Source organism: Opisthocomus hoazin, chromosome 4 (genome assembly GCF_030867145.1).
Source record: "Opisthocomus hoazin isolate bOpiHoa1 chromosome 4, bOpiHoa1.hap1, whole genome shotgun sequence".
Classification (NCBI taxonomy): domain Eukaryota; kingdom Metazoa; phylum Chordata; class Aves; order Opisthocomiformes; family Opisthocomidae; genus Opisthocomus; species Opisthocomus hoazin.
Window position 1 is genome coordinate 50,565,021 of NC_134417.1, and position 144,179 is coordinate 50,709,199.

The window sequence follows — 144,179 nt, forward strand, 5'->3', positions numbered from 1 at the left end:
TTGCAAACTATTTCTTTGTAAATTCCTCACAGAAGCAAAAGACACAATATAGCATTATAGCCACTAGACTTCATTAACCTCTGGTTGAAAAGTACAGTTTTTCAGATAAGACAAAGCCTGAGACTGATATTTTAAAAGCTGTGTAAATTTTAAGAATCTTGTTGGGTGAGGGAGGTACCTCCAAACTGGGAGGGAGGTATGTCTTGAGTCAACCAAAGAACATATTTGCATTTCACAACTTCAGTTTTAGAAACTTGCTAATCAGACCCTGTTTGCTGGCAAGCAATTAACCTTACGTGAGAACAGTTCAGGAAAGGATTAGCTACAGCAACATGCTAGGAATTGGTGGTAGGGTAAGGAACTTGGAGAAAAATACCAAAAAATATGGTTCAGTACATGTCATTTTGCACTCACAAGATACCACTCACCCTGCCATGTATGTGTATTCACACAGAGAGACAATTATAGATATATATGTATATTTGAGTGGACTAGTTGCTCCACTGTCAACTTTCCAGAGGATGAATACATTGCAAAACTAACATGGACATAACAGGCCTTTTGAAAACACACAGGCTTCTCGCTTATTCTGCCTCCCTGTCTTGTTGGTATACTAGCATGCTCTTACAATAAGAAGGAGCAGAGATGCAAGTCTTCCACCTGTTCCCTAGTACTTTCTAGTTAGAATATAACCGCTCTTTCTTAGCCCTGCTTTACTGACCTTGCAGTGCAGTAATGACATTTTTAATATTGTACCAGTTAATTCTAGGGAAAAAACAGAAGTTGTATTGGCCTTCCCAGGCTTTGAGCTAAAAGCCAGGAGTGCTGCTACCTTTACGGTGGGAGAGGAGTTCATGTAGATGCTCCTTGTCCTTCTATGCACGGATGAAAGAATATGACCTTTTCAAAATTCACTGAAGATTATAATTAAAATTAGATTCTCTTTGTTATCTACAAAGCCTTGAAGCTGTCATCATCTGAGTGCTGTTCTTCTTGATCTACTTAGCCCTGACAGCTTAAGTCAATGCTGAAATAAACTTGTGCCAGCCCAAGCCCTTGTATCAGTATCTTTTCCTCTGATAGGAATCCCTAGGCACAACTGAAATAGGAACAACAAGCACCTTTAAACTGGACAGACTAAATATTCTCCCAAATTACCATGAATTTCTTTCCCTCGTGCTCAGTGAGCATGCTGGCAGTTAAGAATGCTTTCTGCAAGAGGACCTTCACTGTGATAAATGAGAACACCTCCTTTGATTTTAATGGAATGACATTAAACTACTGCAGGTAAGGATCTGGCCCTCTATGCTTTTGGATTTCACCCAGGAAGGCATTACAGCAGGGTAGGTGGTCTCCCAGCTTATGAATTTTTAAAAAGGCAGACAGAGCAGGGAGAAGCATGGAAGGGACGACTTGATATATATATAGCCTGCTCCCTTCTTCACTACATCTTCCCTGCATTTTGAAAGACATGTACAGCTGCTTTAAACACCTTTCTGTGGGAGAGCAGAGCATGGACATTATTTACAATTCGCTGCCTGAAAAGAAAAATATCTGTCCTTTTCAGAGTTGATGAGGTCTGGGCAAGGAAGAGCCAAGCATCAGACAAGCTGTGGAGTAGCATTGTGGCAGTGGCTGATCAACTCAGCAGCCACCATAGCAGCTGACACCTTTTCTCCCTCACCCTACTCAGTTGCAACGAGCCTCGCAGCAGGAGCAGGGCCAGCAGTAGGAAGTCTTTTACCAACCCAGGTCATCAAGCCACAGAGACCTCAGAGGCTGCAGGTGGCAACGAAGAAACTCTCTGGCCAGGCTGGGTGGAACTGAGCAACTGATCTCCTCATCAGAAGCACAAGCATCCTAACGTCTCTCTCTCCCAGCTCAGCTTTGTCCCTAGATGGCCTTTCTGGAGCAAGGAGCAGCATCAACGGTGTTATGGGAGGTGGAAAACAAGTCATGGTGTCACCAAGGGGAAATTCCCTCTGCATCCCCCTCTCCCTCCCCAGCAGCTGCCTGAATGAACGCATATCCCCATGCAGAGCATCATCTCCAGGTAGGCATCTTACCTCAGCTTCTCCCACCCCTCTCTTACCTCTCTGCAGATTGCTCAAGGCTTCTCCCGTACACAGACTACCAGGTTTCTGGGCTTTAGTAGCTTTTCCAGGCATTCCTGTAATGCCTTCATTCAAAACAGGTCCTCCTTCATCCAACACAGCTACTCCTTTCTCCCTGGGAGCACGACGAGTTGATTCCCATCACCTCTCACCCTGCCCCTCTGCCTGACCTCTACTCTCTGATAGGAAATGAAGTTAACATGTGGAGACGCACAATGTGTGAGAGACAGGCACATAATTTGCCACTAAAGGACACGGAGAACCCCCCCAAGCATAGCTGTCATGTGAACAAGGTTTGTTTTGCCCGGAGGCAGCAGAGGTGTTTTTGCTCAGATGCCTTGCCATCGGGCAGGGATGCATTGTGAACTTGGCTGACTCCTTGCCCTGGGAAAGTGGCCTCAGACAAAAGCAGGCTCTGACATGACATATAACAAGCAGTAATTAAGTGCTTCTGCACAATGGCAGTGATAAGTAATGATTTAATTACTTTGCCTTCATTTCTACAAAAAAGCTTCCAGTTTTAGGCCAGTAAGAGAACAGAAGACAAAATAATCACGAACTTTTTATATCAATACCAGAATAGCACATGATCATGGCGAGCACCCTCTGACCCTCTCCCACCCAGTCTCCAGCAGGCCTGTGGATAGCTTCCCCGGGATATTGCTGCCGGCCAAGCCCATCGTCTGTACATCAACTAACCCACAATGTTGGGGATATCAATTCCAACTCTTCTACCAGCAAGACCCATCTGAGTCAAATGTCACTGCAGTCATGCAAGTGCACACACATGTGCATAGGGACAGCAGGCTGGCACAGCTGAAGTCCACGTGTCTTGAACCACTGTGGTTTTCCACAAGGGATGAGAACCGATGTTTCAAACCAAGTTCATCAGAAACAGCTTCATCAGGCCTGCAGTGAGAGGTGCTACCTGCTCACTGTCCAAATCTTCAGCCAGACCTTTTGCAGGCATCTTTTCAGTTTGTGCAGAGAAGTGGGTTCTCTGTTGTGATCAATCCAACACCTGCAGCAGAAGGGCCACACTTACCAGACACCCAATACTGTGCTCGTGCAATGTGAGCAGTCATCACCCATATGCCTCTACTAGCTAAAACTGACTGCCATACCTATAGTCATCACCATAATCTAAACAAATTAGATTTAAAAAAAATCTACTGGCATCAGAAGGAAAAGCATTTCAACACTGATTAAAGACTTGCCTGCAGGATTTTCCAAATGTAAAGCCTATTTAATCATTGCATTTCTGTAGGTTTTCAGGAAAAGCAGCTCAGCTCTGAATGAGTCACCCTTCTCAGCCCAAACCATTTGTTCTCTGTGCTAAGTATGGCATCTATTTACTCAGGCAGTCAGGGGCCAGGCATGAAATATATGTCAGGTCTCCTCAGGTCCACAATTATGTACTGTTGTGTTTTTAATTGAGGTAGTTTCCAGGAAAGACCTTTCCTTCACACCCTCAGGAAAGCTTGAAAATCTAGAGCTAGTTCCTTCTAAGACAACTTTCTTCTCACCTCCACAGTGGTGCTCACAGAGGACACAATGGTGCAAAACAGTAGTAATTGTGGAAAAATACTGGAATACAAGCATTTAAATAATAACGGTGGTTATTCTCCAGAAGCCTGCTGACTCCAGCAATCGTGCTATAAAGTAACTTTGTGGGCGATGCTGGCTGAACTGTGACCCATTACTGGAAACTAATATCATGCAAAAAAGCTGCTTAAATACCTTTTTTTTCTTTTTACGCTGAAAAAGCCTGCCCTCATACACACACACTTACAGACTCCAGAGAGGTCTATGTACCACCAAATATGAAAAGGCACCATCTGTCTTTTATCATATAAACAATAAAAAATCAAGACAATTCTCATTGCTGTTTGCCACCAGCATAGGGAAAGGCTAGTCCCTCACTGCCACTCCAGAAGTCTGAGGGTGCGCCACTGCAGAGCTGTGTGATGCTATTATTTAGAGGTTAAATCCACATTAACTCCTTCAGTACAAAAGCAATTGCCAGAACAGTCAACTCAGTTCACCTCATATGAATAACACATTTATTGCAGAAGTGCTGATCCCAATGAAGGCAACAGCAAAACTTCTGTTTTACACACAGCCCAAAGTGCATTCCCGGATTTGGGAAGGAAGTCTGCTAACAAAGCAAGCACAAATTAAAGTTCAGCGAGGAGTTTTGGTACATCACAATGTGAGAACCCAGGATAGAGATTGATTTTCTTTTATTATCTAAAAAGAAATTATTTTCAGTGTGCATTTAGTATGATGCAACTATAGTTTCAGGGTTGCTACAGTTTTTGAAGACAAATAAATGTTTCAAAGTAGTGCAGAGCTTGTATTTTGAAAGAATACCTTTATACATTAGGCAGCTCTTCCAAACAGATTGTCTTTTTCTACTTCAGAACTTCAGAATAAAATACAGTACATTTCACTTTATTCATTTATTGATCGGCCTTTTTTAAAAAAAAGCTTCTGTATACACATCATGTCTCATTTTCTTTGTAAAGAACCCTATTAATCAGTTAATGAATCTCATGAAAACCATGAGAAAAGACCAAATCTATGCCCTCTCATGCACATATTTCCCAGTAAGTTCTCCCATTAATAGCAATAGAATATAATTTTTGACAAGTGAAAACAAGCTTGCTGAAGATTCAATATGAAGAGCTATGAAGGTTATTCAACCACAAAGGTGGTAATATTAAGCAACAAAATACGAAAGAGAGGGGTATAAATTCTAACATTTTGAGTAGAGCTGCAATGTGGTCACACACCACCTTCTTGAAAATGAAACTGGCTGTGTTGGTGTTTTTTCAGTCTATAGTGCTGGAGAGTTTGATGTCCCAAAACTAACGTGTGTCATTCTGTAGAAAAGTAGTCATGAAATTGGCTTACCCAGATAATTCAGCTCCATCAACGCATCAGGATGTCCTGTCAGAAAAAAACATAAAGCACCTTATGGTTTTAAGGGATGAGCTGTCTGGGACCCTGAGCTGTGGTGTATCTGGTATTAGTGGTAACCAAGTCACTTCAAGAGGCTTCACAGATGTCATCCAAACAGTATGTTCCCTCCTTTCGCATATGGCCTAAAACAAGGCAGCTGCCTGTGGGACTGGGCAAACTGCTCTCAGGGCGGCTTTTCCCAGGTACGGTGTTTCCCAAAGCTCTCATCCTTAGTGACTGCATGAAGAAATAGAGAAGATATTTTGTCTTTTGCTATAGAAACCAGACCCATAGCTTCTGAAATCGGGTATCAAAAAGGTGTGGTGGTTGCCCCATATGCAGCCTTTTAAGAATATAAAAGCCAGCATCTACTTGAGATTCTGAAGTCTCTCTAGCATTACCTTAATTCAACAACTCTTTTCCTTTGCCACTAAATTTAATTAACAGGGCATACAAATATTGTCTAGAGAGCTTATTTGTTGCAGTCGCAATTTTTTTCAGCCAACTTGATATGCCTTGGTATTCTCTGTTGCCGAAATCTCCATTTATAAGAGACTTTGCTGAAAGTGAATGTTAATCTGGCTTAGGTAGAGAAATAAAAAATTGGTAAGCCATGAAATGCAGCACTGAGCACAGAGGTAATCCTCAAAGGAAGAAACAAGGATAGGTTGTGCTAGGGCTTTTTTTCCCCCTCTTCTTGTCCAGCTTTGATTTATGAAGAGGACCTGAAAGTTCTGGAGTCTGTTTTTGCTTTCCAATTTTTTCCTTACTTTTTTATATTAAACCCTGAGAGAATATCTGAAAGAACATGGTCTCATAGCCACACCTATGTAAGGAGAATGTACAATTTTTAATATATACCTAAATATTTTTTTCATATATGCAGATAAGCATAAAAACAGACCTCAGAGCAGACAAGGTTTAGCTAATACATTAAACTTCAATCACTTTTTAAATAATAGTACTGTTAGGTCAGACACTGTGTTAGGGCAGATGTGCTCAAAAAGACCTATTTTTCCAAATTCAGACGGAGCTATGAAAAAGTCTAGTGATCACATACTCTTTGATTATGAGGCAGAAACTAATAATCGTGAAGGATAAAGATATCTAAACAGACTGTTCAACATATGGACTTCTTTACTGGTTATTTTTTTTCCCCCTCAATGCCCAGTTTAATCTGTCACTAACAGGCTTTGGAGATTGTTGTGTCTTTATGAAATCTGCTTGCAGTCTACCCTACCAAACCTGCAGGATGCTCACAATATGTGTTTGAAACCTCACAACAGCACTAAGAATAATACTTATATTATAATAATTCTCAAGTACTCAACTGCTTCTCAAGTTTCCATGCAGTAGGAAAAGCTTAAAACCATCTCACTTTTCATTCTGGAGCTTTTGTTGGATTTAGCAGCTGTATTCAGACTCACAACTATCTCAAGAAATCCCCTCCAAGGGGCATAACTATCTCCTAGGAGAAAAACACAGCCAAACACACTGTAATGCCAAGAACCTACTCATTAACAAGTGCAGAAGAGGAGAACAGATCCAGGGACACTAGCCACATATGCGCTCTCCGGTTTTTACAAACAGGACTGTTTCTTGGGACCTAAAAGCAATTACATCATCCACCTAACCATTTTTCTTTCTAGAAACTTGTATTGCTTTCTGTGAGCCAGAAGGAGAACAAAAGGTTGTTCACAAAGGTCTGTAACAGCTTTATTTGGTGACCAATGGATTTGGCTAAGGATCTCAGAAAGAGGATGAGCTGTGCCAGTGTCACCCCATTTTTTTTCAGGCGGTGTGCAGCTGGCTGTGGGACCAGGTGGGCATGGTGAGAGGCTGAGGATGGAGGTGTACTTGGCTTGGAAGCAGCGTAAATCATGGCTTCAAAGCAACAAAGCAACCTGTTCCATGATTAAATAGGGGAAATGAAAGAATCCAAAGGAGTTCCTGTTTTATCCATGTGCATGTGTGTGTACACTCATCTGACACTCATGCACACGACTAACCACAGGCAAGTACAATTTGAGAGATGTATGGATGACCTGCACACATATGTACTCCTGTAAGCACTGGCATGCAAAAAACACCAACTTCATGTACTGCCATGGAATGGCATGTACATTCTGTGTTTAATACTTGCTGATTGGTTTCACTCCTCAAATTAACCGACTCGGGCAAACCAGAACTAAAGATGCCAGAATATTTCCCTGTCATAAGTGATACTGTGAAGTACACATGATTTCATTAAGTCATCACACCAGTTTTCACTTGAAGAAACAGACAATGATGATGGGATTTCTTTGTGAAAAAACAAGACTTTAGACTTGTTTTAATGAGGAGCCTATAGGGAAATCTCCATCCTTTTTTAGATGGACCACCAGAAGACCTGTAAGAGTAGTATCAAAGCACCTCAATGTGTCAGCGAAGATCTCTGAATAACTTTCCCACAGGTCCCCAATGAAAAGCTGTCATTCCTTTAGTTGACACATTCTTGGCACAACTCAGCACACAGCACTCAAACCCTGCCTGGCAGTTAGCACTGCAATTCACAGCGAGAAGACGCCAACAGGTAAATCTGATTTGGCTTTTCCTGGGCTTCACTCCTGCTCCATACATGTGAAACCTCCTGGTCCGCGCAATAAATGCCCCCTCCTGCCTCACAGGGAGGACAGTGGAGCACGGTTTGCATCCCACTGGACAACAAGAGCATCCGTGCCATAAAATCCATCCCACCTTCCCTTCTACAAACATGCACAGCGGCACCTCAGAGAGAATTAGAGAAGCACAGACTTGTGAACCTTTCCTAGGGAAAGCACCCATGCTTCTCGAGAAGAGCAGGGGCTTTCTTTCTTGAGAATTGTATCTGTATCAATGTTAGCAGTGTTAAATAACCTCTGGCAACCTTAACTTCAATGAATTTGTGGAGTCCTACCTTTGAATATGTGTTTTCTTCTCTGTAGTATCCTGTTCTTTACCATTCAAATGCATGCTCTCTAACAAAAAATATTGAGAAAAGCCCCAACACCTGCTGCATGGTATTCTTTAATCAGAACTGCTCTATTGTCTGTTTCAAGAAACAGACATCAGTCCTTCTCAAGTTACCTTTTGTGTACTACTCTAGTTTATACCACATCTTCTTCCGGCATCTTATCCCTATGCTTGAGGATGTTTGATGTCTTCTCTTATGGAAACAACTTCAGGTACTTGACTATCTTATTGCCTTTCTCTACATCTTCTGTAGTCTGGAGACCACAGATCTACTTCTGTTGGAGATGAGGAGAACCTGAACTAAATGCAATGTTCAAGACGTGGGTTCATCACAGATTTTATTCAGTGGTTTATCATGCCATTCCACCACACTGTTTGGCTGTCTGTTTCCCTCCTAATAATTTTTGGTGTTTGTCATCGAAGAGCTTCCCACTCTGCCTCCAAGATGTTTTTCCATTTGATTAGAGCCAATTTAGAGAACATCCTTGTGGTCATATCTAAGGACATGCCATCTGCAGTACTTTGCAATTATTCACACCACATTTTACCATCATATGCCACTTAGAAATGTGAGAACCTTCTGTATTTCTTCACAGTTAGCTGTAGGTTGGACTGACCTCAACAAATGTTCACCATCTACAAATGTTATCAGTTCATTATTAACTCCCTTTTCCAGATCATGTAGTAATATGTTGCACAGCACTGGTCCCATTCTGAGACCTTTGGGACATCATCTCAGAAATTTCAGTAACCAACCTCCTTGAACAAAACAGACAAATTCTCGTTACTTTTATCTTTTAACCAGTAACTAATTTGTAGGATGATTTTTCCCCCTTTCACACGCTCATCTAGTTTCTTTCAGAACATTTGCCTGATCTATCCACAGCTCCCAGTTAGTACCCGATTAGCTCTTTGCTCTTGCTAAGGTGGGGCCCCTGTTTCTGCTTTGCTTCGTAAAAAATGTTCCCATTTGTTTTGGCCATACTACGGTTTTACATCTAACCCTGCCAGAATTTACACCTTCTTCTGTCTTCCTTCTTCAGATTTCTCTCCTGCAATTTAAAGACTACATTTTTAACTCCTGAAATCTCATTTACTTGATTAGCAGTGCTAGCTTTTTTCCAGGTGTGGGAGGTACATGCTTTTTTAAAATTGAATTAGATCCACTCTGAGACCCCACTGCACACCTAAACACGCTGCAAGACTCCACATTACCTTCAAGCATTTCAGCTTCGAGCTGCTCCTTTTACTTTCCCTTCTTTTGCTTGCTTCCTAATGTTTATGATATGCCCCTTTCAAACTCGAAAAACACTGTGGTGGATTTTCTGTATGGCATCTCTTTGGTAAAACAGGATTCTCCTATCTCCTCCATGAGAAGACCAGAATCTGCACCACCACAATTTCTGTTCGTATTCAGCCCCTTAAAGTTATAGCAATTGCGGTGAAAAATCTTGCTGTTGAAGACTTGAAAATGTAATGTATGTGAACGGTGAAGACATCTGTATCTAATTCTGTACAAAACTGAGAACCCAATAAATCTATAAAGTATGAGCCTAAATACACACAGCCCAAATGCATCATCACAGATCTTACCCACAGAGCATAATCACATTAGAAAATTATCAGAGAAAAATCAGCATTCATTTTAAGAAAAAAATGTTAAGACAGTTGTCCTTTACACTTTAGAAAGAAAAACCTGGAAGTTTTCTTAAAAAATCAGGGTAGTGAAATGGATCACATTTAACCTATTGAGCCCTAGCCCTACTTTTCCTGAAGAATCTTAGTGAAAATAAAAAAATTAAGAATCATTGTGCTATGCATTTCCCTTTTTATTTTCTGTCATAGACGATCTCCTGTCAATATAGAAAAATCTATTTCCTTTCATCATGTTTATATACAAAGGTATCACAGCTAAAAATATACTAATTTACTCATTTTTGAGCAAAACTGTTTTGGTAAATGAAATAACTCCTTGATGCAATTAGAGTTTAAAAGGTTTGTGCCATTAACTTCAGAGGGCAGCAGGTAGGCTTTTCTACAGACAGTAGCTTTGGACAGTAAGCTAGTGCAGTAAATGTGATAACACCAAATGTCTTCATATGCTACAGGTTTTTATCTTTCTTTTCTTTTTCTATTCAATGAAGTGAAGAGACATCGCTCAAATATTTGAGTTGTCAGGAATACTAGCACTGTCAAGTCCACATAACTGAGGAACAGTGATTTAATTCATTTTCCTCATCAACTAAATTCAGCTTGATGAGTTTGCATCTATTCGTTGTCAGAGCATTGCCTTGATTCTCAGATTTTAAACAGAGATTTCAGTACTGGCTTCAAAAAAGAAAGGAAAAGTTCTGTGAGGAGAGATGTTTGATAGGGAATTAATTAAAGAAAATCAGTGGACCTGGACAACTGATATGAAACCATCCCTCCAGAGCCTTTCTACATAGTACTGCTTAACTTGGTTTAAATTGTTTCTGGTCAGGACTTAAACACGTAGAGTCAGAAGCTCAGGTGGGGCAAAACTACCAGCTCCAGAACCAGTCTTGTGGACCAACTAATAAAGTAGAAAAATGCAAAAACAGAGAAACTAAATTATTTATAGTTTTGTCAGTCAGTTTGGGGGAGGTGTTTTAAGGCTGTACAGATTTTTGTAAATGTTGCTGTTTAAATAATTTTGTCCAAATTTTGTGGAGAAATCCCTGCATTCAGTTGTGAATAAACAGCACCGAATTCTTGATTAAGTTAGTTACCTTCACCTCAGTCCCTGCATTTAGCTTGTGCCCCTGCTTTTTCCAAAAGTAGCAACCAGCTGGGATCCAAAATATCACTTGAGGAACACAACAACAAAAACGAGACATATTTTACCCTGAAGGAGATTTTAGAGAAATTAGGAGAATTCTATCAGGAATGAACTTGGCTCAGCCCACACAGAGGCACGACATGCCCAGTTCGGTAGGGTTTGTTATATCGCCGGTACAAGATAACTTTTTATCTGCTCTCTTCAGATTCACACGTGTATTTCTCCCTACTGCTTTTGGCTCCTGCAGGAGGCCACGCAGAGCTCGCCGGGGCTGGGGGCAGCACTTTGGTGATGATGGAAAGATCAGCAAGATAGAGCCTCAAAAAAGGAAGGTATGAAATGTAAACTCAGCAGGATGTGTAATCAACAGCCTCCTCTCCTTAGAAAATAAAACTCTTACTCAATGGCTGGGGGGGCGGGGGGGGAAAGGGGCAGAGGGGGAGGCAGAAATGTCAGAGAGCAGGTATTTTTTGGACAGACTGTGCCCTTTACAAACATCAACATTCTGTTAATATGCCAAAAACTGTTAATTGAGATAAAACAATGCAAATAGCTAAGTCGGTCACAAGAACAGCTACTCAGGAAGAACTCAGTCCACAAAGACGACGTTAAAAGTTGACTATCTGCACAGTTTAAAAAAAAAAGTCTTTTTTCCCTGTTCTCTCACCTGCTTTGAAACAAATATTTAGATACTAACAACGTTCTGGAAGAAATAATATAAACAAGCTTGTGCCCTCTGAAAGAGTAAAATTGTAGCAGAAATAGCAGATGATCTAATGGAAGACTAGTTTTTTGAGTTTTTTAAGGGTATTCTTTAACACTTGTTTTTTCAAAGCAGCATTTTACACATTTTTAATCCACCCTTCTGCAATCCATATTCCACTGTCAGTTAGACTAGATCTACAGGGACTCTCTCTCTATAGGGACAAGTATCATTTTATTATGGTAATAAAGGACAAGAGGTATATATCCTTGTGAATTTGTTCCCTTTGAAAACTTTATCTATGAAAAGAGAGAAAAATAATGTTTTTCAGAACAGCAGAGCTTTCAAATACTCATTTTATATCCAAGGCTGAGTTTGACTGCATGGGCTTTACATTTTCCTAAGCATTTATCCATAAAATCATACAAAAATTATCTTCTAACACACAATACAGTAGGCCCAGCCTATATATTCCCTTATTTCATTCAGCTTTTTGAAAAAAGGCTGCACTCTAAAACATAAAGCCTCTTTTAGTTATGAAACAATATACAGATTAAAAAGACTGATTTTATTTAACTTTTTTTTTTTAATCATCATTAGTAGTATTCTACTTTGAACAGTATACTAAGTTTGCTCTTGCCTTCTCGCTGTCCTCCCCAGTGCTGGGGACACCAGCCTGAAGCTTATGGGAGGCCATAAGTGGGTGTAAGATGAACACCTGCCCCATTTCCCCACTTACCTCTCTTTGATGTCCTGCAATGCAGCTCCGTCATGTTGGCTCCTCCCCGGCGCTGCCGAAATGCCCTCCGGGGTCTTATCCAAGCATCAGTCCCTTACACCCAGAGACAGAGCACTCTGTTCTCCTCACACTGCACCCCTCTCCTGTCACGGCAAGCAGCCCCAAAACTGGGCTACCATTCACCAGCTCTTCACCTTGCACCCCAGAAAGAGAAGCGCCCTTCGAGGACTCTCTGCTCCCGGACCTCTCACACCCACTTATCATTGTTCCTGTCTTGTGCCTTGTGAGCACTGACCAAACCAAGTGAGCTCTCGCACTGGACAGGTTTCTGATCAATAAATTACTCAGTTTTACATGGTTCAAATTTAAGCTTTTATTTGGTTTTTAAATTAAAAAAATAAATTTCGTTATTAAATAGTGGAATGGGTCTAAACTAATGTTTACATATTAATTCACTTGCTTTAGGATACCACCAGAGAAATAATTAAAGTATACCACCTGGACAAAACTTCCTGTTAGAAAGCTCAACAGTGGCATAATTCAGTTAAACAGAAAAAAACCCCAAAAGTCTTAATGTTTACAATGAACATTAGAAGTAAACCTCTGGTTTTAGTGTCATCCAAATCTGGTTTCCATCACAAAGGCAGTCATTGTATTCAGAATACTATACCACAGTGCTAATGTCATCAGCTTCATCTGGTTTCTTTTGCCTGCTTGGCAGGGATTTCAAGTACTCAAGGTGCCTCCTTGCATCCTCCTGATTTTGCCGGACGTAATAAACCACATACGAGATCACCATGGTGAACCAGCCAAACATGGTGACCAGCATGGCATAATCGGTAGTCTTTTTAGGAAGGTTGCAGAGGTCAGCATCATTGGCAGCATTGAGGAACGGTCTCCCCGCATGTTCATCCAGCACGGAAGTCTTGCAGATGACGTTGTTGGCTGTCTCGTGGTTGGAGGCCATGCTCCTCAACACCTGCTGCAGCGTGCAGTCACAGTGCCAGGGATTGTTTGCAATTCTGGCTCTGGCCTTTAAGTTGTTGAAAGCGTTTTTGTGCACGCTTTGAATCCGGTTGTCGGACAAATCCAGAGTCTGCAAGGTTTCTGCCACCCCTTTAAAGGCATGTTCATCTATAAATTCAATCCCATTTTTTGATAAATTGAGGACTCTCAGTTGGTGCAAGTCCTTAAAAATTTCATTAGGGATCGATGTTATCTGATTGGAGTCCAAATAAAGTAAGACTGTTTCTGGGGGAAGATCTCTGGGTATTTCCTTGAGGTTCGCATTGCTACAGCTGACGTTGAGACCTCCGGAGTGAGAACAGAGGCAGCCTTTCGGGCACATACTGGCAGAATGAAAGCACAGTATCATGAGGACAAAACTTTGTAAGAGCAGACACATGGAGAGGGAACGAGTTAACCACAGGTCTACCAAATGCATGCTGGGGTGTCAGCATAATCACACGACCATTTCTCATTCAGCCAACAGTGGTGGGAAAAGGATCGGCAAAGCTGAAACACGGCTTCATTTTCTTCGGTGGGATTAGTAAAAACTGACTAACACGTGGGCTTCCCCATGGTCAATGCTCTTCTTAGAAGCACACCTACAGAGAGAAAGGAAAAAAAACGTCCTTATAACACAAACTCCAATCCCAATTTTGTTTTTGTTAAAAAAATAGAAAGAAAATGAAGCCAGATTGAAATGCAACACTAAATAAGCCATCTATTATCCTATCAGTGCACCAGAGGATTTATTTAGGTAACTCCTATTAGCATTTAGTAGTTTAGTACGTAAATCCCCGGGACATTTTTAAGAGGACAGACTACATTGATTACGAATTGCATAGGTTTGGGCTTTAATACTTATTAGAGGAGGCACTGGTTTGTTTTTATCACAGACTTTTCCAAAACAGCTATAAACTAAATTAAATTTTCCCTTGCTAAAGCAGAAGATGCACTAATAGGAGCTAAGAGTTGGATCTCCAGCAACAGTGACAAGTAAGTGAGGAATTTGTGGTGGTCAATGTGAACCTATCTCAAAATAATTTGTGCTATTTGAAGTCCAAATCAAAGTACTTCAGCAAGGAAATATTTTTACTATATCAAGAAAAAAAAAAATTAAGTCAACCAAATGCTGCTGCAAGACACCCCAAACATCCACTATCTCCTTGTTTGTCTCCCGCTCCTTCTCTTCTGCTTTGACAGTCGGATTTCCTGTACCTCCCAGCATTCTGTGAGACCCACAGAAACAATTTCTACTTCCAATTTTCTTGAAAATTTTCTTTTAACTTAACATAGAGCAAAAGAAAGAAATATAACAATTGCCAAAAACTCCCTCCCAACCAAATAAAACTAACACAAACACAAACTTATATATGACAAAGAAAAAAAATCTTATTCATGACATGTAATTTGCTAACAGAACATATGAAAAATATTGTTTCTGCTTCTGCTCTCTCAAGTTGGCTTAAAAATAGTAAATATCCAGAAGCTTTTGCATTTTCTGCTTTAATTGGAGCACAAATACAGAACTCTGAAATGCTGACCTATAAGGTTTCAAAGACAACCTCATTTATTTTTTACCCCATTATGGTAAACTATGAATTTCTAGCCACAACAAGTCCATTTGTTTTCATGTACATGCCCTCTGTCTTTGTAGCAGCTTGGATATTTGCAGCCTTCAGGTTGTATTTACATATAAATGAATTCTTTTTTTCCAAACCCACAGTGTAGTCCACCAAACAACAAAATCCCTGCAGGGAGGATCTGTGTGAATCTACAGGAAAAAGGAGAAATTGCATTGCAATCATTTTTGCCTGCAGAACTCACATACTAACTGCAGTTTTTGGCACATGGCAGTAATATGGATCAGATGTGTCATGCATTATTTCAAACACATAGCTTAGGTTTTATTTAACCCTCTTGCTGAGGCTTAGTAAATCAGTAATCCCATGGAAAAAAACTGAAACATCTTAATAACATGTACATTATGTGTGATTACTCCATTGCTATGGCTCAGGAATGGCAAAAGCTCAGCACACTCTCACTGGAGCTACTGCAGAGTAGTAGTGTATCGCCACTACTCTTCAATTTATCTGTTGATCAAGAGAGAGATTTCCCAGGAACATAAAGAGAAAATTTACACTTGGACTTCATTACACAGAAATCTTCTACTCTAAAAATACAAAGAAAGGAAATCGTTAGTAACAAGGAACTGTTAACCCTAGAAATGTGAACACAGAATCACAGAATGGTAGGGGTTGGAAGGGACCTCTGTGGGTCATCTAGTCCAACCCTCCTGCCGAAGCAGGGTCACCTACAGTAGGTTGTAGAGGACCTTGTCCAGGCGGGTCTTGAATATCTCCAGAGCAGGAGACCATTAAGAAGGGAAGTAAGCAGAGCATGAAAAGCTCCCTAGGAGGAAATGGAGGCGAGGCAGCACCTCCACAACCAACAGAGAGCCCTGCAGGACCTCTGTGGCAGAAACAGGGTTGACGTGAAAGAGGCCCGGTGCATCCTTGCCATCTCTCCCTGTGGCGCTCTGGCCACTGCAGTGTTTGGTCTTCAGATCAGACAGGAATCTGCTTCAGAAGGAGACAAGTTACAGAAGTTGTTTTTTCCCAGTCTGCCGAGAAGTGCTAAGTACTTGCTAAAACGTGCAGCCTGCTCGGGGCCAAGCTGGAGCTGGCAGCTGCCCTCCCGGCAGCTCCGAGCTGCCAATCTGCTCCTCCCTCCTGCAGCCCTGGGTGCTGCCGCAAGAAGGCCTATCCCCTGGAAAAATCGCCACCTATTTTCTTTTCCCTTCACGTTTATGTGTCTTCCTACTGTGCTGCACCAAAAGAGTAGAGCTCTTCCAGCTTGTATATAGTATATAGTGGCCTTGCACCAACAACACCGGAGTCCTACCAGAGGAATGGACTGGGGTGAAAGAGTAAAGACTTGAAGCAGATGTTTAATTTTTTTGTAGAAGCATAAAAATCACACTGTTCTCACCAGAGATGATTAAACATCATATTCACTTCATTTTCAGGGCTAAAAAACCCTGCCAACCTGGAATTACACCATGGATCCTGCTGAGCCCTCCATAGCACAGCTATGCCACCAGAGATCGTGAGTCAAAGATGCCCCACACACCAAAACCACTGCGGAACATCTTCATCCCAGTAAAGACAAATGAAGCTGCTCTTCTTTAATGTATTAACGTGTTAAGAGTGGAAGAAGTGCGATCATTACAGACTAAGCAGAAAAGTGTTTAATGAAGCAATGCCTCTTCAAAAGAGATAACTAAGTAAACGGATAAAGAGGGAGAAAAACTCCCAATGTTTTAAGTTGTTAGAAAAAGCAAATACAAGTTTAAACCCATAATTAACAACCCAGTCAACAAAACTTAGCTGAGCAAGAATAAAGCTCAGCAAATTCTCAGTAAATTAACTGGAAGCAAACCAACAGGACTGAGCATCAGTCAGGGGAAACAGAGCTCTGTTTACTTCCATAATCAGAGTATCTGATCCAAGGGATCTCTGAGGTTTGGGTTTCACCAACAAACTTACAGAAAGGACTTTACTGACTCACAGGTATCCTGGTGACTGCAACAAAAGAAAAGAGAACTAGGGTCTGCACACTTGCAATGCCAAAAAGATTTTTGGGTTCTTGAGCATCTATCTATTTTTTTCTGCTTGGAACACAATAAAGAAGAAGGTAACAAAGGTGGAATAAAGACAAGAGATCTATGCCAGACAGAAACACTAAAGACTACAGAGCAAGGGATGGAAGACACAGAACTAAAATAAATATATGAGTTCATTAGAAATCTGCAAATAAGGAAAAAAAATGAAAAAATTGAAAAGTAAATGAAGGCATAGGGAAATGACTACAAGCACAGGTAACAGCACGGTATAAAAAGACTTTCTGTGTCCACTTCTAAAATATATGTACAAGCATAGAAAATCTAACATACAAGTCAAGTGTTGCCGGGCAATAAAACCACAGAGGGAAGATCGCACAAAATAATTCTTTAGTGTCTTGCAGTTTAAACTGGTTTTCAAGTTTGCCTCTTCTCATGCTCCCCCAAGACCATTCATTCAGTACAAACATCCAACAGCGCAGGAAAATGTACAAATCCTGAAATCCACATGGAAAGCGCATTTGCTTTTAATACACAGCGAGATTTCTACTGAGCTTCAGGTGTCAGGTACTTGCAGATGTTTGCCTTTCCAGCAAGCAAGGTGCAGAGACCATATCTTAGTAGCTGAATGCAGTACCACTAAACTACGTATTTGATTAACAACTCCTCCTCACAAGAAATCAGTGATGTAAAGAAGCATTAGTGCCACCAGCTACCCATCTGGAAAAAAGGGCCTGCAGACTTAGCCAAATCACACAAAGTCCATGACAAGACTACCTGCAATATTAATTGAGTCTCAAGAGCAAGACATAGGCGTGTAGGAAATCCTATAACGGTCACACATAACAGCACAAAAATGACACAGGCAGGCTGGGACTTTTTGTTGTTTAGGACAATGCCAAGACAACAAAAGATGCATAAAAAAAAGAACCAGTCACACATATAGTTAAAGATGTCTCACAAGAAAAGAGAAGGGGAAGGGCAAGGGAGGTAAAAGTGGTTGTTTCTACTACGGTGTAGAGACTTCCAGAGTCCACATGGCAGCTCTTCAGTCACTGTCCAAGTGCTCACATGTGAGTAGCTCCTCACTGGCTCTCCACACAGACTCTGCCACATAAAAAGTGAGAGTGGAGTAGTTGCCAATTCCTTGTACTTAAAGGCCAGCCACTGCTCTCAGAGGACTTAAGAGCAGACACTAAACTCAGCCTTAAGAGGTATTCTGCCCACAGTATTTCAAACGCACACAAACCCCTCAACCATCAGGATCAGCTTGCATCTCCACTAAGATGAAGTCAGTGGAGCCACTTGTTGATGAGAATCTTCCCAGAAATGCCTGTCTTCCAGATGGGAGAGAGAGATGTAGTCCCTACTTGTTCATCAGAGGCCTTCTCCACGCATTGTGTATCTAGATTTCAGTAGGATGCTTCAAAGATTACTCTCTAGCACCACAAAAATTACCAATGACAGCCAAGTATCTTTGTTCAAGTTGCTCCAAATGCACAACATTTTTACTTGGAATTTCACCTGAATTCTCGGACATTTTCAGGTGATTTCCCAAACACTTCTGTTGAGGAGAGATCAAGAACATCACCCTTTTCCTGATGATTACTCAGCAAGCAAGATCTCACAGGATAAAGACAAAACCACTAGCCAATGTATTTAATATAACTGTCTTTATGGGATGATTCCCATCCTAAATCACACAAATGAGGGCCACAAATGAAGTCTGTAGAACAGGTCCATGCCAACATAGGACCCCCCAGACTCATACACAGCATCATCACTCGTTTTGCTTGTGGTCAAACACCGAAAGAATCCGCAGCAGCTCTGTGCAGTCAGTACCACACTGGCCTTCTCTGGATCACAGATTCTAAGGACTCTTTAGTGACAAGAGATGGGGGAATTTTTAATTTTTGTGTTGTTATTCACAACAAGCAGAAATGGGAATATGGAGAAAGGTATGATCCTGAAAAACATTCTTGTTCCCTAAGCCAACCAGCACAGGCACTGTGCAGATGCGCTCTTCTAGCTATAACAATTGGATAAATATTACAGGTATTTTGGAAGATGCTCTTTCTTTGGGATGTGATGTCATGGGATGCTGAGAAAAAAAGACTGAAGGTGCAGCTGCAGCTGAAGAATGGTCTCCTTTTGAGCACAGGGTCTATAAGGAGGCATGCTTCTTCTCATCATCTTCCTGTCCCTATCCACTATGCAGTGTTCCCTCTCTTTTCCCTCTTCCTGCTCCAGGGGCTGATGGGCTGATCACAGCTATGTGACAGACAACTGATCAGGTCAGTCAGCTGCATCTGCCCCCTTGGAGCCCAACCCCAAGAACTAGAGAGTGCAGCACTGCCAATGGGCAGAGTATAGGCCCAGCTGTAGAAGAAGTTTTTATCCCCCTGGTTAGGTTCAGAGATTGCAGGGGGTACAAAGCCATGGCGCAAAATGAGTTGCAAAACAACAAAAGGCAGAGGTATGCAAGGTGCCCAGCAAATGAAGAGGGACTGCAGCAGTGTCCCAAAAGCATGAGTGATGCTAAGGGCAGCTGCAGTAGCACTGGGATCCTGGGGGAAGCAGTGAGGGCACGGGAGCAAGACAAGCTTGTGGAATCAAACCTGGGGGCACAATATGAAAGTGAGAGCATAGCTGTCAGCCATCTACAGATTTTTATGTGGCTTCTAGGGTCAGAAAGTCTAGCTACAAAGGGTTTTCCCTGCTGATCTTATGCCAAGTGATACTTCCATCTCATGCATGATCATCTGTGCAGATTCTGCAAGTTAAATTATGTCTTCACCGGCATTTGAGCAACTACAATATCCTCTTGTCATGTGCAAAGAGAGCTGCATGGCATACATGCCTCACTGTGAAGGAAATTCAGCGACAGCAACTCCATTTTCCCTACTAATAATGTAAGGTACTACAATAATGTCTTTCCTTGTCTTCAAAGCTGGATCCCCTGCTGAAAAAGATTGCATCCATTACTCCAGCAGCGTCAAAGGGGTCACAGCTAACTAGACATGCTTGGTATCCACACGCAGAGCTGATATTTCTGGTTACTGAAGGTGTCATGATTACAGAAGAATTTCTTGCTACTGTAGCTTATGTGCTCAAAGGAGCAAGCAAGAACAGGAGAGAGCAAAAGGAAGAAGCCAACAGATCAACCACAGGGGGTGGCCTGTTGGCTGTGTCGTGATTGCACTCAATCTGTCTGCACTGTCTCTTTTCGACCATCAGAAAAACTGGAAAAAATTATATACAACCCAGCTTCCCAAGAATGCACATTGGAGGGTCTGGTGCACAATTCACCTGCCCAACCATACCACGCTCCTGGTGATGTACATCTGGAAAACTTAAATGCTACTAACTTTAGGCACAGTACCTGGAGAAGCCCTCGCTTGAAAGCAGATCCCAAATGGCACCGCAGAGCTCCACACTCCTTGGGATCACAGAGTCCACCACAAACATCATTGTTTTTTTAGTTAATACCAGAGGCATCCCTGTGAGCCCTCCATGTCAGATGCACTGCACATGTCGAGGTGCCTCCCGTCCTCTTCACATACAGCCCATGCAACTCACAATGACTCTGCAATAAACTGCTTGTATTTGCGGTGCAGCTCTACCACTTTCAAACAAAACTCTCAGCTCCCAATAAGCCTTCAGGAGATCTCTAGAAAAACAGCATGACTTTTCAAGCCAAATCTAACTCCTACCCTTCAAAGTAACAACCTTCTTGCGTGCCATTGTTGGAAGTTTGATACAGAATTAGAAAAGCCCAGAAAATGAAGACTCCTATGGGGATCTTTTCTAGATATCCCTTAGAGCAACCTTGCACTTTGAATAAACATTAAAATTTTATAACTAAAAATCCATTGAAAGGGAGCACTGTAAAATGTTCACTGTTTTATCTTTCTAAAAAATTACTGAGATGTTTTATAGTTTTGAAAGACCTGACATTACTGTAACCTTTTTCCCCCCCTCTAAGATATTGACTATGTTGGTATATAGAAAAGATGCTCATTGATAAATTTAGTCTCCTATTCTCTATTAAAATAGGACTTAACTTTGCCATATTGAATACTTTTGTTTCAAATCAGGTTTAGCAAATTACCCACTGAAATAGAAAATACTCCTCTTTTTAATGGATTATTTTCCGTGAACTCTTTCTCCTGTAATGCCAGTCTGTTTGTTACAGCACACGCACAGAGCTGCGTTGCTCTCCACATCCGTAAAGAGCTACATTTTATGTCTCTGTACTTCTTTATTTTTTTGCCATTGTCATAAAATGCCATATACTAGTTTATCTCTAAAAATATTACCTTGTAGTTAGTACTGACAAGGGAGCCATAAGCTGGAGACTAAAGGCTAAAATTCACAGGTGACTAGCCCACCCAAAAAGTCCAGTTTGCTCAAAGACTGAGGACAGGACAATTTTACCTGAACCAAGGAAACAGATTTGTCACCACTACTCCCAAATAATTGCAGATGGCATATTTATGAATAATCAAAACAGAGGAGATATCCATGGGAAGAAATATTTCTATACATCCTATCCTTGATCAATCTTGTACTACCAGTTAGTACAGACCTTCCAGTAAGCCACATGTTGGGTTGTTCTGTGCATACATGTGTTGTGTTTGAGAGCAGCTGAGCCTCTGGAGGCCAACAGAGTCTGTGCATACTGGGGGAAAAACCTCCATGAAATCCTTCCTAGCTCCTCCAACACCTGTGGGCTGAATCTGACCACAACTGTTTAAAAACACAAGGAGATTGATGTAAAAATGCTGAGCCTCCTTCTACATCTTACTCTAAATCTGTTCCAGGACAGTGACACTATCAAAACAACAGCAATTATTAAGAAGAAAAAAAAAAAAAGGGTATTTTTCTTCACTTCCCTATGGACATATGGTAAAACTACACCACAGCAACGTGACTGACTGAGTGGGTATTGAGCTGGAAAGTGAGGATACCTGCGAACTGGAGCTGAGTGGGAGCGGCAGGACCCAAAGGAGAACACAGCAGCCACTTCTGATCTCTGTGCTGTCTGTGTGCCACAGAACAACAAATATCACGGGTACCAAGTGAATTCCTCCAGGCAAACACCACAATCCTTTAAAACAACACCGCCTGCATACCGTGAGCAGGGAAGGCACTGTGGCGTGCCACAGCTAAGGGAATCTCACTAGCTGCACAGGTGGACTCTGAGTTGGGCAACTCGATCCTCTCTGTCACTCCGGGACGCCGCCAGGAAATTCAATTTAGCAGATGAAACAAGAATCTGGTCTCGAGTCTCAGGACAGCCCCTGTCTTTCACGCTTCTCTCCCTGGCACTCCTCAAACGCAGTGCGGCTGCCTGCCTGCCTCACAGCGCAGCTACCTTGAAGATAGGCAGTTAAAATGCTATGAAGCACTAAACCAGAGAGATGCCAAGAGCTGCTTGCAAGGTGCCAGGTGATTTAAATTCCCAGATGAACATCTCTGGTAGTGGAAGATTTTCAGGATCTCAGAACACAGCCAGATGAAATCCTAAAGCAGTAAGAAGAGAAATTAATAGAAGCCATCACCAAATGAGGTAGGAAAAAAGGGGTGCAAAAGATCACTGATTCAATGAATAATTGAAATGTCATGATTAATCAGTGCAAGCCTGAACTCCAATTGCATAATGGATTCACTATCTAATGGAACACCACATGTACTCAAACTATAATATTCTCCCCTAAGACAGGATTCAGAATGCCAGCTGACACTTTTGTTCCCCAAAATCTTCCAGTACAGGTCTTTCTAAAAACTGCTCACGGCAAACCACTTCCAGCTGCAGAAGCGAACTGTGTAGGTTAAAGTTTACAGATCCTAAGCTATGAATACCCTCTCTTAATAGTCATGGAGTAATAAAATGGTTGAGGAGTGCCAAATGAACATTTTGAGCTATAATTACTTTCTGATTGTGAGATCACTGAATGTATCACTCCTTATTACAGATCAACTGCTTCCTTAATTATACTGTGTGGGCAAATGAGTCAGCACTTTAAGACTGATGGGTTGGGTTCATGTTAAAAAAAATTGACTTTTCTTCCTTCTTATATGTCAAGTCAGGAATTATAACTCCCAGCTGATAAATGCTTCTGTGAAGCTTAGCAGATACAATAACAGATCAATGACAGAAAAATATTACCAATTATCTCCTATCTTTCTTATGATGCTTTGCTCCTGGAAGTCTGTCGCAACATATTTCTTGGAATGCAGTTTGATATGGTTGATGGAAATTAAAGAAACAGCTGTTTCGGATGCTCTAAGACCTCTTTCTTTCAAGCCCTAACAAAGACTGAGTCACCTGCTTTTTAGAAGATGTTCAGTGCTGCCTCCTTTTCCCAGTAATCTCCTGCATCCTCTTCATATGACTTAGACTACAAAAAGCTCTCGTCCCTTCCCTGAGCAATACAACCTACTGGGAAATATAAACAACATTTCTGTATGCATATATGCCATTTGAAAAAGGAAAGAAAACATTACATACTCTTACAGTGTGTATGTAGTGGCAACAGGAAGTAGGTTAAAAATGAAAGGCATAAGATATAAGATAAATACTATAATCTCTCAAACACAATTTATCACTATATTTGCAAGAAATAGTCTATAGAAGAATGAACAAAGGTTCAAGATATGCCAGTTACTGCTCAGCAAACATACGCAAAACAGATTTTTTTACTGCTCTATAAGAACATGAAGAATCAAATTACAAATGCTAAAGGGAAATGCTCCGACACAAATGACTGTATGTAAAGAGCTCTCCAAAGCTGTACCATTTGTTCTAGATTAATTATTAGTGTGCATTAGAGTCAAAAACATTTTTAGAGTTTGGGATTATATTCTGCCAAGTCTCCGTCACATTTTCTGAGACACCAGCAACAACCATGCTGTTTGGCAAGAAAAATCTTCACAGCAGCAACTGAGTCAATCATCCATACAATCTACACTAGAAAAAAAAACAACAACTCTGAAAGCTTAGAATAACCTGAAGTGGAAATACTTATCTTCCTCGGGTAAAGAGACCCAGAAAAAAGTCTGTTCTCAACTCTGGTTATGAACTGAATGCTAGGAGCCTTTCATGACTAGGCAACGCAGCAGGTTTTCAACAAATCTGACAGAATACAATGGAAAATGTTTTCAACACCAAAGGTGAATTTCACAACATTTTCTGATCTATTTTTCTCCCATATTACTAAATAACGAGATCAAAGCCAAAAAGATAAGTGCTTGGTTGGAGCCATACTCTGACTCTATCCAGTAGCTAATGACAGATGCTCCTTCAACTTAATTCTGCAGTACAGAAAATGTCTTCCTGATCTCAAGATAATTATGCTGATCACCTCAATGATTACCAGCATAGTCAGTGACAAGTCTTGCAATTTAATCTTGATAACTGCATCTGGTGACTGCAGATGGTGTCCTTGTCCAACTGAAAATCTCATTCTTATTTTGCAAAGTGTAAATCTAACCCCTGGTAACAAACACTGTGTTATCAGAAACTAAGAGGCCTTTAAGGTACCGCCTTGCAACAATAAGCAAGATTCAGACCATCTAGAGACCTTTCTTCCACTTTTAAGGGCGCTTATTTGGTTCTGCATGCTGCTGTCTTCAGGCTCATCTGAGGTTCATCCAAATGTTCCTGCAACTTAGTAGGCAGTGGGAAGAGAGAAGTTGTAATTAGGCTGTGGAATCTGTGCTGATAATAAAGTCAGCAAGACAGAAATAAGCATGCAAACCTGAAGGGACCATTCAGCAAGGAACATGCTAGCGGCTTTGTAAAGTTGACAACAGTTGCAGGAAGCAGCCAGCAACACAGCTGCTGGCAGCAGATACCCAGGCACTAGGGAGTCCTAGAAGAAATGTGTTACAGACTCCAAAGAAAGGGAAGGGACGAGGAGAATGAAGCAGAGCATGACTGAAAGTTGCTTCTTCCAGCTGACCCTCTGCAACAGAGAAGGTTCCCAGGAACCCTGACAGGTCACCACAGATGAAACCACCTCTTGGGTCAGACACCTCCAAAGGAAATACAGATATGAGCAGAGACAATGCCGCAGTGGCAGTTTAGCATCCAGTTTCACATAATCTTGCTTTTAATTAGGATCTAGATTGCCCTGTTGTGTTAAACCACAAGAAACCAAGGCTGTTTCTCTTTGTGCACAACTGCCCAGTGACAGAAACACAGAGCAATTATCTATGGCACAAGGAATTTGCAAGCAAAGAAGCCATGGCAGCAGAAGCTACTACTAAAATGAAACAATCTGATTAATATCCACAAGATGAGATCACAGAGAAAAAGAACGTACTTCCAGAGCAATTACTCTGTATGAAAAAATCTGAAAGGGAGGGAACAACAAATTAAATTAGCAATAGTGGACAGCACTTCAGAATAGAGTACCTCAGCAGTTATTAATTCATCTCCTTGTGCTTTGAAATATGCTAGTTGTTCTAATAACAGGACCTTTAAGAGGCATGCAGAAGTAGAGTGTCCGATTTAGAAAAATGCAAGAAAAATAAAATGTGTAACGTTTGTATACAAAGAAAACCAATAAAGTCTGAAATTCCCAATCAAAAGCTCTAAACTTAAAAGTGAGTGCTTAATACCACAAAACCACAATCTTCTGTTAAAGAAACTAAAACTGTGTTGTATCAACACATTTCACAAAATACTGAAAAAGACAGCAAGTATGGAATAATTATGAGATCAATAAGAAATTAAGCAACTTTAGGAAGACATTCAAGTCACCTTCTGGAATCAAGTGACACACTGAGTTAACCACAAGCTGTTTGGGCTTACCAAAGAAACTGTTTGATCAGTGATGCTGGTTTTGCTGTGTCAATGGTTATTAAACCTGCACTCTGCCACTTGCTTAGCTGAGAGAGCAAAGAACACATCTACAACACCACACACACCTAGACTTCCCATCTCTCCACCAAAGGTGTCAAGCAAAGCTATCATAAAGCTCTACTGTATCAAACCACCTACCACTAAAACCACATCCCCACTTTCAATATTTTAATCCATGAGCAGCTTCAAATAACTGTAATTTCTTTTTCACCATCTTGCCAGAGAAACTTATCTTTCTTCTTTCAACGAATGCCATAGTACTGGACTAATAATAGCTTTTATTTCTATATTTAGATATCATTATAGCTCTAAAAACTGAACGTATGACAGTCTGGAATAGTTAGACACAGGGCTTTCGTACTTCCACAAGAGCAAGATTAGCAGGTTCCCATCAGGACTCGCTTTTACCTCTGCTGGCTGCTACCTGTGTTAGAGGCCGAAGAAGAAGACCAGCCCAAGTACAACTTCTGCAGCTCTGCTTCAGCTGAGGATCTCCCAAGCAAGCGAAATCTGGCAGTGGAAAGCTTCAATGCCATCTTGTACTGGCAGCATTTCCCTAATTAAGAGTTTAAGGCCAGATGGAGCCATTAGATCATCTAATCTGACCCCCTGCCTATCACATGACGTGTCATTTTACCAGTAAACCTCATATTGAGCCCAATAATTTAGGTCAGACTGAAGCGTGTCAGAACTGAGGACACTGTTGCGTGCCCAAGGCAGTTACCTTTTGTATCCGCTATTCTTGCACCATCCTGTACCAGATGCATCCAGAAAACTCAATTCTGTCAACATCCACCATAACAGCTAAACTACTCTAGCAGACACATCTGCTCCACTAGGATCTAGACACCAAGCAAGAGTGTCTATTTTCAAAAGAAAGGCTATATTGAAAGATAATGTTAGATGGCTCATCACAAACAGTTGCATGTTACCATGTCTCCAAATGAGAGTTAGAAAAACTGGCTATCTTTTAATGTGCTGGTGAGTTACATCAGACCCTCAGCTGCCATTAAAGGACTTTGCAAACTACACGTGTTCCACCTAAGCGACAATCAGCATGTTTTCATTTTGAAATGACTGCTCTGGAGCACCACCAAGGCTTTCCAGGAAGTCAGTGAAATTTTTTTATTTTTTTTTTTTAAACCGTGCAGTATTTTTCCAAAGTCATAAAAAGCTCGCTGCATACGTTTCTCTTCTGAGGACATACAATCATAACAAATGGTTATTACAACTTGATGTAGGAGGCTGAAATCCTTTAAGGGTTCTCTGACCCTTACTCAGCAAAAATATTTAGCCTGCTTGCAACTCAGCAGCTTGGTGAGAGGCAACCCTTCAGTGTTCAGGGGGCTGAAATAAAAGTTGTTTATCAACAAATGCTAAATAATAGGAACAGCTCTAAAAAGAAAAGGAAAAAAAAAAAAAAGGACTGGCATTTCTCAGTGGAAATAAACACTAGTCTTTATCAGACATGAACTCTTGCTGTGCTAAAAACCAAAAACAAGGCACAGCTGCTCAATACTGAGTGAGCAGAGATTTTCCAGTCAGTCAGCCATCCTTCCCAAGGAGAAAAGAAAAGAAAGAAAGAGCCAAAAGAAATTGTTGCAATGGCTGCCTCCAAGATGAGAACAAACTGCTGAGGTCACATTTATTCTAAGGGAAAAGAGGTCTTTATCAGCAGCACTAGAGCACGACAGGAAGAGACCGAAACTCAGTTCAATAAAACCCTTATTTTAAAGACAAGAATACATCAGCTCTTTGTGTGTCCCTACGGAGGTTATACAGCCAAGTTGACTTTGGTGGAGCTAGCTGACACCAAAAGCAGTAGTTGTGAAGAAAAAAAAAATTTTTTTGATTAGCTGGGCCATGATCCAACAAGCAAGACACTGGAGGGTGCAAGTTCACAGCTGAAGAAGCTCAGGTAGAAATAATTTATAGCAACTTAAGTTAGGTCATGATAATGAAAATTAAAGACAAGTGGGACATGATTTATTTTACTAAGGCTTGCTGAAAAGTGAAAACCAAGCAGAGCTAACAGGAGGACTAATCTAACTCTGGTTACAGTTGGTACTGGCACTGAGATAAACTTAACTTGACATATTTAGAATGGGAAAGAGAAGAATAGGATTTGGAAAAAAAAATTTTATGCCATTTTTCCAAATTGCAGGGGGGAGCAGAGCAAATTCAGTCCTGCGAATCACTACTACTTGTTTCCCAATTTTAAAACATCCTAACAAACAGCCCTCAGTGGCAAACGCAGTGGAAATACCTGATTGCAAGTGTTGGGAAGGGCTGGATACCAACACCTGTGCTGCCAAGCTCCTGCCGTCAAGGAACAGGAAGGAGGATGGAAAACCCTAATGGGAGAAGCTCTCCTAAGAGGTGCAGTCCCTTCGCAGGTCACTAGAAAGCGGCAGCAGCCACAGCAGGAGGGATGCTTTCATCGCTGAGGGCTTTGTGAGTTACCTCAACAGGTTATCTGGCGGCAACCCGGGCTTTGGCTTTGTTCGGCAACAGATGCAGTGCCATTATGTCCTCAACTGTCCCTCCTGCCACCCACCTGCCTCTCCCTCCTCACGCTGTGAAAAATGGCAGGCGAAGGGAAAAAAGAAAGAGACACTTTATAATGGATGAATGCAGCAGTTTGCAGGAGGAGGGAAGAGAGAGAGTAATGAAAAATTATTAATATTAAAGTAATAAAGCTGTGGCCATTTTTCAGTCTGAAATGCACAGCACCATAAAACAATGCTTAAAGGCACTCGCTTATGTTCCAAACCACCTGCATGCTAAGGCACCCTGCTATTAGCACAGAAGTTGTTTACTACCAGTCTCATTTCAGTCTGACTCCAGGGGAGCTGTAAAGCTGAATTTTTTCACTCAGTACTAGAGCCCAAGTGGCCTCAGGTTTTCTTTGGTATGCCAGGCCCCGCTATGTTACCTGCAAACTCTGCCCGGTCACTAACCCACTCATTTCTAACAAGATGTATAGAAGTCACGTTGGAGCAAAGGGAACCTCTCCTCGGCGCATGGCACACATACACCCTCCTTCTCTGGTTCCTGAAACAACAGCTGCTCTCGGTGAGGTGTGCTGAGCGTAACTATGGCGGCAGCTTTGTCTGCCAGTACACGTCACTTGTTCATACACTTCTCCAAAGCAGTCTGGGTGGTGGTAGGTAAAACGAGACCACTATTTCCTCTCCTGAAACAATTCCTTCCAAAAACTGTAATGGAGAAGCAATGAAATGTAGTGGCAGAGAAAATAAATAATGGGCATTCTTTTGAAATTAAGACATTTTTACCTGTTCTTTTTTTTTTTTTTCCACTTGCCTCTTTTTTTGTGGATTCTTTTTTCCCCTCCAGATAAAAGCATATGAGTTCAAAGCTACTCGCTTTTTTTTTTCCTCTGTCATAAACACACATTTGGATTTAGGGGTTCTTTATACAGATGACCCAGCTACAAACAAAGTCTTCGCCTCACTGGCAGGTACTAATTCAAGGACAAAAAGACAGAGGCTGGAACAGCGGTGATACCTACAGGAACATTCAAGGCTATCAACAAAGCCTATGGAATTGCAGGAAGAGCAAAGAAGAAAGAAAACCAGAAACCGCTGTTGTGCTCTCACTGTGAAGGGAGCAAGCCAGGCGTGGGAGTTTCATGTGAGGGACCACATCAGCTCACAAGCCAGCGGATGAACTCCATACAACCTGCAGCTCAGTGAACTTGCCAAGCATTAACAAGTTTTAGAAATTGTACCATCTCTCTGGGAGTTACATGACAGACCATGAAGCAGCCCACCACCAGCAGCATCAGCTTCTCACTGACTAATATAGCAGAGAGAGATGCACTGATATGGTCAACAACGCACACAGTGGTATAGTCTTACCCCATATTTACACATCTTCACTGAGAAAGCGAGTAATAAAAAGCACAGCAAGTAATAAAAAGCACCCTGCTAACTGCCCCCCTCCTTTCTCTCTTTTTAAGAATCAACAAATTTCACCTTTACCTCTTTTATGCATTCAAATCCCACATCTGAATACAAGTCAACAGTCCAGGACACACAAAGAAGTCCAAATGGCCTTTGCAACACCCAAGTCCCGGCCTACATACTATGAAGAACAGCAAAACAAAGAGTAAAACCGTATCACTGGAGAGCAGCATTTTCAGATCTCTTTTTCTTTATCCTCCCCATCAAAGGAAACATTACGTTACTCATTCTCCTTCCCTTAGTTGCCATAGATGCAGTGCCACAGAGCTGCTGCAATGCTTGTCCTGTCTTCACAAGCTGGTTCTCATCTCAGCATTTCCTGCACTCCTGTCTCCTTCCCCTCTTGCTTTCAGTCAGGCAAAGGTACCGTCCAGTTCCACCCTGCCCTTCCTTACTGGACAGTGCAGATAACAGACCAGCTCACGCACAAAAAAACAGACTAAACTTTCACAATGCAGTGGTGCCATACTCGCTTTCAGTGCCACTTGTTCTGGTCCAGGGAAAGTTTGCTTGTATCCTAGAAGGATGCTTCCCAAAAATGTCAGATTTTCCATCTCTTCCAGCTGCAAGAAGACCATCCTTGCAAGCTTGCATTTCAAATCTTGCAACTTTTGCTAGCCTGAGGAACAGCCCAGTGTTAAACCTCAGTCAACACAGTGCTGTCGACCGATTTTCAAGCTGATCCATGACAGATGAGCTGTATTTGAAAGCAGCCAGTGTTGCCACGTGTTATTGCACCACCAGGCCTCTCACAGTGCTCTGTGCTCAGAAGTGGAGACACTCACAGCCATGGCACTGACAGTCTCCCCATATTGCCACCATTGTGGACAGGTGCCCTCATCAACAGGACTGCAGCAGACCTCAGGCCCATGCCTGCGCTGTCCCGTTCAGTCCTCAGCTTCTCGCTACCAGCCGCATTGCTGCTTCCAAAACATCTGAAGACACTGTCTATAAAGACAGGAAAAAGAAACTACCTTTGCAAAAAACAGTGGATGTTTTCCTTGAGAAGAACGGGCAAAAGGATGTGTCTCTTCAGCATGAAAGCGTACAGTCCCAGCTCTAGCAGGAACACTCCTCAGTAACGAACTCTTTGAGGTTAAAACGACTTCTTCCTGTGATCATCAGATGGAGTGTCCAGGGCACCTTGCGAAAGGAAGGCTAGAGTGAGCGACACGCACCACATTGATTGTGAAGAAATAAATCAAAGTAGTCTCCTGACTTTCACAGCCACCCCAGAGGATGCGGAGAGCATGTGCTAGCAGCCACGGTACGACTGTGCTATGGCAAGCCAGGAGACTGCGAGCTGGCAAGCACGTGGCTACTCAGGTCACGAGCATCAGCAAGCCCTAAAAAGCTACCAAGACGGGTCACTTCAGCTGCTTTCCTTTTCATTGGGAAATACAACTTCTCCTTTCTCTTTCCACCAAAAAACTGTCATCTTGCAAATAAGCATTCTAAAATTCTTCAAAGTTGCAACACCTAAATGTACTTCAGCAGACGCAAACACCTCGGCAAACAGAGAGAAGTGGGCAAGTCAACCATCAGCCCTGGAGGAGTCTTACAACTTCCATCTACCATATTAACCCACCGGACCAACATGTCGTGTTATGAAGTTACTTCTATGGTTGCACAAACAACTTCATTAAAAATGAGTGATTAGTTCTCCATCAATGATTTTAACAGCTGCCTTAATATGGCAATCATTTATAACAAAAGAAATACTAGCCTTCTCTTAGAATCAATGTTAATAGTAAGATGACAGAAAAAATATTCTATTTATAACCTGCTAATAATAATTCTAAAGTTATTAAAGTATTCCTCAGGCAAAATTATACATCCTACTTTTACTCATTAAAACAGGACATGGCTCAAAGCTTGATGGTGGATGAAGAGAAAAAGAGAAAAAAATCATTTCACATCTTTCCCTTTACAGTGGCATTCTTTCAGGTAACTCTTTTCTTATTCCTGCCACATTTTTCAAAGCGTTTGTATTAATGGTGTTACTGACACTTCAATGGATTTTTTTAATGTTATTGGAACATACCTGTTTTCTTACTGAATTTTATGAAAGTCATTTTTATAAAATACGACTTCTAAAAAACTTTTAAAAAACCCTTTAAAACCCCTGAGAGAAAAAAATTTGTATAAAACATTATGCAATATGAAAAATTTCAATCAAACTACAAAATTTAAATAACACTGGCATTTTTCTGTCTTACTGAAAAAATGGCACTTTTTCTTCAGCAGTTCTTCCACCTGGAACTTTCAGTCAGCTCCCTTCAGAACAAGAGCAGGTGCTTCTTCAGTGCACGAATGGTTACAGCCCCTTACGAACAGGTGAACAAAGCAGCCCCACTGGATGCTGCTTGGCTGGGCTTGTGCTCAGGAACTTAGCAATGATCTGAAGCAGAAGCTCAGACGGTTGTGATGAGATTATACGACGCGTTTGTAAGATGTGATCACTAATACAGCGTATGTTATGAATGGTCTGCCAGGAGCAAAACATTGCCACCCTGACTTCTGCATTAACAACAGAAGACATGCTGAGGAAAAAAAAACGACATTTTTTAGTGTAACAGTGCCAGCAGAAAGCAGCTCAAAAGATGGCACAGCTACTCTTGGGAATAATTACTGCAACATGCGCAGCCTCCCACTAGTTCTGAGGCAGTGTCACAGTTCCCACCCGGAGCCATTCTCTCTTGCGTGCAGGATGAGGAGCGACCCTGGCAGACCTGCACGCGATGCTAGGCTGAGTCCTCGCTGCTGTGCAATGCCCTCAGAGCCCCAGGCTGCTTAAGGAACCCTAAGAAACTGAAAGGCTTTTTAAAGTTATTATTGACTTAAAGCTGGTGGAGCCATGCTGGAAGAGTAGACGAACGCTGCCAAAGTGTCTCCTCAACTGTGAGTCCATGCAGTAGGGATGTCCAGTTTCTCTTTGGAGGGCAGGGCTGACTAACCTGTGCTTCCTACGGGTGGCACACGCCCACCAGGACAGGGACGATCTGTGCTTTGCACTCCCCTAAGCGGGGGGATTCCCAAGCTGCTGCTGGGCTTGGAGCTCAGAAGCAGCCAGGAGCCAGAATTCTGCCTCCCACCGATGGCTGCACCTGCACCCTGTGAGGCAGCGGCTCCCAGCACCCTGGTTCTGTTGAGCTCAGGAGCTGTCAAGTTCCTGCTGAGCTGGAGATTGCATCTCTGCTTTTTTTCCTCGCTTCCTTTTACCCATTTGACGACTGCACAGACATGCTTGTAGATTGGGACTGTTACACCCATGCGAGCTTAAAACAACCTTGCTCAGGCACAGATGACAGCTCTCGATGGCAACGTGAACGTGACTGCAGACTAATCCACCTTGTTGTTCTGACACATTCAAACCATCTCTGAAATCCCTGCACTGCCTGTAGTCACTCCTGTTACACATCTCTGTGCAAGCCAGCGCTGAGCCAGGCCAACACAGGCGAGAAGCATGCAGAAAAAACTCCCACATTTTTGGTAAATTCATACTCCTTCATGCACTAGAATTTTTCTTTCTAAGTGTAATCATGGAAAGACATTAATAGTTTAGCTTTAAATATAGGTCTATCAACAGACTTTAAGCTTATTTAATACACACATTCTGCAAAGAACTGGTTTGCATTTAAAGCACATTAAGTACATCTCTGATAGCCAGAGGGACAGACTACTACCAGAAAAAAGGCAGTCAGTTTAAAACATATTTCTTCCTTCAATATTCTGTTCTCAGAAATCCCAGGCCCCTGCAACCAGTCAGAAAGTCTGGAGCAATGAAAACTTGCTGTCAGCAGACGAGGATCCAATTAAGGAACATTTAAACAAACTGGACATACACAAGTCCATGGGTCCTGGGGGGATGCATCCATGGGTGCTGAGGGAGCTCGCTGATGTTAACAGGAGGCTACTCTCAACTGTCTTTGAAAGGTCATGGGGATCAGAGGATGTTCTTGATGACTCCAAGAAAGCAAAAGTCCTATTTTCAAGAAGGAGCATCCAGTAAACTACAGGCAGGTCAGCCTCACCTCTGACCCTGGGGAGGTGATCAGTAAATACATCTGGGAACAACTTCCTAATGTATGGAGTAAAATAAGGTGAATGGGAGTAGTCAGCATGGATTTATGAAGGCAGAAATCGCATCTGACCAACCTGATACCTTTCTGCAGAGAGATGTCTGGCTCTCCTCATAGACATGAGAAAGAAGTGGATGTTACTTATCTTGACTTCAGCAGAGCATTTGACACTGTCTCCCATAACACCCTCACTGAAAGACTGATGAAGTACAGACTATGTAAGTAAGTGGTGAGGTGGACAGAAAAGTGCCTGAACTGCTCGGCTCAAAAGGCTGTGGACTGCAGCACAAAGTCCAGCTGGAGGCCAGTCACCAGTGGAGCCAGTACTGGGGCCAATATCATTTAACATTTTCATGAATGACTTGGATGATGGGATAGAGGGCTCAGCAAGTTTGCTGATGATACAAAACTGAAAGGAGCAGTTGATACACCAGGTGAGTGTGCCTACATCCAGAAGGACCTGGACAAGCTGGAGGCAGGGGCTGACAGGAACCTCACAAAGTTCAGCAAAGGGAAATTGCAAGTACTGCAACTAGGGATGGATAACTCCATGCACCAGTACACACTGGGGGATGACAGACTGGAAAGCAGCCTTGCAGAGAAGGACCTAAGGGTCCTGGCAGACACCAAGCTGAACATAAGCTAGAAATGTACCCTTTCCGCAAGGGTGGATAACAGCATTGTGGGCTGCATTAGGAAGAGCATCACCAGCAGGTTAAGGGAGGTGATCCTCCTCCTCTGTGCAGCACTGGTGAGACACATCTGCAGAGCTGGGACCAGTTCTGGGCTTCCAGGTACATGAGAAACATGGACTGAAACAAGCCCAGAAAGAGGCCACGAAGGCGATTAAGGAACTGGAGCATCTGATGTATGAGGACAGGCTGAGACAGACAGGACTGTTCAGCCTGGAGAAGGCTCGGGGAGGGGGAGGTCTCATCAATGTGTATAAATAATTGATAGGAGGGAATAATGAAGGCAAAGCCAGACTCTCCTCAAAGGCAAGAGGCAATGGGCACAAACTGAAATACAGGGAATTCCATCTGAAAATAAGAAAATAATATTCTTCCACTGCCCCCCTGCTGGGAGGGTGGTCAAACTGGAAAAGGTTACCAAGAGAGGCTGTGGCATCTTCATCCTTGAAGATACTCAAAAGCCAGCTGGACAAGCTCCTGAGCAACCTGCTCTAGGCAACCCTGCTTTGAGCAGGTTGGAGTAAGCTTAGAGCTGCCTTCCAGCCTCAGCCATTCTTACTTCCAAGCAGGTTAAACAAAGCATCTGGAAGAACTACAACTCAAGAAAAAAATACTTGAAAGCAGTATAACTTCTGACAGAGATAATTGTAGGCCTTGCAGCACAACATTTAAGTCCTACTAAAACACATTTTTATTTTCTGTTTATGTTACACATTGCTGTACAATCTGTGTTGTCTGTAAAGCAGAGACGCACTTCATGGGGTGCTTCACTTGCAACGGGGAGTTATAAACACATACCCCAAAATCAGAATTTGGCTGTAGATGTTTTCTATCACTTAGAGAGGGTTTATGAAACACCTTACTATTGACTACAGTTTCCACTGTGACTAGGGTGGGTAAACAAGTCCAATTACAGATGTTCTATTTTTAAAATACTAATTGTAAGGCATATAGTGTAAAACATTAATTAAAATTATGCTGGTTTCCACAATAACAGTGCTTCCTGAGAAATGGCTATATTAGCAAACAAACATTGAAGATACACAATTATTGTATTGCTCTGTGACATTATACTCTAAATCAAAGTAGCACTCTTCTTTCTTAACTCTTACCAGCATCTAAAAGCAAAGGACCAAAACTGTGAATATTTATTCATTTATGTAACTGAACTTAAGTCAACAAATTGAATTATTGAATTGACAGCATGACAATATTCCCAATAAATATGCATAAACTTATTCGGAAACTCTTGAAAGGAAAATATTTTAAAATGGCAGCAAGTCACACATGGCCAAACTTTTGGTAAATAAATTTGTAAGTACCTGATGAACCAATTAAGTGATTAACTGATTTCAATGCACCAAACACTAACTCAGGTGCCTACTTTCATAGAAGCTGTTTTAAGAACACTGCCCCTAAAAAAGAGAGAGGAAAAAAAAAAGTTTAAGACTTTTTAAAGTGGCTTTGGGCACCAAAATGACACTCAATCTGGCCAGAAAACAAGGGGAAATTTTCATTCTGTTAAAATTATAGAACAAAATCCTGTAAAGTGTAGCTAGAAGGTCTAAAAGCAAAACAAAACAAACCTAACCCACTGAACTTTGTCCTTACTTAAGTATCTTGCAAACTGTCCCAATGATTTCAGGAGGAGCTGAACTGAGCAATTGTAGAAGCAGCTTTCTAAAATTCCACCATTTGTTATTAATTTTAAGTCAGTCAAATGGATTGTAATACGAAATAAATTTTTCCATCCTTCATTTACAATCCTGTCTTAGAAAATCTGAGGCCAATTCACATCCCTCTACAGGGATTCAATGTACGCCAAGGGAAAAGAACAACTCGGGAGGGACAAGCCATTAAGGTTTTCCCTGAAGCCTCCTGCTGGGTTTTTCAGCTTTAAAAGGAAAAAAATCTTTTGTCCTGCTGGTCCCCAGCTTGCCAAACCCAGTGCCTCCAGGTCCACCCGGTACCTTGTGATTGCATTCACACAGGGATTCTCTGTGGCTTTCTCTTGCTGTCTTCTAGCAAAGCTAGCACAACTGTTTTAATCTCCTGGTATCGGTCAAACTTGCTATTTGCTTAACCTAGGAACCCCAGGGGCCCTCGGGAGACCAGACTTTGAAGGAAGTTCAAGTGCTGCGAGTTGCTGGAGAACCAAGGCATACCACCTCTGTTCCATACTTCTACAGGTCCAGATAATTTGCATGTGAGAAGGGGAGCGCTACTGCTGACCAGCTTTCTTCCAAAGCCACGGAGCGAGTCAACCGTGGAGATAACCTCCACACTTAAGCTAAGGCACTGCACCATGGGATCATGTAGTTCATGCCTTGGAAAAAAAGCACCATCTCAATTTTCAAGTTCACAGTAACAAAAATATCTTTAAAATTCAAGGACTGATAGCACTGATAGCAGACAAATTTGTTTTAAATGCCCTAAACAATTTGGGTTTACATTTCAAGGCAACAAGTTTAATTTCTACTTCTGTTTTACGCTGAAGAGAAGCTCCCTTAGGCATCAAGCCTAGAAGAGGTGGCCTACTACATACTTGCCCACAGTCATTACCTCTGGGCGCTGGCAACCACTGCTTACTCACTGCTGCTTATGGCGCTTCTCATGGTTGGAAAGGGCTGATGGCAAGGAAGCAATTAATTCTTTTATTGTTTTTAGTTCTTTCTGGTCATGAGGCTAGACTGTTTTAAAAGTCACTGTTTGTATATTTCCCCCTGGGGTTTCACAGCTTTCTCTTGTCTTTCACCCTTCTCCACAAAAATGTCCATTCTTTTCTGGCTGGCCTTATTAATATAACCATTTAGATTAAACCCACTTAAAAAGCTATTTCCTAGACAAGTTTTCTATGTTTCTACATGTTAACCTCTTTCTCTGTTTATTTAATTTGTAATATCTTTATTTCATTTAATTTGATGGATGAAAAAAATGGTAAACACGAAAATTAATGCTGAAAAGAACGCCAGAGGAAATAATATCAGAAGGCAGGAAGTAACAGAGGACTATATGTACGTATGTTAAGGATAAAAATACAATTAGAGTGCCTATGTAAAGAAGCCAATAATAAGTTACTTTGATCTTTTAATCTCATATGAAACCATTTTTTCAAGTAGCATTCTTTAATTCATAGGTCCATGCATAAAAAATTCAAGTGTCCAGATAACTCACAAAAATACCACTTAGTATGGTGTATTTATGCATGACTACATGTAAAGTAAGCAAGATTCAACACTATAGAAAAGAGAAGAAATGAAGTGTAAAAATATTTTCCCTTACAACACCAAATGGAAGTCACACTCATTTAAGTAAATATTTTGCTGTATTGACAGAAGCCAAATCTATGTCTTTTTTCAAAGCCTTGCTTTAGTTGTTGCTTAAACTACTGTGCTTTTTTTGGTCTGTATGTAAAATGACACAAGTTTGTGTTCAAATAACACTACCAATTAAATGCTCTTTGCTTTTTTACAAGTTGTTTGTAATGAACATTTTAGCCCTCTCAAAGGTGAAGAACACAACCAGCCAACCTCTTTGTGCATGCCCCATGAGAAAATTCGGCAGAAATAAATTTCACTAGCCTTAGTCAGCAAGCTGTAATGGCATGCAGTAAAACTATGATACGTACCAAAACCTTCCAGATTTGTTAATCAGTAGCAAGATGCAACAGAATACGCTCTCTGAAAACTACCCAAATTTCCCAAACAGCATTTGGATAGCTTCCCTTTTTGAATGGGGACTTGATGCTTCATCTTCAATTTGTGCACACCATTTTCTCCTTCCTCCCTAAATTCTAAACGTTTTTCTTACATTTACTTCTTCTGAGATTCAGTAGTGACAGTTTCTTCCTTACACTCCTACATATATTTTGCACAAACTGTTAAACAGAATTAGTACACGCTCCTCTCTCCTATCAGTCACCACTGGCCAAAATTTTTTCCACAGAATCCAGTACACAGGAATCCAACCGGCTTCACAGTTGTAAAAGCTCAACAGCAGCCAGACTATTAAATAAAACAGAGAAGGGTAGTGTTTGTAAGTGATACTTGACCATGCCGTTGGATGGAAGGCTGTTTTTCCTGTGCTCTGAAGGAACCTAATAAACCGCCCTTAGAGAAATCTCAGTTCTGACCCTCACCACACAGCTTCTAACTTGCACAGATGTGGCTTGGCAGTCAGGCTGAAGAAAGGTTTTGCAGACTATGACCATGCAGACCCTCCAAATGGCCACAAGAAGTGTTTACTAGGTGAAGACAGGTCCCAGGTGGCTCGCAGAGAATGAGTATGAACACAGCATTTGGAAGACATGTTGAGCATGCCCAGTGCTAACTCATTATGCTGCCTTTAACTACCCTAAGGGCATCACTTACAAGCAGGTAACAACAAAAATATTGCCTGGTATCACTTGGTTGTTGCACTCTGCACAATACAATAATCCAGGTTAGTTCAAAAGGACACCATCAGCAAGACCACTGGCCAAGACCTTTACCCGAATAAGGAAAGAGATTATGTATTTACCCTGAGCATAAAGGTACTTTTCAAATTCCATGACAAGTCTTTACTGCAAATTCCCCCTCACCACACAAAGCCAGCAGATAAAAATCTTGAATAATGAACAAGTTAGAATTACCTCAAGAAACTAAACCTTGTGGTCTTCACAGACCTAGCAAAGCAGAAAGATTAATATAAGCAAATACCGCACCACCACCACCCCAAAAAAGGGCAAAATTATACCCTCGTAATGGTTTCAGTTGCAGTTCACTAATATATCTTTCAGTAGTGAACAGAACAACCAGTTTTAAGGTAACAATCTAACCTCAATGTCCTATTTTTTAAAAATTAAAAATACCAGAAGAGATACCAGGAAGAAAAAAAAGTGACATTGGAAAATTGACAGATTCCGGGAGATGAAATAATGCAAGTCTGAATGTCCTTCCTTCACCATGTGTTAGGACCACGTGGCATGAGGAGAAAAATCAACACGTGCAGTATCTGAAACCCATGTCACAGAACAGAAGAAACTGGTGGATAATAAAGAATTAACCTATTATGCCAGCACTGATTTTTGCATGTGTTTAAATCTGGAGGCACAGACCTTTCCTGCAGAGCTTTCTGCCGAGTACAAGATCCATGGGGAAAATGGCTTAATCGCCAGTAATGATGCAGTGTGAGAAGCCTGTCTGGGACATACTTAATGCTGTCCTCCATGCTGAGGGTGCACTTCCAGGAATAAAGATTTAGTTGCCATGTCTCCCTCCACTACCCATATTTTCATATTCTGCACAGCCTGCTCTGCAGAGACAGGCATTCACACCTATGGGATGCTGCTAAGTCATGTGGGGACACGGCATGCTCTTCTGCAGAAAAATCCTGCAAATACACTGGACATCCCTCCAGGATTTCTTTCTTTATATGGATTTCTACAGGATGTGAGATGGATGTCTCTGGTGGTTACACCCTGTTCCAGGATGGAAGCACCACTCTTTCTGCCCACTTTACTCATGCGTGCTAGAAAGCGGCAGAGAGCATCTTCTTACATACTTCACATATACTGTGAGGCCCAACAGAGACATAATAAAACAGATAAATGATAAAAAAAAATGGTTTAGTTACAGCAACCCTTTTTTTTTTTTTTTTTTTTTTTTTTTTAATTTCTCAGTGGAATTGGAATTTAGAATCATAGAATGCTTTGGGTTGGAAGGGACCTTTAGAGGTCACCTAGTCCCACCTCCCTGCAGTGAGCAGGGACATCTTCCACTAGACCAGGTTGCTCAGAGCCCCATCCAGCCTGGCCTTGAATGTTTCGAGGGATGGAGCCTCCACTACCTGTCTCGGCAACTTGTTCCAGTGTTTCACTACCCTCATTGTAAAAAATTTCTTCCTGATATCCAGTCTAAATCTAGTCTCCCTTAGTTTAAAACCATGAATGATGTAAACACTTCATCTTAGCTCGCTCCCAAAGCTCATCTACGAACGGGATAAGATCCCATGCAGCTATCCAGTAAAGCAAAGGAATATGAGTCATCAGCCTGCAAGCTGAACAACAGACGGAACCACAGATTCAGACCAAGGTAAGAACAGTATGAATGAAACACCAGTTTCTAAATCACACCTCTGAAGAAAGCAGTCTAGGATGGCAACTCATAAACATACCTACCTAGCCTAGCATTAAAAACCATATAGGGAATCCAGTGGACCACTTAGAGAAAAACTCCATGAAATTCAAAGCGGGAAAAATCTCTCTGAAAAAATGTTTGAAAAAGCTGAAGGAATTAAATTACAGCAGCATACACCTCTGTAAATAACTTGGTCAAGTCTTGGGCCCTTTGTTCTTACAGGTTCACATAAATATTATGGATTAGGAAAATGTGATTCTTAAATAATGTAATTTTAATTTATAGTGAACCCTATTAGTCTTACTCCTACTAAGACTAGTACCATTTTCCTCACAGAAGGAAAAAAACCCACAATAGTGAAATGTGCTCTCATTTCATATTCAAGTGATTTCTTCTTTGACTAAACAAAGATAGCAGTCTCTCCTAAAATGAGAGTACTTCCCACCAACCACACTGACAAAAAAGGCTCAAATTCTAATTGCAGTTTTGCTGGTCTAAATGCAAATAATCTAGGTAATAAGTTTATATTTCTACCAAAGCAACTGAAAGCAAAACATGTCCCCAGAGATCTATAACCTGATTAGTGACAATAAGCTGAGATAGCACAGCCCCAGCTGCTCAATATTACACAAAGAAAGAGGTGGGCAGGTTCAGAAAAAGCTGCACATATTGGTGTCACTCCTATTCACAATTTACCCCTACCATTTCACTCACCCACTCTCTCTTCACCAGAGCATGAAACGCCAGTTGCTTAGATTGAAGCTGTTCAATATTCAGCTACTGCCATCACAAATTACTACATAAATTAACAAAATGCCACCATTCCACATAGTAACTCCCAAACACCATGCTAGGCCAATGTATTTTCAGATGTTTTGCTCTCCTCTCGAACTCTTCTGCCTTGCCACCACCTAACCAGTCGCAGCACCTGCACCGAGCTCCAACCACAGCTTCTGCTCCTTCCCTGCCCCGAAGCAGCACAGCCTTCACCGAGGACCGCTGCAGGTGCAGTACCCATCAGGGGTACTCCTCCCCCAAACTTGCACCTATACCTCACTGAGCATTGCATCCCATGAATTACCCCTTTAGTTACTGCATGCTACAGAGATCACGGTTACCACTCTCCTGGGAACCCTATCCACTACCAGTTCATGGTTGCCTGAGCTAGCTTCGCCCTCAGTGAGAGACGGAAAAGAGAACATGAAGGAGGAGAGCCTGGGAACAGGGCCTTCAGCTCAGCTCTTCAAGAAGCTTCCCCACCTGGCAACTCTGCTGGCTCAGGTGCAAGATTCACAGGTTTAATTTTGGTTGTTCTCTTCCTACTAACACTTTATTTTAGCCCAGACATGCTGCAACATACTGTGCACTGACTGTGCCATTCTGGGCAGGGTGAACATGCTGGAAGCGTACAGGTGAGAAAGGTGAGGACCTCATCAAGAAAAACAATACCAAAGACATATTAAGAGGACAAGTGCTCAAAATGGGCAGTACAGGACAGTACACTGTTTAAAGACTTCCAGCGTATACCGGCATGCCCCAAAGAGGGAATACCACTAAATTTTTTTATTGATACCTCCAAACCTATGCTGCAACAGTTCAATAGGAAAATAATTCTGAAGGCTATAAAGCCTACTTCCCGTCTTCTCCAGTCTGGACCCTGCTTCTTCACTTACTGATTTTTTAAGGTAGCTCTGCTTCCATCTTTGTTTCATGGCTCCTAATTAACTTCTCTCTCATTTTCAGTATTTACAGCTTGGGAGTAGTAAAAGCAAAGGCACAGGTGACGGGCAGAAGGAACAAAAACTGGCTGTGCAGGATACCATCCTGCCTGCAGGCGAGGGGGTCCGCAGCTTGGGGATATCTCCTTCCTGTTCATGAAAACACCAGGGGGCTGTGAAATCTTGCCTTCCCACCAGCTTGCAGCTGTATCACACCTACCATGCAGCAACCCAGAGCACCCCTGCCACACACACAATTAAATTCTGTCAAGCCACTACTGACCACCCTGAGCGCACAGCACATGGCACGCTTTAATTTAGCATTAGCAAAGTACCAACAGCCCCTGGAGAGACTTCATTTAATTCTACTCCAAAAATATGTTCACTGTACTAGAAGCAAAGCAGCAGCAGCAGCAAATAATAATTATTAATTATCAGCTCTTTGAACATTTTCATAACTATACCGAACGTCTTGGAAAGGATAGCTCCTCTTCCCCAACAGGAATGCCAGAAACAGTATTTTTCTGAAAAGGAAGACCATTTCAGATTGCAGATATTAACTACATTTCCTTTCTAAACAATTCAGATTCTGGAAGCAAAAGAAAGAAGAATTCAGTACGTAAAACTGCAGCTCAAATTTTTCAGCAGCCCAGCAAAATCCTCTTGGACACATTCTTGTGAGTTAAAAACCAGATCTGCTGTGAGGCACAGCATGTACCTTATGGCAACAGTGTAGATTTATGTTTCTGCTCTCTGGGAAGTCACTGCTATGTAAAAGGATACCACTTGGCTTTACAGGTCAAGGTAAAATCTATTGCCCTGAAACAGACTGAAAATGGAAAACAGACCTAGCAGCCTAAACACAGAGAGTTATCAGAAGGGGCTGAGAGGTAGGATACACACCACCACTGATTTATACAGTTTAAATAGCATAGTCGATGCCTTTCTTCTCCATTTGACAACTTGTCTTTTTGCGTTACATTTTCCTTGCTTTTCAGCCCTTTGGAAACCTCAGAAGCGAAAAGATGTCACATTTCCCCTGAAACGAAACTGACTTATGACACCTTGTGTAATTCCAAAAATACGTAACACATTAATTTGAGACACTGCTGTCACGAAGAGCTTAATTTCTCATATCTTCTTTTCCAGATACAATTAAAATATTTCTCTGCTTTAGCTGGCTAATTTGTGTCACTTTAAGAGGGAGAGTTTGTTCCCACTCACCCCAAGGTCCTTCACATGGGAGATTCCCAGACCTCCGGGGGAAGGTCCACTGGAGTCTCTTCTGGAACATACTATGTTCTCATCCTAGCAAGTGATTACCAGTGAGCTGCTTTTCTCAACCAACACTTTGTATTTTAATTCCTATCTTTTTGTGGCTAATTTCCTCCCTCTTTTTTTCTGTGCACTAGTTTTTTTCCACTACTCTTGTACTCCCATTAACTCTTTCCCTTCACCTTGGTTTTGCTCTCTAGACCTGCGTGTCCCTCTTCTTTACCATCAGACTACCATGCATGCTACAAGTTATCTCAAATTTTGCAAAGGACTACAGTAATGATTTCTGTGCAATACTCTACAAGTCTAGGAGTGCTGTCTGGCAATTGTCCAGGTAGAACCCTAAAACTTAAGTGGGGCATTTTCTATAAAATAGATGTGCTTGTCCTATATAAACTTTACGCCCTCCTACCCTCTCCAGAATTACAGCTGCTTCTCTTTTAATGTAAAAAGACAGAGACAGAGAGAGATAGGATATCTGGATATACTGAAATGTTTTATAACGTCTTCTGGCAGACAATTAACTGTGGTCTGTTGGTTGGAGAACTGTTAAAAGACCCACTTGCTCACAAGTTTGTGACCTTTCTGGGAATTTTAGGAGTTATATGCCACCTCGTGAGCTGCCATTTCATTTTCACAACGGACCTCACAAGGTTAAATAGTACATATGTCTTGCAGAAAGCAGAAGAATTATTGGCAGAGTCAGTATTAAAAAGTAACAGACCCTTTTTTTCTGTTTCCCACAATACTGAGCTACCCCTGCAGTGGCCTAAGATGAGGGGACAGCTGACTAGGAGGGGATGGAGACACAGCACTGGCAATGCCACCACAGCCAGTATTGTTACAGTCTGACCCAGCATCCCCATCTTTCCCTTATCTCCCTCATCATATACTTTTTTTTTACCCTGCAACCCCAACTGTATGTACACACAATTCAAACAACCCAGTGCTATGTTTTTTCACAGAATGTTGCTAAGTCTTATTCCCTGGTTTCAGAGTTTGATGGTACATAGCATAACAGGAGCAGACCCCAAAAACCAGAAACCCACCTCAAAATGTAAACTGATGTTGCTAACATCAATCTCGCCTCTCTAAATCAGCCTTAAATTAAAATATCAAAGGATGCTTCGCAGAGATAATAAATGCTGGTAATTATTTTTCATAGCCTTCAATACATAGCCATTTGCACTTGTGAAAGACAATTACAAAACATTATTATGCATCACCAAAGCAAAACAGTGAATGTCATGTACCAGCATAACCCCTTTGCATGGCTCTCTGTGACTGTGCCGAGATGTCTAGGAAAAACACAAACTAATATTCGTAATTTTAAAGATTCCCTTTCTGTGTCCTCGCCTATTGGTTTTGTTCAATCTCTTCATGGTCTCACCATTGAAAATCAGAGGACCATTCACTATCATGAAGCTGCATATCCTGGACATAAAGGAAAACCAAAGCTCTCCTTTTTGGACCAAATCCCTTAGACGGGAACATTGCCCAAGTGAAAGCAGCCAGGCTGGGCCATGTAAGAGGTTAGGAGGTGGGGGATCGCATAGCAATCTTAGTATTTCTGGATGCAAATTCAGGAAAGAGAAAGCAGAGGCAGGTGCTGGTAGCTGCAGAGGACACCTGAGGAGTCACTCCACAGCACTGCGCACGTGGACCAACGCTGACCGTACTTATCCTTCCCACATGCCTGGGCAAGCAGCCTAGCTAAATGCACACAGCCCTGGCATGGAGACTCAGCTCTCAATGTGCTCTTTATACCATATACGTTGGCCAGTTTGACCAAAAATACTCCCCCAATTCCGCCCAGCACCAAAAAAATTAATAGAGCTGAAGGGCTGCTGCAAGGCTGGAGAAAAGGACCCTGACTCAGGCAAGCAGCTCTAAAAGAAACAGAGGAGGGAAGACTGACCCTATAAAGATGCATCTTCCAAATATGCTCTTCGTCATGTCTTGGTCAGTAACTACTGTTTTTCTGCTAAATTTGCACAGTCCTTTGCACAACAAGGTATGTTTGACTTAGGATTTTTTAAAAATATTTTTTAAAAAAGAAAGAAAAATCTTTTTGCAGATTAAATTAGTAAAGCTATGAAGGCTAAAAAACTACACAGATTTTACTCCGGCCTACTTCATTACACACCTCGCGTGCAAATTTGTTACAGGAAAATGTTACCTAATTAAATTTATTATGCTTTGACTTTTTTTGTTAACTTATTTAATTAAAAACTTTTCGATTTATGTAATTTATTATGGCATGACCATTGTTAATGAAGCTCAAAAAGGTACCGTTGGATAAATTCATGCAAAGGAGATGAAGCAGAGCAGAATGAGGGATTATGTTCTCAGACTTCTGAGGCAAAGAAGCCTGAAATAAATGCAAGTTTTGAGTGTTTGGAGCAGCGGGTGCATTCATTGTAATTATTTCAGACTGCATGCTGATTGCAAAAGATTAACATAAATAGGAGTTATTATTGCAGATGTTTCTATTCTTGCTAGGAAATCCCTTGAATATAGGAAGCACAAAATAAAAAATGTGAAGATACTGTACTACAGCGTCACAACTTTTGTTCTGTTTTTTTTCTGTTCTGGACATACCAGAAGAAACATATATAAAGCTGTTCCCCTTCAGACCTTGAGGGAAAAACACCACTCCTCTCCAGTAACATGACAAAACATCTAGATGTAACCCCACTGCTCAGCAGGGAGCGTTATGGCACATTCCCTCCTCCCTTCCAGAACTCCCTCCTTCACCCTGCACGGCACTAGGTTACCCTCCGGAGCCTACGCGGCCTGCAGCTACAACCATAGTCAGTACAACAAAATTCATAGTAATTAACATCATTTAAGAACCTTGCTCCTTCATTCACAACAGCAAATTGGACACATAAATAATTCACATGTAATTTTGATAGTTCTGACTCTGTTTCTACATTAAGCAATGGCAAAATTTCCATTCAGTCTGGAAAAAAATACACAAAACTCATGGTTTTGAAAATTTTCAAAAAAATAGAAGTGGGTAAAAAGGTCTAACAACAGTACTGGAGGTGTGTGTAACACATCTCATCATATCTTCTGCTTCACTTCCTCACTTCTCATAATTTGCTTTCTTGTCTCAGTAGGATCACAATGCACAGAAACCAAGCAAAAAAGTAAATGGCTCAGGGCAGGGCTTTTTCACTGTAACTTCAGCCTGCCCAGGTCTATCACTGCAACACTTCCTTAAAGAAGAAATACACAGCTATTCAAGCTCTTCAGCTGTTTGTGGACCAGCTGTACACACTCGCAGAGATGGGTATGAGTCAAAGATGCTCTGGTCAGTAGAATACTTGCCTATAGGTTGAACATTATTTCCTATGGATCTGCATTAAACGTGAAACGTGAAGGTTATATGGGCCTTTCCCTACAGCAACATATATCTCCACGCATGCTACGTTTCACAGTCACAGACAGTAGGGCCGTCGGCTATACCACCATGGGCCAGGGCCCAGAACTTCACCCCATTGCCTGGAGACCAAGGGGGTGTGAGCACCTTCCCTTTACACTCCCTTTAAGTACAAGCAGCCTAGAAAGCACATCTGTCTCACAGCACAGACACTGCTACTGAGCCTAGATAAGACAGTTTTAGTAGCACACTCCATTGACAGCACAGCACATCTCATACTCCAAATCTGTCCCTTTACTTCAATGCTATGAAACTGTATCATCGACTGCAGTTCAGGTATGGCTTTAAAATAAAATGTACTAGTGTAAAAACAACAGCCCTGTCTAACATTTACAGAGCGACTTTCGGTGGAGCAGATCTCACGGGATTTCTTAAGTCTTTCCAAGCCAACTGTATAATGCCACAGGTTTTCACAAGTGCAATTAAGGGCAGAGTTTGGGTCTCTGTATAGATGTTTTCTTCTATTCACTGCCAGCTGCAAGGGGTCAAATACTGACAGAGCAGAGAAGCAATTCTACATAAAAACACTGCAAAGAAAGGAAGGCATGATCTGTTCCAGTGGCAGAGGGAATTCAACACAAGCACAATGCAACCATTGGGGTTTGAAAAAGAGGGAACAAGCAAAAAAATAAGATAGAAATGCCGTTTCACCAACACAGAACAGTAGGGTTGCAACAGAAATTTTACCATTCTTGTAGGGGGGAGCAGAGGATTTATGGGGACAATTATAAATTCTGCAAATCCTTTCCAAAGGACTGTCCTTGAACGAATGAAGCAAGATCCCAATCTCCCCAAACTAACTACATAACAGGGCTCAGCAGGAATGAAATGCATTGTATGACTGTCACTTCTATCATTTTGAGCAGAGTCTTGTTTTAGTAGCCTGTCAGATGACAAGGGTAGATATGAATTCAATAGATAATACTGAAGTCCCAGAAATAGTTATGTCAAGTATTTTTACATCACAAGTTAGGAACAATACCTCACTTCCCATTTGGACATATGCTTGTGTTCAAATCGGTATGAATAATATCCATTCTCAAGGGGTTTTCATTATGATTTTGCGTAAGTCTATCACAAACTAAGATAGCATGCGTATTATGGATGTAAATCTACTATGGCTTACACCCACCTTAATCACAGCAACTTCAGGGAGCTCAGATTTATGCAGGTTTACCTCAAGTCTTTAAATGTGAGTGACTCTCAAGCAAAAAACACCAAACCCACAATACTGATGTTTCCAAAACAAATAGCAACCTAATCACTAATGGGAACACCTCTGTACAACCCTGGTCTCAGTTCTGAATTGATGCACATTCCTATGGCTCCATCCCCAGCAGACCCATCTGTCAGCTCCGTCAAGGGTATGGGAGAACCAGCTCCAGGCAGCTGCACGGAAAGTCTTTTGCTGCCCTGCTCCATGTAACCCTCAGCCCACACGGGGTGTGAAGCTGGTGCCTGGGAAAAGTCCTCTGTAGCTGACACCTCTAAGAAAGGGGAAAACATAACTTTCAAAAAGCAGCAGCAATGAAAATGGAAGAGACCGTAAGATAAAAAGAAAACAGTAAAAATCTTAGGGACTGCAAACATTCTCATTAGTTTCTAAATATTTCCAAGGAAAATTACACAAAGTTTACTTTTTATTAACTGGCTACACCGCTATGCTATAATAAAACATTTTTCCACCCTTGACTGGGAAATGGAGAGCCTTTGTTTAAGCCTTTTAAAGACTCCTCTATCACTTCAGAACACCTTACCTTCTTATTCTGAATGACCATTTTCCCTCGAGAAAGGAAAAACCTAGCCACCTGCCATTTCAGACCTCCTAAGCCGACTCACATCTCCTAAAACTCTTTTTCTTTGTTGTGTCAACATCTCTAATGGACTTTGTTCTTTAAACATTGCTTTGGTTTAGAGAAAAATTAGAACAAGTTTTTAAAAATCTGGGGAAGGAAAGAAAAGAAAAATGAAACGGCTGACAAGCTAAAGATTTTAAATCCACATTGCAAAATGCCACATGGAACCCCCCCATTGCTGAGAACACTGAAATCTCGCCTACCCACCCTCCCCTAAACGATGCCACTCCCTAAGGGAAAAGGAATTAAGCACTTTTTCTCAGTAAGGTTTTGGAGAAGACCTCCTGAACTCCTGAATCACCACCTTGAAGGCCTTATGAAACCATGGCAATTAAGAACATCCTCGTCTCATACTGATGATACTCCTGTTAAAAACTGAAATGGCGGTATTTTAGAGTGCAGTAAGCATAAATAAGTATGGCAGCAGCAGGTACTGAAAACTTGTCATCATTCCTCTTACACCCTGGACCACCCACCCACCCTATGAAGAAACTCCTCTTCTGTAGGAAAGCCCAGCTCTTGAACAGACTTCTGACGACTTCTGAGCAAAGGCCATTACTGCTGCTAGCTGTGAGCCCTTCCCACAGATGCCCAGAGACAGAGCTCCTCTCTGAGATGCTTCCCTGGATGGATTAGGAGCTCCATGACTTGCCCTTTGTACCAGTGTCTGTGTCTCAGCCCTGACAAACCCACACGTCCTGAGCACACTCAAAACACACGCTTCCTCTGGGCCCAGGAAAATGCCTCCATCAGGGGTGCCAGGAAAGTAACTGCAGGCTTACCGAGAACATGTTTTGGCATTAGCGGGATGTTTTATCTTTTACCTCTCACCAGAGGTACAAATCTTACAGGAAATGTTTCAGCATGTTCTGAGCTTTCTGCCCTTCATCTCTCCAGATGAGCCTTCTTACACAGGTATTTTACCTGGTACATCCCTGCCAGCTCTTTGTAGACAGCGCTTCCCTCTCACACTGCCCCCAAGCCCAACAAATGCAAGCCAACCTGAGGAACACCAGCCCCGTCACCTCTGATGAATTACTGCTGACAGAGGCTGGTACTTTTGTTTGGTTTGTCCGGGGTTGTGGTGGTGGCTTTTTTTTTTTTCTGGATGGGCAAGGAACCCAAGTTCCTCCTTCAAATGAACGTAATGTAAAACCTCAAATGAAAAATCAAAGGCTTTCACCAGCAAGGGGAACTACAACGCAGCACAAGGGTTGAAGGTGAACTGCCCCTGAAATGGAGACACGCCCCAAAGCCATGGTCTAACGTGGTCATAGGTGCACCCTGCCCCTGCGGCGATGAGGCTCCTGGGGAGCCTGCAAGCGCCCGCTCACTCCTACGCCAGCACCGCTGCCGGGCAGCAGGGCACCTGACTGCCAGCCCAGTGTCTTCTCTGCTTGTTATCACAGTCACTGAACAGCAATATTCTCCTTATCGCATCTGAGGAATACAGTGTTCCTCTCTAATCTGAAAAAAGTGCAAGTCTACGGCACAGGAAGCAGCTTTCAAAAGGTTTACACAGATGAGCCTTTTTTTCCCCCATTCTGGTGTGAAAATGATGAAAAGATAATATAAGCACACTTTTTTTTTTTAATACTGAATTTGTTTTGGAAGCGAAGACACAGAGGACTCACTTTTAATTTCCTTTTTCCAGGTTCATTCTTTATTTAATAATAACTTTAAAAATTCTTTTGAAGCAGTAATATATTCAAGACTAATAAAATCCAAGTGCAAAATATTTTCAGAGGCAGCTTAGGTACAATTATTAAGTTGTCAAATAAAATCATCCAGTCTAAGTTGTACTGGAGAAAGGACAAAGTTTATAGCTAATTTCTCAGACTGAAAGGTACCTGTTTCCAGGAGCAACGCTCATATCCAAGATGACACTAGGTAGCTCCAAGAACAGTCAGGTGTATGGGTAAAAACAGTGAACCTGAGAACAGCATCAGTGTTAGCAAGAAGTCCACCGCCAGTTTTCACTACCAGGAGTTTTCCACCTCTATAGCCAGCCTAACTCTTCTTACACCAACTGACCACAAGAAGCTCAGTATCTGTAATGAAAAGCAAACATGCTTTTTTTTCTAGATGCCAAGTGAAGTGCATTTCCCTGATAGCTGATCCTTAGAAACTAAATCTTTCTCTGTCAGCTGTGGTATTTAAGTCACGAAAAAGCTATCCTGTCAGTGCCCTTTACCTGCAACTGACTGGTCAAAAATGAAGAAACAACAATGTCAGAAGGGCTGAGACCAAATGCTTTAAGAGCTCCATTAGCTCCTGCATACACACATCACATCCACAGTCACAAAATGACATTTCTACTACAATTCAACAGTCTTTTTAACCCTGTGCTTAAATATTTTTAGAAGAAGGGTAATAATACTATTTAAAAAAAAAATAAATTGAGGAAACTAAGGACACACAGGAAACTGAGAGGGCTACTTGGAGTAGCCAAGTGAATGGAAGAACACACGTGGTCGCAGAATCGGCCCCTAGCTCCCCACTGCTTTGCATTAACGAAGCACCACTCTGCAAGCCTGATAGTATTTTAGTCTCCCTCTGCAGAAGCCCATGTGATTACTCAGGATTCAAAGCCGCAGTTTCTAGCATCAGAATTTAAAACTAGCAGTTTTAGCCCACATGATTAAAACTGCTTCATTAAAACAGCAACCAAGACACGATAACTCCAGTCAATAAGATTCCTTCTGGGGAGCCCACAGAAAGCCAGAGCCTACCTACTCTGCAATGCCACAGCAAGAGGAGAATAAAGCACCTGCGCAACCTGCAGTGTCCTCATTCAATTCATGTTTTTCTAATGATTTCCCAGCTAACTCAAACATCCATAAACTTTTAAAAGCAATTTACTTATCATCAAAGCATTCCTTGCCAAGTCATGCATGCCGCGGTGAAAAAAATACTAAGATGACTGCGCATGGAGCTGGTACTGCATGGAGAGTGTTCCTCTCAGGGAAGGCTAGGTCCTTCTTTGGAGAAGGGACAGAGTCTGTAGAAGTATGTTTGTGGTGTGGCGATACAGCCACACAGAAAGTCCGAATTCGAATGGTATTTTTATACAAACTAATCCTGAAATTAAGGTAAAATATATTTTATTGGATTTGACCTGCAGTCTAATTTCACATCAGGAAAGATCCCCAGCACGACAGCTTTTTGTGTGTAAAAAATAAATACACATTTGTGAGCCGAAATCAGTGGCAAAGGTGTAATACCAAATGTCCCTTCGGTGAGCTTGCGAGAAAGAGCCGTTCTCAGACAACAAAGACTGAATGTGAGAGGGTGCATCAATTATTGCTGCACAAACCAGATCAAAAGAACAGCACACAGCTGATACGCTCATAGTTGTTCATGCAGCATGACAATGAGCAGGGCTGAGATGATGTTAGACAATACAACAGCGTGCAATCCATTTTTAACAGATTCATGCACATACTGTTTTTTTGCTCACAACCAAGGGAAGCTGCAATGCTACTGACACTGCAGTTGACTGTTGCTGTTCAAAGTGTTAAAAAAAATCTGCTATAATTAAAGAATTGCTTGGCCTCTGTCCATTTTGTTCCACGCTGCTGCTTCACACTTGTTTAAAGAACTGAGAAAATTTGTTGAAAATGTGGCAGATAGTGGGGAAAAAACCCGTTAAGCCTGACTGGTTCAAATTAGGCAGTATTTGTACAGATGGAGCACCTGCCGTGACTGGCAAGAACAGTCACATCGCTTTGCACGAAAAGTTTTTGGATCGAAAGTTATTGAAATATCATTTGTATCCATCAGGAATATTTTCTGAGCCAAAGATTTAGGTTTCTTACATGTCTAAATCCTGCCATCTCCTACTCTAGCAAAATAAGTATTTATACATGAGAGCTACCAATAAGCATACCATGTAATTGATGGAAATGATGAGCAGAATACACGTACAACGTCTTCTGTCAAAGGGCAAAATCTGAAAGATTCTGGAGACAATGACCAATACGTTTTCTTAAGAGAAATTATTAACCCTTCAATGACAACAGTCTGCTTAAAACCAAGAATGGGATCAGAAGTCTGATCTGCAGGGGCATGATATCTCAGTTTTGCAGCCTCAGTATGTACTTACAGAGAAAGGATTGCCCGTTTACTGCATGCTGTCATCCATGTGCTGCTTTTAAGTCGAAACCGAGATGTTCTTATTCTATTTGAACTGGTGTGCTTCAGTTATTTGCCGTGTGCGAGAAGTGACAACTGAAGGTCTCAGAAATACTGTGATCTGATGTTTTGGGAGTTGTTTCGCTCTAAGTTTGAAGATCCTAGAAAACAACAATTTCCCATTTGTATACCATTTTATAGTGCAATGTAGACCATTTTCTTGGAAACAGTTTGGAAGCTCTCAGCTTTAGAAAGAGAGAAGATACCCTTGAAGCAGCAGAGTGAAGATCAATACTCTTATCTACAGAACAGGACCAGGCACACCCAGAGAACAGCAAAACCCGAAAATGAGTACTTAAATGCAGTTATCCTCTGACAAACGCCTCCCTTTTTAGTGCTTGTGCAGATTGGGACCAACATGTATTCATGAACAGTAATACTGTATTACAAACTTTGTTAAAAATAGACTGTTCAAAAGTCACCAATTCTCATCTCAATGACTTAGTGTCAATAAAGCTGAAAACAAGGGCAAAACGGACGTTTAGAAACACTGTCAGACTATTTGAAGGTTGCAATGGCAGTTGCACTCTGTTAACTTCATTTCAGGAGAAAAGAACTAAGGGTCATTCTCGCCTGTAACACTAATAACAATAAATTATGTTTAATAATACAGAGGAATCCATATAAATTTTAAAGACCATTTGCAGTATATCTAGGAAAAAAACCCCAAAAAACTCTAGCCAGACTTGCTATAAAGACTGACCCTTGGATTTACAGATTCCCCGTCTTGTGAACAGTCTCCTGCCTTTGAGTATTTTCCCTCTTCTGAAACTCTTACATTTGCACATATTGATTCAAGATTTTTGCTCTTGGCAAATACCATTTTTGCCTAGACAGAGGAAAGTACAACAGAACATCACCATTTCAAAATAAAACTTAAGACTGAAAAAAAAAGGCATTACAGAATCTGTTCTTAGAAGTGTATGAAAAGGTTTTCTAGGTTTTCGAATTTTTTTAAGGTAAGAGTGTATTGAAAACAATACACAATGCTACATGAAGAATTAAAAAAAAATAATTTAAATGGAAGTCTAAATAGATTGTGCCAATTTCATTTTCAATTTTCATTCGCAAAATACAAACAGGTAAAAAGGAAATGAAAACACCAATAGTTCAAACTTATTTTAGTGTTCATAAGCTGTAGTTTCATCACTAAAATATACAATCACCATTGCTTGCTTAACCATATATGACCTAACAAGCAACTTCACACAAAATTTCGGTTGTATTTCCTCTTCTAAGAGGAAGATGTACCTGCCTCTGCTCTTGAAGGAGTACTTGCACATATACCCAGTGCTTGTGTTTCTTTTTAATTATAATGCCTTTGCAATAGCAAACAGTATAGATTCATCTGAATGTCCAAAAGCTTCACTCTTTTGCTGCAAATTATTCACATGCACATAAAAATGAACACTTTGTAAGTAATACAAAAATACTTTGCATGAAGTACACATAGAAGCAAATTCTGACAAAGCAATACACTTCTGTAATCTAGGTGAGAGAAACAACCCTCACATGCTTTTCACCTGTCCCACTAACTCCCCTTACAAGGATATTAAATACTCGTTCAAGCACTCTAATGAAATGCTGAATACCTGTGATCTTTACATACAAAGTATCTTTAGTTAGTACAGTTGCAAAAGTATGTAACCCAGTTTTGGTACACTGCAAAAATATACTTCCTTTAAACCAACGCTATTATTTGTTGGAGGAAGAGGTAACTTTCACTGCAACTTTGACAGAAGACAAAATGATACTGCCATTAAAACTAACAGCAACCACAAAGTATACCTCTTAAGGCAGCCTGTCACTCAGGCACGCCACCTTTAAAAACACATGCCCTAGTAACTGAGGTTATGCACCCAAAGGATGAAGCAGGAACATGAAGCGACCCCCAGGAGAACACTCTGCATCAGATTTCCACAATCTGAGTAAAATACAGGCTGTTATGTAAGTGCTGCAATACTTGGATTTGAAAAGATAGTATTTTCCAATTAAAAACTCCACGGAATCCATTCCCTGCCCCTTTGACCCTTTCCTGTCTACCTTCTATTCTCTTTATGCATTGTTTACCTTTCCCAACTTTCTTTTTATTCTGTTTGTCTTGCCTTTTACTGTCATTTTATAACCAGACTATTGTTCCTTGAATAATTAAATAGTCTCCATTTGCTTTCCTGCTTCCAAGCCAGAGTAGCATCCCATTTATGTGCTATCATTCATTTCTGTCACCTTTCACTTTCTCTTGTTACCATATTTTTATAGTACTATTTGGCAAGCAGAGATCAACCTTTTTCTTCTTCTCAACGGATAAGTTAGCAGCTTTATGAAACTGTTGGTAATTTAAAATTCATTTTAAACACACTCTAGCTAGTTGAACTGACCCTGAAAAGCAGAGGTAAACCTTAATCAAGTACATCAAGATCTGTAGTGCTAATTTTCATCTCCGTTTAAGTAAAATTTCCAATTACCCAGATCAATGTGTCTCTGAAAAGGCCTTTTAGCAGCCACATTTACTCGAGAGGCATTCTCCTGTCCCTTCTGTCTGTGGAGTTGGGACAGGGAAAGCCAAGTCCAACCCCTCAGCAAAGCTTCTATTCCCACTGAAATCAACCAAAACATCTTTTCCGACGTTCTGCACCCCATGGCAAGCAGGTGGCACAGCAGGGAGCCAAGCCAGAGGGCTGTGGTGCAATTCCACCAGCCTCACCACCCTTCACGAAGTCAACTACCCAGTTCAGTCACGACCTTTCTCCTTGCGGTCTTTTAAGAAATCTTCCCCTGTTTTGATGGCATCTGGCCTTCTTCATCTGTTTCCATTTCTCTCTCTTTTCTTCATCCCTACAAAAGTTCACACTTTCCAGAGAGAAAAAGCCTATTTTAATTCAGCTACCATTGCCTTCTCCTTGCTGATGGAAAGCAGGACTCAGGAGCTGTGCCAATCCTTACAGTAAAAGGCTTTTTCCATGTCCAGCACTGAAGTCAGGGCAGAAAGTAGCTAATTTTAAAAAAAAGATCTGTTTGCTGAAGGGACTCAATCAAGCATTTAAATATCTGTGGGGAAGAGGAAAAAAAGTTACTTTCCTGTTGAGTAGCACTACGGATTGTGTTTATTCTCCAAAGTTCAAATTAAGTCTCTGTGTAAAACACGCCAGCGCGGGCTACAAATGCTCCTTAAGTCTATAGGGGTAAGCAACACAAGCCATCAACGGCAAGGACAGACACAGACGCCAATTACCCACAGAAGTCTTCATGAAGTAGGAGCATACATCTTTAACCATTGTGAAATAATGAGATCTTCCTCCACAGTGGGTTTGGCAATTGTTTATTTAAACCATGAGTGCAGATGAAGCAGCGAGTAAAACTGATACCACATCATACTGCTTTTTTTCCTGGGGTGCACCCACATGTCTGTTGCACATCCAGACTCACAAACTGCACCAGAATGATGGTAGCACAGAAACTACTTTATGAAAAGAGTTGGATTAAAACTAGAAGCAGAGATTTAAATTCATCAGAAGAGAACGACTCTAAATTTGATGCTATTTCACCGACAGCACACTGTATTTAAGAGTAGAAGGCACACCTTGTTCATGCATGTATTTACAGACTGTAATACATTCAAAAATACTTATTGAATGTGCTGAGAAATTTCTATATGCTTCTTGCTTGTAGTTTCTGTAGACATACTGACATCTGATTCGTACCAGCACTGAAGTGCTCTACCAAAACTGCACTTTCTGGAGGTTACTTTTAGCACATAATATTTAAAAAGGCTTGGCCAAACAAACCAAGGTAAATGCTACATATTCCATGAACTCAAATAATTTATTCTTGGCTCAAAATACGATCATTTTAAAATAAGGTTCTGTTTAGCATGAGTTTCAAAATGTCACAGCTCCATAAGAGTTTTCTCTAAATTGATGAACAAATTTTACTGGATGAAGCAAAATTATAGAGAGTATTTTGCTAGCCACAGAACACTAACTTAATCTGCATTCTCAAGTGAGGGCTGTTTCAAAGACCAGGCATCCAGATATCAAACAAGGACAGTAGTTATATGTAAATCCTGTAAGTCATCACAAATGCAACATTCTACTCTGAGAAAAAAGCACCTTCTTTAGTCCATCTTCTGATTAACTGAAATGGTAACAACAAATATTTCTACGCGTATTCCTGCTTGCTTAAATTATTCATTTCATTAAAAAGTTCCTGCCAGTGAGCCATGTATCCCTTGTGTTACTCTCATAAATATTCCTAGTGAAGTGACAGGAAATACCCTTAAAAGCAAGATTCAGAAGTACCTTCTTATTTAACTGACCATCTAAAGGTGATTTTGTAATAAAGGAATACATTTTCCTTGGGTTTAGACAGCCAAGTTAGCACTTCTGAGTAAGGCTGAATTTTATAAATTTCAGTGCTACTGCTTGGAGGTTATTCCTTGAGCTGACATACCATGCGTTTGCTCTGAAGTTACTCTAACGCAGCTATAGTGTGAGCAGGAAGAGTCCCCCACCTCCCAAAAGATTTGAAATATGGACCCCGCAAAGCACACGGAAGAGACAAATCACAAACATATCCTCAAATTAAGTCTTGCTATTCTGTTTATCTGTGGCAAAGCTCTCATGGACTTTATTAGCAGATGACTGGATCCAGAGCACGAACTTATACGCCTATTAAATAATTCTTTTTTGATTAATCTCTCACTTGAGGCAAAACACATTGATTCTTGATAGTTGCAGATACAGCCCTCCTTCCCACTGACTCAGGCCCTGATCTCCAAGATACTGAGCAGCCTCAACTCGCCCTAAGTCTATGGAAAAGTGCAATCACCCACGGGAACTCATCTTTGGACTGAAGTCGGCTCAAATTTTAGAGCAGACTTCAGGGAAGGCAAGATCATGGCTCACTGACCCAACCAGCAATAGGTGAATAAATGTAAGAGATCTGGACTTAACCCCAAGTTCTTCCCACCCAAGTCAAAGACCTCTCGTTAGCACTGATGGGCGCATCTCCACATCCTGCTGTATGCTGGAACTATCCGATGAGGGGCCCAATCCTGTTATCTCAAATTGTCAGAAGACTACCTACCTGTAGGAGTAATCCCACAGAAACCCACGGCAGTTTGCACAAGTAAGGGCTGCAGAATCAGCTAAGGAATCACACTGATAATTAATTCCAAGCAATTTTACTGTTTAGAAACTAAACTAGAAAACCAGCCTCTGAACACAGCAAAGGTGTTGCGAATTAGTTCATTCTACAGCTTGAATACTTTCTCTCCCTCTAAATCAAACCAGAAGCCCATTGTGTGCCTGCCCTTTTTAATTAAATTACTAAGAATAATACCAGCGGGTAAGCCATGTGAACACTGTGCTGCTTGATGTTGAAGCTTTCAAGCTACCGCTTTCAGTAGGGCGTGACGCACACCTCGCAATTTAAACGTACAAATCAGTAGACGGATTGCCACAAGAAGAAATTGTTGCCAGTTATTTTTCAGCATTCAGAAAAGGCTACCCTAGTCAGAGTTTTCGGCTCTAAAAGTATGCATTTCCCTTTCCTTGCCAAATCTGTAACATTCTCTCACTGTTATTATTTTTTTTATGATAATCACAATCATCTCAAAAGCATTAGCTTATTTTGTCATTTTCATATATACGTAAATACCTCTGGGCTCGCTTCTTTGAAAGGAGCATTAATGTTGTTTGCCTGGTTTTCATTCTGACTCTTTAAGTAGTTTATTCACGCTTCTCAAGTTATTTGGCTGGTTTTATTCTGTAATCACACCATTTCTGCTGTCTAGGGACGTTCGAAAGACCGGGTGATAAGCTGCAGCCTGAACTGCGATTTTTTAACAGAAACCCTAAAACCTTCTCATTTTCGAAGGCAGAAGCCAAGGAGGAAAGAAAAATTCCAGCTGGCACAACCGAGGCGTTGTCCAAATTTCGGGACAGGAGAAATTCTGGACATGCAGACTGCCGGGAAGGCAGTCTCCCCATACACGGAGGACCCAACACCCGCTCACCGCAAGCCACCGCCACGTTCCCGTGCGGGCTCCGAGGTCGCAGCCGTGCCCCGCTCGGGGCTCCGGGCCGCCGCGGAGCCCCCTCAGCTCGCCTCGGGGGGGCCGCACCTGCCCCCCGGGGAGCCCCGGCGCCCCCCGCTCCGCTCCCTTTGCCGGGCAGCGGGGGGCCCGGTCGGTGAGGCTCACCTGGGCGCAGCAGGCACGGCCGCTGCCATTTGTTGCCGCCGGGCGCTGGGAGGGTGCTGCCCTCTCCCCGCCATCGCGGCCACCGCCGCCCGCTCCGTAGCAACGGGTCCCGGTACGCCTCGCAGCGGAAAAACCCCGCGGCGGCGGCACACGCGGCGCCTTCCCACTGCCCCCCCCGCTCCTCCCCGCCAGCCCCGCTCCGCGCCCCGGCCGCCGCCCGCATGCTGATCAGCGCGACCTCCGCCAGCCTGCCCCGCACACGCCTCGGACGGGGGTGCGCTCCCCCCCCCCGCGATGCTGCTCCGGTACGGGATCGGCGGGGGGAAGACGCGGGTCTCAAACCCCTCGCTCGCTCCCAAGCGAGAGGGTGGCAGCCCCCTCCCCCAGCCTCCGCCCCCCGACTCCCTCAGCACCGGCGGGGAGCCGGGGGCTCGCCAGCCCGGGCCGGGGGAGGGAGTAGGGAGGATCTCCGCCCAGCAGCGCTGGGCAAGGTGGCACGGCTCGGCACGGCGGCGGCCCCTCGGCAGCAGCGGCGCTGCTCCCCTCCCCTCCCTCTCCCTCCCCGTCGAGTGAGTTTCCTCCCGGCGCTGCGGCCCCCCCCCCCCCCACCCAAGCGCGGGTCCCCGCAACTCACATCGCGGAGCGGCGGCTTCCCGCAAAACTTCGCGCCTTGCCGACCCCGGCGCCGCGCTCGGCGTTGGCCCGGCGCGCGCCCAGCGGCGCAACAGGCAGCGCGGGCTCACCGGGCGCGGGGCCGCCCCGCCATGGGGGCGCCGGGCGGAGCCGGCCGGGGCGGCGGGGCCCGCTCGCAGCCACCGCCCGCCCTGCTGCCTCCGCCGGGCGCGGGCCGGGCGGCTCAGCCTGCCGCGCCGCCGCTGCCTCCTGCCCCTGCGCTGCGGCTGCAGGCTGCCGGGGAGGGGGAGAGCGAGGGAGGGAGGAGAGAGAGCGGCGCGGAGAGAGGGAGGGAGTGAGGGGAGGAGGAGACTCCCCTCTCGCTCCCACGGCGCGGGGAGGGGGTGGTGATGCTGTCCGTCCCTCCCCGGGACCGATTCGGCTCTCACCCTCCAGGTCTAGGGGCAGAGCCGGCCCCCACCTACCCCCCGCTGGCGGCCGAGGCAGAGCGGTCAGAGGGTGCCTCTGCCCTCCCCAGCAAAACACCAACGAGGTTAATTGCTTTGCCAATCCCAACGAAAAGCTGTTGTTAATTTGGCAAACTTGCCACTGCGCAGTTTCTTGCTAGTTATCGAACATATATACATGATACATGTCCCTTTTCCGAGTTAAGTAAAGGTGGCCCGTCCACCTGGTGTCAAATCCGGTAAATTTGCCACAATTTGGTATGTGACACGTCATGATTTCGAGTGCCCAATAGAGTCCCCCTACGCACCACGGAGACTGGAGGTGGAGTTGGGTGGGGGTGTTTCCCACTGTATCATCACTTCGCTTTTTCGCTTTTATTGGTATTTGCGGGGCGGTAGAACATTGGGGACAGCAGCGAAAGAGTCAAACAATCAAACCGTACAATCCCGAGTTCGCAATCCCGAGTTCGCAAACTCCAACCCACTCAATTCCATTCCGTTCCCTCTTTCACCGACAGTCAGTGGCACCAATGGCCACAGTGGCACCAATGGCCACAAGATCTCGTTTGGCTACCGATACATAGATGACCCACACGGTCAGCCCTTTTTGTCACAATCAGTTTGAGTTTGAGGATATAGTCATACCAAATAAAGCCACCCTCTAGCAAAATTTGGTTGCGCCCAACTAACCACTCGTGGGCAGAGGCTCTAGGCAACAAACACGGTCGATGCCGGGATTTTGTTTCACCGGTTTTAATTACTATCGATCGGTTGGTGAGGCCATTCGATAGGGAGGAAGTAACCATAACTCCCGCTGGGGCAGAGGTCAACTCGGTTACCCAGGAGGGCATCCAGCGGGACCACGAGGAGGTGTGACATCTGCGGCTCAGCCCAGCTAGTAACTATGATCCCGTCTTAAGAGAGTCATAGTAATAGGTGAACTTACTCTGGTCCCCCACCCGCCAACCAACCCTGTGAACTGGCCTTGCGTGGGACCGGTTGTTCGCACCCTGTTTGGGTTGGCCGCGGTTCTGGCCAGAGTGACTTTCTGCTTCGAGAGGTGCTGCTGCTAAATGGTGTTTGCGCGGAGTGCCAAAACAGAGGCTGGGAGGGACATCCCCGGCTGGGCGCCCCTCTCGCCCAAACACGCCTTCCCTGCTGCACGGTTTTCCGCTTCGGCTCTGCGAAGCCAACTTTCTGCTTAACCTCGGGCGGCAAAGGGTTCTGCTGTCTGTCCCCAGTTGAGAGCACCTGGGTGGGAGGGCTTCAGCAAGCTTCGTCTTTGCTTGGTAGCTGGTTTGCGTTAAGGTGATAAGCCGCCTAAGGTGCTACCTGGAACAGAAAATGAATTGGCTTGGATTTTCTCACGGCTTTTTTTTCCTCTGATTCTACAAAATTGTTTTATCTCCGTACAGACGGTTGTTAAAAAGAAACTGCTGGGTCAGAGGGACCATTGCTACGGCCACAGATAGGTGGTCTTTTTTTTTGGGGGTGGGGGGCGGGGAGAAGAAGAGACATGCAACTAATATGCTGCTAGATGCCATTCTCCATCATTAAACCTCAGCTCTGGGAATCTTTACCCAAGTAAATACTTACCTCCCTGAGTAATCTGTCTGAATCGTGTTCTCAAGATAATGCAGGACCAGGCCTTTGTGTTATATCAAAACCTGCTTTTTTGTGCCTATTTGCAAATTGGCTCGTGAACCCTTTTCTGTATGCCTATCGCTTTATATACTTATTAGTATAAAAGGAAACAGCAAATATGAAGAAACTTGATAAAAATCAGTTATTTCGTCAGTTCCTTACACATTCCTCACACTGACTGACTCAATCCAGCTTTGAAGACTTAATCAGTTAAAAAATAAAAACTTAGTACATGAGTGTGCATTGCTGTTTACAATGTGTTGGACGGTGTCACAAAGTCAGTGACAAGAAAAAGCCACGACACGACTGCCAGCCCTCTATTATTTGCAATAGGAAATGATTTTCAGGCTTTCTGAGTTCTATTCCTTTAACTGAAACTGACTCAGATTCATTTTAAGGCAGTAGAAAAATATTAATCATTGCTGAGAACACAAAATCTAATGCGCAGGAGCCACTTCTTTGAATTCAGCTTGTGTTTGTATTTTCCCTGTTCAGTGTATAGGCATCTGACAACTGGGTATAGCACCCTGGATGGAGGCGCTTGGTTGCTCATACCCACAATACTAATATTCGTGTGACAAGCATTGCAGACCTCCTTGGAATGACTTGCTGTGGTTAAATAGGTTTTTAATGAAAAAGAAGATTAGCAGATCTGCTTTTCATTTGGCTCAACAGTTAAAAAAAAAAAAAGTTTATTTGATTATATAAAAATTCACATCTTCCATGCAGTAGTTTCCCTTTAAAATTGAACCTCTAGTTGTACTTTATGGAATGAACCATTTGCATAGTTAAATATCCTAACAATGTAAGGGAAGACTGAGCTTAGCTTGCGTGACTTAACTTACCACATTAGCCATGATGTTATTCATCCTATCGATTTAAATGTGATTGCATGTGTTAAGGAAAAAAAAAAACCTCACAAAAGACAGAAATACCTATTTTTGTTGTTGAAATTGCAACTTAGAAAAAGTTTTTTGACCAGCTGCACACAAGTAGCTGGTTTGTGGGTTTGTATTCAAAGACTCACTCCTGAGAGGAGCTGAGCATCTATAACTTCAGTTGAAATTAATGGGTGTTTAGTATATCTTTGAAAAGGAGAAGAAAGTATTTTTTCTAGGGAAAATTACCGTGAAGGGATGCACAGCTACTTGCTGTTTTTTAGATTTTTAAGAACTGAAATACAACTGATGCTATGCCTCCCCTCAGCTGGCTGTGTGTGCGGCAGAAAGAATATGTTATTATTCTTGGTGGAAGAAACTTATTAGCTCCATGCTCCGTGAACAAACCCACTAGCAGATTTGCTCATTAGCTTATTGGCATCGCATATCTATTTTACATGATAAGTAGAAGGGAAAGGATTAGTCCTCCATTAGGAAGGAGTACAAGTTTAAAGGAGGAGAAGGTCATTTGGCTACCCTCAGATTAAGAAAGGCACTGCTAATACTTGCTGACTTCTACACATAGCTACGAAAATTAGGGAGCATCAAATAATAGGTGATACCAGATGGTTCTTACGTTTACCTCATAAAATAATTCTGACAAGTGTTTATAAGTATTTAAGGGTCCAGTGCTACCAACCTTTACACAAATATTTTTTTCCAATGCAAAAAACCCTACGTAATTCAGCAAGATTGTGTGTGAGTAAGGGTTATTCATACAAAGAAGACTTTACAGGACTGGATCCTTAAAAATTTATAAACATTAACAAAAAATTTAAGTGGCTAAATGTATTGGGTTTGTGTGGCAAGGTTTTGGTAGTGGGGGTGCTACAGGGGTGGCTTCTGTGAGAAGCTGCTGGAAGCTTCACCTATGACAGAGCCAGTGTCAGCCAGCTCCAAGACAGACCCACTGCTGGCGAAGGCCGAGCCCATCAGCGATGGTGGTAGCGCCTCTGTGATAGCATATCTAAGAAGGGGGAGAAAAACTGCTGAGCAAGAGCAGCTGGAGAGAGGAATGAGAATATGTGACAGCAACAACTCTGCAAACAAGGTCAGTGAAGGAGGGGGAGGAGGTGCTCCAGGTGCCAGAGCAGAGATTCCCCTGCAGCCCATGGAGAAGACCATGGTGAGGCAGGCTGTCCCCCTGCAGCCCATGGAGGTCCACAGTGGAGCAGATCTCCACCTGCAGCCTGTGGAGGACCCCACGGCGGAGCAGGGGGATGCCTGAAGGAGGCTGTGACCCTGTGCAGAGCCCCGCACTGGAGCAGACTCCTGGCAGGACCTGTGGAGAGAGAAGCCCACGCTGGAGCAGACTGACAGGACTTGTGACACCATGGGAGACTCACACTGGAGCAGTCTGTTCCTGAAGGACTGCACCCCATGTAAGGGACCCACGCTGCAGCAGTTCATGAAGAACTGCAGTCCATGGGAGGGACCCCACGCTGGACCAGGGGAAGAGTGTGAGGAGGAAGGAGCAGCAGAGACAATGTGTGATGAACTGACTGCAACCCCATTCCCCTATGCCACTCCTAAGGGGAAGGAGGTAGAGAATTTGGGAGTGAAGTCAAGCCTGAGGAGAAGGGAGGGATGGGGGAAAGGTGTTTTTATGATTTGGTTTTATTTCTCATTACCCTACTCTGATTTGATTTGTGATAAATCAAGCTAATTTACCCAAGTCAAGTCTGTTTTACCCATGACAGTAATTGTCGAGTGATCTCTCCCAGTCTTTATCTCGACCTGTGAGCCTTTCGTTGTGTTTTTTTCTCCCCTCTCCAGCTGAGCAGAGGGAGTGACAGAGCAGCTGTGGTGGGCAAATGGCCTCCAGCCAGGCTAAATCACGACACTAAATTAAAGAATCATCTGGTACCATCTATTTCTTTTAAGCTTCCCAGATATTCATAACTTTGTACAAAAATCAGCAAAGAATGCCACTTCTTCCAGCACTGAGATAAACTGAGTGACCTTCTCCTTATCCATTAACTAATATTTCTTTTACTGGAGGATTAATTCTTTTTATAGCCAACAATGGTATGAAATTCATATTCTAGATGTAGGCACGTTAAAGAGCTAAATCTTACAATGGTCTTACCCTAGCGGCATGTGTTCTAGGAGTTTAAATGGAGTATTTCTTCTGGCCATGGGCCACTGTAGTGGTTTTTTTTTGTGGAGGACAGTGCAAAGACATGTCAGCAGCACATTCTCCTTGGGATTACTCCATGCTCAAAGGGAGGACACATGCAGGGCTCAAAGCAGTAGTCTGTGTTGAGCCACAAGAGCAGCAAAAAACATGAAATTTTGCATCTTGGGAATACAAGAGCAACACAAACTACGGCGTTCACACTACAGCTGTATTCCTAAATTGGACACCTGCTTCTGCTATCTCTCTAGGCTTGATGGTGCCAACAGTCTTCATGCTCCTCTCAGCCCAGAGGTACTGCTGCTGCATGGATAGGTGATGAGGTTTTGCCCCAAGAAGATTAATAATGGAGAAAAATCATTTTTGCAGAGGGCCAGTACAAATCCTCTGTGACTCTTAATATCACTTAAGACCTGGGCTAGCAAAGTGCAGACCATCTTGATTTCTAAGCAGTGCAACTCTCACAGAGGTTTGAGGACTAGGTAAGATGAGGAAATTTTTTGTAGCAAGGCCTGTTGTGACTGAACAAGGAATAATGGTTTTAAATTAAGGGAGGGTAGATTTAGACTGCATATCAGGAAGAAATTTTTTACAGTGAGGGTGATGAAACACTGGAATGGGTTGCCCAGAGAGGTAGTGGAGGTCCCATCCTTAGAAACGCTCAAGGTCAGGTTGGATGGGGCTCTGAACAACCTGGTCTGGTTAAAGATGTCCTTGCTCACTGCAGGGGGGTTGGGCTAGATGAGCTCTAGAGGTCCTTTCCAACCGAAAGCATTCTATGATTCTATGATTCTTCAAGAAGCATCAGTAGCTTCTGTTTTCTTGTATTTGTCAGGTTCTGTCATTTTGAAAGATCTCACTAGTTTTTCACATAGTCCCTTTTCTACGAAGCAAAGAGTTGCACTGTATTATAGAAGGGAATTTCTGTTTTAAATAACAGAAAATCCTTAGATTGTCAATAATGCATTAGCTCTGAAAGGAAAACAGTGGTTGTAAATAAGCTCAACTACTTCAGCTCATACTCCACCTAGCTCTGATTTAGAGAAAAATATAAGTAGGGAAGTCCTTTTTTCTGCTATGTGCCCATCCTTTACTTGAAATTGGTATTTTGGGCTGCTCACAAAATAACATGCATTTCTGGCATACTTAAGTATTAGAAAAAGTACCAGAGAATAAATATATTTAATGCTAGTCAAAACAGGTTAGTGGAAGTTAGGTCGTCAGATACACTTGTGGAATTTTTGGTTATTTAGGAGATTTGTGTAAAAGATGACAGGTCTACATGAGAAAAGCAGCTGTATTGATAGGATGTACTTGGATTTCTGCAAGGCAGTTGACGTAATACCACATGACATTTTGATTTCAAGTCTTGCGTTACATGGAATTAACAGGTCACCCATTATGAGGATTAAGAAGTGTCTCAATAACAAATTTCAAAATGTAGTCTTTTAATGGGGAGGTTTGATTCAATGTGGGGAGCTTTCCCAGCAGAATCAGAAACAGCCTTCACCTAATACTATTTTATGTTGTTTTCAGTAGTCCAGGCCCTGAGATAAAATCTTTGCTTTAAAGGCTTGCATATGACATAATGTATTTTAGCACAGTAAATAAAGAAGATATATTACTTCTGCAGTGAATTGATTTGGCTAACTGATCACCGTCCAACAAGCAGCGCACTAAATTCATTTTACTACAGTCAAATGCAAATTAATACCTCTGGGAACAAAAAGCTTGTAGGAATGGACACTGTCTCAGAGACCAGAGATTCAGGGAAAGGTGAAAAGTGATTACCTTAGATAATCACCCCTAACATGACATCTCAGTGCAAAGCTGTGTAAAGGACTCAGCACAGTCCTTGTGTGTTTCCAAAATATCAAGCACAGCTGTGGTGCCCGCACTTTAAAGAAGATGAGAAAATATTGGAAAAAATCCAAGTATTTTGCGAGTCGAGCATGTGTCTTGAGATGGGAGGCTTAAAGAGCTGGACATATTCCATTTACTCAAGAAAAGGTTGAGAGGATACAGGGAAAAGATAACAGATAGAGGTGAGCTTTTTCACTCTTGCTGACAAAAGCACAACTAAATCCAGTGACTGGAAATTTAAGGTTAGATGTAATCAACCTTGAAATCAGATGCGATTTCCTAGCGGTAAAGGTAATTAAACGCTGTGAGAGCTTACAAAGGGAGGTGGTGCTCTCACCACTGCTTGATCTTGTCCTAAAAACTGTCTTTCTTAAATAAAGGCTTTACTTCAGCTTCTGGGATAACTTCTAATGGACAGAGAAGCCTCAGACAGGGAGGGAAACAGGGCCATGTCAGGCTAGATCCCCTGGTGGTCCCTCTAGCCCTACCTCTATTAGCATGATGCATCTGTGCGACTTCTTCCATTATGGCTGAAACAAGATGGCTTGAATTACACCCTGCCCACTCAGACATTTGCAGGTTGGCATTAAGGTAAAAAGTATAATCGGATACTTAAGAGGTCCAGTTGGCTGCTTACAGCAGTGAGGAAGGATCCCTTGTCCACTCCTCTCAGAGGATATTTGGCCTTATATATTCTGCAGTAGAAGTTTTTGCCTTCCCTTGGAGCATGTATTATTTATTTTGCTGTAGCCAGGAAGAGAGTAAACCAATGCAGAAAATTGTCTTAGACATCTGATGCTTGGGTCTGAATTAAGCCAGGTCCAGGAGCAGTAGAGATTTGTCTAGCTCGGATTGGCAAAGATGGTGGATTTTTTGTGTGGATTGTTTCTGTGATTGTCTGGGCATGTCACACCTAATCAATTCTCAAGTATTGCAGGGATCTCAGGTACTGCTTTAGACACATAATAGTTTTGTTTATCAAGGACTAAAATGCTACGGGTTAGCAAAAGTCATTGTCTCAACCTTGAGGTACATGTAAAACATTCAATAGCCTTTGAAACACAGGACATCAGACTAGACAATCTGATGATCTCTATTGGCCTTAAATTGTGAGGAAATGTGAGCTCCTACTTTTTCAGGGCTCCCAGGAATATAGGTATTTATGCCATGAGTCACAAGTGCCAGTCTCCAGTATCACTGGTCAGGGAGAGACAAACCCATGGAGAATTCAAAAACAAAGCAACTCCCGACAAAATTTAAAAATATGCCAACACAAAATATTGCCATTTGCTTGCAGTTTTTTGCCTGGCATGCATGGGAAGGACTTCTCAGAGGTACCTGCCTTAAGTGGGAGAGCCTGGCTTCTCAGCTTCCACCACCCATAGTCCCTTCTTGCCCGTGCTGATAGGACAGGACTGCAGGACAGCCAGACAGCTTGGTCATGGAGAAACCCTGTTCAAAGCAGGTTTCTGAAGACTTCCAGCCCTAAGCTATGAGATGTTTCATCTTTGTGGCAAGTGAGGGTGCTCAGCATCCCTGCGTGAGAACCTGGATGTTGAACACCCTTCTCCGGTAAAAGATTCACAAAGGCACCATGGTGTTTTGGTGGGGTTGCAAGGTGCAAGTGGCTCCATCCAGAAAACCTACTGAATAAACATAAATTAACTGTTCTTCTATGTAGACTAACATAACTAGTGATAATTCAAATGTAACCTGTTACCCAGTGTGTCGTGGAAAGGAATGAAAGAAAACCAACTCAGACTGGTGAAACAAGACAGAAAACACATGTACATGTATCATACCAGTGTAGATGCACATCTCCGTAACTTACTGCCTCTCAACAATATGCTTATAAAATGAGGGTTGTATTAATCACCAAGAAGTGTATGGCTGATGTGATGCTGCAAATTATTCATAAACAAAATGAGTAAACCACAGCATTATAGATCCCCAAAATGTTTGCACCTGGCAGCCTACAAGAGCACAGTAGGTATAGCTTCATATAATGCTTATCATCACAGAACTGTAGATTCTTTTTGCTGCTGTGGGGTAGGAGGAAAGGGCGTATTATAGCCTCAGCTCACAAAGATATTCTTCTCAGTTTAGATTTATCACAGGTTTCTCTTAAACCACAGTTTTATTTAAGAAATGGCCTTGTCTCATTGAGTGTATGTACAGACTGCAAATAAGGTTTTCCAAACAAATCCTCTATTGCGTAGTGCTTGCTGTCATTTTTAATAGCTGGATGGAAAAAAAAGTTTGCATAAAGAATCATTGTGTATGATGGGACATATAAGAAGCAGCCAGCACTATCCCAGAAGCAGTTTGCAGGTTTGTCTGGGCAGAAAATGAGAAACTTTGATGGATTTATTGTCTTCCTGAAACAGAAGAAAAAGAGCTTTTTTAAAAAAGTAATCCAGCAACAACTATCAATGACATAAAAAGTATTAACTCCAGACATCTGAGACATGGACATCTGAAACATCGTTCAGAGGATATTGAAGATATTTCTTACTTTATGTGCAATATCATGAGCGTTTACAAAAATCTGATTGCTCTGGAAGAACAGGAAGAACCCAGGATCTGTTATCTTGAGTCGTTCAAAATAATCGACTTGATTTATTAGGTTTTAGGTGGATTTTTTTTTAATTATGTCTATTATTATGATGTAGAAAACTTAGCCAAATTCATTGGGATATTGTGCGTATTCACTGAACGTGCATATTGCGCCATACATTTACATGGCATTTTACAGTAATAGAAAGGAAAGTATGATGTGCCCCAGAGAAGCTGCCATCCTAAGATCCTGATCCTGCAGGTGTTTATACATCTGCTCAATATTATACACCAAGAGTGCTGCCATTGACTTCACCTGAACTTTTAGAGGATTTCAAGTTAACTGTGTGCCTCGATCTTTTGCTGACTGACACTTTTAACAATACCTATGGACAAACCAGTAGAACAAAATACATCGGTTAAATGATCCCTCATGCTTAGGCACTTAGTTTCCACTGAGATAAAATGAGAAGGTATATGCAATTTACTTTCAAAGTAAATCTTGCTCACAAGATGGAAAGTGCTATATAAAGGCTGTTATTGCTATAAAATTGCCTTTTTTTTTCCTGCAGACAGTTTGTTGAAAAAGTGTTCTTTCATCTTCCATAAAATTGTCTTGCAAGACAATTATGTTATGGTGTAATCACAGGTGTGTTAAGGACAAATATGTTATGGTGTAATCACAGGTGTGTTAAGGACAAATATGTTATGGTGTAATAATAAGTGCTAGAGGGGAAATGACGTGATCTGTAGTAACATATATATATATATCTATCTCCTATGTGTGAAGATTTCCTTCTCTTCACATATATCACATATCATACGTCCCTGGTTATTACCGTTCGTCAGTACTTGTCATCATGAAGGACCAAGATTGAAACACTAAGAAGATGTGCATTTTTCCCCCATTAAGCTCTGAAGAGAAGCTGGTGGAGATTTAACATAGTCTGGGATTCTCATAACTGTTCTTCAATATTCTCCTTTCCATGAGAATTCCACAGAAGACAGTCCAGTGTGAACCTCCCATTGAATTAAGCTTTGCCAGTGCAACCTGGATGGAGAAGCAGCATGGGAGAACTAGAGGTCCTGCAAAAATGAGAAGTGTGAACACTATCTCTGTGTGCTTTAGGAAGTGGGAAAAGTCAGGCTTCCTGCAAAGAAAACCACTAAGCGATTTTTTGTTACAAGGCACTGATCTTAGGCTAATTGCCAAAGCTGAAGTTACTGACTCTTCATAGATACATAGTGACCCACAAGAGCAACAGTCAAACAAAAGAGAAGAGGATCAAGTAAGCAGAAACATTTGAAGCATAATTGCCTCCTTTCTTCTGTCTGTCAATAAAATCAGACATTTTTTGCTCTTTTTTAGCTAGTTGAGTGCACAAATTCTAACTAGAGTTCTTGTTAACTGTTGTGCTGAGAGGCACGAAAGGCTGTCATCCCAACAGCATTTAACCTGAATAAACATTAAACCCCACTTCAAATCAACGGTCTACCAAGAACTCTTTCAGGCTCAGCGGAGTATCTGAAACTGTTAGTCAAAACTGGTCGTTGATCGGAGGGAAGTAATTGCCCCAGATGCCCAAGATGCCAGAGCAAATTCATCGTGGGTGCAGGGATTTTCTAGTTGCAGGGAATGAGCCTGGTCACAAGATTTGTTGCTGGAAGGACCAAATGGTCTAAGCTGTCTCCCTCTCTGAAAAACAGCTGGAGCTTAAACCCTCTTTATTTGGCTATTATATTTAAAGGGAGCCAATTATCCTGTGTCATATTCATTTAAATAAATTTAAATTGTAAATAAGTAAACAGGATTAGACCAAGTATTTGGCCTGACTTGTCAGCTTGGAGGGAACAATGAGATGAGGTCCCCAAATAATACTGCTGCCAGCTGATGACTTGGTTCACTAAGAGAACAGTCTTGTGATGATACGCATATTAAAAGTGCCTAAAATCATTAGAATTAATTTTAAAAAATGGTCTCTGGGAAGCAGCTGAGCAGGGACTTAGAGCAAAACAATGAGAGAGAGAGAAAAGTGAGGACATTGAAATGGACTGATTAATAAAATATGAATACAGACAAAGCTGTGCAGCTGGGGTTTTACACTAGCATTTAAAAATCGCAATATGTATTGTGCCTCTGGACCTATATGCCTTTAAATCTTTTAGAAACATATTAAAAATACTCAAAGAGGGACCATTTTGAAAAGCTCCCTGGAGTTATGCGTGATAATTAAAACGAAGTTCATTGTAAATCCTTCTGTCTAGTTCAACAGTATTACCTGCTTACAGACAACCCTCAGAGGGCAAAGTCGAAGCCTTGATATGGCAAAATTATTGCCCAGTGATGACGCATTGTTTGTGCTTACAGAAATGCAGCATGAGCACAGTAACAACGGATCTTATATATGGGTGTTACAGTGTCAGGAGAAAAACATCAACTACATCATTGTTTATACTAATGAGACATTTCAATTTCAAAAGTCAAGGAGAACAGGTAAGGGAAGAGTCAACTGTACTTCAATTTTCCATTTTAGGACAAATACCATTCTCTAGATCATACAGAAGCAGTATGAAAATCAGAGTAAAAATTAATTTGAGGGGGATGAGTGGTTGAAAACATTTGGATGGTAAGATCTCTGTGTATATAGAAGTTCAGGTGATCACGATCTTAGATATAATATGATTCAGTGAAAAACAGGGTGGAAAGAAATCTTTTAATTTGTCTGGAACTGTATACTGAAAAAAAAAGAAGGTAACTGAATTTGAAGTTCTTATTAGTCATCACTGAGACAAGACATGTATCTGTATCTGACGTACAAATCAGCAGATTTTTTAAGCAGCATAGCACGGTTCCCTGTTGGGCATTGTAAAACTGCGCTGGATTTTGGAATAGCATCCATCCTGATGCAGAGGGCTGGCACAGCCCTCTGCAATTTTCTTCCGTTTAAGCCTTCAAGACAGCCCTGAAGCAAAATCTTGATCTTGTCCTCACCCTAAAATCAAGGAGTGGTTTTCATCGTGTTCCTTTTTTCCTATCCCTTACATTCATGTGCAAGAAGGGGTTGGACAGCACTTCCTAGATGTGCTGAGGGATCTCCTCGCGGAGAGGTTGTGCGTGCAAATATTGCACACGCTTTCAAGGGTGAGTCGAAATATGGCCCCTGTTACCACGGAACAGTAATGAAACAACGTATTTGTTTTTATGAAAGATGCATAGGCCCTTCCATGCTTCTTACAATTTCGTTTGAATTGTTGCTTTCATTGTGAACCTGTTAGTTCAGGGTTTTAAGAGAGCTTCGGGCTACTGTTTGGCACCCAACACCACCAGTACAAGAGTAATGGTTTATTTGGACAGTTTAATAAAAATCAGTATCTCAACTGTTGCCAGGTTCAAAGACAATCAAAAATACATGTGGAGGTTTTCAGATTTTACAAATCGTATTCGGATTGTCCAAGGCATCTTTGCCTTTAGAAACTAATTACACAAAAAATATGAGAGTTCCTAATTTGAGGTGATTGCCTTGCCAAATTAGGCAAAAAAAAGTATTACAATATTGGCTGACATACTAATGGGTAAAAATAATGTGCATAGATAGCACAGTAAACAACTGAAATTCCATGGAATTTGATTTTAAAAATCTATTGATGATTGAATAACAACAATGTGAGTCATTTGACATGGCGGGGTATAATGATGACTTGCACACTGTGGTCCTCTGTAAGGTGGTTTGAGATACGTCAATGCATGCTTCGCATCTAAGTACATGTAATTGTTATCGATTTAAGATATACCTCAGTAACAAAATAAACATCTTTTGGTCTCTACAGGTCTTCAAAGAACAAATCTTCTAAAGTACTTATTGAACCTAAAATTATTTCAAGAAAGAGGAGTTTGAAAACTGTTGCAATATATATGTAAGAACATAATCTATGGCATTTTCTGTGGCAGTTATTCCCTATGTTTTCAGAACTGAGAATGAAGTATATTGGGAGCTGTAATGGTAAAGGGCTTGCAACAGAAAATTTTAATTTAGAGGCTTTAAATCAAATGATTGGATGGCTCAGAAAGCTGGTAACAGGCTGTGTACTTGTTAACCACAATACCACTTGTTCGGAGTCAGTCTGGGTTGCAAGTGCCTGGCAGGAGAAGCACTGGCCTGGGCTCTAAATGGTGACTTCTCCACATTGCCAATGAGGGGTCACAGCCTGGGGCTATTGCTCCCTTCAAACTACATCATTTGTGGCTACTACCAAGTATGTATGTGCTAATGACCAAAGTATTCCTGGGCAGACTTTGCACTACAGCTGTCCTGGCTCCCATGCTGTCAGCAGCACCCAAACAAGCTACAGTAAAGCTGAAGTGGCTCTGTCTACATGAGCTACAGCCACAGTGAGCAACCCTATGCTCTCACTAATGCCCAGGGTCTCACGTGTCCTGCTTGCTGCCCCTGAGTCATCAGGGGCTGCTTGTCCATAGGGACAGCAAGCACAGAGAGACAAGGGAAGTGTTTCAGTTGTCTTTCTGGAACCTGATGGTGACTTGCCAACATCAGGATCTTGCTGGAGCAAAAGAAGGTAACAAGGCTGCACGTTTTCTTCCTCTTTGGAACAAACAGAAAACTATGAAACTAACTTAGTTATACTGACTTCAGGAAAGCTATGGGAGTCCGTACCAGTATCTGCAATTGGTAGCTCTCATAAGGATTGAAACCCATGCACAAAACCACTGCATTTGTGTTTTAGAGGAAAATTCTGTATTGAAAATGGCAGCATATGTTTCATGAAACAGCATCATTTCTGCTGGCTGCATACCTTACAGTCCCTTTTGTGTGGATTGCTGGCAGGGCTGTGCTGCACCATGTGTGGACACTTGCTCTGCTCTTGCATCCCCCCAACGACATGTGGGATGAAGGAAAAGGAACGACTACAGCTCAACTTTTTCAAAATGTATGTACCTTCAAATCTCTTTGGCATTCACGAACAGGCTCCTTTACAAATGCCTGGCAATTACACTCATACCTATTTTTAGAGTTGTCTAACACACTTCAAAAAGCAGCAAGAAATGCAAAAAACCAGGACTACCATGTGTCACTTTCTTTAAAAAACAACACTTGAGTTGCCACGTCTTACTACTTTACTGCTTGTAAGATGGGTGGTGTCACCCTTCAGATTTTTCCAGGCACTGATTCTAGAGAAATTTAGTCTCTCAAACTATATTTATTTCAGTTTTTTGGGAATGGGAAACCAGGAAATGGTGGGACAAGAAAAACACACTGTTGGACAGAAGATGGAATATTTGAGAAGTGTTAACTCTGTGATACACTTGCCTGGGACAAGTTTATGACCTGGAAAGCAATACTTTGTGCTGTGATGTTTGACACAACATGAAGTCCAAAATGGCTGCCAAAACAGTATGACACTGCACCACAATTTAACAAGGATTATTGCATTTTGTCTATTTCTCCTGTAGGAATGGAAATTCCCCATATTTAACACACAGTATGCTGGGGTCTGTGTGGACTTCCTGATAATTACAAACATGGTTTCATAGACAGCACCAAAAGTGCTTGTAGGCTGATCATTAGTATTGTTTATGTACATACCATATTTTCAAAACCTACATTTCAGTATAATCAGCACAAGTAACGGAACAGTTGGAATTGCCTGTGGCAACCTCAGTCTTTTTCAGCCCTGTTAAAATATACGTTGGTAAAGTCCAGACAGTCTTCTCCTCTAAGTGAGCAGAGGATGAGGAATAGCTGTTATGCATCTGTGGAAATTCATGGGATTTTGATCATATGAGAGAAGAGGACTAATTAGGAAATGAGAATGGGTCTGTAGTGCAGAGAAAGTACTTGGAAGAAATCTTTTAACTTTCGTGCTATCTGGGGTGATAGCAGAGCTTGGCCACCATGTGCAGCTGTTCTGGGATATATCACAATGAACAGAGATTAGCCGGTATTATTCAGCATCTGCTTCAGTGTCCTCAGTATCCTGTGAAATTCTGGGCTTTACCTAATTGGGCTAGAAGGAGAAACAAACCAATAAATCTTTTTTTATTATGATTATACTAGTCTGGGACTAAATGAATGTTAAATATAATACCTGGGAATACTAGCTAATCATCTTCCAATCATAAGGATAGGTATTAAGGAGCAGACTGGTGTATAGAATTGTTTAAAATTTTTTTTTTCTTAATCTTATAACAATTAGAATAGCCATTTATTACTAGTCATTACTGCCACCCATCACCACCAGGGCCAGAGGTGGCCAGTGTAGTTGAAGTAATGCTTAGCCCCTTTCTTATATAGAGCAGCGGTCGAAAAAGCATTATATCAGTGCTCCAAAGTGAGTGTTAGTTTCCGGTAAGCTTCCTGATGGGACTAAAGGGGTCAGCTTTAATCTAGTACGCCCTAGATCATTTGGGATTTGAGAAATGCCCTGCACTTCCATGTCCTAGTGCCCCTGGGGAGACCAGCATAGATTCAGTGTACCCTCTTCGTAAAGGGAGGTTCTGGCTGAAATCCTCTGTCTTAGGTTTAGATCTTTCTCTCAACCATGAGCTTTGTTAATGTTTGAGGCATCCTGATCTGCGCTCACTTTCCCCCTCGCAGTTAAGGCAGGGTGGGCTGCAGGATGTACATTTATAGGAGGCTTTCTTCTATGCTTACCATGTGAAGTTTTGTTAGTGATGTTGGAATAGGTGCTTTGACCTAATTTTGGAACTGGACATGTGGAGATGTATTTTGAAACTGTGAACCTAAGTAATAACCATGCATAATTAGCAGAAACAATGAGGACTGTAGAAGGAAAAAAAAAAAACAGCTACTATCCTTTTCTGTATCCTCAGTGTTCTGAATAATCACCTGGCAGGAGACCTACTCTGTGGAGAGCTGCACTGGCACGTAGGCAGCTGTATGGCAAGGCGCCTGGCATGCAGGCAATTATCTCTCCCTGCTACCAACTGCATCCGCAAACTGGCCTCGGCCCAGCGGTGGAAGGAACAGACTCAGTCCCAAAATCTAAACCAACAGAAGCCCGTGGTCTAGCAACAAACCACCTTAGTCAACATTATACCATGTACGTGCGACAGAGGCACAACTCTCTGTTTTTGGCTGGGTCATTGTCCCATTTGATATGTCTCTTCACAGACAAAGGCACGTACTGGCTGAATTAGGAGGATGCGGGTGGCCTGGGATCATCTTTGCACCTTACCTCATGCTTTTCTCCACTATAACTTGTGGGTAGGGTTCTGTAAGACACCATTACTGCTTATAAACAACACCGTAAGTAGAACTGGGATACCAGCTACACAAGGAGCTGTCCTGAACAACCATTTTAGGTTTATAGCAGAGAAGAAGGAAAGTTTTGAAAATTTTTTGTCACTGCATGTTGGGATCTCTCTTTTCCATAGACTAATCAATGAATACTATAGCACAAGCCTTCCTTGGAAATGCTGCTGAGAAGACAGCTGAGGATGGATGCCTCTCTGTGCATATCATTATAATAGCTGCATGCAAAAGCATAAGCACATCAGAGCTTTCATATCTACAACATTTAAATTCACTGACGTTGCATTTTTAACTAAAAAAAAAAAAGAGGTGAGGGAAGAAATTGTGGGGCTTCCACTATTGAGCTTTCAGGATCACTATTTTCCAATGGTGACATGATTGTGGATTTTTTAACACCGATATAGGGCGAGTTGCCTGACGGTATTCTAGGCTAAGCTGTACAGAAGAGAGGTATATTCATCCCTAACACTGGTGGCTGCCAGATCCGTTCTATATGTTCAGTAAATTATTGCATAAAACATTTAATTTTAAAAGAGGCAGGTTGAGGGCAATTAATTGTTTAAACAATGTATGCTATAATATGTAGTCAAATATAGAACATATGAGGGCAATTAATAGTTTAAACAATGTATGTTATAATACATAGTCAAATATAGAACATATTTTATAATATATACTCAAAGTTCAGAATTAAAGTTCAATGCTCTATCTTAAATGTATGTGACTGTGAGGATTTGTTTTTTCAGGGCTGTCCTAACTATCAAATGCTTTTTCTTTTTTTCATACTTCTATTATACAAAAAAATAATTGATGGGGAAAAGCCCCCAATACTCATCCTCTCAGAATTGTCAGAATTTATGGGCTGATGCTAAGCCTGTACTAGTTTTGTAAAAAGTTGGGCATATTTTCAGAAATAGTAAAAAACCTCACAGAGAAGAAGTAAAATATGTTAATAACCTGAAAAAAGTAAGTGCATCAAATGGATTTTATCTTTCTTGATATATGTAAAATGTAAAAATTCAGTAGCTGTTCAGGCATTAAACTTTATTTTTTGTAAGCCGTAAGAATAAAGAGATAAATTTCAGTTTGAACCCCCCAAAAACCTCTCATTCATAATATAAATAGGTACTCTGGGTGAGAATCTTTGCAGAGAATGACTGTTGGAAACAATCTGTCATCAAAATGGGGTCATGAAACACAAACCTTCAGAGAAGGCATCAGTACGCTTCACTCTTGCAACAACCTCCCAGGAAACCATGCTGCTCGAAGTATTTATGTCTGAAATCATATCTGTTTGCAGGCTTCAGGTCAGTGAGGAGGAACTATAGTACTTTCTCTTTTTTTTCCAGCCCCATCTGGCTGCCACTGCACCTGAGCTTTCAAGGAACAAATGCTCTGACTTCATCTTGTGTGCTCATTCCTCTGGATTCTGACAATGCCTCTCAGGTTCGTAGGTGTGTCAACCCCATTGTAATGATTGCTGCTGAAACGGATGCACTGGGAATTAAAGGTGGGGATATATGTTTAAATTGCCTTTCTTATTCATCAGAAGTGCCAAGCACCTGAAAGAAATTTCAAAGGAACAAGCGCAGCTGTAATGGTTGGGGGCTTTTTTTGCTTCTACGGATAATTTATATAAAGCCCTCTTCACTTTGATTTTCTTATCTGAGGGGGAGCGAGGGTGCGGAAAACCTCAACTTGAAAACTGACAGAATCTTACCATTAAAACTGTTGCAATCAGAAATCTAATTGCCTTGCAGAGGAGCAGTAGGATCGCATAAAACAGGGTCACTCCATTTCTAGTTCCTCATCCCACCCAAACATCTTCAACATTCTTGTATTATTTTCTAGGCGTTTGCATCACCTACACTAATACAGATGGTTATGTCACAGTCACCAAGCAAAAAACAATGTCTTCATGAGGAGTGGTTTCTTATGAATGGAAAATGTTTAATACATATACATCCATCCCAAGGGTCCAACACCTTTCCTCAGGAAGAGCTTGTAATTGGTTTCATTCAGGAAAGCCTTTGGGATCGCTATTAAATTAGTTGTAGTGGGTAGGCTCTGTCAATCCAACAGCTTCCCCAAAGTAAAATTTTTAACCCCTCTGTTGCTCTCAAAGGGATTTGGATATTTAAAAAAAAAATTGAAAGAATAAAGAGAGAAAAGGGCTAGTAACTCATAGCGATTAAATGTCAGCTCGAGCTGACTTGACCTGTACCGTGGGGATGATTCTTTTCAGCAGGCTGCCTTTCGAATTTCAGAACCTAATTTCATAAGCTAGTGTTTAGAAATATTTCTGTAAAATTTTGTATGCTATCCCTCTCCATCCATAGCCATATCGCTCCTCAGCTGCCCCTGACTGAAATTCCATTTGATGTCATGCCTGTCCAGTAATGTAAATGCTACTGTGAAAGCGCATGGCATGGGGCTCACTCTAAGCTCTTGATGAGTTACTGCTTTTGGAAGACAATTTGTCTGAGAGGTGTTTTAAGCTCACAACTTTATTTATCCAACAGCTTAGTAGTAGCCTGCCATGGTCTCTAGGCAAGAATTTGGGCAAGCCTGGCTCTGGTCCAGAGGAGTCTGTGTCTGAGCTGAAAACTTCCCTTGTACAGCATCCACAGCTTAAACTCCCTCTGACATAGCTCACCCCAAACTCCAGTGCTCTTTGGGGAAGAGCCTATGTGTGCCTAGCTGTCCGGCCAACATGGCCTAAGCTGGCAAGAGCATGCTTTAGCCCAGTCTACCGGCAAATATCCCGAGTTAAGCAGAGCACGGCTGCTTCAAGCCAAGGCTGGGCTACAACTAGCAGCAAGGAAAGAAAGAGCAAGGGTAACAAGGCTCCTTGGGATTATGTCTGCTCTCAAATCCTGGCCTCTGCGGGGACTACATAGCTATTCTCGTTGGAAATGGAATTTTCTCTTAACATAGAAAAAGTAGTAGTAGGACAAGTAGTAGTTGGTACTGTGCTTGTTACCCAGTGACAACATTGCAGTGGGCACTCTAAGCCTTTGTCCACTGCCAAGCTAGAAGTCCTTCACCAGGTAGAGACAGAAAGAATGCTGATCTCTATTGTACCCAGACACACGGCAGATAACTTCAGATAAATTAACTGATGTTTCAAAACAGATGCAGTAGTTTACATTCTTGCATTCAGTCCATCCAGCTGATGACAGTGGGAGCTGAATTAGCTCATGCACTTTCAAATGACTAATCGTTCCTGCATTTTGTCCTTGAAGTGCATCTCCTACTGCTCTGTTCCATGGAGGCACAGCACAATGAGGGCAGTGCTTGGAAAAGAAGTCAGGTGTCCAAATTTCCCATGCCCTTTTCTCACTACAAAATATATCTGGGCTAGGATCTTGCAGTGTTACTGACTGCAGCTGGTCTATGTTGAGTTACCCAAGAGTAAGATATATGGAATCTCAGGGATAAATGAGCAGTTGTCTGCATGTAATTTTTAATTGAAATGTTAATGTAATCTCCTATGCAGCAGACAACATTTAAATCAGATTTTCTTCAAATTTGCTGTTGCTGGAAACACATACAAAAAAACCTCCCACAAATAAGATCTTGAATCTTAACTCAGATGGGAAAATTCACAGGACGTTCTCTTTGATTAATTTAAACATCACTAATTTAAACCTCTAAGCTCTCCTGAGTAATTCTGGTAACAGCACTTAAAAATAATGTTCCTGTGAAAAGCTCTGCTAATTCAGAAAATGATGAGAATTACCATTGCTCATTTCACAAAGAAGAAGAAAGATGTGGCACAAGCAGGAAGTTCTAGTCTATTAGCAAACACGATCAAACATGACATCATTAGTACTGGCTGAAACAAGCAAGATTTTTATACTTAAATATTGAATAGTAGGTCTTATGAGACCCTGAAGGGAAAAAGAAAAAACAAAGCAAAAAAGATACGTACCCACAATGAGAAGGAAAACTATCCTTCGTGATACTAGTAGACAACTAGTTAAGTAACAACCACTTTCACATTTTGTCAATTTTATAAATACTTCTCTAGTTTTGATTAAACTGATGTCACAACGGTCAAAATTCTCTTCCCATCATCACAAGCAGCTGCTGGTCAACTTGCATTTTTAGTTTCTTCCTCGAATTTCTTATAGATCAGCTTCTAAGCTGCTCTGATTTAATCTTGCACACCGTAAATGCCTCTGGCTTGGTCCAGCAAATAGAAAAGTTTTTTATTCAACCTGCTGAATTTTTGATTTCCTATCAAATGCCATTGTGCGGCTGTACTTCAGTGAGCCCCTATAGGAGTACAGTTTCTGCAAGAGCAATGACATGCAAAGGGGAACTAAAGTATTAGAAATTTTTCCTGCAGTGGCTGATGAGATATTGAAAGCACATCTTTCAACAGAAGTCTGTACTGTTTTGCCTTTACATGAGTTCAGCATACCCAGTGCAACTGAGTTGGTGATGTTTTGTATTCTCTTGTCAAGGGTCTGTTGTTCTTCCCAGAGCATACTTCAATTTTGTTGGTGCATGAGAGAGCGCCATTCCTACAAGGATCCAGCCTGTAGGCAGATATGTTTAGATGGTCTTGGCTGATTGTCAATGGTATCTATTTGTGAGATATAATATATAATTTTGGATCTGTAAGGAGCGTCAGTCTGTGTGGCCTTAAAAAATGCAACCAGTTAGTTACATGACATTGCAGTTGCACACACTCAAAACACTAAGTAAGCTATCATAACATTCCTTAGCAAGATTCATAGGAAAAAGTTAAATCCACTGTTTCACAAGTTAGTTTGGTACGAAACAATAAGGTATATAAAAATAACTCATGCGGCATTGTAACTACCTGTTGTCCACTATGACCATGCAAACTCAGCCAAACACAGGCAGTGTCCTCCCTTCTTGGATGATGCTCATTTTTGTCCCTGGTCTGTTGGGGGCTGGTATCGGTTTTGCTTAGAGGTTATCACCACTACAACCACGATTAGACCCATTCATTTATTGTCCATTTCTGTTCATAGGCTTCTGGTATTTATTAGCAACCTTGAAAGAGCCTAGATTACACAGTGGGGTAAGTGTCACAGACAGGAAGAAAGTGTGTGGGTTTCTGAAGAGCAAGATGGCTAAATTTAGATATCTCTGTCATTAAACATGTAAATGTTATATACAGGCTATCTGTCTGGCATTTCTTCCAGAACTTACAAATCAAAAGAAAATTCCAACCTTTATTTTGTTTCTGTAGAAATCAGCGAGAGGCCATAAAGGCACGTGTATGCGCATGTGTGTGTGTACGCGTGGCATTTTTTTTAATCTATGTGGAAATCTATGTAGTGTTGAAAATATATCATTTGGAAAGAGAAGGAGGTTTAGGGTTGTTATTGTCATAGTATATTTCAGTATTGCTTTCACTTTCTTCATTTACTTCTAGAACTGATTTTTTTTTCTGCTTTTCTTTCTGATATCAACTAGAAAAGTAGATGCTATAGGGGAAGAAAAATAAACAGGAAGAACTCTAAACTTTTTCCTCATTTAGACAACTGAGATTACATTTCTACTGGTTTGCATTTGAGATGTGTTGGTTTTCAAATGCTTCCTAGAGCAAAGAAAAAACCTAAAAAGTAAATATCTTTCCAAAGCACTTTCTTGCAAATGGAACGGCAGTACAAGATTTCTACATTAAACTTAGACTCAAGTATCAGAAAGACTCAGACTGATGCTGATCTATTGCCCTTTATCTGAAGAAAAAACAACTGAGATGCTATAAAAATGAATAGTATATCCTTGCTTTGTTGTGTTAGAGTATATGAGACTAAGCACTCACAAAGTATGTTTAGATATAAATTTTTGGAAGGATTATCTAGAACCTAGCCTTTCATGGTTTGCACCTGATTAATTGCAAGGCTGAATGCTGAAATTTTTTCTTAGGCAAAACTTGCCTTAACATTTTCACTAAGTTCTGAGACAGTATTGAAGAGTTTGAATCCAGATTTGCAAAGGCATTTAGATACTTAAAGATGCAGATAGTCATCAAATAGTATTTGCAAAAATGCCATGCAGAATCTGGGGCTAATTGCCTTTGAGAAGTAATGAGCATTAGACATCAAACAGACATGGTGTTTGTCAGACAACAGACAGACCTGTCCCATTGGGCACTTCTGTGCAATGCTAGGTGCCTAATGGTCTTCAGAGTTTTTACTGTTTGCCTTGCATCTGAAAGGACTTTAAAATCTGGCTCTTACGTTAAGAGAGAAGAAAGAGCATGTTGTAATTTCATATGAACAGATAAAAAAAATTAACATATAAAATAAAAAATAAGTAGATGTGCCAACTGTAAATATCTGCTATGTAAGTTTTGAATGTTCACATTTTAAACCACTATCTAAGCATATTTCATGATCTATGAGGCCAGGAGGGTGTAATATATATATATAATATACAACTAACAGAGAATAGATTACCTACCTTTACAAGACTGCTCATAAGAACACTTCTGACTTTTCTTGACGTTTCAAATATATTTACAGCACGAGCTCCATTTCCATTGCAAGCTGCGTACAACTGTGTGAACTATTACATTTTTCTCCTGCTGATATCCAGAGAAATGAAACTGCTGCCTTGAGCCATGTTTTGAACTACTAGCCACTGTCACTTGAACCAAGCAAAGCTTTAAAACTTGCACTGCAAGAATTCTCCAGAAGGTACAATCTCCCCCTCCAAGCCTCTGAGTCAGCTGCTGATGGGAAAAGACTTTTTTCAGATTGCCCCACAAGGTATTTACCTTTCAAGTCAACTACTGCTGAGTTCATTGTGTGCCAGTCTTACCCGAGTACAACAGCAGGTCCCTAATAAGTATTTACAAGAAATGCTAGTGTGCCTAAAATGTTAGTGTGCCATGACCATGCACGTGAAACAGCCCTGAGCCTAAAGACCTGACAGATGAATCTTGCTGTGTCCCTGTGCATTGAAATGAACAAATCTTTGCCTTTCAGGTTTTTTAATCAAACCAATAAAACCAAGAGAGATTTCTTTTGTTCTGTAATTGTGTTTGTGTCAGTGCCGTGCCTTTCCCAGTTCATTTGTTGTGATTTATATTTCAGAAAGCGTATGGTTGTGCTCCATGAGAAATATCTCTGTTGAATTGAGTTCTCTGACTGTAGTAACTCTAGATGAGCTCAGTGTCTTAATCTGATGATGATTTCTTGTAGTTGTAAAACCTCTGTGTACAGTGGCTGCATTACTTATAGTACTTTGTTTTGGTCTCATCCTGCAAATTCTTCACTGTGTGGGAATTGCCAGAAAAGATTTTTTTATTGCGTGTAATAAACCAAAATAATACACTATGGGCAACTTCCTAATTAAAGATTGTGACATAGGTCAAACTCTGCTTTACTTGTCTAAATTCAGATAAAACATCAAGAAGCTCAAAAGAAACAGGTAGATTTTCTAAAACTTCAGCAAGACTCCTGTAAACACTGGCTTTCACACACAAAAACATGACTGAAGATCCAAGGTGGCTGGAAGACCACTGTTTTTATCTGCAGATCTCTCTGGTGAAGGTGAAGAAAGGACATCCACGGAGGACATGAGAAAAGCAGAGTACCAGGATTAAAGGACCAGAGGTGTCCTGAGTTCCTTTGGCTGGGAATCTAGAAAAGCTGGGCTCTGGGAAAGTATGCTATAACTGCAGTGTTAATACTAAATGCTAGCAGCAAATGGCCAGCAGACAGTACTTGTGTAGCAGACCAGGGGAAAAACCCTAAACTCATATGTGGCCAGATCGTAACTACAAATGCATCATCAGCCCTGCACCTCTTGTACTAGGGGACTCGTCACCACCTGAAATCAGAAGCCTTCTCCAAAGTAACTAAACTGGGATTAAGGCCTTCAGGATTAAGGCAATTGTAGGCAATGTGTTAGAAGCAAAATATGTCCCAAGAAAAGCACATTATACATGAAGTTTCCGTACGGCCTTCAAGAAGCAGGAGATGCAAAAGAGCCAACAGATCAGACAGTCTGATTCCCTCTGATGACAGGGACTGCTCTTCACCTGTCATTCCCAGTGTTTGGTACCGGGCAGTCAGCCTTATTTTAATCACATCAAACAATGACATACTTAGCCTTTCCCTTGCAGGACTCCATTCCTAACCTTCCAGCCCTCTATAAAAGGAAACTTTTTAATAGACATGTCAAGCTAATGCAGCATGTGATTTTGGGAGCATGCCATTTTTATTTCTCAAATCGGCAAGAATTACTTTTAAATTCAAAATAATAAGAAGAAGGACAAGTTTTCCAGTTTGAAGCAAGACTTTACCTAAGTGAAAACTCATCTTACAGACCGGTACAACAAAGATATTTGCTGTCTGTCCCAGGTACTGAGTTGGAATTGGAGGCACTGCCTTCCCACGCCTTCGAATTTTTGAAGGTGATAGTAACAAAGTGACCCAGTTTATACATTTAGCTTTAGCATCCTCATGTTGCTGAAAGGAAAGAAATTATGACTTTGGCAGCAGGAGGTTGGAGGCACAGCCCATTCTGTTACGTAAACTATGTTGGGAGATTTTTGGCTTAGCTGATGAGATCTTACATTTTTCTCAATGGTCTTCCTCAGGCTGGCTGTGTGGGTGGTGGGTTGGGGTTTCCTGAATCAGAGGAAGAGGAAATGGGGCACAAAGGAAGCTCCTGAGAGGAGTCTGGGAGACCACTGTCCAGACATAATGAAAGGGAGGAAGAAACAGTAGGTTTATAACCCTTGCCATGGAGGAGAGCAGCTGATCCTGACCCAGCAAGGAAGAGCAGGGATACCTGAAGGCCTGGCATCAGGAGGATGTGCTGTTGCAGCAAGCGCTGAAAGTGGGGGCAGAGAAGAACAGCACACCAGCTTTGGGGGGTGGGAGGGAAGTCTCCGGTGGCTGTAGGGGAAACAAGGTCCTCTCAGATCTGCTTTGCACAAAATGCTTGCGTGTTTCCCGGTAGTTCACTTCTGGTTTTGTACAGTTCACTCTGCACAATCCGCATGGTCACCGATGGTTACATTAGCCACGGAACCACGTGCTGTGTGCAGAAGGTCTCTCAGCACACTCACACAGCAGAGCAAACCAGGCAGTCTTGCCATTTTCCGTACAGCTACTGTTACAGGCTCCCAAAACACATGCATTATTTACTCATTATTGGCTGCCTAGTCCCAGGCACGATGCTTTCCAAATAACACGAAGGCTTTTGCCTCCTTGCAGATCTCTCCTTGATCTCTCCTTGCAGAATGCAATCCAAAATAGGAAAGATCTTGGAACAGTAGTGAGGGACCAGATACAAGCGAAGGGCTCAAGGCAATTAGCAGCGATCACTCTCTTAAAATACTTTTGCTACTGTTGTCATGACAAGCAACTTTACATTGTCCCGTTGCCTTTGTATCATGTCACCATTCAATTCAGCTATTCACCCCTCCCATCTGCTGGAAATCCCAATGACAGTTTTCCAAACAGCTCAGACAATGTTTTTGTTTCTCATCCAGCTAAATACAAAAATCCTGCAGTAATAACATGTCTTTTCCAGGAAAGCTTACGTATAATATCAGCTGGATGAGAACTTCAGAACTCCTGTACAAGGTGGTCATCTTAACTGTTAATGTGGCAAGTGACTATTTAAAGGACAGAAGAGATTTCTTTTTTGATTATATCTCTTTCTTATGCATAAGCCTCTGAATAAAAGGAAAGCCTCTCCTTGCTACCCATCAGGAGTTACTACGCAGCTGTGGCACAAACACGTACCATCCCACACTGTCCAATTGTGAACTGTCCATCCATGACTAGCGTGTCAGGCAGTGCTCAGCATATTCCAAGGGAGTTGCCTCCTGAAAAAAACTAATGGCCCTCACTGTCTGAAATATGTCCATTTGCTCATCAGTGGTAGAAAAATGTGCTGCAAAATATCTCGGTAAACAGACTGACCTATTCTCTTGGGCAAGATGATGAGAAAGTGGGTTAAACACTGTGGCTTGTCAAATGTGTTAATAGATGAGCTCTATTCTCAGTGCTGATCCTAAGAAGAATACACAGAACAAATGTCACTTTTACAGCCACTAATTGAACATGACTATGGCTGATAGCACTTTCCTACCTCCTCTGCCTACCCTCAAAGGCTATGTCCTATTTGTTTACTGGAAATATTCATGCTTCCCCAAAGATTCACCAGGGACTGCATCTCTCTGCCGATGGGGCCTTGTATGTGGAGTTACTATTCTGCATTTGCCTTTCACACTTGCCTGATCCAGCCAGTTTGAATCCTCATGTTCATGCAGCATTTCTGTCAACAGAGGAGGGAGTGCAAATCATACCCAACTTTGCATTTGGTTGTGCCACCCCTTGGGGTCATCAAAGCAACACCAGTGAGGTCTACATTCAAACTAGGTGACTCTAGGTAGCTTTTAATTTTGCGTACGCCTTTAAAGCAACAAACAACCCTGAGTAAACTGTTGAACAAGTAGTGGTCACAAGGATATGGGCAGAAGGAAGGAGACAGCAAGGAAAAACAGCACTAGTTGAAGTGAAACATGTTGGGAAAATATCCCTGCACAAGGCCTGATAACATGAGATGAGGATCTTCTGCACGTTGGGTTATGAATCCCACATATTTTTGTCCGTGGACCTGCCCAGACCCAAGCTCATGTGTCAAGACACAGCTCAACTCTCAGTGCATCAGTGGCAGCCATCAGAATCATGGAAGTTCGTCCTAATAGAAGCTAGGCTCAAATTTAACACTCTAGTTGAAGTGCATCTCTAGAAGCAAAAGATACAATTTCCTTCTAACTGCAGACAGCTTTTTTCTAGCCTGCTGGAAACTGTCTGGCAATTATTCCTGTGAGGTTTTCGTACTGGAAGTAGCCCCAAAACCACCACATTTCAGCAAGATGGCTGCCACCAGCAACAGGTCTGTAAAGCCAAAAAGGTTCAAAGCCAAAAGGTTCAGTGACATTGTATTTTTTCTCTGAGTTCTGGAAAGATAAAATGAACCTCAGAAGCAAACATCTGAATGAAAGAAATCCAAGTGGTATTCATGGATTTTTTTCTAGGCAAATGCCATTACTAAAACAGATTGTCAAATACATGAAATGCTCTTAGGACCCTCCTTATTCCCCCAAGACTGTCTACTCATGGCTGTATGCCTGTGTGTGCTTACCTTGTTAAAACCACCCCAGCAGTGTGTCATTGCGCTATGGAAAATGTAAGTCTATGGGAAGCATTCAGCTCTGACTCATTATCTGTATCTAACTGCAGGATCATAAGCTCAGAAACAGAGCAGCTCTCACATCAGCACAAGTAGCCTACAGCATTCTTTTCCTCAGTAATTTTGTCAAGCGGCATATAGCTTGCTTTGATTTTTCATCCCAAACATGGTTACTGTAACACTATAAAGTAACCCTGTTGCTATTCTCCACATATCTGCACAGAATTCATGAATGATCAAGAAAGCATGGATGAGAGAGGCAGGCTTTTTGGTAATGTCCTTCCTAAGCTACTGGCAAATTGCCTTGCTCAGAATGAGCAACAGCAGCTGAAAACAACCAAACATCAAGTCTCCATCATGATCATGATGCCTCAGGACTGCAGTACTGTTGCTAGGGTCCCTGCTTGCAAAGTGCCGTGTTTGAATAAAGTAGGTCAAGAAAATTACCATTATAGTGAGAGTCTCCTTGCTGTTCTCTAGCCTGCCCCCCAGCTGGCCCTGCGCCACTGTAGGACCTTCCTCATTGCTTGATCTTGCCTTCCTGCATGGTGGCCCATCTGCACAGAAATGGCAAGAAACTCCATTTCAGCCTAGCCTTCAGCCAGTGGGAAAGACTCAGAGCTTACAAAAAAAGGGAGGAGCTTTTGGGTGGAAACCCCGAGGCTGAGGAGAGCCCACATTTCCCAGGTGAGCCCTGCAGGCTCTTGCTGTCTCTTACCCTTCTGTCAGACAGCCGCTCTGTGGTATAGACTCAGTACTGAAAGGATAAATATAGATATATTTAATGTGAAGCCCTGATTTAGATGTCCATTAAGATATACACCTGTCTTGCTGTTTCTCTTTGGCTGACCAAGCATCTCCTTGTTCACTCCCTGGGAGCATCGAATATTTTCTGTGGAGGTGCCTGATCTTGTTACACCATCCACCAGCAAGTCAGGCACATATTTCTGCAAGAATATACTCATTTAATGAGTTAACACTAAGCATCTAACATAGGAGGCCCCAGATGCCACACATCTGCCCTGTTACAGCCCTACTAGTACAAACTTACTTCATGCCTTAGCTTAGGAACTGCCCTATGAATCAGGCAGGGTTCAGGACCAAGACAACATGCCCAAAAGGTACCAGCCAAGAAGTGCTTCTGAAAGGCCCTGTTAGACAGGAACAGGGCAGTTCCTCCTCTGCTCCGTCCTGGGACTAGACTTGTTAGCTGGCCTATATCATTGCTGCAGTATTATCTCAGCAGTCCAAAGGGCAACAAGAATTTTGGAGAGCAAGGTGGAGAGTGGTGCCAAGGCTTGATTCCTTTCTGCTCTTCCAATTTTGAGAACAAAGATATGTTGTCTTTGCTCCTGCGCTACTACTCAGGAAGACTAAGATAACATTGTTTAGTCCATGACACAACCCAGCCCTTAACCCTGCCTTTCTACCCAGCCACGCCCAAGCATTGCTAAGCAAATGACCTAATCCATGACACTGAGAAAGAAATTGGTCTTGCCTCCATTCTGTCACCGAAATGAAAATATTAATAGCTACTTAATAACTATGAATTAGATAATGTTTGTACACTGCTTACCTACCAAGAAGAACTAGAATCATAGAATAGAATCATAGAATGCTTTGGGTTGGAAGGGACATTTAGAGGTCATCTACCCCAAACCCCCTGCAGGGAGCAGGGACATCTTCCACTAGACCAGGTTGCTCAGAGACCTGTCCAAACTGGCCTTGAATGTTTCCAGGGATGGGGCCTCCACTACCTTGCTGGGCAAACGGTTCCAGTGTTTCACCACCCTCATGGTAAAAAAATTCTTATATCTAGTCTAAATCTACCCTTCCTTAGTCTAAAGCCATTACTCCTTGTCCTATCTCAACAAGCCCTGCTGAAAATCTTTTCCACATCTCTCCTGTAGGCCCCTTTCAGGTACTGAAAGGCTGCTATAAGGTCTCCCCGCAGCCTAATTAGGAAGTGTTAACGATTTAAAAAAAAAATGCTAAATTTGAAAATTCCATTAAAATTAATTCCTATGAAAACAGTAACCCTTTATGCTTGTACAATGACTTTTTGTTCTTCAACAGTGTTGCTATAGTTGAGCTTTTCCACTTTCTTCATAAATGCAAACTGTCTGATGAGAAGGTTATTTACAATGAGTGCTGGTGATACACAGTCTCTATCTTTATCTCAGAAAGGTCTTGGGGGGAGGAATATGCCCTCTGATAATAGCAAAGCCCAAAGTGAGGAATATGATTACATATGTATTTTTGTCATCAGTTTGCCTGAGGGCATAGACAATATTTTGGATCCAGCTTTCTTGTTTTCATGTCAAAGAGAAACAGATGATGCTAGTAAAGTACTTCCTTTCATGCCCTCCTTTTTATTTACAAAGACTGCACAGGGAGTACTATTTCCATGAAAGCAGCAGAAGTAAAACAGAATCCATCACCACGTTCAGAGATCCCTATGTCTGCCTTGCCAAAAGGGTTCATGCTGAATATCACTGGTTCCATTTCTTCTAACAGAGATTCTCTTGTTCTCCTTATCTATTCTGTTTTTCTTCTCACACAACCATTCTGGAGAGCGATCCCCAAAACTTCATCTTTGTCACCTGCCTCAGGAAACCCCCCTCAGACCTGCAGGTCCATTGTTGTCAGCATCCCTGGTGAGCAGTGATTTCCTGGGACATCTTATCATGACATAAAGGTCTACTTAACTGCTCCATCTGATTAGCTCAAAACCCCAGGACACAGTACAGCTGTTCCCCATAAGCACCTACGTAAGCGCAACCAAGGACCTAATTTGCAGCAACCATAATAAGCTTTCAGCATGAAAGAACTCCAGGAAAGAAGAAAAAGGCTACAAGTTTCAAAGTACCAAGTTTACAGCTAGAACAAGAGTCAGATGGTGTCTGTTGTGCTCTGAGATTTTGTCATCTTGTTTTATTTTATATCACAGCAGTTGCAGTTGTCCTTTGATTCTGACAGACTATTGTGCTATTTTCCCATGAATTATACTTGGATTTATATAAAGGGTTTCAATGAACCAGATTTCTTATGTAAAAGTGTTCCTTGGTCCTGCTGTTATTTATGTATTTCTTCCCTAGGTTTTTTAAGTACCTTACAAAAGGGCTCCAGGTACTGTTAACTGTCCTTTAAGATACTTCTTTGACAGAAATGCCAGCTCCAAGCAGATCAAATAACCCAACAGGGAAATCAACCTTGTACATGTTCCCCACTTCGACCCTGTCCACTGCTGCTCTTCTCATGAACTATGCCCTATGCTCGTCTCCTGAGGACAAGGACAATTTCTTGAAGACCTACAGGAAAACAGCATCAGATGCCCACGCTTTTGTGTTTCAAAATGCTCCACCACAGGTACTGCTGTTGGCTGCAGCTGTTGCAATGGCAAGGACAGCAGGAGAATATAGAGGGTGCAGTAGTAATGTGTAATTTTCTTTGGCACCCTACGCTTTCTTGCTATTCTTTTCAAAGCTAGGGCATTTAACACAACACATCCACTTTGTACAATGTTGGCAAGAAATCTCTGTATTTGACAGTCGTTACTCATCATCAGTTCTGATCCAGCTGCTGGCAGAAAATTTTGAGGACAGCAGAGAGTTGTCCTGTATTAATAAGGGACTTAAGTAATGAAATTCAGCTACCAACAGTACAGTCACTACCAGCAATAGGAAGCAGCACTTCTCACTGCTCCCCAGCCATTCTGTTCCATCGCAGCTGCTGGTGCAAAATAATCTCCAGAAATACTAGGGGAAAGCAGGGAATTAAGGAGTCATATATAGTGCTTATAGCCACAGAGTCTCTACAGGAGGCAAACTAGTCCAGAAGACTTGTCAGAGACAGGAGACGGGGCAGCTGTTTGCTGCTGTAAATCCAGAGGAGCTGATGGATCAGGGTTCAAACTAGAACATCTTCCAGCTGGAAATCAAACCAACCTTGAATGGCCTCTACATATAAACACCTTCTTAGCATTAGCTAGGGAACAAAGATGACCAACATCCTTAAAGAGGTGAGCCTCTTGGCTGGGTCACAGTCCTGCCTACAACATCTGGTGTTTCATCGGAGAAACAACTCTAATCCAATAACTCTAAACCCATCACGTGTAAGGGTTACCATAGGGACATGCTGAGATTGTGCCATTTTAACCTTTTCTCTTGCAGATTGCTCAATAAAGTGAAAATGCAGGCTTCTAGTTAATAAATACTCATATAAAAGTGTGAATTTACAAACCAACCCATCAACCAACTTCAAAGCTGCAATATGCCCTGATCCTGGCAGACTTGAATATTAGCTGCTATTCGCACAGTACCTGCAGGAGCATTTGCTGTCCCCAGATTCCTCTCTACCATGAAAGCAAAAAGGGAAAACTTTTGCGTGAATGGCTCATAAACACAGCTGTCTTTCACAGTGGGCCAAGACAGGGAGGGAGGGAGGGAGGGAGGGAGCTGTAAAATGTTTAAGAGAAGCTTCCGAACACAATCTGTGAAGTTCTACCTGTGCTTTACTTATGACACCTTTTCAGCAGACTCTAATTCTTTAGTCTACAGTAAGATGACAGAATTGATGTAAAGAGCAGTAATCTAAACACCCTGCTGAACAGGTAGGAGGAAGGGGAGACAAGCCTGAGAGCTTACCCAGAAATGCTTGTGGCTTCTCTGTATGCAGCTTTTTTTCCTTACCAGGCTTTATCTGGGAGAGGATTTACTGGGGGGGTGGGGGAGGGGCAAAAGAGATGAAGGTATAGGAAAAGAGGGAGAAGGGTGAGAAAGGCAGCAAAGAGTTATCCAACTTATTAATCAATGATCTGGATGAAGAGTTAGAGTGAACCCTCAGCAAGTTTGCTGATGACACCAAACTGGGAGGAGTGGTGGAGACACCAGAAGGCTGTGCTGCCATTCAGCGAGACCTGGATAGGCTGGAGAGTTGGGCGCAGAGGAACCTGATGAAGTTCAACAAGAGGCAAGTGCAGGGTCCTGCACCTGGGGAGGAACAACCCCACGCACCAGTACAGGCTTGGGGCTGACTTGCTGGAGAGCAGCTCTGTGGAGAGGGACCTGGGTGTCCTGGTGGAAGAAAGGTTAACCATGAGCCAGCAGCATGCCCTGGCTGCCAAGAAGGCCAATGGGATCCTGGGGTGCATTAAGAACAGTGTGGCCAGCAGGTCAAGGGAGGTTCTCCTCCCCCTCTACTCTGCTCTAGTGAGGCCTCATCTAGAGTACTGTGTCCAGTTCTGGGGTCCCCAGTTCAAGAAAGATGAGGAGCTACTGGAGAGAGTCCGGTGGAGGGCTACAAAGATGGTTAGAGGACTGGAGCACCTCTCCTATGAGGAAAGGCTGAGGGAGCTGGGCTTGTTTAGCCTGAAGAAGAGAAGGCTGAGAGGGGACCTTATAAATGCTTATAAATATCTGAAGGGTGGGTGTCAAGAGGATGGGGCCAGACTCTTCTAGTGGTGCCCAGCGACAGGACAAGGGGCAATGGGCACAAACTGAAGCATAGGAAGTTCTGTCTGAACATGAGGAAGAACTTCTTCCCTCTGAGGGTGACGCAGCACTGGACCACATTGTCCAGGGAGTTTGTGGAGTCTCCTTCTCCGGAGATATTCAAGACCCGCCCGGACAAGGTCCTGTGCAGCCTGCTCTAGGTGACCCTGCTTCGGCAGGGAGGTTGGACTAGATGACCCACAGAGGTCCCTTCCAACCCCTACCATTCTGTGATTCTGTGAAGAGGCAAGTAAAAGGGAAAAGAGTGCTGCAGTTAACATTAGCTGATGCAGCATGTGATCAATGTCCTGTGACAGGAACAGGAATACTGTAAGGCAAAACAGTGCCTGATGAGGATGTGCTAGATAAGTGGAAGACGGTCTGTGTTGATCCTCAAGCCCAGAAACTGAAGCTGTGTTCACACAGCAGGCTGCACTGTGGCACAGAGCTAGCACATGCTCAAATTTTCATGGTAGCTTTCAGTGCCCTACAACTGCCCTCCAGTGCAAAGTCTTGGACTTTCCATGTTGTCCTAGTCTTGAAGTGTGGGTGGCAACATCTTGACAACATCTCTGAAGGGAAACCTTATGCATGTCCCCCTTCCCACTGCTACCCAGTGCCCTGTGGCCCATGGCCACTCTGGAGATGCTCACTCTGAGTTACACACTGAGGCAATTCTGCTGACAGTAGAAGCTGGTGCAAACCTGCCTTTAAGTCTACAGATCAGGCATGGCAACTTTAGGAAATGCTTTATGACTGTCCTTCTTCCTAAAGGATGGTTCTGAAAAAAACCTCCAAGCCAGAAAGAAGCAGGAAATGTAACTATGCTATTTCATGCATCCAGCTTATCAGCACTCTGATAATGTAATCTTGTAGATCCACTTCAATTTTTAATACCCAGATATTTTTAAACAGGTATTTAAGTTGTTAAGGTGAGCCTGACTCAGGTGAATAAATTTTTGGTAGGTTTTTGATGGTTGGATGGGATTAGAATACAAAATGTTCTTGATAAATTGGAGAGGCTTCCTAGAAAAAATCAAGATGGTTCTCAGCAGGGATGAGTGCAGTGTACTACACTCAGACAGGCACAGTCAGCTAGGCAGATGAGTATACACTGAGCTGGACAGCAAGTTCTAGAACAGCATCAAATAATTACAACAGATGATAATGTTTTCTCACTATTTGGAAGGGAAAATACCACCCTGGATTTTAAAAAGGGGAGTAAAACCTGAAAGACGCTCTACTGGTGAGACCTCAGCTGGAGTAGTATGTCCAGTTTTGGGCAAAACACTTCAAGCATGATCTTGAGAAGCTGGAGAGTATGAAAAAGAACACCAGAAGATCAGAAGTCTAAGAAATGGCACCAACTAATTCATGTTTACCCCAAAGGAAGCCTTAAGATATATACAAGAGGAAAGGAACAACTGGTTGTTGCGTGTTTAAATAAGACATAATGGGCCTAATTTGCAACAAAGAAGATTCAGAGGCAAAATTAGGAACTATTCTGTGTCACTAAGGATTATGGGGCACAGGAATAGATACGATGGATCTCCATCACTGGAGCCTTTGACTAGGAATTACAGAGTCTTTTAGAGGGTGGGATAGGAAGGGAAGACACGTAAATAGGTCTGATATGCTTTTTAAGCCTAGATAATATTCATCAGTGTATTTTATTGGGGAATAATTTTCTCTAAAAGGTTCTTAATTTAGCTTTTATGCAGAAGTATGACATAGAAAAATGAAGAAACCAGAGACTCAAGAGGCTCTCAGCTGAAGTGTAGGTCTGTGCTTATAGGTATTGTAAGAAGACAGAAGAGGAGCAATTATTGCTAGTAGAGTCTTGCCACTCTCTGGGGGAACTGTGCAACAGTGCAATTATGGCAAGGAGTGAAATACCAGCATGACCTGAACAGGCTCATTATCAATGAAATCTCAAAATAGCAACATCAATTAATAAAATGCAACATGCTGTATGAAATTGTATAAAATAAGTAGGGTTCTTTGATTCACTTTATCCTAGGAGCCAACATAATCTTTTGAAACATGATAAAGCAGACACACTACCATTTGAAAATTTTTTTACTGTCTTGTGTGCATGATACACTTCTTAGGACATTAGGCTGGTTCAGGTAATAAAGTAGTTCAACAGATGAAGTTATATTAAAGCAACTTTCTTATCAATCAGAATTAATCTTCCACATCTGACAGTTGCAACCAAAGAGTACGAGGAGGTAGTGTGATATGGCAATGAGAAAACACACTGGCTAGAGCTAAAAATACCATAGCCCACCCTTGAAAGTTAGCTCCGAGATGAACAAATTACCTTTTTATTGAAGCGAGAGCCATATATTTGACTATCAAATATAATATTGAGTATTTGGTACTAAAGAAAATCCAGATGTTACTAGTAATACATATTTATTCTCCATGATCTCTAATACTACATAGGTAGAAAGCATAGAAGTCAGTACAGTGAAGGTTCCTACTAGCTCCAGTGCCTAACAGCATCAAAGGTCAGTTCAGTGAAACAGCACTAATATGTGCTAGATACAGCAGCTGGGACCGAGACTTCAGCACACCACACTGTTTCTGGTTTAGAGATTGTGAATCAAGGAACAACAGTACAAGCAGTGTCCGTAATGCCTCACTGAGCTTTCCAGGGTTTACAAGTCAGCTTGATCTAGTAGGGGAAATACATCATGGCTTTATCCACAGAAGTAAAAACATCAGTGCATGGTTCGCTGCCCTCCCAGCTACCTTAGCAACGGAAATTAGTTGCATCCATGTGCCCTTTTAGTGTTTTGTGTAGAAACATATTGTTCATGTAGTGTTAGTGTATCGTGTTAGACCACATAGGCACCAAACAACACATTTGCTCAACAGCAATTTGCTCAAGACTGAAGTGCTGTGCTGATGGCAGAAGGGCTGAGCTGCTGTGAACAACGTGGGTAGCAGCACCACGCACGACTCCTGAACACAAGCCTACGCAGGGCGGCAAACCCTGGTTAAGCATCATTTGGACTGCGAGCCCTGCGGACCAGATATTCCCATTTCTTCAGTGACTTGCTTTGTGCAGCAGCTTTAGAGAGGGAAGTCCAGGCAGCTGCGGTGCTGCCAGCTCTCACAACACATTGCACTTTCATAGTCACCAAGCCACTGTAAATTGATTCTTGTTTCCTCTTTCTAACATAAAATGCAATTTACCTCTCAGAGGAGGAGATATGTGAAAAAGAAGAAAATAGTTCCAAAATTAACTTTGGTCACAGAAAGCAAAATTTCAATTTGCAGTTCAAAGCTACCCATTAGTGAATGGTACCCAGAGGAGGAAAAGCATGAAGCAGTCTGAAAGGAGTCCAGAATTCAAATAAAAAGTTTCCAGGTAAGCTAGCCAACTTTGTCATAATTAGTCTTGGGTGAGCAGATGCAAGTCAGTAATTTAGGGACTGCATCCTATAAGTATTATGTGTGTAATCAGATAAATACTGTAGGCCTAGAGTGAGACTCACTTTTCAAAAAGTGCTGTATAGAAACAAATAAATAAGGCAAAACATTGTGCCTTTTTTTTTTTCAGAAAACACTCTTTTTTCCCATCCAAAGAGATTATTCAATTGAAATTCATACATGCAGAAGCTCCATTATCAACAGCAGCAATGCTGCATTTTACAAACCCTTTTAGAAAATACTTGTGTGTCTTGGATATCTAAAATACATTTTCAAAAGCAATTTATGCCCTTGGGAACTGGCTGCCTAAGACCTTTGAGGATTTGGGGTTTAAGGCCAGATTTTTGAAGCCTCAGAGCCTAGGTCATATTTTTAAAGGTAAAACTCCAACACCAATCATTGAAAGAGCTTTTAAAGTTCTGCATTTCATTTCCTATATCACTCCTGTCTCCTCAAAGAGTCGTACAATACTGATGTTCAGGTTATGGGCAGACATGTCACTCTCCACGAAATTATTAGCTGAGGTTTTCCCTGCGGGAAGGGAGTCCCCTCAGGTCTCCTTCCACCAGAGCTGGCAGGGGTTGGCTCACACGATGGGCAGTCGGCAACTGCCTCTGACCCTGGCTGCCAGCGGGGAGGATGCAGGTTTGGCCCCGCAGTGTGCCGGAGTCCTGGGAAGCCATGCTGCGGTTCTCCCGTTAGTGGTGGTTCAGCCCTACTGACATACTGTCAATGCATCTTTTCAGCTCCCAGGACATATCGCTAACACACAAAACTCCTCTGCTTCTCCCCAAAACGAGTTATCAGGGCTGTACAGGAAGGAAATCCTGTGAGAAGACACAGGCACAGCACATGCGAGAGCAGCCCGTGTCTTCTCACAGGCGCTTTTTGCTGCCTTATCCTGTTGTACAGGTCACGATACATGTGTATCAATGGTGAATTCACAGCGCTGAGTACGACAATGTAAAGAAATGCACATGCTAGATGGCAGCGCAGAGAGCCCTTCCTTACAGCATGTCCTGACACAGGGAACCACCGCACAGCAGCAGAGGGAGCAAACCTGGACCGCTTTACTCTGTGCTTATCAAACACCCGATCCACAGAAATCTACAGTCCTGTTGAAAATGAAATTACATCTGAAGGAGTAATATAAATATAGGCTAGCCCCTTGGCCATGGAAAATTTGTTTTATTCAGACTGTCCAGTTTTGCAAGGAAGGTTTATTGGATTATCTAGTTTCACAGACTTTGCCCCATTTAATTTTGTTATAAATATTAAGAAAGCTGATACCTAAAGTCCTGAGACCAGGGGAAGGAGAGTTTTCATTTGTTCATCCAACTTTGATGAACACTGAGTAGTTGCATTTTCATACTGCAGTGATAACACTTCAGCCAGCATTACAACCAGGAGAGCTGATTGACAGGCATTTAAAATGAAGCATTATCTCGTGGTTGAGGCAGAGGAGCAGGACTCTGGAGACCTGATTTCTGCTCTTTGATCAGTCACACAAACCCTGCATGACACTGGGCAAGCCAATTAAGAGCTCTGTCTCTCGGTTCTTTAGCAAAAATTGAGGGGAGGGATGGGTTATTTCATTTTTCCTCTCTTTTCTCTACACAGCCAGCCAGCTCTGCAAATTGTTTCTTATTGATTGGTAAAGTAAGGACATGATTTCTGTCGTGTCCCTCAGTGTTTCCAAAGTACAAAACAAAAAATCCATTTACTTTTTTAGGGTCTGTTTTTACATGAATACTGAACAGTGACCAAGTTCTCATCTATTTAAATTTGGCTTAGGAATTTCATCACTCTTTTTCATTATTATAATTTGCTAATACTTACTTGGAAAAGGTTGTAAGCCTCAGAAAACGCCCCAAAAAAATTATTTTAAAAGTATGATCTGTAGAAATGAGCTGTATGTTTGTGTGGGTGAGAGGTTGCTTTTTATGGGCCAAAGTAATAGTAGTAGTTTTTCTGCAGCCATGATGGTCAAAGGACGTAAGCAAAGCAAGTTTTCTAGAGACGTAATATCTATTACTAGCACAGCTACAGGAGCCAAATACACAAGCCCTCCTTCAAGTATACACAGGTACACGCAGTGCTCAGGTTGGGAATTCTGAAGTACCAATGGAAAATTCAGCAGAGGTCCAGCCTTCTGCTCTCCTGCCCTCTTCTCCCTCCACAAAAAGTGCCAGCATCTGTGCTGAAATGCCAGCAGACGGGCAGATACCAGCCCACTTCAAACATTGCATCTGTGCACATAGCATTACTATATGAATAGCTATTACAGTGGTCAGAAGAAGAGTTTGTTCTCATTTTCCCATCCCCACACCACAGCTGACAGCTCAGCACTTGAGCTGCAGTGATGGACTGTGACTGCTTCACAGTTTCCTTTCAACTTTGCTTATACAAGACACTGATTATTTGGACAGCTCAGCATCGAAGGGGAATAATTTACTGCTGCTCTCCTCGCTGTACTGTATCGGTCCTTTTAGCTGCAGCTTACGCTACGGAAATGAAAATCTATTCTTATTTCGATTTTCTGCATGCTTACAGCAGAGAATTGTTGCGGTTTGCATCTGGAGTCATGCAGGTGCTCAGGTTATCCTACCTGTCACCACACACCAGGTCCCTGTTAGCAGCAGACTTCACAGCCCCTTTGCTGTTCTTTCCAGTGGTACTTCAGAGGAGCAAGCCATCTACAGAGTGTTTTACTAATGCAAAAGAAACCAAGCCACAGCTAATTGGTGTGGACTTGTGGACACTATTCATGGTTACATTTCAGCCTAATTTGACAATGACCTTTTGCCTAATGTTGTTAATTTTGCTTCCTGTAGTTTGTCATTACAGGAAGATAATGAAGATACAAGGTCCTCGTTGTAAATCAATAAAGAGTCTGACTAGTAATGCAATAACAAAAGGTAGATCCTTCCTGTCCTATTTTTTCTTTTTCGTATTTTGACATACCCTTAAAAATTCATATTTTTGAAAGTGGAAGACTCAGTGGCCTGCAAAAATAAAGAAATCTTCATAAGATATCATACTGTGTTTCATGAGAAGCCCCTGTTGTATCGCCACTGACAAAATTCAGACAGAGTAGTCTGTGGAAACACGTCTGAATGAAGACATGTGCAAACAGAATGACATTATGTAAAGCCCATGCTCTCAGCCAGGACTGAACTGCCCCAGCAGTGCCGAGCGTGCGTGAGACCTTCAGCCACCAGAAAGCTCCAAGACGATCTTCACTACTAGCTTTTTGCAATACTATTGCTGAAACAGCGGGTGTAGGGTGCGTTGTTTATTAAGAACTCATTTGCGTGTGTCCTTTAATGCACCACAGTCTAGCCTGCTGTTCAAGCAAATGCATTTCACGGGAGTGCCTCATAAGCAATCTGTACACACATTAGATGGGTGAAAGTTTCAAAACTGAAGCAGTTTCATGCTGCATTATCATTGTCAGATATGTTTTTAAAAAACAGGTATTTCTTTGGCAATGCCAGAACAAGTGAGTTTTCTCACTTACGTTCTTCACTTGGAAATGGTGAGTTATTGGAGTCTCTGCTTCTCTATTGAGCAGGATCGGCTTTTATCTATTTTCTAGACTAGGGAGTACTTTTTCTGTGCTTCCCCTAGAGCCATGTTGCTCCTCAGTAAAAGCAGCAAAGGATTTGGACTGGTTGTGCAATTAGACTAAAACAATACTGCTGGTGCTAAACTGAAACGCTTCAGGTGTCCAACCAGTTTGCTCACTGTAACTCCTTCTAAAGGTAAAAACCTAAACTGAAAATAATGACCTCAAAAAAAGAGAAAATGGCAAAGCTGATTAATGTAGTTACCAGTTTATTAAAAAAAATGTGATTTCTTAATTCTGGTCACCTATATTGAACAAGAACCTCAGATACCCTACTGTGAGTGAAGCGGGCTAACCTGGGCACGCTGCAAGAAATGAATAAAACTTGAGCAATAACCTTAAGCTGTCCTCCTGCAATGTGCTAAAGTTCCCATTCCAAACAAACGCATTTGTAAACATCTCATCTCTGTAAGGCAATATTTAGAGGGAAACAACAGACCTAGAGATCATTAACACTGCCAGTGTTGGCAGTAACCTGGAAATTGCCCTGAAATTCAGAACAAATCCCACAATAGGTTAGAAGTGAATGAAGATCTGCAAATTGGGCATGAAGATACAGCTGTGTCCTTCCAGAACTGTGTCAAATGATGAAGGTGAGTTAGTATTCAAACGTGCATCATAAAACCATTCAGTGTGTGAACTGCAGAAGCATTTTGAGCATCCTAACTACTTGCTGCCCACTGCAGCAAGCAAGAACACTGACAAACCTGGAGCAACATTTCAGCGGTTGTTGCCGACACCTAAGGAAGGCACTGACGATAGATCTGGACCTTGCCTACACTATTTCTATGGCCCATTATTGGTTTCGTGGGTTTTGATTTCTGTATGGAAGGTCTTAAGTTGCTGACACGATATTGGAGAGTGTTTGTGTCCTCTGTTGCCTGCAGGGTCACCATAAGGTATGTGTCTGTTATATGGTTGTCAGTGAAGGAATAAACTGGACCCCCTGACACAAGCACGTATTTCCAGCCCTGTGTTCTTAGATACCCAAGGCAGTGTCAGTATTCTTTAAAATCCTCTCCACAGATGTTATGAACAGAAAGTAATGAACAACACAAACGTCTGTGATTTCTTAAATGTTGTGAGGGCAAAATGCTAGACTTTCCTTCCTGATCTTCATACCGTACTTAAGCAATACTTTTGCCAAAATCTATGGTAGTTTTGACTGAATAAGGGCAGCAGGATTTGATCCCACGATATTAATGTAAAAATCTGAATTCCAAACAAAATGTATGCTTAGAATACTCACAGAAATCCCTTCTACAAGAAGTTTATCATCTTTTTTTGTAAAGGAAGAACAACATGGCAGAGAAACAAACTGGCAGATACTTTCAGACTCAGTGTTTCCAGTGCAACAAATATTCATTTTAGACAATAAAGTACAAAGCTACGATTTATCTTGTATATGAAACGTAAAATCAAGAAAAAATCATGAATATAGACTTCACATATTGCAATTTCAACCTTCTACCAGTTCTATTCATATTTACTACTGGAACTAACTCCCAGGTTAGTTTCATCTTCAATGGTCTAACATTATTTTAAGTCTAGTTACATAACACAACTATATTAAGTGTTTATTAGCTATGATTTCTTTGTTTCTATCTGACTTCAAATATTACAGTAGTTACAAGCCACATAAAGCAAGAAACAAGGCATTTGTATAACGGATCAAAGCTCTATCTATCTGCTCCATTGTCTTGCCACCAGTAACTAGCAGTTGCTGTGACAGGGAAAGGCACAAGAAACCCTTACTACTGAACAACTACAGAAAGATTCTCTCAGTTCTGACTGAGACAAGACAATAAAGCTATTTTGAAGGCTGCATTGACTTTCAGGTGGAAGCAAGTGACAAAGGCCACAATCAAGATAGGTCAAGATGAGGAACTGAAAAAAGTAAAAAAAGACATCAGTTCAAAGGGTGAAATGAACGGGAATGTGGTCCAGGATCATCAAAATGGGCATCAGAACAACAGGCTAGGCTCCAGGAAATGAGAGGGCAGAGCAAAAACAGGATCATGCAAGTAAAGACTTTGCATGCACGGCTGCTTAATTGGTGTCTAACAGTGAGAGCCAGTCCTGGGCAGAGCAACCCCCCAGTAGCTGCTACCTGTGGGGCAATTCAGTTCCTGCAAGCTCATATTTTCTCACCGTCTAGAGAGGCTGGTCTATAACCAAAAGCCACACGAAACGTCCAATTTTTATTTTTTTTTGCCACCCCCCTTTTATTCTTTTTTCTTTTTTTTTTTTTTCAAAGTCCTATAGTTTTCCCTGGCATTTCCTATAGGAAAATATCATGCTGAGAGGGTTTTTTTTTCTTAAAAGGGATTTAGCTTGCTGACATCTCCTTGACATTTAAAGTGAGCCATCTGACCACAAGGTGTTCCTGCATGAGGACCCCACAGAAGGGGGCAGAGGAGAAGACCTCTCTGCTGCTCTCCTGCACTGGCACCAAAGCTGGGCTGCCAGTCTCATGCCATCTCCCAGTAACGTGCATAAGGCCACCACACGCACACTCAAAGATGTAAGCAGACAAACTCTGTGAGACTTCCCACATAGGTATCACACATCAAGATCTCATGGGTGTGACAGCTGTTTTTAAAATCAAGTTTAGAATCCAAATGCAGTTTTTAGGATGAAATCTTGGCTTGCTATTGATGACATCATTAAAGCCTCAGTCGAGCATTAGAGGACACCAGGGTGTATTCCTGAGACTGCTGAAATCTTTGGCTGGGATGGGATACACAGATACACAGGAGGGGCCAAATCAGGATCAGAGTTTTAATCTGTAGTTACTAAGGGAAGACAAATAATATAATAGATTTTTCTTCTCTATGCATGGGTATGCACGCATACGCGTTTCCCTTCTGGTGAGTAAATATCACACCCTGACTTTGGGCCATCATTTGCCATATGATGTGTGAGAACATTTTGTTGCTCTCTTTTAGGATTCATTCCTATTTGGAAGAAAATGGAAGTTGTGCAGCACTGCTGACAAATCTGCTAAGCCCAGTGCTTTTCTCCTCATAAGCAGGTAAGATGAAGTAAGCTGTGCAGAGTGGGTGCTGCAGGCTGAGGCCCCGAATAGAGGGTCATTAAGAAAACTTCATTTGAGCTTTTGGAGGCTTTTCTAATGGGGGCTGCCCCAGTGATTCATTGCTTCTCTTCTAATCTCTCTCACCTGCAAGTCACCAATCGTTCTGGCTGGAGGCAAACTGAAGCGTAAATCTCACAAGTAGCCCTGCTTTTGTGTTCCCTCATTTGCCCTGAAGTCGAAGATCCTTTAAAACACATTTTTTAAGTGTTTTGGAAAGCACTAAATATGACATCCTAAATAATCAGTGGAAAACTTAAAAAAAAAAAAAGAGAAAATCCACCATTTCTTTTAAAATTTAGAAAATATAATTAAAAACTCATGTTTAGTCTAAAGCATGAGAGAAATTTTATTTGTTGTAGGCTCACTGAACTTCAGCCAGAAATGAAGCTAATGTACTGGGAAGAGTAGCTATGGAGATTTCCATGTCTAGAGCAACAGTGTCAAGAATTAATGCCTATGGTTATGAGTAGAGCTCACTAGAAATTGCTTCATAAAGCATACTTTTCTGTGTCTATTTGTAAGCTATTCCCCCAAACCAGAAAGTTTCTAGAGACTTGCTCAGTTTTGATGGATTTTGACACGGGTGGGCAGGTTTTCTTAGTCCCTACTGGCTCACTTTGGTGGTGCACACAGGAACTACGGGGGCTGTGGATTTCATGTGTTTCTTCAGGTTCTGTGGCAACTCTGCATGGCTTCAGAACTGCCTCATCTGGAAGCCCTGAAAACCTGACTGGAAGCAATGTTTGCTTTAGGAGAGCTTCATAGGTCTGCTGTGCTTCTGCCAAGGGCAAGCACCACAGGTTTCTTGCTGATACCCATCTCATTCCACCCAGAAACTACGAGGGAAAATAGGTCATTGGACAGTTCGAGTTTGAGGCTGTCCAAAACCATAGCTTCTGCATGTCAGCACATCCTGCAGATTACAGACTGAGGGATTCAGCCAGGCCAGCTGGTGAGCAGCCAGATTTTCTGATCTGTAGGCAAATCTACCACACCAAAAGGGAGCCCATCTGTATACACTGATCATCCTGAAACAACATTTAACAAACTAACTTCTATTCCTGCAGGACAGGAGAAGCTACTTCATTACAAATTAGAGCCAAAAGACTAACAGAGCAAACATTTCTGGTAAAGAATCTCATCATTTCAGTCTGTGAAATGTTACACAACAGAGTAATAATCACCGCCTTCCTTGAAGGATGGTTAGGTAACACGTTCATTAAAGCTTAGTTGAAGGAGCCTCTCAGAGATCAAAGACTTCATCTAGAGCATTCAGTGATTCTTGCAAAAGTGACATTCAAGACCTCTGGATATTTTTAAATATCTTGTTTACTATTTTTCCTCACAGAAAAGGAAGAAAAAGTACGCAACAGGACCCCTTAGTGCTTTACTTCATTTTCAGTGATCTCAAGTTAAAAATGCAAATATTCATATAAAAAATACATGAAAAGACGAACATTGATTGAACAAGTGGAAAAAATTATAAACAACAATATTGAAGTGTGTGGTCGACACCTGACACCATAGCAAGGATTTCCTGCAAAAATCAAAGACCTGTGAGACTGCATACCTCAGGTCTTTTCAAAGGAACCTAATGTCATTAGATGCCAACTTCACTGATCCTCTTCCTGCGGCTTTCATCTGTCCTTGCCTGAGTAGCAGCAGAAGAACCCATTTTTTCTTCCAAAATATCTAATTTTCTGCTGGAACTTCAAAGACTCATGTGATATGGGATTCATAAGCTCATTCAGCAGTAAATAGGTCTTCTGCTGGCAATGCTATGGAAATACTTTATATGTGGGGTAATTGTAATTTATCAAAGGTGATATCCTCTTGTCATGGGAAAACGGTGTGAGGATTGCAAGCCAGTTTGGCTCTCCCACCATTTTACTGTCCTCCCCCTGCCTCTTAGCCAGGGCAGCACCAAGAACATGCAGGGAGAGAGGTGCCCATCCCACCACTGGTTCTGCCTTCTCCCTTTAACTAGTCAGTTGGTGAGGACAAAAAGCTCTCCTTAACATTTTCTCACTTTCTCATATTCAGGGGGACAAAGAGGATCAAACAATGAAAGGGCAGCCTTTTTCCAGCTTACCAAGGACTGTGGGTGCAGGACCTATCCCAGGCTATCACTTGTCATCCCCTTCTGTCTGCTGACAGTAAGATTTATGAACAAAATCCTTGGAGGAGAAACCCAGAGTTAATAACCTTGAGTTAATAAACCCAGAGTTGAATAACCTTGTTATTCAACAATATTTTTTCAGAGAATGAAGAGATTTTTTAAAAAATAAAACAATATTTATATGCCACAGCACCAAACACAGACGGCACAGGGGGACTCAGTAGCTGGAAGCCTAATGAGCTCCCTGATGTTTATCAGGCTGGTTAGGTTATTCGTAGCAGGAGTGTCCTGGTAGCTCCATCAGTGCCACTCACATTGGGGAAGGGAATAGAAAGAGGAGAAAAAAATGAATGGGAATAAGAGAATGAGAACATAGCCAGGGGCTTAGAAAAAGTCCTTTAACAACATGGTCATTATATTAGAAATCTAGAAGCTGCTTTAAGCTGCACTTCAACAACTCATAATAGCAAAAAAAGCAATATAAAAGAAAGATAAAGCCTTTTGAACAACACAAGCCCTTTCTTTCCATTCCTTGAATGGACAAAATAGCGTCTTGTCTGGTAGTTGTCCTGCTAGCTGGAATCATATCCTTTGCTTGTAATACACATAGCTTATTGCAGTTCAATTTTTCCCAGAAACTATGAGACAGATCAGCATCCCATTATTCTAGGTGCAACAAAAACACAAAGAAATATTGTTGCCCCACAGTGTTAATAATCTAAGGAGATAAGACAAAGGGTGGGAGAAAAGAATTATCACTTATGAGAGAAGAAAGAGGGAGGGGTATACGTCTAGCTGCAGTTGGGACTGCAGGCTGTAGGTATATATACTATTCTGTCTGGTGCTGCTTAGAGAGAAAGAAATCAGTGAATACATATTTTTGATTAGCACAGCTTAACAGAGAGACAAAAATGCTGGGGGGGTGGGGGTGGGAACTTTTTTTTTTTAACACATGTAAGCCTGGAGTTTATGCCTCACAGAAACACTAAAAGTAAAATGAAATGCCCTGGAGCACATCGCATTGGTCTGGGAGAAAATCATGCAAATGGAATCTCGGAGTTAATCTGAAAATTATTTTTCCATGCAGATTTGTTTTTCACTGGAAGACACTTCAGCAGTTTTAAAAATCTGTCTTAACTGCACAGAAAACATCTAGCAAACCAGAGGACTAATATTTCATCTCCTGACCTGGGGGCTCTTGCCTCAAAAAACAAAGTTCACAACAAATTTCTCTTCACAGTGCCTGAAAACATAGCATTTCTTAGCACTGCTCTGCCTGCTTGGTCTTCAAAGCAATGTGAGAGCTATCCAAGGGAAGAACCTTGTTTGCCAGAAATAACGCTCCAAGGATCCTGGTTGCAGTTCTGTTAGTTCATTTTCTCTAGGGTAATGCCAGCACTTTCTCCAGATTTCTATCATTCACAGAATAGCTTGAGAGAAGCCCACATTGCAGAAGTCACAACCACTACCCTCCAACAATACCAGTCAAAAAGCCCACAATCACTCTGTTTCTCTTGTCATCTCCCAGGTCATAACACAGTAGTAATAACATGCTGAAAGCACCACAGGCACCGCCATCATTCTGTTGCAACACTGACTACTTGTCTCTCTAAAGCCATCCGTACAGGACATTTCATTACCAGCACTGTTTTAAAGTAGTGGAACAAAAATTATGTAGCACATATCCCTCAGGGCCTTCAGGGTTTTTTCAGAATAAAATAAAGTTTGAAGAACCCTTGTCCTCCTGTATGCAAATACTCCTGTTAGGGTAAAACAGTAGTTTGCATTGCAGCACACAGAAAATGTCTATGTGCCTGTATAGCTGGCAAATCAGAGTAGGAAGATGCTAAAGACAGAGAATAACACAGAGCAACAATAGCTATTGAGGAAGGTGGGAATGGAAATCCTGGCTGAGAAGACACAGGATATACAAATAAACTGAAGAAACACACTTCTGTTTCTTGTTGGACTAGTAAAAACAGGACAAATGAATAACTTCTTCACATTTGAGATGCACAGAGTGCATTCTTATGTGCCAAACATCCATTCAGTGTTAGCAGGATTCAACCTCAGGCTGCACACCAGGAATGACAAGAAAAGGTATGTTGTAGATCATTTTCTGTATACATATTCTTTTTCAAGACAGAGGTTTTCAGTAGTTTCTTCCCACAACTTTAGACATTTGCTTGAATAGTGTATGTTGGAAATATATTTGGTCCTAGTTTCCTTCATAGTCAAGGAAAAGACATTGGCGTGCCAAAAGTACAGTTAAGCTCTGCAGACACCTACAGGGACGATCAAGGGAACCTCAGGCAGGTATGGCTGCATCTCAAAGGCAAACAGAGACACTGGGCAGTGCATGGCATGCCTGGTCATCCTCACTATCCAGACGAGAAGACCTGTTTGATGGCTTATATTGGTTTCCCAGCCATGTATCAATATGCCAGGACACAGGGGAAGAGAGGGTGGTGCACGCCCAGGTCTTGCCTGAGCAAACAGGGATGCAGCCTGGTTTCTCACTGACCCACAGACATATCCTACACACCTAACCTGAATCTACAGTAATCACCAAAATTTACACAGCCAAAACTGAGCCTTTATGTCTAATCTGTATCTAGAGCAGCACCGCACCACTCCCACTGACACCCATTTTGCCCGCCTTAGGTAAGGATCTGTACCTACACCCACATAAAGAGGCAGGGATTGAAGGGATTAGATGTGTACACAGTGGAAAAAAACACAGTAAAATATATAAATAAAGTGCATTGCCTTTCAAAATCTATTTAAAACCTGTGTGGGTTTCCTCTGATCTTCTCTCCCCCTCACCTTTTTCCCGCTTTAGCACAATTGAATGAAGAATAAAAAAACAACACAAAATTTCAAACATGTCATTTTAGTTGCCTGAAGCACTTTTAACTTACTGTGTTTATGGTACAGCTAAACCAGAATCTGATAATGCCAAGCAGTCTATCATTGTAGGTTGTACCAAAGGATTAACTGAAGGTTTATGCTGCAGAGTGCTATGCTATTCTTATAAACAAAAACCCGTTACCTCAGTTACAAAGGCTGTAAATTTTTGAGTTCAGTCATTTGCATTTTTCATACACTTTTACTGACTAAGAAGGGGGTGTTGGAGCAAGCTTTATGGGACTGTTATGCTGGAATTACTTATTTTACATTTCATGACAGATTATTTATATCTTAAAAAAAAAAAGTAGAGGTAAGACTGAAGAACAAAACCCAAATCCATATCAATGCAGTGTTCATTTCGTTCTCCTCCATCTCTGTTCCTTCATCCCACACAGACGTGCTGGCAGCCTTTCTTATCTGGGTTTGCAAAATAATCTCCCTCCTTACCACTTTCAATTTTTGCTTGCAGACTTGTTTTACCTGCAGTGTCCATTAGGTGTTAATCAACAAAGCCAGTGGAAGAGAGATCTTCACTCTCATGACAGCTTTCGTGCTTCTTCATGCAGAGCCTTAGCTTTTTTCACTTTCAGTTGATGAGCCTGAAAACTCTTAGAGATGGTATTTTCTTATTCTGTGAGCTTACATCAGGCTGAAAATACCACCATCAGTGAACAGACCCTAATTATGAAGGTTATCAGTGAATGCTATTCAGAAAACTGCTGAAATCATGTTGAAATGTAATTCTATATTCACAGTTATTAGGCAATAACTTTGGAGAAGTCAGAACCATTTGTTGTTGCTTTTGCTGTGATTGCTTTCTTCCTTATTTGATTGCAGATACAACTCAAAGAAGAGAGAATAAGTCCAACAGGATATTTGTACTTCTGTGTATGACAGACCCAGACTACAGAAAGTCAAATAAAAATTATTTTATATGAGGAGCTGCAAATCAAAGCTATTGCATGCATTCGAAAACATACAGTTCACTTTTATAACTTCTGATCTAGGACAAGTTTGTCAACGTTGAAGTAAATTTAATTTGACACACACTTCAGGAGGGCAAGGTAGGGAAAAATACACAAAGTTATCAGGATTTTGTGGCCTCAGCCCCTGCACCATTCTATTCTTGTGCCTGGTTTAGGATAGTGACAGCTGAAGTAACACAGCTTAACACAGAAAGATTAGTGTATGAAGGTGTTTTCAGGAAATGAGAGAGTAACCCACAAGATTGTTTAGTAACCTGCCAAATTCCTGGTGTGGGGAGACCTAAACACTAGCTCATGGGATAGGAGAATGTGATCTGCTGCCAGGCTGGTTGGAGTATACCAGGAAAGCTAAGCCAGCTCAAGCCAGGCTTGACACAAGGAGCAAGCCTCTCTCTTCCTCCAAGCCCAAGTTTGCCTTCAAAGGGGCCCACTTGCCTCTGAGAAGTGCACCGATGGATCACCAGATTAACACTAGAGGACCCAGCTGGAGAGGTGTGAAGCTGTTGCAGCACTGCTTGACACTGGGGCAGCTGTGCTTGTGAAGCACCTCAGTTCATGCCCTGACTGACACAGAAGTTCACACTTTGCCTCAACTCCTGCCACACAGCAGAAGCAAGAGGTGGGACCAACCTCCAGCTAGTAAAAGTCAGCATCATCCCATTAATTTTGTCAGAGCGATACTAGGTCACTGAATACAGCCCTGCTCCTGCCAGTCTGTCAATAGCAATCATCTTGCTAAGGAAAACATAATTTTCTGTTGTTCAGGGTTTTCCAAATAAAACATGCCATTCTGTTAAAGAAAATTACATCAGTGATTAAATAAATCCTGAAATGCATTGTTATCATCTTGTCACTACTGCACAGAAAAATGGAGCACAAGTGCTTTCTAGAAGGTTCTTGTATAACTCCAGTGCAGTGGGGATTTCCTAACCACTTAGTGTACCACAGAGGCAGCTTCCTGGATGTACAGCGATAGGTCATGGGAAAGGCCTGCCCCGTAGGCACAATGATACCTGGCAGATATAACTGAGAATTTTCCAATAAAGTCTGCATTTAGGATTGCCACCTGCCCAGCATGCTGTATAGATGATGATGGAGCGGGCAATGCTAGCCATCATTTTTGTGGCTTTTCTCCTGCAGAATCAATATTCAGAGATAGGGAAAGAAGAGCAAGGTGAGTTCCCAGGAATTTAAGAATTACTTCCAGAGCGTCTCCACAAAATTAATGAGAGCCGCATCCTTGGACATACATGGCTACTCTGCCATTGGCTCACTTCATTGTGAGGAGCTCATCAGACCTAAGGAAGTTTAGGTCTGGCGGGATAAAAACTAGTTATAAAATCGTATGGTAGGGATAAATGTGACTGGACTCAGTGCCAGAGAGGCTGGTTTGACTGCTAGAGCATATTGGGATTGAGTAAGTATTGCTCACTAGTTCTGGTTGATGTGAAGAAAGGAAATGAAAATTTTAATGTCTTTAAAATAATGGAAGGCCAGGAGTGACATAAGTGAAAAGGAGGAAGAGTACTTAGAAGCGGGGAAAAGAAAAACTCAAAATGCCCTGGTCACACTAATAGAATTATGTAGATAAGTGAGTCAGGCAATTAAACATACCAAAATAATGCAAGAGGGAGAGAATATGAAATAAGAAAGCTGGAAGTGAAGATTTTTTTTTTTTTTTAAAAAAAGAGGCATTATGATAAGTGCTGCTTCCTTTTTTACCTTTTTTCCTAACGTAAGCCAGGGGTAACTCTATTGACATTAGTGAGCAACATGAATGTCAGCAAAAAATTCAGATTTTATTCCAGCGCAGTCTGTGAGTACACTTTGATTACTGTAACCCAAAGGAAAATGTTCCAACACAGTGGAATGAAAATTAGTTTTAACCACTGTCTATATTTCTGGTTGCTTATACGATGAAAAGAAACAGGTTTGTTACAGATGTCGAAAAGACAGAAACGAGAAAATTGAGGGATTTGGAATTACCAATTACTTAAAAGTCAAAATCATACAGAGGAGAACAGAAGTGGATGCAGAGGAGAACCATGGTAAAGGCATGTGATTCTGTTTTGTCCTTCCAAGATTTTGATCTTTTTAAACTAATACAAAGGACAATGATGATGCTAACACAAGATATTATTGATACAAAGCAGTTAAGTGAAAAGAAGCTGACATTAAACACATGGGTTCTGGGAGAGGAGAAAAGAGAGAATGGTATAAGAAGGTAAAACAGTTATGCCAGGGCCAAATGCATTTTGATATTTATGTAGATAATGAAAGTGTTGTGACTCCTTAGAAAAGCATTAGATAGAGATAACAAATTACAGCATTCCACATGAGGACACAATACCATAAGGCAGCTCAAAGAGAAGAGGGGGAATGTTGTGTTTAAACATCGTCCCTAGGAGAAGGGAAAGGACAAACTGGAGCTCGCGGAATTCATTAGGTACTGGAAAGTAAAGTGGGTATGTCCTAACCAAAATCAGGGCAGATTATCATAATCTTGTCTACTACTTCACTCAGTAAAATTTGAATAATGAAAAAAAGAAAATCAAAAGACTTTTCATGCTATTCCTTCTCAGACCAAGGGCAACTGAAAGAGATATGAGTTGATATGAAATACTTGCTCTGAGTAATTTATCATGTAGTATTGTGCTTTCCCCAGTTGTGAATTTACTAATAACATAAATAAAAGCAATAGTAAATAATTAATATACTGAATAACCATGAAAATAATATTTTCAGCTAGATGATCATCTAGAACCAAAATAATCTTTAATATATTCTACAATTGTACTTGAAAGGTTGAAGACTAATGAGGTGAATTAAGAAATTCTTTGATATTTAATGTTGAAGAATCTTTCCAGCATCCCATTATTATTTTAAGGGCAAAATGACATGTCAATCTATGTATTCAAAACAAGACTGAAGTCATCTGGCAGGCTGGCTAATTCCAGTATAATGCCATAGTTTATGTACAGAGAAGCACTGTGGAATAGACAATAGTTACTGTAAAGCTATTTGAGCATTATTGAGTCTGTTCACAAAACCCTTGCTGAATACATATAAAAACATTTTTCATAAATCTCTAATAAGCTTAAGTCAAAGTGACTTTTTCCCAAATACGAATTTGAAAACAGAAAAAGAAGTCACAAGTTTAGGATAGAAGATTAGAGAAAATAGATTTATAAGCATGAAAGCCAGTCAAAGTCGCCCCAAGTTTGAAAGTGTTGGCTCATGCTACAGTGTCAGGTTGAAGAATGGTAGGATGGAAAAGAAACCAAATACTCTTTTCCCTGGGAAGACTTTAAGGCTGATGTACTAGGTATGCAGATTTGTCTAGGCAGTGAACTTGTCAGACGTTAAATGAAAAACGCCTCCATACTTTTATGCAACTTCTTTGCAACAGAAAATGTTGTTCAGACATCTTACAGTTCTCACAGCTTCAGATGGCCAGAGGTGTCATCTACAGAAGTCTACAAGGTGTCCAACACGATTACCTTTATCCTCTGATCAGACCCATCAAGAATTGTATATACATAGTGGGTTTGCACAAGTTCTGCTCTCTGCTTCAAACTCCTCCCGTACTAAATAAACCACACAAAGTGTTACTCCGAGATAACTCTGCCTTGTGTTGTTTCACTTTCTTGTGAAAGCCTCAAAAGGATGCCAACATTTTCATATTTAGCCCTTTAAATACCTGTATAAACCTAATTTATCCATTGCTTAAAAAGACAGTATCTTGTCTCTTTTTGTGATCTGAAAGTCTACACAAAAATAATATTTAAAGAACATGGCTAGTCCTCCCTCTTTAATAAGTAAAAGATAATTCATTATCATGCATTGTCTGTGCTTAAATCTCTATCTGTTGTTCTCAAGATGACACACAAATCTTGAGGAAATCGGCAGTAAAGTCACTCCCTTTTGGTCAGATCCACTGATTATAATTCATCTTTATCTCAATTGCTGTAGCACCCTTGCAAATAGCTGAGCATGATCCTTCTTTCTGCAAGCCGGTCCCTGTCCCAAAAGTTTGCAGTCTAAATGGTCAAGGCAAAGAGAAGTGGATAAAAATAGTCCCTATACGAATAATCCAGTAGTGGCAAGTATCATTTGCCTACATGCTATTTTTCGCTTTTTGTTTGTATGTATTAATGTGATTGTATCAGGGATGGCTTGTTCAGGAAGAGGATAGAAGACCAAACATGAAGGTTTTGGGAGAAGATGGGGCAAAGAGGCCATAGGCACAAGGGATGTAATGCTGAGGGTGAATTGTCCAGGAAAAACAGGCAATGTCAACATTGTCATTGCCAATATTGTGCCACATCTTGTTGGCTTCTTATTGCAGTTTCTGCACATGAAAAAACATTTTGGCTGCTAAAACAATAACAGAAGCTATGGGCTCTGCAGTTTGGTTTTATTCATCTATTCACAAGCCCAGCAGAAAAAAGGTAAATAAGTGCTGAAAACACCAGGCAAGAACCCACTTTTCTCTCCACCAACAAAACATCCGCATATCTGTAAAAGGGCTTTTGCACTCTTCAGGATGATAAAATGGGAGATGCAGTATGCAAAATCTGTTCCTGGAGAGGAGGTTTCCTCTGCAGAGACACTATAGAAGTAGTTTCTCTCACCGTAACAAAGTACAGGGAGCATGCCGCACTCCCAAAAAGGCTGGTGCGACATACTGGTCTGATGCAATGGGAAGAATTTTCTGAGAGGACAAGCAAGTAAATTTTTCATGGTGTATTACATTGGCACATTTTTCAAGAACTGCTGGCAATCACAACTAAGACAGCAGAGGCTAAACTCTTTCAAAAAAAAAGTGAACAAATGAAAAATCAGGTATGACTCTTCTGACAACACATTTTTTGCCATTTTGTAGTAGGCTCTGCGGTCACTAGTGGCTGTAAGTAGTGCCTTGCTAGACTACGAAAAATAGCAAATTCTCTCATACCACATAGGTAGAACAGTATTCAAGTGTCTGCTGCTATTTTTCCTTATGCCTTTGTCAAACTGAGCATACTGTATCAACAGAACATCACAGCAGGTAGAAAGAGTGTGAAGTAGTTTTGTATAGACCTGCTAATGTTTGTGAATCTGTTCCTTTTTTCCCTATTAAATTACAGTCCTGATGATTGTGCTTGGCATGATTCTTTTTCTTTTAGACTTTAAACTCATTAAATTTAATGACTTCATTAAAGGTCAGAGGCACAAAGGGAGCATTTACCACTACAGTGCAATGTGAGAAAGCTGAAAAATATCAGCAATAATGAACACAGGCAAGACACCTCTAACGACACTGCATTATTTAATATAATTTCTCCACAATTCGAACGGCGTATTTTGCTGAAAGTACAGCTAAGGAAAGTCTCAAACAAGGACATATAGCATACATTGCAACTAATCCATTTTTAGAGGAAATCTAGGACAAGTTATTCAAATTTCTAGAATAAAAAGTGCCAGTAGCAAGCAGTAAGAGAAGTAAGAAAGTGAGTGTGAGTACAGATTACTACACAATTCTTTTTTTTTTATTGCTTCCAAATCATGACTTCTAACATATTATGCAAAGACAAAAGAAAGTTAAGTTCAGAATACTAAAATGCCTTCTCTTACAAAAACAAAATAAAACTAACACCTTGGAGAATTTTTTTGACCTTATGAATTTGGCCCACCATGCTCTTTCAGGATTTTTGCATAAAATTACACTCTTCATTTTGGATATGGAGCTCGTTATCTTCTTCACTGTGCTTTGCTCTTCTGTAGAACTTGAGCTCCATATGAAAGGATGGGAAAAATATTTTTGCATAGCACAAAACTAGCTCAAATGTAGAGATCCAGTGACCATCTCTTAGTTAGAATAGTTACCTGATGGCAAATAAGATTCTCAACGGGAACATCAAGGCTAGTGACAACTGATCAGTGTACTACACGGTGGGGATGCTGATCATCTGAAGAGACTAACTTAATGAGAATTTTATAAGAAACACAACTGACAAGATACTTGGGGAACACAGAAGTACAAAGCTTTCCCTTTTAACTCTGGGACAGGCAAGGAAAGAAGTTCTCAACAGAAAAGAGGAGAAATTCACTATTTGGGGAAGAAGTTCTGTGCAGGAAGGGACTTGGGCATGGCTGACGTCTCCACTGTGGTGACCAGGATCCTGACCCAGCTCCAAAGAACACTAAGAAGTGTGAGGAAACTGGTAACAATGAAAGAAAAGGATCTCTGCTATCTCGCTCTGAAGTACACAGAAAAGGCCTTATAAAAATACAACCCACTCAGGCCAAAGAAAGCTTGTAGGCACAGAAGTTTAAAATGGCAGGACTATGTCCCAAGTGGCCCAATAAGAGATCAGATAAGGAAAATTTTAGTAAGGGTACAATGCCATCCAAGTCACAATGTTAAAAGCCAGTGACTTGCAAGTGGAAACATTTGTTATAGCTGTCTCTATGCCCCGCCGGGACAAAGCCCATGACAGCTCCTGTATTTCACTTGTTGCTTCCTGTGTCCCCCACCTATGATGCCAAGCACAACCACCACTGATCGACATGTTCAACCCTGGCCTTTGAGAAGGGAACACCCAAAATGGTGGTGTGAATCTTCTATCAACACCTTATGGATATTACAGCCTCTTCCCTGCTATGTTGTGAACATGCTGCAGAACACAGTGAGTGAGGAGGGAGCACATGGGGACACACCAAGAGCTACAATGGCAGAAAACTTTGTTTAGTCCATAAACACAGGATCAATCTTATCTATTTTTAGTCAGGTGGCTAATCTAAGCCAGCCACTACAACTCAAAGCAGCAATCCTTAGCCTATTAAACAACATAAAGTATAACAGCATATAGTATAAAGTAACTCCAGAAATAGTTTAAATCAACAGAAACATATGTTTAACAATACCAAAGTAAAACTTTTACTCCAATATGGCTTTAGATGTGACAGGCAATAAGATGTCTGGAAAATTTTTGAGAAGAGAAATTGGGAGCAAAATCTGAAGTGGGTATTTCTGTGTAGAAAGCCATAAGCCAGACTGCAAGGCTGACTGGAAGGTCCTAACAGATATATTTATGTCATTATATGGATTAGGATAACCTGATGTCAGTAACAGCCATTAGTTTTATTTAAACAACTCTATATGAGAAATAAGAAGAATAAAAGCAGTGTTTTGCTCTGCAGCACTGTTTCTTTTGCGCTGATGATCTGTACAAGCCTCCGCATCTGCACATGCTGCTGGCAAATCAGGCTTTGAGTTAAGGTAGCAGAAGTAAGAAGAGATTAGTTAGGTGAGATGAGCCATAAATGAACAAGGTATCTAATTTCCAGTTAATAGTCCTCTAGCAGATTACTAAATTACTCCTGAAAATGTTTTTGAACAATGAGCTTCTATTAGCCACTCTTGTAAAGTCAGACTCTTCCTGGTAATAGCAAATAAAACAGATCTAATCCTCAGACTGTAACGTCTGAAGCCAGACATCTCATTTAATCTTCTTTCTTCTCCTCAGAGCCAATTCTTTCCTTCTTCCTTGCAAAATAGTCAATGCTTTCCTCCCTCATCAACTCCCACTCTTCCAAAATATTTCTTCCCATCATAAAGCAAGTTCTGATATTTTAAAAACCTAACTTCTAACACCAGGACAGCTGCAAAGAGCACAATGGCAAGAAGTGATGAAGGTAAGTCCATCACTTCTGAAAACCTCAGGACTTAGAAAAGGAACAGCTTTTTTTGTTCATTAAAAATATTTCACATTTGAAACCACTGAAATAAGACAACAGTAAAAATGCCCATGTGAGATACTTAAAAATTATCTCTAGCCCCAGAAATTGTATACATATTGCTATCTGAGAGTGATATCATCACCTCTTTAACCATGCTTGATTGTAATCTATACATGTGAAAAACTCATAACAGGTTTTAAAGCAGCTAATTAAGCAGATAGAAAAAAAGAGGATTAATATACAAAGCATCCTGGACACTGAGTGTGACTTCATTCATTCTGATGCATTCCAAAGGCCGTCCTTACCCAAATTTCTTCTGAAGTACTTTTGATAGTCAAGGATAAATTGATCTCTCACAAGAGGGGTCCCTATTAGTCAGTGGAGGTGAGGAAATCCCTGATGTGTTTCCTCCCCTCCAGCTCACATACCAGACTCTGGGGTCTTTGAAGCTGGACTGATTCAAGAGAAGGTTCTTAGTACTGAGGAGAAACCATTCTGATGCGTACTTCTTTCTTAAAAACTAAAAGATTTGTTCTTTTTGATTTCACAAGTCACCTCTGTTCCAGTTAAGTGAAGCTGAAGAACAGTATAGAAAAATTATGCACTTGTGGCTGAACTGAAGCATTTCTGAAAAACCTCAAAGCCAAAAAGTATATTGCAGTCGATGTTAAAACCTGCAGGATTCTGTTAGATATTCAAGGTGACAAATGGCCCCTTACATTGCTTTCATTATGTTTTTGAAGAATTGATTGCATTTGCAGCCAAAGCTATTCTCAGAATTATGCTGTGAAAGATCTAAAAGTGCTTGCTTATTATTATGAATGGGTTTAATATTCAACAGATTATTATTTCCTCTTTTCTCTGCACTACTGCCTAGAAGTAACTTCTTTTTCGGAGACTTTGGAAGTCTTCGGTGACCAGTTTATCTGTAAGAATGATGTAACATTCAAAACCAGTAAAAACACAAATGATGGGAATTTAAGTAAATCTGAACGTTCTAATTAACTGTCTACACAAATGGTTAGAGTTCTCTTGCAGTTCTGTCTTTTACGACTGCTCAAAAGTTGTAAAATGCTGGCATAACAGTGTACACAGCATGTCAGCAGTGTGTGATAAGGGCAGTGTAGCATCTATAATACACTGATGTTGAATCTGTACGGGATCTTCTGGCTTTTGAAGCAGAAGGTTTTCTGAACAGACAGGATGCTCTGGATCAGAGGTTGCCACTTTGTGCTTCAGCTCTGTGGCAAACATTTTGCAGGGAAGCAGGTGCCTGCCTTCTTTCTCAGAGGAGGGTGATACAAAACAAAAAGCACCTAAACATCTCTGTCTATGGTTGTTTCCCAGTTGGCAGGTGAGGTTATCACTTTAGTAACTGGATCCAAGTGGTTGCTGCCCCTTCCATGTCAGATAGCGTTACTTCTCTCACTTCCTAACCTTCCTAAAAGCATCTGTTCAGGAATAATTGCCTGAATGACCTTTTTAAATTTGCAGTGACTCCTTGAATATCTGCTAAGCACCCAAGCAGTTCCCTTACCTGCTTTTTAGAATATTAACACCTCTTCTTGTATCTCTGCAGATAAGAGTGTGGTTGTTGAACCTGGTTCTGTTTGTCTTAAAACCTGAATTTTCTTACACTTCTATCTACACTTGAACAGTTTCCAGTTGGAACTAGCCCTCTGCAACTATTACACGAACTGAATCACTTATCCACTCAGACACTCACTTCTTTTTTGGCATGATTTGATATTAAAGAGTCTCTTTAGGCTATCCCAGTGGCAAAAATTTGCAATGAGGCAGATTTTCCCAACAGACGCTACATGTGCAAAGCACTGAACAGTGTCACTGCCTATTAAAAGGTATTAGCTGAGGAGGGACAGGAATGAGAGAAATCAGATAAAAGGATTTTTTCAGGGTTGTTCAGGATTGTTTTGGTCTGATTTGGTTTTGGGGGTTTTGTCCCTTTAATGCATGACTGCAGTGTAGCTGCAAGATTGCATGTCCCAGACAATGTGAAAGTCTGACTCTCTAATACATCATTAATTTGACAGAACCTGAATCAGTATTTGACTGCTTCTAGGCTGTTCCGAAGTATGGTGAAAATCTGATTGAAAAAAATCTCACAAGGAAAAGACAGCTTCTCTTTTGCATCCTTCTTTTCCCCTACTCTTCAATTTCCTTTAAGATCTCATTTTTCACTTTGGTGTTCCTTTCCTCTGATCTTTCTCCCCTTCAGCAGTCCAGGTTTCCTCTAAAGCTCTTGACATCTACTGAAATGACCCATTCACAGCCACTCTGACAATTGCCATTTAGCAAGGAGTAATGTGAAAAGTTCTAGTATACCTCATACAGAGAGCTAATGAACCCCTAATTAGGTGTGAGGAATGATCTGAGGGCATGGGTTTGGATAGGATTTCACCACATAGTGAAAGAAGTGGTTCTCTACAGTTACATATGCCTCTTTTATGACTCCACCAGGAATTCTGTATCTAGTCCAGGAAAGCATGTTTTGGCCTTCTCTCTTCAGTAAGTTAAAGGCAAACATTGTGTAGCCATGAGAGGACATGCACATCTGCCTCTGAGGGTGTGCTTCTGGTCATCGTGCTTCTGATCAGGCAATGAAATCTGACGTTTGATAAATGTTGATCATCAGTCACCAGCCAGTCTGAAAAACTATGCATCCTCAAACTTGCAGAGTAATATTCATATTTGTAATACAACCTTTATACTTCTAAGCACCTAAACGAATAAACGTATATCCTCTTTCTCCCCACACTGCTGCAATACATCATGAGGAGCATCTGTGTACCCAGGGTGGAAGTCCAGGTGCCACTTCTATGCTTCAGTGTTTGTTATACAGGGACCCAACAGACTAGGCAGGACCCAGCCTTGTAATTCAAACAGGACACAACAAATTGTTCCTCCTGCACAGAAGATAACCCTGTCCCACAGTCTCTCATGCTCTGGGCCCTCTTCCCTAAGCTCCCTCCTCTCTCATCACTTTTGCCCTGCAGGTGTGGATTACAAGCAGGGAGAGAGTCCTTCCATGAATTAGGGCAATGGTCCATGATCCAAGCCCTTGTTCAATCCACCTTTCTCCCAAGCAGTTAACGCCAGTCTCCAACCACACACAACTATTGCAGGATTTCTGCCCTTGGTGGAACCTGACAGACTTTGCAGTAGCAGCCAAAGGGCTGGAGGCCTGCACTGCTGCAGGTCAGAGATGTTCCTGGGCTCAGAAAGGTTTTTTTATAGCCATCTTCAGTGCCCTGGGATGGATGAAAGCAGAGGGATATCTATCATTTTCATCCCAGATCCTCATCAGTCACGTATCTTAGCATATCTCCTTCTGCACTCCTCTGAATGCTGGCAAGGCAACACAACTAAAATGAAGTGAGAATGTGCCAGAAAATACCAGCTCCACACCAGTGTTTTTCTTTACAGCCAGACTCTCAAACCCAGTGTGGTCCCAGCATTCGAACTAGGGTCCTGGAGGTGATAAATCTATGTAGGAACTGTACATATTCATCATGCCCCCCTATCTGGAAGTTCAGTTTCCACCCCCTGTTCTACAGCAGCAGTCACCAAGAATGAGGGAGGATGGGGCCATGGTCAGAGGGAGCACAGTCTCTGCTCTTGAGTCCTTTGGCTACGAACTACAAGCACAAGATAGTTGTATGGTAGAGACTGAAATACCTCTCTCCTGGTTTTCTACAGGAAAGCAAGCTGGTGGCAGAAATTCACTCTGCTATCATTTTGCACAGGGCTTTTCTATGCGTAGCCCTCTTCACTCCTGTCATGAACGGGAAGCAACACCCAGCCCTAAGAGCTTTTTCTGAGGATAAAAGGCATCTGAGGGGATGAAGAAAGACTGAAGATGTCAAGAAAGTGTTATTAATTATTTCTGAGCCATAAAACAAACAAAGAAAAGAGAAAAAACAAGTTCTAAGAGTGAGATACAGCCTCAATATTTCTCATATTCAATGCAGTGCTCAGGAGCAGATATTTATCCTAGGAAATTTAAAACCGTATTTCCAAAAATCATTCTTCACTTGTTGAGGATCAATCTGTTTCCATCAGGACTGAGAAACTGCTGACTTTCAAGCTCTTCAGATGTTTTCAGAAGAAGAGCCATGAGTCAAAGTACGCATGCAGTCTCAGTGACTCCTGTCAGCGGCTTTAAAATTTGGAAATGGTAAGAAGATGTCCTAAGATACAGGGGGGGGAAAAAAAAGATCTTATGGATATTTGTTTTGCATTTCTGGTATCTAACACACATAATCTGTTGTCTGTGTAAATTAACTGGCAAACAACTTGGTTTCTTAATACCACATATAAGAAAATTTTTGTCCCAGTACTAGAGAATAGACTCAGTCCTCTCAGATTTTAGCAAAGTAAAATGTAGTCTTTATCTACAGGAAGATGGGCTGTGATTTTTCCCCAAGAAAAATGTAGGATTAAAAATAATGTTACCTTGTATTTCATGAAGTGTTTTTGAAAATGTGAGAGGGGAGAGGGCTTGCATCAAGAAGTCTGAAAATAAGACCTTTCTAGGCAACTAATACAGGAAAGAATACAGAGATAAACATAAAAAATAAAAAAATAAAAAATATAAAAAGAGAAAACACTACAAGACAAAATCATACACATTAAAATCTGCTGTCTTGTAGGTCTTACATAAGGATGGACAGGAGGACATGTAGTGACTGTAGTTATAACACTTTACTACCTCAGACATTTGTTCTGTGAGCCTTGACAAGTTCAAAGCTATGAAAAGTAGTCTTATGAAGTACGTGTGAAGAGAAAGAAAACATTCATTTTCATTGCACCTCAAGGAAAATACTACTGACATCAGTCCACAGGCCTCTGTGAGAGGATCACCCCATCTTTTTGTCACTATTCCAGAAAAAAAATTACTCCAGAAGCTTTTGTTTCCTGTTTCCATAAGAACATGTACTTCACAGTAACTTCACTTCAATAATACATGATAAGAAACCTGAGCACATAATTTCTGTCAAATCTTCATTCTGACAGTCTATGCACACTTTATTTCCAAGCTTTTTTTCCACAGTGCTTAGGAAGCTACATACAATTTTTTTCAGTCTCCAAGTCATTATATGCAGTAGAATAGAAGAATACTAAAAAATAGTAAACAATAAGAAATTATGTTAAATATTGAGCAAAAAAAGGGAGAACGAAGGACAGCTGAGCTCTGGAAGCTCCTGACAGCTTCCAGAGTACCCTGTCTTTCTTATTTAGTCAGACTACAAAGTGCAGCCCTCTTCAAAATGCTCTGCAGGAATAAATGGACAATTCGAGTTGGGTTGAAGTCAGCGGTATTCAACAAATAGTTTGGCCCATCTGTCTTCTGAAGCTTTGTATACAAAGAATATTCCCACTGCTGGGTATTAATCCCACCATGTGTTGGTTTTTTTAAATCAACTAATTAGACATGAAAGACAGGTGTTACTGTCAGCCGCTAAACACACTGGTTAAAATAGCTAAGAATATTATTTTAAACATTTAGTTGTGCTCTCTTTTGAGTGTTTCAGTTTTTACACTTGCTTCATGAGTCTAATTTTTTTTCTGGGCAATCATGAGAGCTCAACACTATTTTTCTTTTGGAGCTGACAGCTAATGATCTCATGTAGATCAGCTTACTGCTGCTGCTGCTTGGGCTTTTGGTCCGAAAGCCTAGCAAAAGGCAAAAATCTCACAATAAAAGCATGGGAGTCACCAGTACCCTATGAAACACTAAAATCAATTCTGCACAATGGGCTTGTCTAGCCAGTCCTAGGCAACATGTGATTACTCAGAGGAGAAAGCCAGACAACTACGTTTAAAGTAGAACATTTAGGAAGACACTCCCAGGAAGTGATCTCTAAGACACTACAGGATATACTAACAGTCTAGACATATCTTTTGCCACAAAGAAACATCACTTCATACTGTTCAAACTGTGTACACAGAAATCACAAGGAGAAACTGAACATTTAATTCAAGCAGAAATGTCAACATGAAGAAAAACAGAAAAGTGGCAGCAGGAAAGAGGAGATTAAAATATAACCCTGTTTTTCATCCACAGCTTCCGCTGCTTAATGAATTCAATAAACACTTCAATCATGGGGCACTGTTAACTAGCTCAGCAGGCTTTCTAGCATGTGTTTGAGATCAGGAGACCTCATTCCTCTTGTCTACTGACAGAAATCTAAGGCACAGCAGGATTTCGGACTGGATCTTTCTTATTGCATACTGCTTGTGGTAAAGTGGTTCCTCCACACCAAGGTCTAACCCCCACTCTTCTACTTTCTGTGTATTCATAAAGAGAGCTAGTCCATGTCCCGAATAGTCTATTCTCTAAATAGATTAGCTAAAGACATTAATATTATTAATCAGTTTCACAGATGAGGAATTTCAGCAGTGAAATTAAGGGGCATGACAAAGGCCAAATGGAAAAATCCACGACCGAGCCCCAATATATTGAATCCAGGGCCTTTAATACAAGCTCATTCTTTGTGTCTTTATGTTTGTAAGGGCTTTGCTGCCAGTAGATAGCTTCCATACAGAGTAAATTGACATTTATTTTCAGTGCTGTAGACAGAATGGAAAACCACAAGGAAAGAAAGATAAAATATTCTTCTCTATAGAGGGATCACAGTCATACACATTAAGATCTGCTGTCTTGAACTAACTCCTGGCAATTTTCTGACTCTTCCTAGCACAGAGACAAGAATAATCAATAATCAAAGGTGTTATAGATGGTAAACAGAAATGTATTTCCTATAATCACACCACTACATGTATTGCTCCTATGCTGTTACATATGCCCATTCTCTGTGTGAATTCCCAAAGGAGTGAGCAGGGTATTTAAGAAAGTTTATAGAAGAATTATGTTTCTCTTACAAACAGCCTGTCTCTTGAGTGCTTGCAAAAACATCAGATGCACATAAATCATGTATCTCTATTAATTTAGATTTATAGTCAACATGTTAGTAGCCACCCTTTGAAATAGCCATAGGCACTCACATATTATGAGCCATCTGTAGTGTTAGAATAGTAACAAGAAAATAACAAAAGCCTACTTCTTTTACTGCATTTATCATTGAGAAAAATGAACATTCATCACTGTATAGAACTCCCAGACCAGGCATATCAAGTATCCAACCCAAAAAAATGCTTGCAGGGAAAACCTTAACATACACTTCTCATTTAAAACAGAGGTCTTCAGGTAAAATGGCTCAGGTGTATGGGACAGACAGAATCTCTCAAGCTGATTATTTGAAACTTTATGGGTTAAAATTAAGACCCTGAACTCTAACTAAAAAACAAGAAGCAGCCTAGTCTGACCCTATCCTGAGGATGAAACCCTGACTCAGGAAATCAGTCGCTGTGGTTTTGTCATTGCCAGATATAAAGTGTATCGAAGTGAATCCACCCATTGCAATGACATCACTAACGAACCAGCCTTCAAAGCTACAGGAAAGATGCAAATCTTGAATAAGATTTGGTATTGTTTTCAGGTCCAGGTACATGTTATAAGATGTGGTTTTAGCTGAAGTAACTTCTTGATTGTCTAACAGTAACTGTGATTCTCCATGAGTGAATTGTGTTGCGTAGTCTGCAAGCAGAAGCTTTTACAATGAGGACAGACAGATTTTGTCTGGAAATCTTCAGGAGTAAAATAATGTCTTGTATTCTGAAGAATGTTATTGTTCAATATGACAAGAAATATTGTTTCTAATTGTCTCACAATCTCTCTAAAGGGGACGTCTGACTGTACAACCAGGGCAGCTACTATAATTCATACCTCTTCCTCAGACTGCATTTGCTCTGCCCTGCTTTAGGAAAAGATAATACTCCACCCTGAAGCATCCCCAGACACCTAAGCTTATATTCCCACCATCATGTATGGGCCATTCATTCACTGGCTTCCAAGATATCAAGTACTTTTTTTCTAGATTTTTTGCATTATGACCTATACAATCTTTTGTGTTTATTCTTCAAAGTTGTGACTGCAGCTCCCGGAGACATTCTCAGTCTTGCTTTAAGCTAAACCAAATCTGTTTTAACAATCCAATGAGAAGCCCATGATGCATAATGAGACCCACATTGCTGAAAATACTGTCATTGGTACCCAAATTTATTGACAGAAAGCTAGCTTGGATGCATTTATAAAAGCTACAGCCACATCTCACAGTCTGGATGCCTCTCAGTACCACAGAGCAACCCAGTCCCTTGCTAAGCCAGCATTTTCTCTCTACCGAATCAACAGGATTTATTAGCCAGGCACACTTGTGAATGCTTTGTTCTGTCATGAGTATGCCACATGCTTATATCTTGGCATGCTGCACCACAGAAACATTACTAGAGAGATGGCTCAGGCGAGCATAGTTTGTGTCCTTGTACAAGGGCAGGCCTACAGCTGCCTTCCCCTGTCCAAGCACAGGCCCCCTTCTGCCTTCTTGCTGCCTCTGTTTCAGCAGCCTTGTAGCACAGTCTTTTGTGCAGCCACAGAAGGGACAAGGAAGTTGCCTGGCTCTTCCCTGGTATGCGTCCCTGGTTTTCTGTTATTCAAGCTATAACCCTTGAATAGGTGCCCCTGTGAGCACTAAAGTCAGATGGGTACCCTCAGCTTAAACCCTTCTGGTTTACATGCTGATGTGACCTTGTCTAGGTGTTGTGTGGAATCATACCACGAAGACCTTTAGACTTTATTTTCAGTTACGTAGCAAAAATCTTTGATTCATAGTGGCTGGAGGATATCTCCATACTTGCACTCCATTAGCATCAGGAAGTCTAAAGTAACACCTATAATTTCTCAGCTTTTAGCATTACCACAAAAAGAAGACAGAAGAACATTGTACTGGAAAGAGATGATCTGGAAGATCTTTACCGTGGTTTATATATCTTTCAATTGTTTAAACAGCTCTCCCACGGTTCTTCACAAAATGGGATAGTGTGTTCAATGTGATGCTCATGAAAGAAACCTTGGACTGAAGAGGACATCGTGCTTCTAGTAGGGCTGGTAGCTGGAGTTGGTGCTTGCTGAGAGAAGCTGTAGCCTTGCCAGAGCCTGCTCTTGATTCTTAAACTCAGCTTTTCTACTCCAAGAAAAATAAAGAGGCATCATTACCCTAAATGCTTAGTTTGTACAACACTGATTGATCGTCCTCTGAACCGATTGTCCTCTTCAGTTTACTTTGCCATTTCCTCCTTCTTGCCTTTATTTACTGCAGCATGACTTATTTAAACTGCTTATTGGAACCACTAATACACATTAAACTCCTACTCTATCACACTGCTGGTTTTGGTAAATTCATAATTCTTCCTTTGTGTGTTATTTATTTAGGACTTCTTTAACTCTCTTTTAATCCTTGCCTTTGTCCAAAAATGGCCTGCTAAGTATTTCCCATCTTTTACCAAACTGGATGATTTAACTCGCAGATTTAATGCCATCTTTCTGTTAAAAGATGTGTGTCCTTCTGTGTCATGGAAATGACTGTACTGACTTCTGATCATCTGGGTGAAAAAAAGACTTAAAATCACATATTTAGGAAGAACTGTAGCAAAAACAAAGTGATAGGAGTAGCAGGCAGCTCCTTTTCTATTCCCAATACTTTTCAGTTTTTAACTGCTACTGCAGCCACAGTTGTATTCCTTTTTCTCTAAAGAGAAAATGAATGTGAATAAAACTCACAAGAAGACATTTCTGGCATCTGATTTCAGTCATTTCCCCTCTGAGGGTAAACATGACAGCATTAAAACTGTCTAGCCTGTTGTCCCAACAAAACTAATCTGTCACTCTCCTTTCTTAATAGCTTGTCACCAGCTGCCTCTTATAGGCCAAATACCAAGCAGGACCCCAACCATCCACTAGTGCACATAACACTTACACTTGCAAATGGTAATGATCTGGTGGTCATATGTGGAATTGTCTCATTTTGCCTGTGGACATCTTGCCTTGTAGATGTAAATACAACGGAGCAAGAACAATTTTGACAATACAGAATTAGAAGTAATTCTGAAGAATGATCACTAGCAATCCAAATTGTTTCCTCCAGAGATGCAGCCTCATGTTCCCTAGAATCATTGGCATAGCCTCTGGCAGGGAAGAAAGCATATATCTCCATCCTCCCATGACTGGTCTTCACAATACAAGTACGCAGGTATTCAGTAATCCCTTTAGTGAATGAGTCAATTCTCTACTCTAAAGCAACTTTACAAAACCCTAATTCTCCAGTAATAAACCCATCATAATATACTGCATTGTCTTGGAAGAAAAGAACACAATGAGTTTCAAAATTCCCTCATTTTGGAGCCTTACAATAAGAAATCAGTGTGGAATAATAAAATATATGTAACCGCAAAATCTTGATACTGTAGAAGAGAATTCATTGTCCAGCCTATGTAAAGAAAGAAAAACTGAACTATGGATTGCAAAAGAACAAATATAAATTTCTCAGGGCCTGAAAATCTCAGGTCTGGGATTAAAGGTCATATCCGAGATATAAAAAGGTCTATGCATTATTAGTAGGACTCGGGTGTTTAGTGCTATCTTGGACACCCAAAGGAATGGTATCAACCCTCAAGCTGCTTCTCCAACCCCAAGCAGGTGCCCAAAGATATCTAGTGCCAGACACCTGTGATCAGGCAGCTGAATTCCCTGCTTAGGAACGGAAACTTCAAATACTAGTGGGATAGAGGATGCTATGATTGCTCCTTAATGCTTCTGTAAGAGGACAAGATGTTGGTGGCTATCCTCCAAATGACTTAAAATGCACTCCCAGGACATCCAATGTATCCAGGCATCAAACTCCCTCCAACCGCACAGATCAAAATGTTCCTTATTGCTGTTTTCATGTTGTTGCACTAGAGCTTGAAGGGACTGGGACAAGGATGAGCTGAAAAACCAATACCCAGATTGAGGTATAGTACTGGAAACCTACAAACAGGGAAAGGTATACAGAAAGGCAAGGTAAGTTGGGTATTTACCCTCTGAGGGACGGAGTACCTTCGGTACTTGTTATCCCAACCATCCACTAGTGCACATAACACTTGCACTTGCAAATAGTAATTGTCTTCCAGTGAAGTCAACAAAGGTTGTATCCAAGTGCGTGACTCACTACAGACCAGAGTGCAACTAATATTTAAAACAAAACTCCACAAAAAATGAATGTAATATCAAAATAAGCTTGTCTTTCAGGACACTAATTACCGAGGCAGAAATGGTTGCAGTAAGCAATTATCAACACTATTTAACAACAAAAAGATACAACACAAATGTTTTCACTACACTGTATTTACTCTCTTCAAGAAGAATTCAGTGTAGCGTTGGAGAAGGATATTCTCCAGCAAGCAGAAGTTGCTACTATATATAGTTTTGCAGTTTTGCATTTCAGTTTGGTCACAAACACCTTTTCCAGCCACTGCTGGAGGCTCAGAAATGACTCAAAGGAAATTTCTGAAGCTGATCCTTTGCAGGCTGTCAGTGCACACTGTAGTGTTTTGAAAAGTGCATGTGTGAGCACAAATGGACATGTGGTTGTGGGCGTGAATATCATTTGTTGCAAAGCCTCTCTCCTCTTCCAAAGCTATCTGACACAGGACAGGCAGTCTTAGTAATAACTCTTCTTGCCAACATGATTTTACACCTCTACTATTTCAGAGTAGGTACAACTTGTTGCTATTACTACTTGATGGATTTCAGAGTGGTTCCACTTTGGAAAAGAAGCAAAAAAAAGAAAATAATTTTACTACTTTCACTTGACCGCCAGAGGTTATTTTGAGACATTTTGTAACCAGATCGTCAGAGAGATTGCAATGACGGGAAGAAAGAAAACAGACCTTCAATGAAATGTAAGGATTGAAATATCATTCAGGGTACTTTTGCATGTTGACTAAGCTCATACGCATGGGTGACTGAAATAAGTCATTAAAAAGATGGGCCTCAACTGCCTTATGAATTTTTTTTTCCCCCATCCGTATGTTTTTAAAGATAACAACGGAATTTTCACTGTGGTTTCAATTCTCTCCAGCTGGGTAATTTCTGTGACACGCTTTCAAGGCATCCACCAGCTAAATAGCTATAACTTCTGGGGTTTAATGCATCCTAAAACACAATTGCATCAGTCACAGTTCATGTGCTAAAAAGCAGGAGAAAAATATTTTCATTTGACAAATTAGGCACTGCCTCCTCAAAACAATCTAATATTTATAGACATTCTGACAGGCTAATGGATAGATACTTTTGCACAGAAGGACAAGTACTAGTTCCTAGATGAAAGAACAGAGTAATGTGATATAACATTGGAAACAGACAAATATGTCATGTAGGTTTGATTATACTGACTGACTGTCAGGAGGAAAAGTACTAACTTGCTAGCCACATCTTAAGCAGACAGTTCAGCAATCAAAAAGGCTTTGAAAGTTTCACCAGAGCTTGAACAATTGGGATTTTTGGACTCTGTTGGTACTAGTTATATTTTGTAGATGGTATTGGAAAAGCACCTTTGAAATGACCACTGAAAACTATCTGTATGACTTCAAGAAATCCAGCATCCCTAGGTGAGGTCAATACATGCCTTAATTTTAAACAGTAGCAAAGGAGGATATTACATATATATCACTAGGAAACTACCTAGCCTAGTGCAGCCGTCGGACTACTACCCATTACTGCTCTTCCATGTGGGCGAGGACGAAGTTGCAGTACGTAGCCCAAGGGTGATCAAAATAGACTGCAGGGCCTTAGGGTGGCTAGTGAGGGAATCTGAGGTGCAAGTTATTTTTTCATCCCTCCTTCCAGTTGCGAGTGGTGATGTTGCAAGGAACAGGCAGACCCAAGCTATAAATACATGGCTCCATGGCTGGTGTCACCGACAACGGGAACATATCGTGCTTGTCGGTGACAGACTATCAGGTGATACACAGTGGTTGGAGGGATGGGGTGCTAGTACAGGCCCTCAGCCAGTTGCCCAGAGGTATGCTATGGACACTGCAGCACAGTCAAAGTCTTGCGGAGGTAAGCTGGGAGCTCCTGATGTGGGAAAGGCAAGGAGTGTAGTCAGGACCCCAAATTTTGGGAAAGACAAGAGTTTGTCATTAGGACCACCTGGGAAACGGTCCTCAGGGACAGGGCGGTAGAACAGAGCTGGCAGATCTTTAAGGACGCTTATCATAGAGCACAGGAGCTCTTAGTCCCTGGGTGCAAGAAGTCATGCAAGGAAGGGAGGAGACCATCATGGCTGAGTCGAGACTTGCTGGTCAAACTAAAGGGCAGCAGGGAACTGCACAGGCAGTGGAAGCAGGGACAGGTATCTTGGGAAGAGTATAGGGATGCTGCCCAGTTGTGTAGCGATGAGGTCAGGAGAGCCAAGGCACAGCTGAAGCTGAACTTGGCAAGGAATGCTAAGAATAACAAGACAGGCTTCTGCAGGTATGTCAACCAGAAAAGGAAGGTTACAGAAAGCGTACCCCCCCCGATGAGCAAGAATGGCAACCTCTTATCAACAGATGAGGAGAAGGCTGAGGTACTCAACAACATTTTGCCTCAGTCTTCACTGGCAACCTCTCTTCTCGCCCCTCCGCAGGGGCAAAATCCCTCCCACTCTAAGAGAAGACAAAGTTCGGGACCACCTGAGGAACCTGAATGTACAGAAGTCTGATATTGGTAATGCAGGTTGGCGGGGACGAGGTAGCAGAAAGAAGTCCCAAGGCCATCAAAAGGGACTTCAGGGCACTAGGGCGACTGGTTGCGGGATCAGGGGCGCAGGTGGTGTTTTCCTCCATCCCATCAGTGGCAGGGGACAGCACTGAAAGGGGCAGGAAAACTCACCTGGTTAACAGGTGGCTCAGGGACTGGTGCCATCGGTCAAATTTTGGCTTTTTTGATCATGGGGAGGTATACACAGCACCGGGCCTGCTGGCAACAAGTGGAGCTCAGCTATCACAAAGGGGGAAAAGAATTCTTGGCCACGAGCTGGCGGGGCTCATTGAGAGGGCTTTAAACTAGGTTCGAAGGGGGAAGGGGATATTGCCCAGCTCACTAGGGATGAGCCCAGGCTTGGAGTGCCAAGGCCAGGGGTGAGATTGACAGCCCAGCTCAAGTGTGTTTACACCAATGCACGTAGTATGGCCAATAAACAGGAGGAGCTGGAAGCCATTATACAGCAGGACGGCTACGACTTGGTCGCCATCACAGAAACGTGGTGGGACAACTCGCATGACTGGCATGCTGTCATAGATGGCTACAGACTCTAGGAAAGACAGGTCAACAAGGAGAGGTGGGGGAGTTGCTCTATATGTGAGGCAGCAACTGGAATGCATTGAGCTTGGCCTGGGGGCAAGTGAAGAAGGAGTTGAAAGCTTGTGGGTTAGAATTAAGGGACAGGCTCACACGGGTGACATTACGGTGGGTGTATACTACAGGCCACCTGACCAGGAGGAGGAGGTTGATGAAGCCTTCTACAGGCAGCTGCAAGCAGCCTCACAGTCACAGGCTCTGGTTCTCATGGGGGACTTCAACCACCCTGACATCAGCTGGGAGGACCATACAGCTAGGCAGGCGCAATCCAGGAGGTTCCTACAGAGCATCGATGATAACTTTCTGATGCAAGTGGTGGAGGAACCAACAAGGAAAGGCGCGCTGCTGGACCTCGTGTTAACAAACAAGGAGGGACTGGTGGAGGACGTGAAGGTCGGAGGTAGACTCGGCTGCAGTGACCATGAAATGGTCGAGTTCAGGATCCTGCGTGGAGGAAGCAGGGCGATAAGCAGGATCAAAACCCTGGACCTCAGGAGGGCTGACTTTGCCCTCTTCAAGGAGCTACTGGGAGGAATCCCGTGGGCCAGGGCTCTCGAAGGCAGGGGGGTCCATGAGTGCTGGTCGCTTTTTAAACAACACTTCTTCCATGCACAGGAGCAATGCATCCCCCTGAGAAAGAAATTTAGCAAAGGAGGCAGGAGACCTGCATGGTTAAACAAGGAGCTTCTAGCGGAGATCAGGCAGAAGAGAAAGGTGCATGGCATGTGGAAAGAGGGACAGGCCACTTGGGAAGAGTACAGAAACGTAGTGAGAGCATGCAGGGATGCGACGAGGAAGGCCAAGGCTCACCTGGAATTGAAGCTGGCAAGGGATGTCAAAAACAACAAGAAGGGCTTCTTCAACTACATCAGCAGCAAAAGGAAGGCTAGGGACAACGTGGGGCCGCTGCTGAATGAGGCGGGTGTCCTGGTGACGGAGGATGCGGAGAAGGCAGAGATAATGAATGCCTTCTTTGCTTCAGTCTTCAGTGCTAAGACTGGCCCTCAGGAATCCCAGGCCCGGGAGGTAAGAGAAGAAGCCTACAGAGAGGACGACTTTCCCTTGGTCGAGGAGGACTGTGTGAGGGATCGCTTAAGTGATCTGGATGTCCACAAATCCATGGGCCCCGATGGAATGCACCCACGAGTGCTGAGGGAGCTGGCGGATGTCATTGCTGAGCCACTCTCCATCATCTTTGAGAGGTCCTGGAGGACTGGAGAGGTGCCCGAGGACTGGAGAAAGGCCAATGTCACTCCAATCTTCAAAAAGGGCAAGAAGGAGGACCCAGGGAACTACAGGCCGGTCAGCCTCACCTCCATCCCGGGAAAGGTGATGGAGCAGCTTATCCTGGAGGCCATCATCAAGCAAGTGGAAGAAAAGAAGGTTAGCAGGAGTAGTCAGCATGGATTCACCAAGGGGAAATCATGCCTGACCAATCTGATAGCTTTCTACGATGACATGACTGGCTGGGTAGACGAAGGGAGAGCTGTGGATGTTATCTACCTTGACTTCAGCAAGGCTTTCGACACAGTCTCCCATGATATCCTCCTGGGGAAGCTGAGGAAGTGTGGGCTGGACGAGTGGTCGGTGAAGTGGATAGAGAACTGGCTGAATGGCAGAACTCAGAGGGTTGTCATCAGCGGCGCTGAGTCTAGTTGGAGGCTGGTGACAAGTGGTGTCCCTCAGGGGTCAGTACTGGGCCCAGTCTTGTTTAACTTCTTCATCAACGACCTGGATGAAGAGTTAGAATGTACCCTCAGCAAGTTTGCTGACGACACCAAACTGGGAGGTGTGGTAGATACACCGGAAGGCTGTGCTGCCATTCAGCGTGACCTGGATAGGCTGGAGAGCTGGGCAGAGAGGAACCTGATGAGGTTCAACAAGGGCAAGTGCAGGGTCCTGCACCTGGGGAGGAACAACCTCATGCACCAGTACAGGCTTGGGGTGGACCTGCTGGAGAGCAGCTCTGCGGAGAGGGACCTGGGTGTCCTGGTGGACGACAGGTTAACTATGAGCCAGCAGTGTGCCCTGGCTGCCAAGAAGGCCAATGGGATCCTGGGGTGCATCAAGAAGAGTGTGGCCAGCAGGACGAGGGAGGTTCTCCTTCCCCTCTACACTACCCTGGTGAGGCCTCATCTGGAGTACTGTGTCCAGTTCTGGGCTCCCCAGTTCAAGAAGGATGAAGAGCTACTGGAGAGAGTCCAGCGGAGGGCTACAAGGATGGTGAGGGGACTGGAGCATCTCCACTACGAGGAGAGGTTGAGGGAACTGGGCTTGTTCAGCCTGAAGAAGAGAAGGCTGCGAGGGGACCTTATAAATGCTTACAAATATCTGAAGGGTGGGTGTCAGGAGGATGGGGCCAAGCTCTTTTCAGTGGTGCCCAGTGACAGGACAAGGGGTAATGGGCACAAACTGAGGCACAGGAAGTTCCGTCTGAACATGAGGAGGAACTTCTTCTCTCTGAGGGTGACGGAGCACTGGAACAGGCTGCCCAGGGAGGTTGTGGAGTCTCCTTCTCTGGAGATATTCAAGACCCGCCTGGACAAGGTCCTGTGCAGCCTGCTGTAGGTGACCCTGCTTCGGCGGGGGGGTTGGACTAGATGACCCACAGAGGTCCCTTCCAACCCCTACTATTCTGTGATTCTGTGATTCTGTGATTATTATGTAAGAGAAATCTGAACTTACTGTTATCCAGCAGGCTCATTATTCCACCCCTTTTCGTGCACATTTGTATTGTCATCATCAACAAGGAAACTGGTATAATGAAAACTGTAAGAAGAGATCATTTAGTTAAAAAAAAAAAATCTGTTATCTAATCAGTAGTAAATAAATAATGGAATATTTAAAAGTTTTTCAGGGTATTGTGGGAATTAAGTCATGAGTATGTTTATGTGAGAGGTGAGCTAGAGCAACGTTTTTATTGGTAGGGCTTTTTACAAGCTGTAAGAAAATGCAACAAAGTGAAAATAACTTCGTAAAGAACCTGTCTATAAGATGCCTTGGAGACCCTGGCTGTGAATAAACTGACTTGCTAGGAAGGATGTAGAGACTGTAGCTTAGGCATTTGGTCTGCAGGAATCCTGAAGGGTTTTGATTAGCACCATAAATAGGGGTTTCTATCATAGATGTTAAGCTGTTTGTGGATTTTAAGGAACCTTATTTATCAAAGACAGAAATCACAGCTTTATAGAAATGGCTAGCCAACATTGGGACAGAGATAAAAATAGTACATGAAAGGGTCTTTGAAGACTATTCTGCAACCTTTACTTGCACTGACTTGGACTTACTCTTTTAAGGATGTCACAGTGGGACAAACTTAATATGAGAACAGCTGTAGAAATATGCTGAATAACACAATAAAATATAACAGGTGCTTCCCTCTTGGCTTAGGGCAACCAGCCTGAGCTGCCTACAAAGAGGAAAGAATGAACTAGGAGGGTAACTACCCAGGTGACGCACTGAGCCATTATTCCTTCTCCTTAATTTCTACTGGGGGACAAAACACTAGATTAAAGCCGGTGCTTAGTTTTCAGCATGTAAGGAGTCTCAGGGGAGACAACAGAACTATTCCCTCAGAAGAGTAACATTTCTTAAATACTTTGCCAAATGTAGGGGGCTATGGAGGTAGAGTTGAAGAACGTGACATCATTGGGTTAGATAAGGTGATTTGCCCTTAGTCCTGCAGTGGAAGGAAAATATACCTGGACCAGTCAGGTCTCAGAGTAGAGCAGCACTTTAATGCAGTCTCTATAGCAGCCTTGTACTTCCCAGAATAGAAAGTAATTTTATCTTAATGGCAAGGTAGGGATTGCTCACACAACACACAGAACCACAAGAAAATAATAGAGCAATTGTTTGCTATTAAATAGCAAGAAATGTATTGCACAGGCAATGGCTTCCCCATGAGTGTCATTGGCCAGAAGAGCATGGAACATCCCTAGGAGAGGTGCAGGAGCTACCACCAGACTGCCCTTCCACAAGTCTATGGAGCAAGTATTATGGTTAGGCACCGACCTGCGCTTTCTACATTTGTTCGCACAAAAATCATCCTGCAGACCTGATCTCAAACTATCCCAGAGACTCAGTGTCTCTGGAGTCCCCTTTAGCAAAGCCCTTACTTTCCTGTACTGGTGACTGGAGAGTTTTTCTGGTCCTTATCGTGGGCTCAGCACACGAACAGCCCCAGCACAACTTCTGAGTTATTGAAATAAGTGTCTTTTTTATTTTTTTTTCCCATAATACTTTGCACTTTCCAAAAAACAGTATAAACATCTCTTCAAGAAATTGTATACTAATACCTCATCTTACATTGTCTATCTAGCCCTTTTCCCCATATTTTGTTCTTTCTTCCTGGTTAATCTAACTCATATCTTCCTAATATGTCCCTGAGACCTTCTGTCTCCCAAGCACAGGCCCTACCACTGGAGCTCTTTTAATTAGACCTCATCAGTTAACTCAGATGGGATTTATGGTTGAATATTCTTGAGCAGCTCAAACATCCATAGATCATAGAGGTACATTACTGGCTTCCACTTCCATTTGCTCTACAGTAGAGTTATCTTGTGAAATTAAATTTCCTGGAGAAGTGAAGCTTGAGAGAGCACCTCCGAGATGTTAGCAATTTAAAACACTGGTGAAAGCAAAAAAGGAAGGGGAGAAAAAGAAGGTTTTGGAAGGCTGAAAAGGAACAACCTTACCCAGGGACAGCACCCCAGCTGACAGGTACAAGTTTCCAGAAGTATAAATTGATATCAACATCTTCCTGACTCACTGGATCTGTGTACATAATTTCTGTATGACATCCAAGAACAGGAGCAATCCACACCCCTTAAATTTTAATTTTTCCATTCATGCTGGTTTTGTCATAACTTTATAGTGAAACAGACTTTATATCCATGTGTAAATATTACACTGAATAAGTTATGGGAGTCACTGAATTTCAGGAGTGGAGAGTGCTGGAGATCTGAAGAGGGGGTAGCAGGACATCATTCTGGACACAGTTCAGTCCCACTGCTACAGCTAGTCGTTACAAAGGCATCATAGACATATTAAAGCAGAACATGACACTAGGTTATGGGTGATGGAAGTTCTGGCTTCTACAGGGAGGGTTTCTTCTAACTGCAAGAACTGAAAACTCCTCCCAAGTTAGTCTTCCAGGTTTTATTTGATTACTTCTCTACATTTTGAAAATCCCCATCTCTTCTCTCCTTGTCCAAATAATTTCATTGTTTTCAGCTTGATACTTCTTTTAGTTTTACTACATCCTTCAAAAGCTTGCTAAAGTGATCAGAAGCGCAAACCAGAAAAAGGAGATGGATACAATGAGCCTTGCTGTTCTGTGGAGGGAAAAGCTGGCCTTTTCCAGAAAAAAACCCCGCATTTACTTCACCTCCTGAGGTGCACAAATTACAAAATACCATAAATGTAGTGTCTGTGGTAAGCTGCACTACTGGTAGGGGTGATATGAGGGCAAGCTTGTCCTCTTCCCCTCCAAACCTCCTTAGCTCCCAAACCATCAAGTTGCAGAGCCACCTCTATCAGTCTAAAATGTTGCCTGTTTGAAGCTATGCTTCCAGCTCTGTCAGCTGCTCTCAATCCTCAGCTGATGTGAAGGGTATGAACAGATCTGGAGACTAAATAGATAAGTTGCAAGTTATTTTCTTCCCTGTATATTTCAGGATTTTTCCATTTTCTTTTTTGCCTTCATTTTCCCTTGAAACCCAGGGAAAAAAAAACAACAGTGGAATAACAAATACAATGGAAGTTTGAATCACTTGACTTGAAATTTGACACATAGTAATGTCTTGACAGAAGCTTCACACAATAGTACAACTCAGGATATAGAAAAAAACATGCCACACATACGTATGCCTTGAGCACCAGTTAAAACATCAGTCGTCTTGCAGATGCAAAAACTTTTGGGAGGAAGCCTGCAATTGCTGACTGAAGTCAGTATCCCTAACACACCTACCTGCAGGACAGTTTGTAACTCAGATGAGAACCAGTAGATGAGTAGTTATGGGACTGGACTGTTTTTAGTTGCCAACTGTAGGTACCCCTTTGAATCCTGAGAGATGTTTGGCTGTAGTCTCAAAGCACCCCCAGATGGGCAGGGCCTTTTGGGTCTGGTTTGCAGGCATGAGGTGTACCTCCAGGCACTTGCCTTCTGCTCACATGGGCGTAGCAACATCTCCTCCAAGACAAGGGCAATAGGCCAAGGTGGGCTACATATCGTTGGCTGCTATTCCAATATTGCTGCTGACCCTGAGTAATTCATCTTCTTTGACAAAGAAAAATGCATACAAGCTGTGAGCTCCAAAAAAGATTCTACATCTTAATTTCTATAAAAATCTCCAGCAATTGTGCATATGGTTTTTAAAAAACAATTACTTTAAGGGTTTAAATACACACGTTTGCAAGCAGATTCGCAGAAAGCAAGGAAGCATCTACGCTGGCTTTTATGTTCAAAACGCAAGTACCTTTCAAATGAGGATCCTCTATTTCTTCATACAACTCTTTTTGTTTGAACAAAAGCAGGTTAACTCATTCTGATAACTAATTCAAAGACCGTATCACATACATAAAGTGCTCCAAAGCTAAATGAACTGTCATTTTGGAGCAAATACTCCCATTGCTTACATGTACATGGTACACAATTCTTACCCTTATTTGCTTCTTTTAAGCCAATTTAAGGGGTTTTTTTTAAATATAAATTCATTGTTGGTTAAGGATTAGGACCACTGCCTTTCATGGGGCAGCTCAGCTGCTGGCGGATCTGTTCCTAGATCTAGACATATTTGATGAATTGACCTGGTTATTGTAAACTCTCTCTGACCTTTGCATATTTTGCATGAATTCTTACCACTTAATATTTCTGTTACTCTCAGCTTAAACGAGATGCACTGGAAACTCAGGAGACTATGTGTGTTCCCATTCAATTTCAAACCAGCATGCAAGAACAAAACCAAACTGCATTATGAGCAGCATATTATACAGTAATGTGTTTATGACTGTATATGGATAAAAATAAATTTATGGAGAGATACTGGTGATGGTCAATAATGACACAGCCAGTTGACACCCAACGTGACTGCCTCCCTTGGTCTTACCAGAATTTGAACACAACAACAAGGTAGAATGAAACAAACTCTGTGGATATTTTATGTATTTAAAGTCATTATTTAACAAAAAACGTCAAGCCTTATTGGCTGGCTGGATTCAATGTTTGAAATGTCTAGGTTCATTTTCCAGGTTGGATGCTTGCTTTCAACCCCTATAGCAGTCTAAGTAATATGACAGATGGAACAGGTGGTGAAAAAAGTAAGGATTCACAGGCAATCTGTCAGAAATAAGACATTTCAAGAGCAAGTCAACCCATTATTATAGCATAAAGCAGATGACAAAAAAAAAATCAGGAGAGGAAATTACATAGGTTTCTACTACAGGAGCACAAGAGAATAACTTCCAAATTTATCTCTTGATGCTATTGTAAAATCCATTAAAGGTATCTGTACGGACAATTAGTAAGAATCTAACCCAGAATGCAGACAGGTCACCCAAGCTGACTGCATCCAGGTTCTTGTTAGTTTGCGTAGAGCTTCTTGCAAAAAAGGAAAGTCAAAGCTATCCAAACATGTTTCTCTCTTAGCAAGAAGTTTACAAAAATTGAAAACATAAAACCTCTGCATCTTCCTAGCTCTCTTCTGCTCTTAAAAAATAATTTTAAAGTACTCTTGAAGTCCCCTTGCAGTTCTAAAGAGGAAAAATAAAATGACTTTTGGTATGTATCAAAGTACTAATGGAGACAACAGAAACAAGATGCCCACTGATAACGCCAAACAATGTATACCACACATCAGAAAGATGGCAGACAAACATTAGATGACAGTAAGTTCCAATTCCTAAATATTTTTCATTTCTCAAAAGGATATATTGCCATCTGCTCATATTCTGCAGTGGCCCCATACCAACATACACTGCTTGGTTTCCAACTACTTTCAAACCCCGTGCATTCCAGCTAACACCACTTATACCCCAATGGACTTATTCAACAGTACTGCATTTGCAAAATATACTTCTATTTTATTTTCCATTTTTTATTTTCTCTTTCTTTTTTTTTTTGCCCCCTGCCTTAGGAGGCAGATACAAGAGCCTACATTTTTGTATGCTGAACCAAGAACTCAATTTCCACACTGAAACCATTTCTCAGGCAAAGTTCTGTATTCACTTCAGTAGCTGCGCTAAGTTTAAAATAGAAGATCAAAGTGAGAGGGTCAGTAGAGCAAGATAAAGCAGTAAGTCTGAGTTCGGTTCACAGGGATGGCACTACAAGACTGACTAACCCACCTCGTAGAGTGTCGCTGCCCTACGACCATGACATTACAGTGAAATATTTTCGCAGGCACCTGAGGATATTTCAGAAGGTGTGCAACTGCATCAGAGTGGACTGATGAAAGCCAGAACATACATTAGAAAACATGGATGTTCAGACAATCCTACCTTGAATGGAATTCGTAGGGATTTGCTTTGCAAAATACAGGACTATACTTCTCCAAAGAAACAATTAGTAGAACAAAGAAACAATAAAAAATAAGGCATGGAGTGAGCTAATTTTGTGCTTTCTCTTGGCCCAAGGCAAGATCAGCTGCACCTGTATCACCTTGACTGGTAGGATGGAGACAATGATGCTTGTCAGGTTTTATGAACGGGTCCATGAGAGGCTGTGCCTGCACACAATTATTTTCTCATCCCAAAAGTGAAACACCACCTCATTTCTCATTGAATGTATCCAGCTTCAAAAATTAAAGGTTTACTAAAGCCTTTTTCCTGATAGAACTATTTTTACCTTATTTTGGATAAACCAAGAAGCTGGAGCCTCTCTAATCTCCCACTATGTGACTTGTCAGGAGGACACGCATGCTTGTAGTTCTTTGAACCCTTCCTGCTTGTCCAACATCCTTTTTGAAATGAGGCCACAACTTTCTAACGTCATGCTCTAATCCACACACCAAGCTTGCCTGCCCACCCTCATCCAAGTTAGCCACCTCCCTGCTCTTGCTGGGATATCTCACAATAGCAGAAAAATACTTTATAGCCACAACTTTGCAGGAGGAATAGATGTTCTGCCACTATCTTTTCTTATGACACCACCTGTAAATCAAGCTCTTTATGTTATGTGTTATGGCTCCAGCAGAAGTAAGCAATGGTCTTGATGCAGAAATTAACTGAGAGGTGCATTAGTTGGTGTTTGTCAGGTCAGCCTTACCTTTCATAAAGAGGTATGATCCTGAACTTGAGGCCAGCCCCTGAGAAGGCAATGCAGCTGTGTCACCTGGTAGTGTACTGATGCAGCAAAATCTTCCTTTAGGAAGTCCATGACTCAGTCAGCTACTTAACCTTGCTTCCTCTCAAGTGAAGAGGAAACCTCTCCTTATCGTCACTTGTACAGGTTGAAGCTGACACGCACGGCACAGTTCCCCTGTAGATGTTGAGAGTGCTGTACCAAGAGACCCAGTGACATGGAGGCGTAGCAAGCTGCTGTGAGCAGAGCTCAGCTGGGAATGGGTGGAAGAAAGGATGAGAGGCAAATGCTGCGTCTCTCCCTGGGGCACAGTTTAGTGAAGCAATGAAGTCTCCAGTCCCCTGGCCCTAGCAATAATCTTCATACAAGTGGATTCATTTCCTTTCAAGTTTCGTGCCCACCACCTTTGTGCTTAGACGAAACATCTCTCCATCTGCCCTTTCTCTGTCTTTCCTTTCTCTCCAATTTCTTTATCCTTCAGTACTTTCCTGTGCTCACAGTGCCCTTCATTTCACTTCCCAGTTGGATATTTCCCTCTCCCACTGCCTGACATGAACTCAGTCTGTTAGCCTCCAAAGTAGAAACAAAATTAACTGCTCAAAATTCTAGAGACTATCTTGGAGCTGCTGGGACTGTAGAAAATATCCTTTTCCAAAACCATGCTTTCAGTGAGACCCTCAGCCCTCCTCCAGGAATAGTAAATGCCTTAAAGTCTGGATACCAGGTTCACTGTCAGAGGTAATCTGACTCTCAGCCAAACTCTCTTCACGGAGCTGGAGATAAATAAGAGTAAAATCATAATGAAGTATTTCTTGTGTTTGCTCACCCTTTGTGCCACTTCTGTAAAGCAGCAGAAAGCATCTGGCCTATTCGGTACAGTTTCGCAGGACACAAGTAAGAATACGGCATTAACTTTCACCAAAAGGCACACATTACAGGGGGATTTCAGATCTTTCTAGTGTTGAAGTTAATGATAAACACTACAGCCATGTGCAAAAGCTATACATAGGCCTTGGCATCAAGCCTGAAGTTAACACAGACTACCGAGTGGCTCCTCTCTACTCTGTTGCTGTTGCTACATCAGATAAGGGCAGGGAGGAGGAGGTTTGGGTTAATTCCTCTTCTGGCTTAAAAAAAACTAATTAAGACCCTACTGCTGAATGATCTTATTTGCTAAGAATTATTTCTTGTAAGTGGTAGCAAGTGTACTGTATGGTTGCTTTCCTTTATAGCTGCAGTGCTGATGCACTAAAAGAAGCAATGGAAATTTTGTGCTGCAAAATGGAGTTATTTTACCTGGATTTCCTTTCTTACACTGCACAGTTTCAAAAGTTAAGGTTTTGGGCTCCTAGAGAAACTTGGAGAATGAAAACAACACACAGCTTACAAAAAAAGCTATTTTTTAAAAAAAAAAAAAAAATTGTTTTGATCTTGTTTGAATCAAATAGGGCCAGTAGATAAACATTTGAAAACATCACTGAAATTTTTCCGTCTTCATTTTTTCAGTAGGTTGTTGTCCATGTGTCTCTACACAGCTATGACAGTGCTGACTGAGTTATTAGCAACAGAAGCACTATTCAGTGAATTTTACTTCCTTTTAGGAATGCAAAGCATGTAAATAAAATCCATGCAATCTTTTAAACAAACTTTTGGGGGTGAATGTCTTCAGGATAAAATTAATCTTTAAGCAGATCCTAACAGAAACCACAGACAGAACTTTAACAGTGTTTCTATATTTAGTTGGTGCTGTAATACATTCATGTGGCAACCAGCTTTATTGCTATTCAGAGTCACGTATGTAACTCTGAATGCAGCACACCATGGATTAAAATTTTATAGTAAATCATTATAGTCATAATTCATTCTATGCCTTTAGCTGTGCTAGTCAGCCAGGCCAAGAATACACGCAATGCTGGGCGACCCGGGTAGCTTGCATGAACTACAAAACGATAACTACAGCAAGCAATGGAGCATGGTGCCAAGATCCCCATGCTGGTGCCAGCGGGGCTCCTTCAGGCTGGAAGAAGATGGCTGCGGAATAGGTAATGCAGATACAGGGCTTTGGGGACCTGCGCTAGCCTTGTTTCATGACGCTGTACTGTGCCATATTGACACAGCTGACTGCTTGAAGGCAGCTTGGGGATTTCTAACACAGTGCTGCACTGCACTATGGAGTCGTGGCTGCAATGTGTACTATGACTCAAAAGGGGCTGGGAGAGAATATTTGCACTGGAATTTGACTGTCTGTGGCTAACTATGCCATATATATATATTTAAAAAAAAAAAAACACCTTGCACTTGGCCATTTAAATGTGAAAAGCAAAAGCAAGCAAATTAAAATATCAACATCATGAATTCCTGACACAACTGTATTTTTTTTTCTTAACAGCAGTGTACATATTTGTAAGTTGTTATTCCTTTCAGCTCTGAGAAAACATACAAATATGTTATCATCTGCCTTCATATTAAGTGGGCTTTCTGGAGAGGTTTTTGCATTCATGGTTTAGTAACAGCAGCTCTGATTTTTGTACTCACCATAGAAGAGACTTACTGGTTCTGTCAGAAATGACTTAGTTATGAATGACTGGACTCCACACCAGTTATTTCAAGGCCAGATTGCATAGGGCTTTGAGCAACCTGGTCTTCTGGAAGGTGTTCACATGGCAGGGGAGTTGGAACTAGACGTTCTGTAAGGTCCCTTCCAATTCAAACCATTCTATGATTCTATTTACAGTTGCAGCTTGAAGAAGGTGACTTTTCTTTTTCCTGGGAAGTACTCTGTTGCTGTGAGAAGTGCATGAAGAGCTGCACTTCTTAACAAATCCAGCCACATGTATGTACAAAAGAATCATTCACAGAAGACAGTTTATCACCTCCTTCACTTGCTTTTGCTTGGAAGTCTACCAGGACTCAATAAAGGCATGCCATAAATATGTATTTCCCTCAGATGTTAGAAGTGCTTATTATATAGTTCCAGTTAAAAACAGATTGAGACCTTACCATTCAGTATCACTTGCATTTCTCAATACATAGATTTGAATCTATGGAATCATCTGTGTTTCTCATTCATGAAAATTACCTTTAT

The 144,179-nt window shown here is 41.8% G+C and overlaps 1 protein-coding gene and 1 long non-coding RNA gene across 12 annotated transcripts; one reads left to right on the plus strand and one right to left on the minus strand.

The window, feature by feature from the left end:
* Nucleotides 1-12,668: 12,668 nt before the first annotated feature.
* Nucleotides 12,669-60,124, minus strand: LRRC3B (leucine rich repeat containing 3B). 11 transcript variants are annotated; one of them, XM_075417421.1, is made up of 5 exons: nucleotides 60,014-60,124; nucleotides 53,089-53,278; nucleotides 42,869-42,928; nucleotides 30,771-30,939; nucleotides 12,669-13,918 (listed from the first exon to the last, which is right to left on the minus strand). In XM_075417421.1, the coding sequence occupies exon 5, from the start codon at nucleotides 13,753-13,755 to the stop codon at nucleotides 12,976-12,978; it is 780 nt and encodes a 259-aa protein (XP_075273536.1). In that variant the 5' UTR covers nucleotides 13,756-13,918; nucleotides 30,771-30,939; nucleotides 42,869-42,928; nucleotides 53,089-53,278; nucleotides 60,014-60,124; the 3' UTR covers nucleotides 12,669-12,975. The 11 variants fall into 11 exon arrangements, with proteins under 11 accessions (XP_075273536.1, XP_075273537.1, XP_075273534.1 ...); XM_075417422.1 differs by lacking the exons at nucleotides 42,869-42,928; nucleotides 60,014-60,124 and adding exons at nucleotides 55,643-56,225; nucleotides 57,160-57,206; XM_075417419.1 differs by lacking the exon at nucleotides 42,869-42,928.
* On the plus strand, nucleotides 59,573-83,967 carry LOC142361166 (uncharacterized). Its single transcript, XR_012763740.1, has 3 exons — nucleotides 59,573-59,684; nucleotides 78,238-78,334; nucleotides 83,401-83,967. It is a non-coding gene; the product is annotated as an uncharacterized LOC142361166 (long non-coding RNA).
* Nucleotides 83,968-144,179: the final 60,212 nt, after the last annotated feature.

Bases quoted from the DNA above. Each gene is read 5' to 3' on its own strand.
- LRRC3B (XM_075417429.1), bottom strand. From the start codon at position 13,755: ATGCATTTGGTAGACCTGTGGTTAACTCGTTCCCTCTCCATGTGTCTG.